The 144,179-nt window shown below is 40.9% G+C and overlaps 6 protein-coding genes across 7 annotated transcripts; 4 read left to right on the top strand and 2 right to left on the bottom strand.

Annotated features, from left to right (window-relative positions):
- The first annotated feature begins 18,241 nt into the window (after positions 1-18,241).
- On the top strand, positions 18,242-26,021 carry nr4a1 (nuclear receptor subfamily 4, group A, member 1). Its single transcript, XM_034136159.1, is given in 7 exon segments — positions 18,242-18,277; positions 18,279-18,917; positions 20,702-20,831; positions 21,354-21,523; positions 22,028-22,230; positions 23,214-23,392; positions 24,539-26,021. Coding segments are annotated over 7 exon segments (1,614 nt in total). The 3' UTR covers positions 24,796-26,021.
- Positions 26,022-31,948: 5,927 nt separating this feature from the next.
- Positions 31,949-42,466, bottom strand: zgc:56699 (uncharacterized protein LOC405758 homolog). The gene is made up of 7 exons (XM_034136121.1): positions 42,389-42,466; positions 41,195-41,312; positions 40,782-40,891; positions 36,702-36,828; positions 35,796-35,879; positions 33,741-33,798; positions 31,949-32,248 (listed from the first exon to the last, which is right to left on the bottom strand). Exons 2-7 carry the CDS (start codon positions 41,283-41,285, stop codon positions 32,173-32,175), a joined length of 546 nt encoding a protein of 181 aa, XP_033992012.1. The 5' UTR covers positions 41,286-41,312; positions 42,389-42,466; the 3' UTR covers positions 31,949-32,172.
- A 1,087-nt stretch (positions 42,467-43,553) lies between these two features.
- letmd1 (LETM1 domain containing 1) lies at positions 43,554-63,448 on the top strand. The gene is made up of 10 exons (XM_034136148.1): positions 43,554-43,686; positions 45,968-46,095; positions 46,296-46,411; positions 53,538-53,620; positions 55,472-55,652; positions 56,723-56,824; positions 58,892-59,044; positions 59,237-59,332; position 60,134; positions 61,352-63,448. The coding sequence occupies exons 1-10, from the start codon at positions 43,589-43,591 to the stop codon at positions 61,411-61,413; spliced, it is 1,020 nt and encodes a 339-aa protein (XP_033992039.1). The 5' UTR covers positions 43,554-43,588; the 3' UTR covers positions 61,414-63,448.
- Positions 63,449-64,420: 972 nt separating this feature from the next.
- cd63 (CD63 molecule) lies at positions 64,421-83,887 on the bottom strand. Of its 2 annotated transcripts, none has more exons than XM_034136123.1 (8): positions 83,778-83,887; positions 82,119-82,203; positions 72,992-73,180; positions 71,678-71,752; positions 70,539-70,637; positions 69,909-70,052; positions 64,943-65,026; positions 64,421-64,801 (listed from the first exon to the last, which is right to left on the bottom strand). In XM_034136123.1, the coding sequence occupies exons 2-8, from the start codon at positions 82,182-82,184 to the stop codon at positions 64,736-64,738; spliced, it is 723 nt and encodes a 240-aa protein (XP_033992014.1). In that variant the 5' UTR covers positions 82,185-82,203; positions 83,778-83,887; the 3' UTR covers positions 64,421-64,735. The 2 variants fall into 2 exon arrangements, with proteins under 2 accessions (XP_033992014.1, XP_033992015.1); XM_034136124.1 differs by having other exon boundaries at positions 82,119-82,200; positions 83,778-83,870.
- A 3,136-nt stretch (positions 83,888-87,023) lies between these two features.
- On the top strand, positions 87,024-104,853 carry nemp1 (nuclear envelope integral membrane protein 1). Its single transcript, XM_034136122.1, has 9 exons — positions 87,024-87,169; positions 88,945-89,075; positions 90,893-91,109; positions 91,246-91,318; positions 92,566-92,659; positions 93,343-93,457; positions 97,232-97,457; positions 101,398-101,574; positions 103,616-104,853. The coding sequence occupies exons 1-9, from the start codon at positions 87,064-87,066 to the stop codon at positions 103,773-103,775; spliced, it is 1,299 nt and encodes a 432-aa protein (XP_033992013.1). The 5' UTR covers positions 87,024-87,063; the 3' UTR covers positions 103,776-104,853.
- Positions 104,854-106,935: 2,082 nt separating this feature from the next.
- LOC117487506 (protein NLRC3-like) lies at positions 106,936-133,401 on the top strand. Its single transcript, XM_034136140.1, has 9 exons — positions 106,936-107,100; positions 107,881-108,036; positions 117,439-117,543; positions 126,524-126,583; positions 126,821-126,830; positions 126,971-127,952; positions 128,007-128,808; positions 130,813-130,989; positions 133,380-133,401. Exons 2-9 carry the CDS (start codon positions 107,912-107,914, stop codon positions 133,399-133,401), a joined length of 2,283 nt encoding a protein of 760 aa, XP_033992031.1. The 5' UTR covers positions 106,936-107,100; positions 107,881-107,911.
- Positions 133,402-144,179: the final 10,778 nt, after the last annotated feature.

Below are 144,179 nucleotides of genomic sequence, written 5' to 3'. Positions count from 1 at the left end.
CTGCTTTTGGTTTTAGATCACATGATTACAAGTATACATCTCAAAGCTCATTCTGTATATCAGTATGTAGTGTCTCTACTTTAAAGAGTCCTCTCCTGCTGATGTTCAGGTGTATATCAGTATGTAGTGTCTCTACTTTAAAGAGTCCTCTCCTGCTGATGTTCAGGTGTATATCAGTATGTAGTGTCTCTACTTTAAAGAGTCCTCTCCTGCTGATGTTCAGGTGTATATCAGTATGTAGTGTCTCTACTTTAAAGAGTCCTCTCCTGCTGATGTTCAGGTGTATATCAGTATGTAGTGTCTCTACTTTAAAGAGTCCTCTCCTGCTGATGTTCAGGTTGTATATCAGTATGTAGTGTCTCTACTTTAAAGAGTTCTCTCCTGCTGATGTTCAGGTGTATATCAGTATGTAGTATCTCTACTTTAAAGAGTCCTCTCCTGCTGATGTTCAGGTGTATATCAGTATGTAGTGTCTCTACTTTAAAGAGTCCTCTCCTGCTGATGTTCAGGTGTATATCAGTATGTAGTGTCTCTACTTTAAAGAGTCCTCTCCTGCTGATGTTCAGGTGTATATCAGTATGTAGTGTCTCTACTTTAAAGAGTCCTCTCCTGCTGATGTTCAGGTGTATATCAGTACGTAGTGTCTCTACTTTAAAGAGTCCTCTCCTGCTGATGTTCAGGTGTATATCAGTATGTAGTGTCTCTACTTTAAAGAGTTCTCTCCTGCTGATGTTCAGGTGTATATCAGTACGTAGTGTCTCTACTTTAAAGAGTCCTCTCCTGCTGATGTTCAGGTGTATATCAGTATGTAGTGTCTCTACTTTAAAGAGTCCTCTCCTGCTGATGTTCAGGTGTATATCAGTATGTAGTGTCTCTACTTTAAAGAGTCCTCTCCTGCTGATGTTCAGGTGTATATCAGTATGTAGTGTCTCCACTTTAAAGAGTCCTCTCCTGCTGATGTTCAGGTGTATATCAGTATGTAGTGTCTCTACTTTAAAGAGTCCTCTCCTGCTGATGTTCAGGTGTATATCAGTATGTAGTGTCTCTACTTTAAAGAGTCCTCTCCTGCTGATGTTCAGGTGTATATCAGTATGTAGTGTCTCTACTTTAAAGAGTCCTCTCCTGCTGATGTTCAGGTGTATATCAGTATGTAGTGTCTCTACTTTAAAGAGTCCTCTCCTGCTGATGTTCAGGTGTATATCAGTATGTAGTGTCTCTACTTTAAAGAGTCCTCTCCTGCTGATGTTCAGGTGTATATCAGTGTGTAGTGTCTCTACTTTAAAGAGTCCTCTCCTGCTGATGTTCAGGTGTATATCAGTATGTAGTGTCTCTACTTTAAAGAGTCCTCTCCTGCTGATGTTCAGGTGTATATCAGTATGTAGTGTCTCTACTTTAAAGAGTCCTCCTCTGCTGATGTTCAAAAACCTTTTGAACACAGGAAAAGGAAAAAGCATAATAGGGCCTCTTTAAGGTAATCTAAATAGTGAGACATATCTCTTTTGTCATTAATCTTGAACTCCTATAGACCTGATATTTGACTCATGACTCACTGTTTCTTCATTGAGTGTAAGAGCATCTTTTGGGGTTGAATTCAGCACCAAAATAGAAAATGTGTCCGTACTGTGGGGTTTGAAAAGAGACCAAATGTGAGCCGTTATCCTCCATCTGAGGGGCAGCTGTGACAGCTGACATTTCTCCTCCTTCTGCAAACCCCGCCTCACACTCACGAGCCAGGCCGTGCATTGTGCTGGGATTTCACTTGCATCAGTGCAATCACACACACACACACACACACACACACACACACACACACACACACACACACACACACACACACACACACACACACACACACACACACACACACACACACACACACACACACACACACACACACGCCAGTGTTCATTTCTTTTGAGGCCTGCATTTATTTCACCAGCTGTGGGGTCCGATCCTTCCAGCTGTTCTACATGTTTTAAAAAATCGCAATAACACTACAAAAATATTTCAAAACTTTCGTCTCCATGCTTGTTTTAAAGTCACACACACACACATACACACACACACACACACACACACACACACACACACACACACACACACACTCTGTAAAGTCCCCATGCTGGCTGCTGACCTTGAACAAGTCCAGGAAACTTTGAGACAATAACACCGCTGTTTCATCCACACGCTGTATCTGAACAAGAGGAAACTCATTGAAGTGTGTGTGTGTGTGTGTGTGTGTGTGTGTGTGTGTGTGTGTGTGCGTGCGTGCGTGCGTGCGTGCGTGCGTGCGTGCGTGTGTGTGCGTGCGTGCGTGTGTGTGTGTGAGTCACTGATGGCGAATGTCCCGGCCTGGAGAGGAATCAAACCGAAGCGGCGGGGTTCTTCCTGGAGGTTTCTGGATTGACCAAGAAGAGTTTTGTTGGCTTACGTAATGTTTCCATGTTTCCTGAGTTTAATGTTTTCAAAGGAAGAGATGAAAACATTCCCAGGAATCCACGAGGAAACTGGAACCTGGGAGGAAAGAGATTTAAAACCCATGTGAATAAAAGCTTATAGGCATTCGAAGAATTGTGCAGATCCTTTTGGAGAACGCATCCAGAACCGTCATCAAGAGAAGAACTCATGCTGTGATGGCACATTCTGTTTCCACTCTGGTTGTCAGCTTGTCAGTTTAAAAAATATATATAATTATATTATTGTGGATGACCAAATGAGTCGAGCACTGCATGCATATGAGGGAAAGTATTAAATTATAACTTATAAATCAGCACAAAAACTGGGTTGCTTTCGTTTCATGAACACATTTTTTGCGTCTGCCTTTTGCTTTTCACTTAATGCAGCATGATGTGCACAATCCATTTTTTTATAAAGGAGCTTAGAACAATTTCTTTCTGACCTTTAACGGAAAGCATTTTAAGTCAAGAAGAAAAACAGATTTGCATATTTTACTCACTACAACCCATTTACTGTATCGCTCAATAATCCACATCTAAACCCTGATATTGTCCCCTGTGTGTGTGTGTGTGTGTGTGTGTGTGTGTGTGTGTGTGTGTGTGTGTGTGTGTGTGTGTGTGTGTGTGTGTGTGTGTGTGTGTGTGTGGGTGGGTGTGTGTGTGTGTGTGTGTGTGTGTGTGTGTGTGGGTGGGTGAGGAATGTGAGAGTGGGAAGGCTCAAAGGGGGGGGGGGGGGGGGGGGACATTCTTGTGACCTACAAACGGACGACAGAACAGATTTTTGTCCTCTCTGGTGACAAAGACAGGCATGAAGACAGAGCTCATTATTCAGACGGCCTGTGAATGCATCACGGCTGCAGCCTGCGTCACTCTCACTAAATGAGATCCAAACACACACTCATTGTTGAGGCTGACAGCAGAGAGTTCATCTTCAGATGAGGCCGGTCTATTTCTCTGGAGACCCGTTTATACTGATCTTCACTTTTAATGGATTTAAACCGGTTTAAAGTAACCAAGTACATGTACTCAGGTCCTGTGCTGAAGTACAATGTACCTGAGTATTTACATGTTATGCTACTGTGTACTTCTACTCCACTACAGTTCAGAGGTACATGGTGTACTTTTCCTCCACTACATGTATTTAATACCTTTAGTTACTTCACAGATCTGGATGAATGATGTGAAATATAACCAAGTGTTAAATCAGACTTTAGTTCCACCTCAAGGTTCAAGGTTCTTTATTGTCAATCTGACATAGCTACAGAGTAATTATGCAGTTGAAAATCTTATGTCACAGGCTTCTCCAACAATGCAACATAATAACATAACATAATAACAATAAGAGCAAGAGCAATACAAAAATAATAATAGTTATAAAAATGAAATAAAGTTATGATGTGGAATAGTGCAGTACGAGTCTATATACAAGTTATTGGAATGATATATATATATTAGGTATTAGATACATACTACTGAGTAGCAGTTGAATGTTTGAAGTTGTTTCAACAGTTCAATTTTTTAACAGTCTCACTGCCCGCGGGAAGAAACTGTCTCCGAATCTTCTTGTCCTTGCCAGGATGCTGCGGTAACGAAGAGGAACACATATGTGAGAATGCTGTTCATTGACTACAGTTCAGCATTCAACACCATTGTGCCCTCCAAGCTGGCCATCAAGCTCAGAGACCTCGGACTCAACAGCGCCCTCTGCGACTGGATCCTGAACTTCCTGACGGGCAGACCCCAGGCAGTGCGGGTGGGAAACATCACATCCTCCACCCTGATTCTAAACACCGGTGCCCCTCAAGGCTGCGTGCTCAGCCCTCTCCTCTACTCCCTGTTCACCCACGACTGCGTGGCCACACACAGCTCCAACACCATCGTGAAGTTTGCTGATGACACGACCGTCATCGGCCAGATCACAGACGATGACGAGACGGCGTACAGAGAGGAGGTCGAAAACCTGACATCTTGGTGCCAGGAGAACAACCTCCATCTCAACATCAGCAAAACAAAGGAGCTGATTGTGGATTACAGGAAGCAGCAGGGAGAGGGACACGCCCCCATCGCCATCAATGGGACTACGGTGGAGAGAGTCAAAAGCTTCAGGTTCCTTGGGGTCCACATCACTGAGGACCTGACATGGTCTCTTCACACCACCACCATCACTAAGAAAGCTCGACAGCGGCTCTTCTTCCTCCGCAGGTTGAGGAGGTTCAAAATGGATTCCAGGATACTCTGCAACTTCTACAGGTGCACGATAGAGAGTATCCTCACTGGCAGCATGACGGCCTGGTACGGCAGCTGCACCGAGCTACCCTGCAGTATACAAAGTCATTCAAACTAGCTGCACCTTTACCAGCTTTGAGAACACTTTCATGATCAATCATTATAAAACATATCATATATATTATTCTGAAATGGACCAATCTGCACAATGACTACTTTTACTGTCGCTACTTTCACTATATTTTGATGAGAATACTTTCTACTTTTACTTGAGGAACATTTTGAATGCAGGACTTTTACTGAAACAGAGTATTCCTACACTCTGGTACAAGATCTGAATACTTCTACTTTTACTCAATTACAAGATCTGAGTACTTCTACTTTTACTCAAGTACCAGATCTGAGTACTTCTACTTTTACTCAAGTACCAGATCTGAGTACTTCTACTTTTACTCAAGTACAAGATCTGAGTACTTCTACTTTTACTCAAGTACAAGATCTGAGTACTTTTACTAAAGTACAAGGTCTGAGTACTTCTACTTTTACTCAAGTACAATATCTGAGTACTTTTACTAAAGTACAAGGTCTGAGTACTTCTACTTTTACTCAAGTACAAGATCTGAGTACTTCTACTTTTACTCAAGTACAAGATCTGAGTACTTCTACTTTTACTCAAGAACAAGATCTGAGTACTTCTACTTTTACTCAAGTACAAGATCTGAGTACTTTTACTAAAGTACAAGGTCTGAGTACTTCTACTTTTACTCAAGAACAAGATCTGAGTACTTCTACTTTTACTCAAGTACAAGATCTGAGTACTTCTACTTTTACTCAAGTACAAGATCTGAGTACTTCTACTTTTACTCAAGAACAAGATCTGAGTACTTCTACTTTTACTCAAGAACAAGATCTGAGTACTTCTACTTTTACTCAAGTACAAGATCTGAGTACTTCTACTTTTACTAAAGTACAAGGTCTGAGTACTTCTACTTTTACTCAAGAACAAGACCTGAGTACTTTTACTTTTACTAAAGTACAAGACCTGAGTACTTTTACTTTTATTAAAGTACAAGACCTGAGTACTTCTACTTTTACTCAAGTACAAGATCTGAGTACTTCTACTTTTACTAAAGTACAAGATCTGAGTACTTCTACTTTTACTAAAGTACAAGGTCTGAGTACTTCTACTTTTACTCAAGAACAAGACCTGAGTACTTTTACTTTTACTAAAGTACAAGACCTGAGTACTTTTACTTTTACTAAAGTACAAGACCTGAGTACTTCTACTTTTACTCAAGTACAAGATCTGAGTACTTCTACTTTTACTAAAGTACAAGACCTGAGTACTTCTACTTTGACTCAAGAACAAGATCTGAGTACTTCTACTTTTACTCAAGTACAAGATCTGAGTACTTCTCCCACCTTCTACGACTCACTTTAAGTTCTGTGGATCAGACTCATCGCCTCAAAGGATGTTAAAGTAGCTTTTGTCGGCCTCCGTAACATGCTGTTAGTATATTGTGATCTGTGAGTTAGGCTTTTGAGCAGCAACTACATGATATATTGCAAGTTTATGTTATTGTTGGAACATCAAATAAACATGTTTTTGTATAACATGTACTACGTGTTATTTTTGTGTCTTTTTTTATGCATCAATCTTCATTTTCAATGTCTTGTTTCATCCTGGTGAGAGTCAGGTGACAGGACCCGAAGTGCAGGAGACCGTTTCTTTAAATATGAAGTCATTTAAACGTAACGGACAATAGTCCTTTATTATCCGTTAAACCAAGAACTCACAGAGCCGGAAAACCAAAACTCTCTCTCTCTAGATAACGTTAGATAAACTCTGACAACAACTGAAATAAAAAGCAGAACTGAAATACACAGACGACTGATCACAAGGACAGGACACAGGTGAACCAATCAGGTGATCAATCAGGTGATCAATCAGGTGATCAATCAGGAGGGAACACAGAGGGTGTTTCTCAATGTCGAGGAAGGCTGCTCCAGAGCCACTAATTCAAGCATACTACGTCATCGAGGACTGTTCCAATGTCCAGCATACTTGGAATTCTACCGAGGCCCGCGAGAAATGTCGAGGCTGCACATGTGTAGACTCCGCGGCCATTAAAATCCCCACAATGCTTTGCGCACCGACCAATTTCCAAAATCTTTGGCGGAAATCGCGCTCCATTTAAGGCGGGGCCTCGCATATGACGCACACCTGCACACCTGTTAGCCTGTTCCACCATTCTTCATTTTACGAGGCTAGGAAGGATTCTTGCCTCGCTTCTGAAGCAAGTGACTCGGAAGACATGTGCTACCAAGCAAGCGTCCTCGACATTGAGAAACACCCAGAGACAGGAAGTAACAACAGACAGGGGGTGAACTCCTTTCAAAATAAAACAGGAAAACAAAGACAGCTCTTGAGATGACAAAATAAAACAGTGAAAACCCATATGGATCGTAACAGTGAGACTTTTTATTTAGAATAATGTATTGTTTTATGAGTTGTTTTTTAACGGGTGATGATGAGGTAACTTAGCACTACTTTGCCAGACACAATCAAATGACAGTTATCCTCCATTGTTCCTTATAAACAACAAACAGTGAAGCTTCAGTGCAATACATATGAGATGCAGAAGAGGCCCAGTCGTGTCAGGATGCTGCCCTCTAGTGGGGAACCACGTACATTACATACACACTGTATTTAAATATATCATGTTTTCTGTGCACGATTTGCATTAAACACCCCTTACCACTGCTGTTGTTTAAGTAAATAAATACATATAAATGGGTAATAAGAATAAGAATAATATTAAAAATAAATACTAAAATTACCCAAAACCAAAAAATATATAATAATAATAATGATAAAATAAAAATAAATAATAATAATAATACAAATAATAATAATTCACTTGTAACAGCAGTCGATTTTTCTAAAAATGAAAACAAGACCAACAAATGTTTGGCTGAAAATAAAGCTGATGAATATAAAACATTAAATCACGACATGGTTATAGAGCAAAATAAAAAGGCCCTAAACGTCCCTAGTGATGCACAAGTGCTAATATACATTTTTGTGATATTAGTACTCTGCTTGAGTATTTTTACTTCATGCTGCTTTCTTCCCTGCAGCTCCTCCCTCTCTCCACCAGGGGTCCTCAGCCTCCTCCTGCAGACTCACCTGCTTCCACTCCCTCCTCACCTGCAGGATAACCCTTCCTGTCACCCACTTCCTGTTTGTCCCTAACTGCTCCTGATTATTGTGTTTATGAGTTTTAATCTGTTGCCTGATCTCGCTCACCTGTCCTCTTGGATGTGATAAGATAAGCAGGCAGTACGTCTACCTACATCGATCTTTATTTTGCAATGTACTGTGACATCCTGCTGCAATCCTCTATGTGTAATGTAATGTCTTCTATGACCTCTTTTTAGGAAATGCTTTTTGTTGTATCCTGATTATGTAATCCCTTCCTCCCTCAGCCTGTGTAATATTGTTTGGATATAAATGAGCATTTCTAGAGGTTCCCCACACTCGTCCTCAGCAGCAGCCTGACCTTTCTATCACATGACTTACAATCAGCACCCAACACTATACATTAACCTTAAAGGTCCCCTATTAAACTGTTTCTCATCAATATATCACAGGTCTCAGATATATCCAGAGCCTGTCTCTGATTGGCTGAAACACCAAACAGATCATTGCAGCATTACCCATAATCCCCTCTGTTTCAGCCCTGTTTCCAAAGTGCTGATTCCCTTGCTCGTTTCACACCAACGTGGTTCCAGGTCCGGTTCGGAGTTAGAGCCTGATGATAAGCACCGGTTATTCCTGTTCACACCGCAGCGGAGCCGGCTCTTTTCCCCGAAAACCGGTTCTTAACAAGCTCCAAACAATTGTTGGTCTAGAAGCAAGAACCACATACGTCACGCGGGATCAACCTCCTGAACAACAACAACAAGCCCACGTTTTGCCCTGTTTGTACACAACGATGGAAAACCCCAAACTTAAACCGTGGACCAGATTTGCAACGAACTGAAAAAAGTTAAGAAGGATTATCGGGACCAAAAGTGAGGCCTCGGATGGAGTGGCAGCGGTCGTCCGAAAACAAGTCCACATTATGCTAGACTCTGTCAAAGAACATTTGAAAGTCGCTTGTGACGAATGGAAAGTTCGTGTTGAAGTCGTCCTATTATTTCCATTTGGTTTCGACAAAGCAAAACGAGCAGCGCTTCAATACAATCCATTGTTGTTGTTGTCGATTTGAGGGGTTTCCCCGCGGTTTATGAAGCAGGCACGAGTGACGGTACGCATTTCAGATTGTTGCCGTGCATGCGTACCAGTTATGTGCACCCCTGATTATGACATCATAAAGTGGCCAAAATCTGATCAGCTCATTTTCAGACAGGTTTTTATAGAAATGGATCAGGAGAAAAAGAGAGAATCTTTGTTCCTGAAACTTTCAGAGTCTCTTTCCACAGAGGGGACACATGTTGATGAAGAAGAGACATGAAGAAGAGGGGACACATGTTGATGTAGAAGAGACATGAAGAAGAGGGGACACATGTTGATGAAGAAGAGACATGAAGAAGAGGGGACACATGTTGATGAAGAAGAGACATGAAGAAGAGGGGACACATGTTGATGTAGAAGAGACATGAAGAAGAGGGGACACATGTTGATGTAGAAGAGACATGAAGAAGAGGGGACACATGTTGATGTAGAAGAGACATGAAGAAGAGGGGACACATGTTTGATGAAGAAGAGACATGAAGAAGAGGGGACACATGTTGATGTAGAAGAGACATGAAGAAGAGGGGACACATGTTGATGTAGAAGAGACATGAAGAAGAGGGGACACATGTTGATGAAGAAGAGACATGAAGAAGAGGGGACACATGTGATAGTGAAGAGACTGAAGAAGAGGGGACACATGTTGATGTAGAAGAGACATGAAGAAGAGGGGACACATGTTGATGAGAAGAGACATGAAGAAGAGGGGACACATGTTGATGTAAGAAGAGACATGAGAAGAGGGACCACATGTTGATGTAGAAGAGACATGAAGAGAGGGGACACATGTTTGATGAAGAAGAGACATGAAGAAGAGGGGACACATGTTGATGAAGAAGAGACATGAAGAAGAGGGGACACATGTTGATGTAGAAGAGACATGAAGAAGAGGGGACACATGTTGATGTAGAGGAGACATGAGAAGAGGGGACACATGTTGATGAAAGAAGACATGAAGAAGAGGGGACACATGTTGATGTAGAAGAGACGTGAAGAAGAGGGGACACATGTTGATGAAGAGAGACATGAAGAAGAGGGGACACATGTTGATGAAGAAGAGACATGAAGAAGAGGGGCACATGTTGATGTAGAAGAGACATGAAGAAGAGGGACACATGTTGATGAAGAAGAGACATGAAGAAGAGGGGACACATGTTGATGAAGAAGAGACATGAAGAAGAGGGGACACATGTTGATGAAGAAGAGACATGAAGAAGAGGGGACACATGTTGATGAAGAAGAGACATGAAGAAGAGGGGACACATGTTGATGAAGAGAGACGTTGATGAGAAGAGGGGACACATGTTGATGGATAGAGAAAGGGGGACTTTGAGAGAAGAGGGGACACTGATGAGAGAGACGTGAAGAGAGAGGCACATGTTATGAGAAGAGACATGAGAGGTTAAGGCGACGGGATGTTGTGAGAAAGACTAGAGCGGGAACAATGGCCACTGGAGAGTGATTTCATATATGTGAGCTAGAGCACTTAGAGCGGTAGATTCTCTGCTATCTCTACTTCTCTCTCTAATAGCATGCTCTCTATCTCTCTATCTCTTCTCCTCTTTATCTCTCTCTCTTCTCTTCCTCTCTATCTCTCTCTATCTCTCTCTCTCTCTCTCTCTCTCTCTCTCTCTCTCTCTCTCTCTTCTCTCTGTCTCTGTCTGAAGTTAATACATCAACAGGTTTTCACATCTAATTAAAACATGTCTGAATACAACAAAGCGTCTCACAGGACAGTGAAGAGTTCTCAGAGAGGGGGGGGGGGGGGAGGCAGTGATTTATGGGATGTCTTTACTCGTGATGTCTGATGTCCTTTTCACCGGAGACGGGACGGGGGAACCCGATAAGGACAGCGAGGATTTAGACCCGGGGAGGAATGTGAGCGTGTGTTTGGTTAAAAAAAGAGGAAGGCCGAGTCATGCTGTGGTCACGTGCAAACGCTTCTCCAAATATGTGCATTTCCACGGTCAGCATTTCTGTGCTTGTGTGCATGTTGTGGCACCGTATAGAAGGGGTATTCCAGAGAGCTGATTGGTGGATTCATTAGAGCCTTATGACGTTTCTCTGACCATGCTATAGGAGGTGAAACCCCTTCCTACTTATTCTCACAGATAATAACGTCTACTGTCTGACTGGGAAATACAAACTGCTGACAGTACAAGCCACAACATGAAGAAGCTATGAGGACATGTTGGAGCTTTGTCAAAGCTGTTTCCATTCATGACATCTGTGGTTTGGGACTGATCCAACATTTAAACACACCTGAACATCAGCAGGAGAGGACTCTTTAAAGTAGAGACACTACATGCTGATATACACCTGAACATCAGCAGGAGAGGACTCTTTAAAGTAGAGACACTACATACTGATATACACCTGAACATCAGCAGGAGAGGACTCTTTAAAGTAGAGACACTACATACTGATATACACCTGAACATCAGCAGGAGAGGACTCTTTAAAGTAGAGACACTACATACTGATATACACCTGAACATCAGCAGGAGAGGACTCTTTAAAGTGGAGACACTACATACTGATATACACTTGAACATCAGCAGGAGAGGACTCTTTAAAGTAGAGACACTACATACTGATATACACCTGAACATCAGCAGGAGAGAACTCTTTAAAGTAGAGACACTACATACTGATATACACCTGAACATCAGCAGGAAAGGACTCTTTAAAGTAGAGACACTACATACTGATATACACTTGAACATCAGCAGGAGAGGACTCTTTAAAGTAGAGACACTACATACTGATATACACCTGAACATCAGCAGGAGAGGACTCTTTAAAGTAGAGACACTACATACTGATATACACCTGAACATCAGCAGGAGAGGACTCTTTAAAGTGGAGACACTACATACTGATATACACCTGAACATCAGCAGGAGAGGACTCTTTAAAGTAGAGGCACTACATACTGATATACACCTGAACATCAGCAGGAGAGGACTCTTTAAAATAGAGACACTACATACTGATATACACCTGAACATCAGCAGGAGAGGACTCTTTAAAGTAGAGGCACTACATACTGATATACACCTGAACATCAGCAGGAGAGGACTCTTTAAAGTAGAGACACTACATACTGATATACACCTGAACATCAGCAGGAGAGGACTCTTTAAATTAGAGACACTACATACTGATATACACCTGAACATCAGCAGGAGAGGACTCTTTAAAGTAGAGACACTACATACTGATATACACCTGAACATCAGCAGGAGAGGACTCTTTAAAGTAGAGACACTACATACTGATATACACCTGAACATCAGCAGGAGAGGACTCTTTAAAGTAGAGACACTACATACTGATATACACCTGAACATCAGCAGGAGACGACTCTTTAAAGTAGAGACACTACATACTGTTATACACCTGAACATCAGCAGGAGAGGACTCTTTAAAGTAGAGACACTACATACTGTTATACACCTGAACATCAGCAGGAGAGGACTCTTTAAAGTAGAGACACTACATACTGATATACACCTGAACATCAGCAGGAGAGGACTCTTTAAAGTAGAGACACTACATATTGATATACACCTGGACATCAGCAGGAGAGGACTCTTTAAAGTAGAGACACTACATACTGATATACACCTGAACATCAGCAGGAGAGGACTCTTTAAAGTAGAGACACTAGCTACTGATATACACCTGAACATCAGCAGGAGAGGACTCTTTAAAGTAGAGACACTACATACTGATATACACCTGAACATCAGCAGGAGAGGACTCTTTAAAGTAGAGACACTACATACTGATATACACCTGAACATCAGCAGGAGAGGACTCTTTAAAGTAGAGACACTACATATTGATATACACCTGAACATCAGCAGGAGAGGACTCTTTAAGTACACTCCACTCAAAGTATTGATTGTACAGTAAGATAATTTGTCTGGATGCATTAATGTGTATTTAACCACCAATATAATATGTGTAGCCTACTATTCATTTTTTCTGTTTTGCTACACCTCCACACACTGAAGTAGTCTTCTTTAAAACTTTTCCAGAGTTTCTTGCAGTTGCATTATCAACGTTTTTCTATCTTTCAGGAGGCCCAGTCTCTCAGTCACTACTTATTACATCAAGTGTACACATAAATAAAATACTTGCTTTTCGTTTTACTTTATATTTCACTGACTGACCTGGCAATATGTTGACATTTTCGCAAAAGGAATCCCAAGAATATCTGCAATGTTTGCATCCGAGTCCTCTGCCCTCTGTTTATTTGCAATCCTAATATTAAAGATAATGGAAGAACCAGTATGGTCTATAAATAAGCAGTGGAACCCTCACCTGTTTGGAAAAAGACGCTGCGCTGATAGCATCGTCTCATTTACATCAGCATGCAAACCACCCACGAGCTGTATCTGATGAAGCTCTTCATCATCAGAGCCGTTTCCCTGTGAATCCCCACAGTGCTCCTAGCCGGGTAAATCTAATAAAAACACAGAATTCAAACAGGTGTTTTTGTCAAGCTTTTGTTCAATTGAAAACCACTTTTCAGGAGTAGGCTACTCCCCCTCTCGCACCCTCCGCTAATATGACTTTATCGTGCTAACATTACATTATAGCCTAGCCTGTTATGCAATAGTCTGCACATAAAACCCTTACAAATATAAATAGAATTTCATGTTTCGCATCGATGTCGGCTATTTGACCACGTAAATGTGCCTTTCTCCAGAGACCTGGCATCATATCTGTAAAGCATTCAAATGATTTATTTCCAGACGGGATTATCGACTTAAAGGATCCTGAAGGCCTCGGGTCGGAGAGGAGGATTTCTCCACAATGACAAACATCTCCTCCGGTCAGAAATAGCTCTGTGGAGGAGCAACAGGTGGTGCGAGGACCCGTGTGTGTGTGTGTGTGTGTGTGTGTGTGTGTGTGTGTGTGTGTGTGTGTGTGTGTGTGTGTGTGTGTGTGTGTGTGTGTGTGTGTGTGTGTGTGTGTGTGTGTGTTGCACAGAAAGGCCTGCAGCTCTTACACACAGAGATATTGTGTTGAACACTTCAATACAACTTGCAGCATTTCAAACAAATCAGACCTTCATTTTCAATTCATCCACAGAAAACACACTGGACGCTGCACTAGGTCAGACACCAGAGGAGACTGAAGTCCACCACAGACGGACCACTTTTGGACAAAATGTCCTCTCCATTAAAGGCAGCTCTTTGTGGAATAGCCTCCCTACTGAAATATGAGATTGTCCCACTCTCAATAGTTTCAAAGGTCAACTCAAAGAATGGATGAGAAACAAACAGACGTGCGGTCACCACTAGATGCACTTTAACACAGGGGTATCCTCTCTTGCACTTTGTGTATCCATGCTGTTGTTTTGCCATGTCATAAATACTTGTGTATTCTGCTCTTGCTCTTTTCCTCTTTTCTTGTATTTCATGTATTTGTATCTGCTATGTTTGTAAATGTCATGTTCTTAATGTTTGATGTGAGGGACTGCGGATGGAAAGTAGCTCAAAGCTAAATCCGGCATATTTACGCTTGGCACATTTATTGTTTTAAGTGTTCATTAAAGTGTAATGTCCCTACCAAATAAACCATTACAATAAATAAAATAAAATACAATACTATGAAGTCATAAATCAGATACATTTTTTTAACATATTATTTGGGACATATTTGATATTTTTTGGATTATTCTTTCTGCCATTTTTCTAATAATTTTGGGATTTTAAAATATATTTTAGGGATATTTTTTCAGACATTTTTCAGATATATTTCACTGTTTATATTTTATTTATTTTCATACATTTTGAGATATCTTTTCAGAAATGTTTCCAGACTTCAAAAGCATTTTTCTGCCGTCTAAGATTGATCTCCTTTGACCTCCTTGATGTTGGCAATCTGCAGAGTGCATCGTATTCATCACGTTATGTTTGTAGATTTTCCCGTGAGAACAACTTATCTCTAAAAAGTCAACTTTACAAGTTCTTCTTCAGAAAAACAGCCTTTTTTCTGTGACGATGCATTTTCCAGCGTTCAGCGGTTGAGCGTCTGCAGGATGTTGTTGAAGTCACAGATCAGATAAACGCTGCAGGCCGTCTTCACCCCACAGATAAACTTCATTTCAGAGCAGAGTGGTTCCTTTCCAGCCTCAACCGTGAACCATCAAATAACTCAGATAGAGAAATCCTCCATACAATCTCTCACTTCTGTCAACAGTTCCCTCAGTAATAGAGAGGGGGCTCCTTAAGGGAAAAGGTAGTGCAGAACACCTGTAACATGTTAGAGATATGTTCTTGACGTGTTTGAAGTTATATATATTTACAGCCAGGTGTTTCCATAAAGCTCCTGCTCTCAGTGGATAAAACATGTTTTAATATTAGAATAAAAAGCAATTACACTTACACTTGTTAGACGCTTTTATCCAAAGCAACTAACATACTCAGTACTGTGGGCAATCCCCACAGGAGCAATTTGGGGTGAAGTGTCCCAGGGACACAACGACATGCTGACTGCAGTGGGACTCAAACTGGCTGCTATCCCCTGATTCGAAGTCCAGCACACTACCCACTGAGCCACAGCCTCCCATATCATAGGAGATGCACGCTGTTGCTATTTCATGCAATGTTCTATCTACAACATTTGAGTTGCTCTTTTTGTATTGTTTGGTTTTTATGGGGATATTTTTTCAGACATTTTCCAAATAATATTAGAAAAAACGTTAAAACTGAATTTATTCAATTTTTTATATATATTTAAAAATCTATATAGTATTTCAATATTTGTATGAATGATTTAAATATATTTAATTACATTTTTTTTAATATTATAATATATTTCAGTATGTTATAGGATATTTAAGAGAGATATATTAAAGTATAAGCGTTGGGACCTTGTAGATCTTTGTGCAAGTATGTTTCTGTGTTGCACATATCATTTATTCAGTTTAAATGCAATGTTTAGCCAAGTTTCTTATACATTTTACATTTTTAAACAACCAGCATTCAAAATAATGTTTCCTCCTTTTAAAGAGTCCGTGTCTCCCTGTGTTCAGAAATATAAATACATTGTTAATCAGCAGAAGTTACAGTTAGAAGGCCACTTTACTGTGTGTGTGTGTGTGTGTGTGTGTGTGTGTGTGTGTGTGTGTGTGTGTGTGTGTGTGTGTGTGTGTGTGTGTGTGTGTGTGTGTGTGTGTGTGTGTGTGTGCGTGTGTGCGCGTGCGTGTGTGTGTGGAGGACAATGCTGCGGTTATTCGCTGCTCGCGCGTCAACGGAATCCCGTAGTGCGTCATCGAGCGACTATTCTCTCTGCAGCGCGCTCTCTGATTGGCTGCCGGGTGGAAATCTCCCCGCCCACCTGCGCGGCCTCTGTGACGTCATGGCACGGGCAGCGCGGAGGGGTATAAAAGCAGGAGAGAAGCGGCTCAGCGGGAAACTCTGAGGATGACTGAGGTGCAGTGAGGATAACAGAGAGAAACACACCTGTAGAGACACACACAGGTAAGAGATCTACTCATGCTTTTATGTTCATACACTGTATAAAAGAAAAGGGGTTTGAATCAAAGAGGAAGCAGCTTTTAACTCCATGTGCATTAGCAGGAAACAGCCAGATCTACTTCATTGATCTCAGTTTGGGATTTATTTCTCTGTTAATCAACTAATGAATCATCTTTAGCTGTACTGTACACTATCAGCAGCCTACCATAGATACATGTAGTAAAAGTACTTAAAGTAAATACATATTGATTGTACAATAACATGTATTATACTACTGAAAGTAAACGTGTTGATTGTGGAGTGACATGTCATCAAAGTAGGTTTTTTTAAATGAATGAAGAACTACTTTATATGCACAACTTTCCAAATACACATTTATAGTGCTTTTTATATTCTTAATTCTACATTTTTCAAGTTCCATATTCGTGATTCTTTACCTCTGCTTTTTATATGAATGTATTTAAAAGACAGCAGCTACCCTTCATAGTTACTGAGCAGAGGTTTTATATGTTCAGCTAGTCATTGTTTCCACAGCTTCTGCACGTCTGTTTTTTTTAAAGTGTTACTGTGCACTGTGCACATACAGAGTTAATTGTTAGCCTGTGTGTGTACTGTGCAGGTGTTTCCACAGCGCCACATGGCTTAGTGGATATGCAAAGTGTTTCATGCAATAGGATAAAAGCTTCTCAAATGAACAAATATAGTATGTTTGTATTGCAGTAGCAGAGATTGGGCTAAACGTAACATGCACGTGGATAAATGACAGCGTGCAACTGTAGAAAACACACGTCCAGGATTAACATTTCATGTTGCCCTAGGGGTGAATACACACATGTTACAGTAAAAGTACACACGTTACAGTACAAATACACACACGTTCGTTACAGTACAAGTACACACAAGTTACAGTACAAGTACACACACGTTACAGTACAAGTACACACACGTTACAGTACAAATACACACATGTTACAGTACACAGAGCTATACTGCTGCTCCACTTATACACATATAATACACTACAAATATACATAACTGATATCCTTTATGGAAAATAAGCTTTATGGTAGTAGTCTGACGGGTCGTGTGATTTGAAACAGATATACTGAACATCATTTTACTGTATTCTTTTTTGCAGTACTCTATTTATTATCCTCACCTTAAGTTCAATTCTTTGTATTTAATGGCAATAAACTTGATTGCAATTTACACATTTTAATGTAGCATCTAATCAGAAATACAAAAAGCCGTCAACTTCAGAGTAACATGTGATACAGTATATAAACATTACGCAGTAGATATGTACAGTATGCACAGTATTAATAGTGTGGTATGAACACGTGTGTGTGTGTATCGTGTGTGTGTGTGTTGGCACTGAGCTCCCGACTCAAAGTCACCCCTACACACACACACACACACACACACACACACACACACACACACACACACTTATAGTCATTTTGAGTCTCTTAGCCGGTGCTCGTGCCTTTGAGTTACAAATATGTGAAGATGGATAGATAGATAAATAACATCAGGGGCCACTTTGGACCCCCAGACCCGTGTTCTATAATCCACCCATGATCCGAGCACATGAGCACCGTCCACAGCACACAGACAGACAGAGAGAGAGAGAGTACTACACTGCAGCTATGGACACTTCACAATGAAAGCCTTGAACCTTGAACCTTGAACCTTGAACCTTGACTCTAGTTCTGAAGACACTTTTAAACCCCTGTCTTTGTGTTTGTGTTTCTGCAGCCATGACTTGCATCCACCCTCAGCACGCCCCCCCCCCTCGGGTCCCCCCAGCTCTACGATCTCAACCTGGGCCTCTCCGACTTCCAGAGCACGGACTTTATCGCCAGACTCACCTCGAACGTCCCCCATGTCCCCACCCCCGCCCTGCCCAGCATCAACTCCCTGGTCGACCCCCACCACGACTTCAACTCTTATTCCTGTCAGTTTACGGCGGCCCCGGGCATGGAGACCCCCTTTAAACTGGACGACCTCCAGGTGTACGGATGCTACCCGGGCGGGGCTTTCTCACTGAGCTTCCCCGATGAATCTTCCTCTCCTGGGGGGTCAGATTTCACCTCCTCCCCCTCCACCCCTCGCTTCCAGCCTTCCTCCGGCTGGGACCCCTCTTACGGCGCCTCGTTCTGGGCTCCAGACGACCCCTCTAACCCCCAGGAGGCGTCGTTCTTCACCTTCAGCTCCGTGGAGGATCTGTCTCATCTTCAGGATCCTTTCTCCCCTCCCCCTCCCCCAATGAGCTGCTTCTCTTTGGAGGCGGGGTCCGAGCAGCTGGACGGCAGCTTATCGCCGAAGTTGAAAAGCCTCTCAGGAAACGAGGGGTGCTGCGCGGTGTGCGGAGACAACGCCTCCTGTCAGCACTACGGGGTCCGGACCTGTGAGGGCTGCAAGGGCTTCTTCAAGGTAACCAGAGCTCTGATTCTATATGAAGCATTGGACACATATATCAATCAGATTCAGACACAGGTTTATCGCCAAGTAGCTTCACACATACGAGGAATCTTCCTTGCTGTACATGGTTGTTAGAAACATCTCCCTGGTCCCCGGCTTGAGCTTCAATCTCAGGATCCATGTATCTGTGATCCTCTCCAGAATGGAAGTAGTCATCACATACAGAGCATCAACTAGTTCCTGAACAGTGTCCTTCACATGCTGATATCCAAGAGAGGGAGTTACACAGTCACAAGATGGAGGAATAGAAAGCAGTATTCAATGTTTACTTCAGATTAGCTCCACGTCAGAAATGAGCATGCTTGTCATATGTCTATCTCCATAGAGGCTGAATCATCATGTTAATCACATAGCTATCATATGCCTCAAACAGTCCTGATGCTCTTCTAGGTAATCATATGGCGCATTTCCACTACACGGCCTCGCTCGGCCTCGCTCGGTATGGCTAGGCCTCGTTAGGACTGACTCACTTTATGGCGCATTTCCATTACAGTTTAGGAACTGGGGTAGTATCTATAGTAACGCAGTGTAGGCGGAGCCGTGACATCATCTTCAATGAGAACCCCAGAAAAACAACAGCAGCCGTTAGCTGTTAGCACTCAGAGCTCACAGCTCCTCATATCTGTTCAGAAACTAGACAAAAGTTAAACAAGTACAAACCACAGACTGCCTGTGTCATGGCGAATACAGTCGCTGCTTTATTTATGTCTGTATAGGCCGTTGTTGTGAGTGTGGACGGTCGGAGCATATACTGCGTTAGCTTAGCCAATCTCCATTCAGAAAACACGCATTTTAAAAGGTTTTTCGCCTGCCGTCTGTCTGCAGACTTGTCAAAGCATTAATTCATGGTTTTTACTAACCGGTATCAGTATGTTGTTACTTCGGCATCATTTTGAAACGTGTATTACAATTAAATCACGGTCAAATATGTCCATCTTGTTGTAGTTGTAGCCCCCTTGCCAGCGACGCTCTCTCTAGTTTAGCATACTCAGCCCGACTCAGCCTCGTTGTCTCTGGCCCTAGACCCACGATTTTATGAGGCCAGAAAAACTGTGAATTAGGACCCGCCGGCCGGTACTAGGCCAAGTGGAAACGCAACCAAAGACGGGCCGCTGACGTCACAGCCCTCTTAAACCGTGCTCCGCGCTGTAGTGGAAACGCGCCATTACATCCTGTCATGAACACAGCTACAGTTGGGATACCTTTGTTAGCATGTTACTCTGATGTTGGAAGAGGACATTCATGATTTTCCCAACAGATGGTGCATACATAAACACAGTTAAAAAATATAACTGCATATTTACATGCACTAACACTTATAGGAGAGGGAACACTACAGCAAGCACAAGAGGGCCTCTTTGATGTTGTAACCTCCATCTCCCACAGGCCCACACAGACACCGTCCCATTCATATCTCCATCATCAGCTTTATTGTCAGACTGTGAGTCCATTAAAAAACGTGTAAACAACTTGCTTGCACTACACCCACTTGGATTGTAATAATGAAGTGCATACGGTCACTATAAGGCAAACTGATGCTTATGCGTACTTGCTTTTATTATGTTTTACATTTCTTATAGATATCACGATATGTTGTGAATTGTGTTGGCCTTCATTTGAGGATTTTCCTGATGATGGAAATTGGATATTGAGTGTTTTCTTCCCCTCTCATTTAGAGACTAAGATAGACTATTGTGATGCAGGTTGAGATGAATTATTCCTTGTTGTTTCCACAGCGAACAGTTCAGAAGAACTCCCGGTACGTTTGCCTCGCCTCCAAAGAGTGTCCGGTGGACAAGAGGAGGAGGAACCGCTGCCAGTTCTGCCGCTTCCAGAAGTGTCTGAACGTGGGGATGGTGAGGGAAGGTGAGTCACACACACACACACACACACACACACACACACGCATACACACACACACACAGAGAGACACGCACACACACACACACACACACACACACACACACAGAGACACGCACACACAGAGAGACACGCACACACACACACACACACACACACACACGAACACGCATGCACACACACACACACACACAGACAGACACTGACATACATACATACGCAGACAGACAGACAGAGACACACACACACACACAGGCACGTACACACAGACAGAGACGCACACACTCACACACACACCCACGTGAGCACTGACACACACACACACAGAGACAAACACATGCACACACACACACATGGACACACATGCATACATGGATACATGGACACACACGCACACACACGTCACACACACACATGGACACACATGCATACATGGATACATGGACGCACACACACGTCACACACACACAGTGCATAATATGAGTATGAACCCCACATTAACAGCTGACCCGTCTCCCTTTCCTCCAGTCGTGAGGACGGACGGTCTGAAAGGTCGCAGAGGTCGTCTGCCGTCAAAGCCGAAGGTCGTTGCCGAGGCGACGGCTGCGTCCTCCGTGTCTCCGGTCAGTCTGATCGCTGCTCTGGTCCGAGCGCACATCGACTCCAACCCCGGGGTGGGGAAGCTGGATTACTCCAAGGTAAACAACAACAACAACAACAACAACAAACCTGACAAATTAGATCGTGTGAGATATTTGGCTACTTATTACGGCCATTGAACCATCCAACATGTTCAAATCATTTATCTGAGGGGTTTTGGGGGCAAACTCCCGATATTTTCTTCTCACAAATGTTGTAATTGAGTTGGAAAGTCTGGCTCATTCTTCACTTTAATCTCAGAGAATATTCTAAATGTTTTATACCCCCAATTTTAAGGGTCTTTTTGCCAATTTATGACGTCATAATCTGAGAGAATATTAAAATGTCTTCGCCATAAAGTGACGTCCCTCCCCCATTTTAAAAAGTGTGAGATTAAGTGTTAATCTCAGAGTATAGTTACATTTCTTCCTATCCCACATTTCAAGGTCTTTTTCACAAATGTATGACGTTATAATGAGAGAATATTAAAATGTCTACGTCCTAAAGATGAGCTGTTAGAGATGATGTCTTTAATTTCCCTGCTGCCTCCCTTCCTGTCTCAGTACGAGGAGACGCCGGTGAGTCCGACCCAGAAGGTGGACTCCTCTGACGTGCAGCAGTTCTACGATCTGCTCACTTCCTGCACGGAGGTGGTGAGGATTTGGGCTCAGAACATCCCGGGTTTCTCAGAGTTCTGCCTCGAGGACCGGGAGCTGCTGCTCGAGTCGGCCTTCGTCGAACTCTTCATCCTGAGGCTGGCCTATCGGTGAGGAGCATGTTCATCATACAGCTCGCATGTTCATATTCCTGATGCTCTGGATAGATATGATCAATAATAAAGAAGTCAGAAATTAACCAGAAAGAAACTTGAAAACACCAAAAATAAAGTTCAAAGTTAGTACTTTTACAAAAACAGAAGTATATTTGTTGAGTTTTGGAGTTGCATTAGAGAAAATAACATGAAAGTAGAAAACCCTAAATATTGTTCTGAGATGACAAAGTCCTACATTCACCAGAAACATCAAAAAATAAACTCAGATTAAATTCAAATTTATTTTTCTAGTAAAAGTACCATTTTATTTTGGCAACAGTTTTCCTTTACACGATTTTCCTTTTGTATATTTGTGATTTTGATCCTTGTAAATTGTAAAAGTGCTTTGCTAGTCATTCCCTCTATCCTGATGCCCTGGATAAATGCGAATATTTGCAATAAAGAACTTAACCACAAAGAAACTTGAAAAATAAAAGATTTTACTTCGAATTTCCAAGATTTAAGTTGCACTTTCTGCGATTTGTATATTTGATAATTGCGTTCAAATTCTAATTAATTGTTCAGCCATACGATAAAGCATTATTATTATATTCCCAGCAGAAGTATTACACATTTCAGATCAAATCAAATACTCTCCAGTCCGGAAACACCAGAAATAAAGTTAGAAGTATTTTAACTTAGAAGATATTTTACGAGTTTATAAACTCCTAAAATTACAATAGAGAAAATAATATTAAAGGAGAAAACCCTCAATATTTTTCCTTAGATGACAAAGTCCTACAATCACCAGAAAAATCCAAAAATAAACTCAGATTAAATTCATATTTCTTTCAGGTAAAAGTACCATTTGATTTTGGAAACAGTTTTTCTGTCCTGTATAATTGTGTTTCTCGTAAATGAGCCGCCTGGTTGTTCCCTCTCTCTGCTGACATCCCTTCAGCCCCTGGATAACAGAATATTTGATCTCTTTCCTAAAGCTCGGACCCTGACCTGCAGAAGCTGGTGTTCTGCAGCGGAGCGGTGCTTCACAGAGCTCAGTGCGTCCGGGGCTTCGGGGACTGGATCGACTCCATTTTAGAGTTCTCTCAGAGCCTTCATCGCATGAAGCTCGACGTTTCCTCCTTCTCCTGCCTCACTGCGCTCGTCATCATCGCTGGTAAGAGCTGTTTCTAACTATTTAGTTTATTAATCAAATCAAGACAAATTCATCCCTCTCCCAGTCACTGTCATACCACCTCACCCTTCCTCTGTCAACAGTATTCACGCGAAGCTACTATCAAATTAACATTTGCAAAATAGGGTGTATTCCTCGTACGTCTAAACCCACTTGGTAATAAACCTGTTTCTGATTCTGATTTATAATTAAGACATTATTTAACCCTAAGTCTCCAAATGCAAACCTTCATTAGTGGACATATCAAACTTTGTATCGGAGTTAAATCAGACTTATTTTTACTCAGCGAGGACAGGGTTTGCTCGAGGACAATAAGAGTTACCCAACACAGGACTGACAGGACAGGTGTGAGACACGACCTCATGCATGGTGCACAAGTTATATATATTATCACAGCATGCCGTATACATTTACAGCCGGGAGTTGTTGCACCGCAGAGGCTTTAACACTTCTGTCAGCACAGAGCGTTCAGCTTTACAAATCTATTCAAAGGGAGGGACTGCAGGTGAACAGGGTAAAGAAATAACTAACAGAGATCACCCTGAGACGACTCCACTCCATGACTGACATTAACTATCATTTTTTATATTGCAAGTTTTCTGGTATATGTTTAAATGTGCTTATGAGGCGTTATGTAATGCTAACAGTAAGTAAAAACATTAGCCGCCTTTAGCTTAGCGGTGGTGACGTGAAGTCATGTGACCGAGGGGGGAAGTAGTGGAGTATAAATACTTTGTTACTGTACTTAAGTACATGTTTCTGGTATCAGTACTTTACTCCACTACTTATTTCTCTGACCACTTTTTACTTTGACTTCTTACATTTTGAACACAAATACCTGTACTTTCTACTTCTTACATGTTGAACACAAATACCTGTACTTTCTACTTCTTACATGTTGAACACAAATACCTGTACTTTCTACTTCTTACATGTTGAACACAAATACCTGTACTTTCTACTTCTTACATGTTGAACACAAATACCTGTACTTTCTACTTCTTACTTGTTGAACCCAAATACCTGTACTTTCTACTTCTTACATGTTGAACCCAAATACCTGTACTTTCTACTTCTTCAACATAAAACTATAAGCTCTTTTAACGTGTCTCCTTGTCTCCTCTGCAGACAGACACGGTCTCAAAGAGCCGAAGCGAGTGGAGGATCTTCAGAACCAGCTGATCACCTCCCTGAAGGACCACCTCTCCGCCTGCGGGTCAGACTCCCTCCGGCCTCATTACCTGTCCCGGCTGCTGGGGAAGCTTCCTGAGCTCCGGACTCTCTGCACTCAGGGACATCAGCGCATCTTCTACCTGAAGCTGGAGGACCTCGTGCCCCCGCCGCCCATCGTGGACAAAATCTTCATGGATACGCTCCCGTTCTGAGGAGGAAATCTGTGAGGGAAAATCTGGAGATTGTATAAGACAACAGACTGATTTTATAAAACTGCACCGCAGCTTATGGAGCTGAAGCTGACTGTTCACATGCAACAAGCTGGAGGCCTTTCTGATGGAGGGACGAGGATTATACTGCCAAAGTTGCAAAGTTACACATTTAATGCAATTACTAACTGTAACGAGCACAAGTTAAGCATTTTGAAAAATAGCTTACATGTCTTTTCTAACAGTCTTTTGACTTTAAATTGCACCTTAAATATCAAAGTAGGGCTGAAACATTTGGGGAAACATATTATAAATGCGATTATTTGACCTGGTGTTGTCACGATTCGACAGGAAGGCGGACCCAAGAGCAGTCAAAACAAGATAAATAATTTACTTTGATTGACAAACAAGCTGATAACAAAGAACAACTAAACAGGTACAAACCGGGGAACATGGGGGAAGGATCATAGGAAAAATGGACTGGAACAATCATGGGATCAACGACTAACCGACAAGGTTTGACAAGACTATGGTTGCGGTCGAATTGTCCAAAAATCAGCTCCTATCGTCTTCTCCTAACCACTATTCCTTGACCTCTGTGTGAAAAGTCACGGGGTCAAGGATTAGTGTTTAGGAGAATTCAAAAGGACTTAGGGGAAGGCGACCGGGCTTCAAGAGAATCCGACTGCACTTAAACTATCGACGTATTATGGTGATGTTATTAATGTGCGTCTGCTGTGGGGAAACTATATTTGATAATTGCGTTAAAATTCCCATTAATTGTTCAGCCCTACGATAAAGCATTTCTATTTTATTCACAGCAGAAGTATTACAAATGTCAGATCAAATACTTCAATCGCTCTGGTATATTCTCAATGATTTCACCACAAAACCCTCCTCCCAGCCCCTCAGAGCTCCAGTTCTCTCTGTATAATATAACCACTGTATGTTTGTGGTTATAGTAAAGTAGGTTAACCTACAGTATCCTTCAGTGGTATCGTTCGTGTATCATGAATAACACTGAGCAGCTGTGTGTGTGTGTGTGTGTGTGTCCAGTCTCAAACACACACACACACCTTATGTAGATTATTTTAAAATCTGTTCGACACATGAACTGTATCCTGCAGTTTGAGGAAAATGTACGTATGTTTGTTTTGGATTATTTTTACATGCTGAAAAGTTTTATTTTACTGCAGAAAAACATGAAATAAAAAACTGTATATTTCAAATGGTTTTGTAATTTTTACGTAGAATATTTAAAGACTTCCACTAATGTTGGGCTATAAAGGAACTAGCACGGTCACATGACTTCACGTCACCACCGCTAAGCTAAAGGCGGCTAATGTTGGGCTATAAAGGAACTACAGCACGGTCACATGACTTCACGTCACCACCGCTAAGCTAAAGGCGGCTAATGTTGGGCTATAAAGGAACTAGCACGGTCACATGACTTCACGTCACCACCGCTAAGCTAAAGGTGGCTAATGTTGGGCTATAAAGGAACTACAGCACGGTCACATGACTTCACGTCACCACCGCTAAGCTAAAAGCGGCTAATGTTGGGCTATAAAGGAACTACAGCACGGTCACATGACTTCACGTCACCACCGCTAAGCTAAAGGTGGCTAATGTTGGGCTATAAAGGAACTAGCACGGTCACATGACTTCACGTCACCACCGCTAAGCTAAAGGTGGCTAATGTTGGGCAATAAAGGAACTGCAGCACGGTCACATGACTTCACGTCACCACCGCTAAGCTAAAGGAGGCTAATGTTGGGCTATAAAGGAACTAGCACGGTCACATGACTTCACGTCACCACCGCTAAGCTAAAGGTTGCTAATGTTGGGCTATAAAGGAACTACAGCACGGTCACATGACTTCACGTCACCACCGCTAAGCTAAAGGTGGCTAATGTTGGGCTATAAAGGAACTACAGCTCGGTCACATGACTTCACGTCACCACCGCTAAGCTAAAGGTGGCTAATGTTGGGTGTGATGACAGGAGCGCCAACAAGCCGTTTAGGACAGAGAGTGAATACACATACTATACAGAGATGCTGTATGAGAAACCAATGTGAGTTTGGAAAATTGCACAATATACATTTATTTTAGTATACCTCAACAATGGAATTATGATCAGTAGAAATGGCCATGACATGGGACCTTTAACAATTCTTTGTTCTTTATTTACCAAACGTTAAATACCTGACTAGGTCTCAAATCAGTGGGCGGAACATCTGAAATTCAGTCGCTGTACCCAGACGATTATTTTTGTGGAGACTTCCCTCTTTTATATTGTGTCCGTCACGTTTACTTCTTCCCTTTTTGTCAATATGTTCCATGGGAGAGGAGTCGAAGTGTGAGGTATAACTAAATATATTAACGACTGATTATTTGTTATCTGTTGCCAGTCAGAATAAAAGGAGATAAACTCCAACGGTATGCTGACTCGGGTCTCAAACCTTCAAAAAACACAACACCTAGTCGACACCGGTTATAAACAGACAGAAAGAAAGAAAGAGGTCCCAGGATGGAGCCCTGAGGAACCCCAGGGTTTAGGAGTGGGTCGATAAGGGTTTTAAGTTTTAAAGGTCTCCTGTCAAGCAAAATGCACAACATGTGTCCTGGTGTGTCAGGAGACTCACAAAGTGTCGGAAAATAAAACCCTCTCTCTTTTCCTCCGTAGCCGCATCACTAAAAACGTGGGAACAACGGAGCTGATCCAGATTTGCTGCGTCATGACGACATTACTAAAATGTGGGCGGGCTTTACACCCACGGGCCAATCAGAAACGTTGCTGTCAGAAACAATGAGACGTGTTCTGGAAGTAATATGGTCTGTGTTTACATTAGCATGCTAACACTCAGAGCTAACCTGTACTGGAGAGAGCATGTGTGAAGAAGCAGGAAATCAAAAGGAACTCACCTTGTGGTAAACCTGAGAGAGAGAAAGAGTTTGAGCTCCATGCTGTTTCAGAGAGAATCCTTGATGTGCTTTGGAACATGATGGCGTTTAATCACGGCAGCATTTAGCTGAGTTTCTGCTGGGAGAATTCTGAGCAGGCATTAGCTCCACCTCAGCGTTTCTCTAACAGCTGAAATAGAGGGATATGAGGGATGTCTACAATGCATGATCTGTTTGGTATTATGAGCAAACACTTCATAGACATTGTTTAATATATTTTTATATATCTGAGACCCATAATATAAGCCTTAAGATAGCATGATAGGTCCCCTTTAAGTCGGGACAAATCTGAGTTCTGCTCAGTCCTTTCGTGCTTGTTCTTTTCAGGGTTGGGGTATTAAAGCCACAGCTGGGAGTTTGCATGTCTCCAGAGAGGTCATGATAACGTCTGAACACCGCGGACAGCTGACAGACAGTAACTTCAAGTGTGACTTTTTCTTTTTGGCAACGCACCAGAACACGCAGCTTAAAAAATGCCCCCCCTCCTCAAGCCCACATGTTCACATGTTCTTCACTGCTCTCATTTTAGAAATTCGCAGTCCAGTCTCAAGTGACTCAGGACTACTTTATCATTGTAAAGTGCCACAGGCTCAGCGGGTGTGTGTGAGGGTGTGTGTGTGTGTGTGTGAGGTTGTGTGTGTGTGAGAAGACATGAATGTACACCTTTTACAGCTCGAATACATGTTGCCACAACCCAGGGGGGACAGGTTAGGAGCACCTACTAATAGCACTGCCTCTAATTAAGCAGTGCAGGGGGTTCATCATGAATGGGAACCAGTGCTTTATGTTTTTGTTTACTTATCAACAAGACTACAGAAATGACACTTGGTGGAGGCGTGTATCATTAACCAAGGAGAAGCCAGCTGTGTGCATCACTCTTTAGTGTCCCCTGGTCTCTCAGCTGTGTGCGTCACTGTTTAGTGTCTCTCAGCTGTGTGCGTTGCCAAAAAGAAAAAGAGACCAGGGGACACTAAAGTGTGCGTCACTTTTTAGTGTCCCCTGGACTGTGTGTGTCACTGTTTAGTGTCCCCTGGTCTCCCAGCTGTGTGCATCACTCTTTAGTGTCCCCTGGTCTCCCAGCTGTGTGCGTCACTCTTTAGTGTCCCCTGGTCTCCCAGTTGTGTGCGTCACTCTTTAGTGTCCCCTGGTCTCCCAGCTGTGTGCGTCACTCTTTAGTGTCCCCTGGTCTCCCAGCTGTGTGCGTCACTCTTTTGTGTCCCCTGGTCTCCCAGCTGTGTGCGTCACTCTTTAGTGTCCCCTGGTCTCCCAGCTGTGTGCGTCACTCTTTAGTGTCCCCTGGTCTCCAGCTGTGTGCGTCACTCTTTAGTGTCCCCTGGTCTCCCAGCTGTGTGCATCACTCTTTAGTGTCCCCTGGTCTCCCAGTTGTGTGCGTCACTCTTTAGTGTCCCCTGGTCTCCCAGCTGTGTGCGTCACTCTTTAGTGTCCCCTGGTCTCCCAGTTGTGTGCGTCACTCTTTAGTGTCCCCTGGTCTCCAGCTGTGTGCGTCACTCTTTAGTGTCCCCTGGTCTCCCAGCTGTGTGCATCACTCTTTAGTGTCCCCTGGTCTCCCAGCTGTGTGCGTCACTCTTTAGTGTCCCCTGGTCTCCAGCTGTGTGCGTCACTCTTTAGTGTCCCCTGGTCTCCCAGCTGTGTGCATCACTCTTTAGTGTCCCCTGGTCTCTCAGCTGTGTGCATCACTCTTTAGTGTCCCCTGGTCTCTCAGCTGTGTGCGTCACTCTTTAGTGTCCCCTGGTCTCCAGCTGTGTGCGTCACTCTTTAGTGTCCCCTGGTCTCCAGCTGTGTGCTGAAGATGTTTCTTCATGTGGAACCTTTGGGTTTGATATCTGCATCGTTTCTGAAGCCGCAGCGTTTCTCCTGATGGAAGAGTGTTGGGTCATTGGAGTGTGTTTGCACCCGACGACCTCCGTACTCTTGTTTTTCTATGTTTTCATACAGACTCTTTGCTGTATATCTAGAAAGCATCTTCCAGAATAGCTCCTCACAGGATGTACAGTATTCCTTATTCTGGACAACATGCACAGAGCTATTTCTAATCCTGGCTCCGTGCTGGCTTTTTAATAAGAAACTGATCTTTAATTTGCAGCCTCAGGTTCCTGCAGGCAGTATATCTCTGCAGTGAGCATCAATTACTACCCCTGAGTCGTGTTCAAAGGCTCAACGAGACATCTAATCCCAGGCAGACACGAGGTTTAAGAGGTCAGGACTAACTCGAGCTCGGAGGACAGGTAGGAACAGAGTTTCCTCCACACACACGGTGCACGTACTCCGAGGAGAAAGGAGATAGCAGCTCGCAGCACACAGCTCAACACTTCTAATAATAGACCGTCATCACATGAAATCAATAATGCCACTTAGAAATGACAGAGCTCTGTCCCCCCTCACACACACACACACACTTGTTTGATGTAAGGAAATAGTTAACTTTTTCTGTATAGGCCTACTGATAATCCCTTTTCATGTAATGTAATCCATTACTCCCCAAATCAACACACACACACACACACTACAATTACTCCATGAAGAATGGAAAGTATTCAGTATTTTCTTTTTATGCCACTTTTTACTTCATTTCAGAGAGAAATAATGTTCTTTTTAAGGTCCTCTAATTTCTATATTTTTTCTAGTTGAAAGTTAAAGGTCACCTATCATGCTATGTTTAGGCAATAGCATAGGTCTCAGATATATACAAAAATATTAAAAACATGTCTATGAAGTGTTTTGCTCAAAATACCAAACATTCTAGCCATGCCTCATATCCCTCTATTTCACTTCCTGTTTCAAAAGTGATGATTTGGGGTATAAAGCTTTAAAAAAAATTGATACAAAATAAAAAGCAGGGGTCTGAGCTCATGCGGGACCCGGCAGCTACTGTCTAAACGAAATACTGCCGTGATGAAACGCCATATCATGGATTATCAAGGATTGTTTCTGAAACAGTATGGAGCTCAAAGGCTTTCTCTCTTGCCGGTTATACCACAAGGTGAGTTCCTTTTTATTTCCTGCTTCTTCACACACATGCTCTCCAGTACAGGTTAGCTCTGAGTGTTAGCGATGCTAATGTAAACACCGACCATATTACGTCCAAAACAGTCGGGCATTGTTTCTGATAGGGCCGTGGGTCCACATTTCAGATATTGCGTCATATCGGACGCAAATCTGGATCAGCTCCTTTGTAGCCCCGTTTTTAGAGATTTGGGTACGGAGGAAAAGAGAGAGGGTTTCATTTTCTGACGCTGCGTGAGTTCCCCGACACACATGTTTATGTATAAAAGACAAGTGCATTTTGCATGATAGGTCCCCTTTAATATATATTTCTTTTTTTGGCATATTTGTAAAGCATTTTTTACATAATTTTTCAAAAAAAATTTCCTTGAATACAATACTTATTGTTTTTCAAATTGTATTACATTTTCTTCTATTCTGTAATTTTTTATTTTTAGTTCTGTGTACTCTTTAATTTCCTGCCTTATCTGACATTTACTTTTGCAGAGTTCATCAAATGTACAATATTTGATTGTTTACATATTCCTTATAGTTTCATTTTTCAAATGTTTTCTTTAATTCTATATATTTGTCCATATTTTATTGTATTTTTCATCAACTCCATATTTGTTTCTAGGTCAAACTTTTAAGGTATTTTAATGTTATTTTCCAATACTTGCTTTAGTTGTCTATATTTTCCTGACTATATTGAAGTAACATGTTCAATGCACTTGTTAGGTTATTTTATTTTTAAAGCATATTATTCTACTGAAACGGCCCTCTTGTTCTTTCAAAGCAACAGAGATGTCTTCAGTGTTTGAGTTGATGAGTGCTGCCCCCCAGTGGCCGCTCGGTGACACTTCATGTTGAAAAATGCTCTATATTGTAAATTCTGACTTTAAAAACAGCAAATTAATTATAAATTGTGAATTAGGAACATATGCATGTATACGTGTGGCGCCTACATGCTTTACTATATTACATTAAATGTTCTGTTAACCAGTCCTGCCGTGCACACAGCGTGCAAAATGTGTGTTTCCAAATGTGTTTAACGTACTACTTTATTCTTTCTACTCAGGATAAACATTTGGGTCTTGTTTTAATTATTTTCTTCATTTTAAAGCATATATTTCATGTTTTGATTATATGTTTTAGTAAAACAATTCCGTCGTGCAGAAAAACATGCAATTCATTAATGAAGACGTTCATAACTAAAGCACCTTTTAATAAAAACAAGCACACAGAATACAACACACCAACACCCGTAACTCAAAAACAAGATTAAAGGCCATCAGTTTCCTCAGCGAGTGCCGATTTAAAACTTTAAATGGGGTTAAGGTTAAGGACATGCCAAGAACACATTCTAAAAGAAATATTAATGCATGAGTGTTGTTTTGTTTTGTTCACACGATTTACAACTCGGCCCAGGGCAGCGTGTTGGGGGTCCTGAAGCTCGGACCCAGGTTGTTGGTCGGCTTCATCTCAAATCTGCAGAGACACACAAAGAACGTACGAAAACATAAATACATGCTGTTTGGGAAATACTGAAGCACTCTTTCAAGGAGGTGCACATGATAACGAAAGTGTATAAGATAGAACAACCCAGTCTCACAGCATTTCGAGTTAAGGCCCGGACACACCAAGCTGACACCAAAGAACCCGACGGACACGACTGTTGTGTCGCCTCGCGTCTCTGCGTCTTGGCCATGTGTCGCACTGGAACACACCGCAAAGACTTCAGCCGACGGCCAAGTAGCACGTACGAACTGCGCATGCGTGAGTGGCAATAACTCTCCTTACCAGCAGGCGGCGGTAGTGTGTATTCGTCATTCAAAAGAGGCAACCGGAAGATAGACTGCGTGATACACCGAGAGAAGAAGAACAGACTGCGAGATATAAACAAACGACAAATAGCGTGCGTTCCATTTTCACTCTCGTCCATCACAGACTGTTTCACATAACGACTTATAATCGAAAACGTGTTTAGTGCGGTACTGGAAAATGAAAAATAATAGCCGTCTGTGTGCGCCTTCTTCACTTCCGTTTCGCTTCTCATGCTCTGATTTGTTAGCTGAACAGCCAATCAGAGTGATTTCTTTTGCTGACAGCCGACAGGTGTCTGCACGGCCGAAAAGACACGACGGGGTGGGACACACCAATCCGAGTAGGGCGACAGGACGCTGTGTGTCAGGACCTTTATATAGTCACGACACTTTTTCCGTGCCACACAGAACGATTTTAAAAGCAATGTATTTCTATTGGTAGTATGTTTCGTGCCGGCAACACGTCTTTTTGTCCGGTCGGGTCTTGGAAGACCAGAAGCTGTGTGCGCTTCATAAAAACATGTTCTTACTCAATATCAAGCCACGATTATTGTTTTTATTTTAAATTGTATAATGTCGGACTTTTTTTGCCGTCCGTGAGGAAAATAAATGTTCTTTTATTAAAATCAAAAAGTCCTGAATTCTTGGGGATTTTGCTTCGAAAGCGACGATTTCTTCTACGCTTGACCGCTTTTGTTTGCAAGTTCCTTAAAATTGTTGCTCAAAACGATGCATAATGTGATTTTTTTTAAAGTTGTACTATCATCCCGTTGAAGCTCAAACACTCGTTGGTATTTTCTGGTAATTTATGGCTCTGTAAAATCAGGGTTTCCTACATTTTAGGGCAAGTTAGATTAAATAATGTCGTCCAATCAGGACCTACGTTAGTGCATTTTTAAAGATGTTACAACGCAATGTCAGAACACAAACTCATTCAAATCTACTTGCCATGTTTTAGGAATTAACACATGTTAACGTTACTAAAAAATAAAGGTGAATTAGGAGAAAAAGACCGTCTCCAGGCAGGAACATCTGTCCTTTGGGAAATGATGACGTGTCTCTTTTCTCAGTAAATGTTGACTTTCCAAACCCTGACAAAGTAACCAATGAGAGACAGAAGACACTGTGCAGCATTGAAGTTGAATCAGAGCACTTACTGATGATCCATCACCGTGTTCACCCCCCACACAAATGGAGGCGCTGCGTCATCAGCCTCTGCAAGAAACAAAGAAAATAAAACCGTGTTACCTTCACAGACAAATGTTCAGAGTGTGCACGGGGAGAGAGATCAGGTTACATACTGCATCTCAAGCCCTGAGTGTCACTTTAAAAACACACACGCATGTTTCATAAGAAGCAGACGCCTGCAGGGGCACGGGAAGGGGGCTATAATAATTATATATTATTATTCAAATGATAATTTTAAACTATATAATCAATTATTTAGCTTCAGGGAAGAAAGTGTTTTGTTAGTCGGCTACTTTTAACGTGACGCACAACACAAGTGACGAGTAACCGACACGGCGCAAACGCGTATCTCGGGATTCTTTCTCACTAAAAACGCTAAAAAGATTGAAATAGAAGATGCAGGCCATTTGTCTACCACCCCCCCCAACGAGCACCAGCCTCCCAGCAGCAGCACGGACAAGTACTACCAACAAGTATTGCTGCTGCCGCCGTGCAGAGTGTGTAATATGTAGCCAGGTATTAGCAAAGCCTTGATCGCCCACTTCAATGACTGGAAATTACACATTGTTGGTCAAATCATATTTTACATCTTTGTAGTGTGTGAGCTCGCGCCTTAGTGCCCGTAATAGCGTGCACTGGAGTCCGTTGTTTTGCCACTGTGTGTGTGTGTGTGTGTGGTTTTGCTCGGTGTATGTCAACGTCAAACCCCCCCCCCCGTGGGTAATTAGCACATCTGACAGCACCTCAGCACCCCCACTCAAAACACCTTCCTCTGGGCGCCTGCAACATTTATACAAAAAAGAAAATCTACTATTTTGCAGATTAGTCTAATTAATAAAGTACAAAACTCTCTGGATTACTAGACTTAAACTCACAATGTACATTTTACACTGACATTTCATTTCACATTCCATTCCTCACACACTTAATGTATATATATATATATATATATATATATATATATATATATATATATATATATATATATATATATATATATATATATGTATATATAATATCCTGCTTTATATATTTTGTTTACTGTAAATTGCTATTTCAACTTTTTTTTATTGCCGTTTTATTTCTATTTTGAGATGTTTAAATGTCTTAAAGTCTCTCGTGTGCAATGCCTTGTCTTTTTAAGCTGCTGCAACGCAAACATTTCCCCAATTGGGATCAATAAAGTACATCTGATCTATTTGTTGTGTTTGGTGTATTCCAACTTATTTCATATTGTGCTTTCTATCAATAGATATCTTAGTCATAATCTATTTAAACGCTTAATTGTCTCACGTAATTAGGACTTAGGAGTTTTTCAGTCTGTGGCTGTACATGAGAGGAACACCTACGTCACTTCGGGGCGAAAATGACGGCCCCGCCCACTTTTGGTGGAAAACAACGCTGTCATTTGAATGGCGGTCAATACAAAATCTGAAGTCTTTGTCAATCTGATCAGAAATGTTTGAAAACCGTGGATTCTCTGATCTTCAGAGAGCCCGGTCACGACGGCCAGTCAGGCAAACTATTACATTAACTCATTGGAAATCGACGATCGGGCTCGATATATGGTTAAAATTCAAATCAGTAGGCGAGGCTGTAATCTCTCCAGCTGTTACTCTCATGAGCGAGGCGGGAAATAATTGTGTTATCATGCCAACAAGCAGCTGTGTCATTTATTGCACCTCAAACTTTAAAACAAATCCAGAGTTCAGTGTTTCTGAACTTCCTCTAAGAAGAAAGGACAGTAACAGAAGAGCTCTGTGGTTTCAGGCTCGACCGCCGTTCAAATGACAGCTTTGCTTTCCCCCAAAAAGTGGGCGGGGCCGCACTTTTTGCCCGGAAGTGACGCATGTGTTACTCCCATGTATAAGTATGTTTTTTTTGTCCTATCGGTATGTACAGCACTTTGGTCAACTCTGTTGTTTTTAAATGTGCTGTATAAATAAAGTTGGATCTGAAGCTCATGATATTAAATCTGGGAGAATAACAAGCATTTAAAGCATTCTTATATAACGGTTTGTTACCATCGTCCCAGTCCTCGGACATGTCGGGGTTGACCCAGATGCTGACGGGGACCTGCAGGGGGATCGGTCCGTTGGTGCTGCCGCCTGCAAACAGAGCACAATGTACTGAACGTCCTCTTCCAACATGAGAGTAACATGATAACAAAGGTATCCCAACTGTAGCTGTGAACATGACAGGATGTCTGATTACCTAGAAGAGCATCAGGACTGTTTGAGGCATATGATAGCTATGTGATTAACATGATGATTCAGCCTCTATGGAGATAGACATATGACAAGCATGATCATTTCTGACGTGGAGCTAATCTGAAGTAAACATTGAATACTGCTTTCTATTCCTCCATCTTGTGACTGTGTAACTCCCTCTCTTGGATATCAGCATGTGAAGGACACTGTTCAGGAACTAGCTGATGCTCTGTATGTGATGACTACTTCCATTCTGGAGAGGATCACAGATACATGGATCCTGAGATTGAAGCTCAAGCCGGGGACCAGTGATTATTAACATTTTGAAGTATTCAGAAAAAGTCAGAATTTTGAGAAAAAGTCCGAATTTTGAGAAAAAGTCCGAATTTTGCGATTTGAGAGAAAAAGTCCGAATTTTGCAAAAAAGTCAAATCTTTTGAGATTTTTGTGAAAAAGTCAAATGTTTTGAGATTTTTGCAAAAAGTCAAATTTTTTGAGATTTTTTTGAAAAAGTCATTTTTTGAGAAAAGTCAGCATTTTTTAGATTTGTGTGTAAAAGTCAGATTTTTGAGATTTTGAGAAAAAGTCAGATTTTTTTAGATTTTTTAGATTTTGACTACTTCCATTCTGGAGAGGATCACAAACACATGGATCCTGAGACTGAAGCTCAAGCCGGGGACCAGTTTCTCTAACAGAGCCGGTATAAAGGAGATGTCTCACGGTCTTCAGTGTCCACAGAGATGCGGTCCTCGCAGGTCTCCGTGTGGGACATCAGCTGGTTCTGAGGCACCAGGTGACGAGCGTTGTACGGACACGTCTTCAACTCGCTCGCCAGCTTCGGGTGGTTCTACATCAGCCAGAGACAAAAGGAGATGCTGCTGTAATGGAGGTGTTTACAATTTACATACAAAGCTTTAAAATGTCGTTATATCTTAGAACCAAAGAGCTCAATGTTGGGGTCGTGCTTCGGTACTCTTATCGGTTCTTTTGGAGAAACAAATAAGGTAAACTAACCTTGCTTTTTATTTAAATTAAATACATAATATTTCACATCAAAAGAAACAACAATGTTTAAACAAATCATATTAAATAATCTGATGACAGAACTGTAAACAGAATAGCTGAAACTTTAACAAAATAAATAACTCAGTTCCCTCTAATCATTAGCCCATGTTTGTATCATTGAGTTAGCTCCGTGTGTTGCTGCTAGCATACATAATACCTGACGTGGAAACATTACTCGTGGATGGGGCTACAGAGCTACTAGAGAGACAGTCGGTGCATTCCTCCGTCTGGATGTGGTGCACTTTTGCTAAATGTTTAGACAAATTGCTCGTGTTACCACCCTTACATGCTAAACCAGGGGTCTCCAACCTTTTTCTAACCGGGAGCTACTTTTGAAAAAAGAAAGTGGCCAAGAGCTACTCATGTTATTTTATATAGATTTCAGTGCACATATCACATTCGTGACTCAAGAGCAGAAACATTAACATTAACATTAACATGAATAAACTTGACTTTCTCATGAAGAGAAAAAAAGACAAATAATCACCATGCAATACTGAGTTCTGCTTTAACATCAATAACTACAGTACACAGTTTTACAGATAAGAGTGCAACGTTCCTAATTGTAATAACATTTCTAGCTCTATAATTTAAATTATTTCAAGCATTTCACAAATTAGTTTCACATGTAAAAGGGGAATATGGCTTGTGCTTTTCTCAACTTGCATCAAGCAAACATATGTCTTCAAACATTCAGTCTGTCACTGCATTGTTGTCTTTCTCCTGACTCAGCTAATGTGACACCTGGCACTGCATAGCATCCACCAGAGCACTGTACTGGGGAGTGTATCCTGACAAATTCACTCTGATTGAGTCATTGAGGTGTTCATCAGTAAGTCTTGTCCTGAATTTGGATTTGATAAAGTTCATATCAGAGAATGCTGATTCACAGCGATATGTTGACCCAAATAAGCAGGACAGTTTCAGTGCAGCAGTTTGAATGTTTTTGAATTTCTCTGGGTCCAATAGCTTCCAGAAATCTTCGTCCATCTGATGTGCTTTCAGCCGAATGTCATTCTGGAGATTGATTATCTCCAGCTCCAACTCTGAAGCACTGAGACTGAAAAGGCTGGCCAGTTGCTCAGACATGTCAGTAACATCCACGATGTTGAATGGGTTAGCAAGGAAACTTGCACAGGGCTCAAGCTGCTTAAAGTCAAGAAACCTGTCCTCAAATTCCTGCCCAAGCTTAGTTAAGCAGTCACAGTACTTTGACAAGTCAAGAAAGCCAGCAGCAGCTTCATTCTCCTGCAGTACTTTTTGAACAGAGGGGAAATGATGCAATTTCTTTCCCTTTACTTGCTGGAGATATAGACACAGATTTGCTTTAAAGGCCTTTACAGCACTAATCATGTCACATACTGTTTTGCCATTGCCTTGTAGCTGGAGGTTAAGCTGGTTTAATTTTCCTGTCAGATCAGTCAAAAAGGCCAGGTCAAGTACCCAACCAGCATCAGATAAGATGGAAGTGTCCTCCCCTCTCTCTTCCATGAAGAGCTTTACCTCATTCAGCAAGGAGAGGAAGCGCTGTAGGATTTTCCCTCTACTCAACCACCTCACCTCAGCATGGAGAAGGAGATCTCCATATTCAGCTGACATTTCCTCAAGAAAAACTTTGAAGCTCCTGTGTTGTTTTGCCTTCGCTCGTATAGAGTTTATTATTTTTATCACAGGTTTCATGACATGATTGAAGTCCATAACTTTGGCACAAAGTGCTTCTTGGTGAATGATGCAATGGTAACTCAGGAAACGTGGGAAATATGGATCTGACTTACAATTTGCGATAAAACCGTTGTGGCGACCTCTCATAGCCGGGGCTCCATCAGTTGTTATGGATACAAGCTTCTCCATTTGCACGCCTTTGTTTATGAAATAATTCTTAATAGAATTATACACGTCCACACCTCTTGTTGTGGTTTTGAGTGGAAGCAGTGTCAGAAATTCCTCTTTCGCCGTAAAATCCTCAAACACCATCCGGATAAACACAGACAGCTGAGCTGTGTCGCTCGCATCCACCGACTCGTCGCACTGTATGGAGAACCACTTGCACCTGACCATGTCCCGCTCCAACTGTTCCATGGCATCCACTGACAGCGCCGACACTCTCCTCGCCACAGTGTTGGGTCCCAGTTGCACATCATCAATGGCAGACATTATCTCCGACTTGCTCTTGTGGTCTCTGAACAAAGTCTCTGCCATAACAGACATCGCTCCCTTAAGAACACCGCCATCAGTGAAAGCTTGTTTGTTCTTTGCCAAATACTGAGCGACTCGGAACGATGCTTCTGTAGCTAGGCTAGCTTTCTTGGCAGGCTTCGTGAACAATGACTGCTGCCTTTGTAGCGTAGCTTTTAATTGTTGTACCTTCTCAACGCGAAGGCAACTGCCGGCGGGATACTCCTTTGAAAAGTTTTCGTGAAGTTTTGTGAAGTGCCGCTCCACATTTCCCTTCTTCCCCACCGCAACACTCGAGCCACAAATTAAACACACACACTTGTCTTTGATGCTCGTAAATAAAAATTCATGTTCCCACTCGTCATGAAAGTAGTATATTTTAGATTTCTTCTTTGACGGACCTTCCTCAGTTGTCATGACTGCATCTTACATCTCTTTTTCTCTATTTTTCTTACTCTCAAAATATACTACATAAATAAATATGTCTCAACATGTCAACTGCACTTTAGCGCCCTCTGGTGAGCTACTCGGAAAACCTCCGCGAGCTACTGGTAGCTCGCGATCGACGTGTTGGCGACCCCTGTGCTAAACTCTTATTGCACTTTAGGCAACGAGCGAGACGGGTAAAGTTTAACCACACCTCAGAGGTCTCTCCGCCATCTCCTCCGTGTGTGTGTGTTGCATGTAGCAGCTGCGTGTGTGTAAACTGCCCCGCCCCCTCGCACACAGACGGGGGAGAGATATCTCTCACCTGGATTGGAAAGATCGAAAATAATCATAGACGCATTTAGCAGTCTGTTTGCGTATTAGAAACGGAGTTGGCGACACTAAAACTGCAATATAATGTTTGTGTCGCAATAATACACATGACGTATTTTTTACATGTCTCCAGTAGCGATAAATAGACCGATAACGTGGGAGCTTAACGGTACCACGGTCTTTGATAATTCAGCCCCGGGGCCCGTTGATACCGGGGCGCGGTACCCATCCCGTGGTAAACCTCTGACTGGTTTCTTCCCATTATATCTTTCCACGTCTGCACATTGTACACATGTTAAACAGAAGGGAGCGCGTGCTGCGGCTCTCCGGTTCTTTCTGTACGTGAAGAAATATGGTTTTTACTTTACTTCCCTCTCATGTCATGCATGTCATTCCCACAGAAGTATAGAGGTGATCGAACAGAACGATGCTTTATGGGGATCTAGATTGTTTAGAGATATGAAATAACTTGTATATCGAACAAGAAATGTTACGGTAAAAACCAATCTATAGTTCCATGTTCCTAGTTTTTGGGGCGTGCAGCTACCTTCACATACATGTTATCAAATGTTTTGATTAGGTTTTAAAAAGCAGCTTAAGTTTAGATCAGAGCTAAATGCAGATTTTCTAAAAAAAACAGCAACACCCGTTATACATCAAAATACCAGAAAAGGTGCTTTATGTTGATTTATCTCATATGAAAATAAAGGATTTTTTACCATATCACCCGTCTTTACTTTAGATAAAGAGTTCCTACACGTCCACTTTAATGTAAATATATAGCGTGCTGCTGTCACTCACCTTCCTGCACTTTATCAGGTGGTACGGGAAGCGGCAGACCCGGATCAGGTGGTTCTTATCGAAGGGACACTGCAGGAGGAAGTCCGGATCCAGGTGTGCTTCTTTGCCAACTTTAAAATAAGATTAGATTAGATAAAATGGACCTTTGTTAATCCCTGTGGGGAAATTCAACAGTTTAAAAGCAACAGGGTGAGGGTGAAAAACAGGACGATTCACACAGATTAGTAGCAAGTAACTTTTTAAATAAGAAATTAATTAAATGAACATGTATACATATTTGGGTCGTATATACATATTAGATATATTTACATGTATGTGTGGCGGTAAAAAGCCATTGAAAGTGTTGCTTTGTCTTAAACCTGATTCCATAAATTAGGATGATGAAATGTGTAAAAAAATAGGTTTAGTTTTACTCATTTCCTCGTCCTCCTCCAGCACTGCCCTCTCAGCAGCAGCCGTCCTGCACGGGTCGATCGTGGATCCGAATCTGAAGGAGGTCGCCATCTTCAGCTGAGATTCACCGGACAGCAGCTGGTCAAACGGGATCGAAAGAAAACACTCTGAGAAGAAAGCACGGACAGGTTTCTTCTTCTTCCAATTGTTTTATGGCAGTTGTCAAACAACTGACAGCTTGCTGCTTCTTGCTGCTTCAGGCTGCTTCTTCTTCTTTAACGGCAGCTGGCAAACAGCTATAAGGTGCACTGACAGGTTTCTAGATGCACATGTAGCTTTTAAAAGATGTAGGACACATGACAACCAATCAGATCAGGGCTCTGCTCCACAGGTGTTCCTAATCATCCATCACCTGATTGCCTGCAGGTGGTGGTGTACTTGATTACTACACCCACAAAACACACACACTTGATAGCAAGACTTCAATGCTAAATCACACAGGAGGATCATTGTGTCTATTTATTAGCAGGTATGGTGTTTATATTGGTTATTTAGCTTGATCTAGAGCCACTGTTACTTCAGTTAAACACCATCATATGTTTAGGCTAATACGATTCCCTTCCTTTTCAAAATACCTATGATTTATACATCTTTTCTGAGGTTTCTGTGTAATTTATTGGATGCACTTGTGTGTAGAAATTGAGTAACTGAGAGTCGTTTTTGTACTGTTTGGCATGAGAGTAGAATTTTTACTTTTCGACCCCTAACCCACAGGTTTAATGATAGATTCTGACTAAGTTAAGTAACATACTTGATATCGTATTGACTAAAAAAATCACGGTAAAACCTTTATATATACGGTCTATGGGTAAAACCCGATACTAGGGGTTTTGAAGCTAGCAGCTAACTTCACATACATGTTAAGAGTATTCATCTGGTGGCTATATTTTCAGACAGTTTAATCGTAGCAAAAGGCACATTTCTTAAAAATAAACATGAATAAAAAAGCAATAATCAAACTTTCCTGCTAAATTGCGCATGCGTTATTGTTAGCTATTAGCTCCGCCTGCTAGTCAAAACTCGAAACTTTGAAATGAAGCAGATAATTAAAAGTTTTAAACTGCGACATCAACTCAATATCAGTTCAAATGTGTTTTGAATACAGTCTGTTTAAAAATTAAGAGTTGCCAAGTAAGAAATAAACATTTACGGACCTTTTTTTGTTGAGAGATGTTCCGAGGAGCGCCGATCAAATACCGGAAGTGAATAAATACCGGGGCTGGTGTCGTATTACACCGATTACGTCACCCAGGTAAAATATAAGATATATATGTAATGGTCCCAGTCTGGGAAATTGTGTTGTAACAGCAGCACGAAGACAAGCATTGCACATAAAAACAATGTAAACAATTTATATTATAAGTTAGAATAAGAGCCACTAAGTGAAAGGTGTGTTGACCAATCACAACAGAGCCGGTCAGGCAGCTAACCAATCAGCAGACTGGGATCTGGTTTCAGACAGTGGGTGACAACTACACTGTGTATATGACAAATCTTTGAATTTTTGTATCAAGTTTTGGACATTTCTTACAAGAATTGGATCAATATGGCACCATAGAGGGAAGCCCTCAGAATAAGAAGGCAATACAAACTAATTGGACAACATTTTGACAGACTTATACAGATTTTTTTAAGGGTTGTAAGTTGAAGCACATGTTATCTATGTACCCCGCCTGGTATACCAATCATACACCTGGATCCCTAATAAACACATTCTTTTTACATGCATACATCAAACAGATGTTAAACGCAATTGAATTGGATTGTTATGTGAGGATAAAGGATATGAGAGTCATTACAAGATTCATGGCTTTATTGTCACGTGCACAGTAGTTACAGTGTAGATATGGCAATGAACAACTTAAGTCCCAGGCTATAACACAGATAAAACCAATGACAATAGTGAAAGAAAAAACAGAATATAAATAGTGCAAGAAAGTGTTGCAAGATGTGCAAGTAATTACAAATACAATGTAAATAGTGCAATAAGAGTCTATATACACGTACATGGAATATGATATGAATAAATTGCAAGATGTAACCAGATTTACGGTAACTTAAGGGCTTTTGTGCGTTATACAGTAACGTATTTCCCCCCTGCCCTTTACTGAGTATCATTACGGTAGCTTAATGGCTTTTGAATGGATTTTGAGCGTCATTACGGTAACTGGACGTAGTTTGTCCCTGCCCTTTATTCCCTACACTACGGTAAATGAACGTGATTGGTCCTTGCCCTTTTCACACGTCACTACGGTAAAGGAACGTCATTGGTCCTTGCCCTTTTTACACGTCACTACGGCAAAGGAACGCCATTGGTCCCTGCCCCTCTCTGCCCGTCACTACGGTGATCCAACATGGCGCTGCTGAGCTCCTCGTTGACCCGGTTCTGTTGTCTCAGGACAAACAGGATAAATAATGGACTTTATTCCCCTTACCTGCCCTGTCAGTACAGGTATGTTCTGAGCTATTTAAGCCTCTTTCGTCCACTATCTGTCCCGTTATTCTGCTAGCATTTCACTTGAATCCTTGCTAAGTTTAGCTAGCTTCACTTCAGGAAACCATATACCGGTTTGTCACAAAAACGGTTAATTAACAATACGTAAAATTAGATTAAAACTATATTTTAATTACGGTGATCCACCTTAAACTACCCTTTTAATTATTGATGTGTTAATATATCAGCAGATCAATAGGGTGAGAGATGATTTCCGGTTGTTTTTCTCAAATATTTATTTTCACCAACAAATAACAAATACTGGTAGGTTATCCTCCTGTTTGGATTATGACATGAATTTCACATGATTTTGAACAATTAATAATACAGTAATTGCAAGAACTTAAAATATTGAAATAATAGTTCATACAAATCGTATTTCTTATGTAAAAGAATATTCAAAATTCCTCATTTTGTTCATATTAATAATTTAAACTCATATTTCTGAAATGTTTATTATCAATATTATTGGTAAATATTATATTGAAGCAAGTGAAGGTTAAGTAGGTTTATATATGATTAAAAAAATCAATAATAAAAGGTACATAGCAAAGATTTATTGGGACATATATTATTGTTAAAGGCCTATATAATTACTATTCTTTTTTTTTGTGATCACATTTTGTATGTATTAAACAAATGGTACAATCAATAACATCAAATGCAATACAGTATTTGTATTGCCATCCAGATCACCACATCCCCATTAGATAGTTATCCTAATATGCTTTTGAGGTTCACAATGAGCGAAGTCCACATCTCTGGTGTTGACTCCTTCGCCCCATGTACCCGGGCTGTCGATACTTCTAGATATGTTAGAACCCAGACCTTACGTGAGAGGGAGTGGGGAGGCTTCCAGCGAGCAACCAATTGTTTTGCTGCTGTAAGCCCGGCTAATAGTGCTCGCCTTTTGGTCAGGGTTAAACCCAGGTTGGACAGGTCGTTTAGGATAAGTGTAACAGGTGAATGAGGCACGTTAGTCTCAAATATCGCCGAAAGGTTAGAGGCAACCATCTCCCAGAATAAATAATAATGCATTTTATTTATAGAGCGCTTTTCCTGAAACTCAAAGACACTTTACACAGTCAAAACTAATTAGTTTAGAGAAAGTCTATATGGCCTGCGCTCCCAAGATTTGATTCAGATGCTGGTTCCTAACGTAAGAACAAAACTAGGTAAAACAGCTTTTAAATATGCTGCCCCCACAGCTCGGAATAAAGTACAGAAGGAGCTGAAACTCTCAGATGTAATCACTGTGGGGGAATTCAGGTCAATTTTAAATGGGACCTATCATGCAAAATGCACTTCTGTACGTCTTTTCTACATGAATATGTGTCCCCGGTGTTCCAGGGAACTCACCAAGTGTCAGAAAACACAACCCTCTCTATTTTCCTCCATACCCAAATCTCTAAAAAAGGGGCTGCAACGGATCTGATAAAAACTGATCCAGATTTGAACACTGTCCTGACGTCAGGACGGTGGCGCTACGGCTATTGGGCCAACTCCACCAATCAGGAGGAGACAGCCACGGCCATTGCCGTTCGAAAGCGCTGGAGACGCTGTAGTACATATGCCAGGCCTGTAGATGGTGCTGTTCTCACTGAATCAACCCTTGCTAAAACAGAGCTCAAAAATGTCAAATTGAGCAAAATGAGGCATGGCTAAAATGCATGATCTGTTTGGTATTTTGAAAATAAAAAAGTATAAATATGCCTTATATAGGTATGGTCCTACACTATATTATTCAAATATAGCATGATAGGTCCACTTTAAAGGACAGTGAACACGACACCATTGGTAGATGTGAGCGCTCGTATATCCTAAAATTGTTTTACATTTTGCCAGTTTTTAATGATTTTTAATAGTTTGTTTTATTTCGCATATTGACTGGCTAATGTGCCATTTCATTTGCGTTTTACAGCTGTATTCGTCTGCCTGCATTGTCTGTGTTTTATCTGTTGTAACTTCGTTCATGCTGCCCCTCTAGGCCAGGTCGCTCTTGGAAAATAGATTTTAATCTCAATGAGTCTTTTACCTGGTTGAATAAAGGATATATATATATATAGTTAAAACAACACTTAACATTTATAAAACACAACATTAATTATATATTAAAAGCAAAATAAAAAATGTAACATTCTGTGTTTTTAAATTTAAAAAAAGAGACAATTTCCTGCATTTTAATCCACTTTCCTTCCTGATGTTTTATAATAAATACACTTATTCCCCCTCTCTGCAGACTCTACTCCACGTCTCAAGTCAGACGAGGTTTGGGGCGATACGTCCAGATAGTCAACTCCAAATATGAAAGTTTCCTCAAAACAAGATTTCCTCGCTTCTTCCTGCTCTATCACACTTTTGTGGAAGGTACGATCATCTTTGAACTCCTACATCATTTAAAGGTCCCCTATCATACTCTTTTCCAACAAGAGAGGTTAACTGATGGCGGTCAATGTTACAAATATTACAGAGGTTAACATTGACCGCCATCAGTTTGTTCTCTCCACATATTTCTTATCATCAGCTTTCACATTACCTTAATTGATGTTTTAATTGAATGGTTCCAGGGATCAAGCTGCTGTTCAGAGACGGTAAAGAAGTGAGGAGGATAAAAGTGAACATGCACTCTGACAAACTGCAGTTCAAGGATCTGCCCTACAGGGACATGGAGAAGCTCCGACAGGTCAGTCCTTTATCAAATATGATCACACAATCACCAGATACTGAGGCAGGTGTATATCAGTATGTAGTGTCTCTACTTTAAAGAGTCCTCTCCTGCTGATGTTCAGGTGTATATCAGTATGTAGTGTCTCTACTTTAAAGAGTCCTCTCCTGCTGATGTTCAGGTGTATATCAGTATGTAGTGTCTCTACTTTAAAGAGTCCTCTCCTGCTGATGTTCAGGTGTATATCAGTATGTAGTGTCTCTACTTTAAAGAGTCCTCTCCTGCTGATGTTCAGGTGTATATCAGTATGTAGTGTCTCTACTTTAAAGAGTCCTCTCCTGCTGATGTTCAGGTGTATATCAGTATGTAGTGTCTCTACTTTAAAGAGTCCTCTCCTGCTGATGTCCAGGTGTATATCAGTATGTAGTGTCTCTACTTTAAAGAGTCCTCTCCTGCTGATGTTCAGGTGTATATCAGTACGTAGTGTCTCTACTTTAAAGAGTCCTCTCCTGCTGATGTTCAGGTGTATATCAGTATGTAGTGTCTCTACTTTAAAGAGTCCTCTCCTGCTGATGTTCAGGTGTATATCAGTATGTAGTGTCTCTACTTTAAAGAGTCCTCTCCTGCTGATGTTCAGGTGTATATCAGTATGTAGTGTCTCTACTTTAAAGAGTCCTCTCTTGCTGATGTCCAGGTGTATATCAGTATGTAGTGTCTCTACTTTAAAGAGTCCTCTCCTGCTGATGTTCAGGTGTATATCAGTATGTAGTGTCTCTACTTTAAAGAGTCCTCTCCTGCTGATGTCCAGGTGTATATCAGTATGTAGTGTCTCTACTTTAAAGAGTCCTCTCCTGCTGATGTTCAGGTGTATATCAGTATGTAGTGTCTCTACTTTAAAGAGTCCTCTCCTGCTGATGTTCAGGTGTATATCAGTATGTAGCGTCTCTACTTTAAAGAGTCCTCTCATGCTGATGTTCAGGTGTATATCAGTATGTAGTGTCTCTACTTTAAAGAGTCCTCTCCTGCTGATGTTCAGGTGTATATCAGTATGTAGTGTCTCTACTTTAAAGAGTCCTCTCCTGCTGATGTCCAGGTGTATATCAGTATGTAGTGTCTCTACTTTAAAGAGTCCTCTCCTGCTGATGTCCAGGTGTATATCAGTATGTAGTGTCTCTACTTTAAAGAGTCCTCTCCTGCTGATGTCCAGGTGTATATCAGTATGTAGTGTCTCTACTTTAGTTTATCCCTTTAGATTGTCACAGACGTTAATGAACACACCTCTGAAACCTTTGGGATTTAATACCCGTAAAGCACTGCTGTCGTATCTCAGATCAAACGATCATGGCGACCTCCAATATAACTTACTATATTCTGCAAGAGAGTGGACCTGGTGCTACTTACCAGCTGTTATCTCTGGAGACTGTTCCGTCAGGGATTGATCCTCAACCAAGGAGACAGGACACTGGAATCAATCTGGACTCAGGACTCAAGCTATGTGGGGACGGGTTACATTTCCTGCTGATTTGTAGTGTTCATTTCGTTGACTAAAACTATGACGAAATATGTTTGTCAACGACCTTTTTTTCCATGTCTAAAACGAGACGATGACGAGACGGCACCGACGGCAGTAAACAATAACTGTAACGAAATCAACATGCAATATCGCGCGGCGGTACATTTGAATTACACCGGGCAGCGGCACACTGTGAACTGTCAGGAAGGCTCCGGTCTAACTCACCTTATTTAACAGAAAGGAAAATGGCAACAACAGGGCTTGGGAGCAGTGGTCGCGTTAACCAAATACCCCCCCCCCCGTCAGCGCGAGTGAGTGACGAGTTGTGTACAGACCCGACGGGTAATAATGGATTATGACGGAAATGTTACGATCCTGTCGGTCAAAATGACTGACAACGAAAAAGTCTAACGCCACCACTGCTTGGGAGAAAGAAACGATGCGATATTTGGGCCCATTTTCGCTACAATGAGGCTGAGAAACAAAGCGAATGCATTGTTTTATCAGAAGGGAAGCAATGTGGCCATAAAACAGCTGGTAAAAACACCACAAACCAGATACTCTGCAAAGCTGCTCTCTTAATCATTCAAACTGTGTTTTTCATCAAATAAGGACAAGATATAATCTTATTGTGAAATAAATTTGACTAAAATTACAAATTATTGGTTTTGGCTAGACTAGTTTGACTGAAATGTTCTATATAATCTGATGACTAAAAAAGACTCATGTCAACAGTTTTTTTCATTGATAAAAAGTAGACTAAAATAGTTAGTTGTCTTTGACTAAAATAAGACTAAAATGCTCAGACTTTTAGTCGACTAAAACTTGACTAAATAAAAACAGGATGAATGTGACTAAATATGACTAAAACTAACAAGGACATTTGATACAGGACTAAGACTAAAACTAAATACAAAAATAGCTGACAAAATTAACACTAGTCACTTATTCAGTAATAATCAGAGGGCTACATGGACCTTTATTTGCCTTTCACAAGTGTGAACAGGTAGTTTTATTAAAAGTGTTACAAGTTATAACACCACACAATAATAATGATAATAGAATACGTTTTGCTCAGATATGTTATATCCGATCCGTCTAGGTTTTGCTGTACTACTAGTTAGCGTTAGCCAGGTTGTTCAGTCTTCGAGCAAGAGGAACTGCCTCTCCTCCGTTTTCTTGTCGTCTTTATACCCTGTTGCCAACATCCTGTTCGTGCTTCAGCTATAGAGGAAGCGCGTACTTAGTTTAACCGGCACGATAGCTGTTAAAGCCCAAATAAGGATTTTCTATACATCCTGCTATACTGCTATTGCGTTAAACTATACGATACATGACTATGGCATACAGAGTTTTAACACAGTTTTTAACATATTTAAGCTTTATATAATAAAATACATTGTTCCATTTTCTACCTTTCTTCAACAGTCTCCTTTGGAACTATGTCTTTTCTTCTATTCTTCCTACTTCATCCTTGGTCTTGGTATCCGTCCTCCCGGTACCCTTCTGTCTCCCGGGTGTCCTTTGTAGCTTCTTCCATCATGACCATCTGTGGTTCCATCCGGCCCATGCGCTTCCCGAGTTGTCTCGGACTTCTCCATAGCATCCCTCTCGTTCTGGGTCTGTCAGCATATACACGTTTCCACATCCATCATCGGTGATAGCAAAGTATGAGCTGTCGGAGTTGGTTTTGAAACATGTCACTTGGAGGCTTTTGATTCCCTCCTTTGTGTTGAATTCTTTGTCACCTTTATTCTGCCACATCATTGCTGAGCGATTATGTAGAGCTCGGTGCCGGTTTGCATCGTACTTCCAGATGTAAGTTAAGCGGGGGAAACCTCTTTCCCCATAGCGGAATCCCGCGAGAGTGTCCCAGTTCTTTGGATTGGTGAAGTACCTGATGGGGCACTTTTTGTATCCTCCGGTGGGACTATGGGTGTACAGCACTATTCTTCCTGTGGCTTGTTCACCATTCGGGTGCCAGTCATCCCCATCCTCCTTTTCTGGGAGAACTAACGGGTTGTTCTGGTTTTGGAAATCATTTTCCTCTGAAACCTTTTTCATCTGAGGTTTCAAGGCATCCCTTGCTTGTATATTCACGGGAGGTTCTTCATTGTCCAGCCATTTCCCGTATGGCGGACACCTTTCTTTTGGGCGGATGAAGTAGTCGCCTCCCCATGTGGCTATCACCCACCCTGGCGGGACATCATGTGATATTCCTACGGGCTCCCCGGCAACATACTCTCCTGCCCCTGACGCGCATGGTTTTGCGTCCGCTGGCTCACATTTATTTTTTGTCTCGTCTGTGAATTTGAAGGCGACTTGTTTTCTCACCTTTTCTTCGTCTTTGTGGGGAGGTTGCTCAACATCTTCTAGTTGAGCCGCGGCTTCTTGAATCGTCTCAGGTAGTGGGGACTTGGTTCCAGGGTCATCTCTTCTTTGAGGAACGGTGTATTCCAATTTAACTTGGATTCGTTTACTAGGCGGCTCACCCTGAGTAGAGCTCTTGATGTTTGATGTGTTGTCTCGTTTCTTTTGGCGGATATTCAAAGGAGATTTTTCCGCCTCTGCCCTTTTCTCGTTCATCAGTTGGTCTCTGGCTTGGTGATCGAGCCAGTGTGATGACCTGACTGAGGAGAGGCGGGGGTCCATGTCTGGGTGATAGAATGACATTGGCACCATGGTCAGGTCTGTCATGTTTTTGGTGTCGAAGCTGAAGGGGCCTATTCTCTCTGGGCTGCGTTGGAATACCTTCTTCTGCTGGGTCCCTTGTATCTGGTCCGATCCCATGTTCAGTCCCTCCATCACGGTGGCGCACTTCTGTAGATACCCTGGGCGGATTGGGGCTCCCAGGTCTATCGAGCTTGATTCCCCCGAGCTGTCCGGCTCTGATTTCGGTGAGTGTTTGCCAGTTGAGGTTGAGGACCTCGACGTAATAGGAGATCTCCTCTTCATCGAGGATGTGGAGGGGAGACAGACATTCCTGGGATCCCTGTCCTCCTTCTGCCAGGAGCTCTGGGGTCCAGTTGTGTCCGGTTCCCTCGCCCTGGTACTCCATCCCATCATCGCTTTCAGTGGGTCCCCGCTGTTCTTGGTAGTCTTGGATTCCACTGCGTATCTCTTCATTGCTTGAATAGTGGCCTGCCATTCTGGTTTCCACATGGTTCGCTCACTTTGTACGATTTGTATTATCTCTACTGAGCTTCCTTCCTCAGTGAACGCTTGTATCGCTCCCTCTGCATCACAGTACGGGCAGATACCTTTCCTCCCAGATGAACTGTGGAGGCTAAACTTGTGCACATGCGATACTGACTGGAGCGCTCCTTCCTGCAGATCTTCCTTCACAATGATGTTTGCTTTGCCGTCCGCTTCGTCGGAGATGTTCAATAACTGCGTCTGGTTTTGCATTTTCTGGCCTGCTGCTCTTTGAGGGTTCGTGGTTTCTCAGCTGTCTCTGACTTTCTGTGCTCTTCAACTCTCACAGCTGTTACCTTTATACTGGCGAGTCTCCTTCTCCTTTCTTCCTCTTTCTAACTTCCCCTTTTTCTTTCTGATCTCTCACTTTCCTCCCCTTCCATCCTTGTTCCTGTTGAACACAAGAAGGGGGGGTTCGTTTTTCGTAACCTTCCTCTTTTCTGCCCTTTCTCCTTCGTGGAGGAGTTACTCCATCTGTATATTTTCTAGCAGGGAGCGAGGCAGCACTGGGGGGGGGGTTTATCTGACATGTCTGTCCTATCAGAACCCCTGTAGGTTTCCACTATGTTATTATTTTATCTTTATTAACATCTGCCCTTGTCTCTCCTGGTATTCACTTTTTCATATCTGGGTGCAGGACTTCTAGCTCATACTTTGAGCGGTGGATCTAAATTTCTTCTTTGCCTTGGGAAGTCAGAACTTTGACTTTAGTGATAGTGATTGAGGTGCTCATCATTGTCTCCTTTTCAGGATCTACTCTCTGGGTGCCTGCTGTCACCCAGTCCATCTGTTGGGCCTGTGTTTCCTCATCACTGTTCATTGATCTCCACTGCGGGTTCCCGTCTGGCCCTTTTCTAGAGAATATTCCTCCTCATCTTCTGAGTCCTAGTTTCCCATTCCTTGGTTGATTCCCATTCATCAAGGCTAGTGTTTCCCATGCGTAATGCTTGGGTGATTGCTTTACCTAGTGTTTGGTGGCCTATAATACACTTCCATCTTTCATTCTATGATACTCCCTCCCTTGGAAGTTTTCCAACTTCCGATTTTCATCTAGAGTTCCCTTCTTCCAAAGGGCGCTCTCCCTTCCCACCTTGCTCCGGATTTGGTATGTCCAGTGACTCCAGGTGGGTCATGCTTAGGTCAGAGGTGTTAGTTCTCAAGGTTTCACATCCTGCTATATTGCTATTGCGTTAAACTATACGATACATGACTATGGCATACAGAGTTTTAACACAGTTTTTAACATATTTAAGCTTTATATAATAAAATACGTTGTTCCATTTTCTACCTTTCTTCAACAGTCTCTACTTTAAAGAGTCCTCTCCTGCTGATGTTCAGGTGTATATCAGTATGTAGTGTCTCTACTTTAAAGAGTCCTCTCCTGCTGATGTTCAGGTGTATATCAGTATGTAGTGTCTCTACTTTAAAGAGTCCTCTCCTGCTGATGTTCAGGTGTATATCAGTATGTAGTGTCTCTACTTTAAAGAGTCCTCTCCTGCTGATGTTCAGGTGTATATCAGTATGTAGTGTCTCTACTTTAAAGAGTCCTCTCCTGCTGATGTCCAGGTGTATATCAGTATGTAGTGTCTCTACTTTAAAGAGTCCTCTCCTGCTGATGTCCAGGTGTATATCAGTATGTAGTGTCTCTACTTTAAAGAGTCCTCTCCTGCTGATGTTCAGGTGTATATCAGTATGTAGTGTCTCTACTTTAAAGAGTCCTCTCCTGCTGATGTTCAGGTGTATATCAGTATGTAGTGTCTCTACTTTAAAGAGTCCTCTCCTGCTGATGTTCAGGTGTATATCAGTATGTAGTGTCTCTACTTTAAAGAGTCCTCTCCTGCTGATGTTCAGGTGTATATCAGTATGTAGTGTCTCTACTTTAAAGAGTCCTCTCCTGCTGATGTTCAGGTGTATATCAGTATGTAGTGTCTCTACTTTAAAGAGTCCTCTCCTGCTGATGTTCAGGTGTATATCAGTATGTAGTGTCTCTACTTTAAAGAGTCCTCTCCTGCTGATGTTCAGGTGTATATCAGTATGTAGTGTCTCTACATGTCTCCATGCTTTAATGTTCAAAAAGCTCTTTATTCTTCTCATACTGCCTGTGCTGCAGCACCTCTTTTCACCCTCTGTCTGAAACCAGAGCTGCTCTGATTGGTTAGCTGGCCGGCTCTGTTGTGATTGGTCAACCTCCTTAGAGATGTCTCGCCCCAAAGCCTATCACGTACAATGTGTTGGAGCGCTAGCCAATAGGAGCGCCAGTGTTCTATAGTGATGTCACCATGTTCCAGAAGTAAACAAAGGAGTCCAACTGCAGACCATTTACAAACAAACAAACAAACAAACAAACAAACAAACAAATAGCAGACTTTTTTTAACGTATCTCTGAAACTGATTTGAAACGTTTGATCTAACGGCAGCTCTTCTTCTGTCCCTCAGTTCCGCAGAGACTTGGGGAAGGCCCTTCCTCTGCTGGTGATCTCCATCCCTCCCTTTGCCAACTACCTGGTGTTCCTCCTGATGTGAGTCACTGTCAATCCCCCTGCTCTTCATCACCATGCTCTTCATCACCATGCGCTTCATCACCATGCTCTTCATCACCATGAATGTTTACTTTCCTCCCTGTTAAGTCTTAAAACAGGTTTAAATATCCTTATTCTGGAAATTGAAAAGACAAGTGGGTTTAAAGGCCAAAGATGTAAAACGGGAACATGTGTTGTCTGGGGATTCAAAATGGAGGAAAGAGAAGGATTCAAAATGGAGGAAAGGAATGTAAAAAGGTTAGAAAAGTGTCAAAAGAACTATAACCTCACGGGAAGACTCGGGGTCCATCAGGGGTCCATCAGGGGTCCATCAGGGGTCCATCAGGGGTCTGCAACCTTTTTGACCAAAAGAGCCATTTTGCCCCCTTTTCCAACAATTTATTTTGTCTGGAGCCGCAAAACATATTTGATAGCTTGATCGCTTATAAAGTTGTATTTGTTACATCATAGACTAAAACTACAGTTTTTTTGCATTTATTATTTATTACATTATAAAACTGTTAACCTCTAATAAGAAACAAAGAACTCTTATAAGGAGAATTAAAAAAATACACAGGCATTTAAAATAAATCAACACAGCACTTGGGAGTCCTCTGCACACTTGAAGAAAAAAAATACAATTCAAATTGACCCACTTTTAAATAAATAAAACCTATAGCTGCACCCTGAAAAGAGTTAAAGGTGGGGTAGGTAAGTTTGAGAAACCGGCTCGAGTGCGCTAGAATTTGAAAATACACAGCCTGAGAAAATCTGCCACTTCCTCACAGAGCCCCTCCTCCAACACACACGAACGCGCACATGACCAATGAGGGCACGAGATAAGTTTGTGCACAGATGGAAGGCTGACAGGCAGGTAGGCCATCCAGTTATTTTAGCCGGGCCGGCTCAGATGATTGGTCGTGCTTTTCACAGTACCACAGCTTCCACAGATGAAATTTTTTATGGATTTGTTGTCAAAGCACTTCAGATATTCATTGCTATCGGGATGTTAAGAGCATTCCATGGAATATAACAAGTGTATCTCGAGCCGGTTTCTCAAACTTACCTACCCCACCTTTAACTGATTGCATTATGATGAAGATCGTCAGCTGTCTTCCTCTTCCGTGTTTTCCCTCAATACGTAAAGCTGCAGCACCTTTGACAACTCCTCTCCACATATCAAACATCCCGGTAAGCCAGCATCGTTTGCTGTGAAAGCAGATAACTCTAATCACGCAGAATTAAACCCTCTGTGTTCCTCCGGTACTTTGATGTATCCATAGTTCGCTCATCGATCCGGGGGTCAGGTTATTCACCTGGCGCGGGACCGTAGCAGGATGTGACGCATCTTTTAGTTGACCTAACTAAAACCGTTTGGTTAATTTTTGTACGTGTCACAGCATCACCTCAAAATACAAGATACGAAACATTTTCAACCGTGCAACAACATTTAAATAGTCCTACAAATACTTTTATTTGATTTCCTTCTTATTTTTGTCTAAGCTCAAGGGAGCCAGAGCAGAGGGCTGAAAGAGCCGCAGGTTGCCGACCCCTGAGCTAGAGGAAAGTGAGAGTCTGGTGAGGGGTATTCCCAAATATCTGGAACAAACTCCCAGAAAGCTGCAGGTCCGCTGCAACTCTCACTACTTTCAGATCCAGGCTGAAGACTTTTCTGTTTGAACTATTCACATCTCACTCTGCGCTGTAACTTTTATTAATGTACCTGTTATTCATGTTTTATTATCTTAGCTTTTTAATGTTTAAGGTAAAGCACTGCGTTGTGTTGAAAAGTGCTGTATAAATAACCTTGCCTTGCCCCCCCCCCCCCCCCCCCCCCCCCTCCCCCTGCAGGTACTTCTTCCCCCGGCAGCTCCTGATCCCTCACTTCTGGACCCCCCGGCAGCAGCTGGAGTTTCGGGGTGTGTCCCATTCGGTGCGGGTCCAGCAGCACCAGCCCGTCCTCTCTGGGCTGCAGAACCTGAAGGTCTGTGAGGGGGTTCTGCAGAAACGCCTGCAGGACCTCTGCGTCAAAGTAAGAGAGCACCAGAGAACACAGAAGTCACCAAAGATCAAAGATTCAAAGGTTTTATTGTCATATGCACATCCTGTTTAGATTATGATTTGAGCTACACATGATTATGCTCCATTAATAAGATCATCTTGAAGACGATTAAGTTGTGAGAACTTAATTTAAAACTGTATTCAAAGTTGAACCCATTTATTTTTGACTTGCCTCTTTACAAACTGCTTAACCTGTTAAGCCCCAAAGCCCCCGTCGAATTAAAATTAAAAAAATTAATAAAAAAATAAAATAAAAAAAAGTTTTTTTATTTTTTATTAATTTTTTTTATTTTTATTTTTTTCTTTGGATGGAATGAATACCTATGGTGATAATTCAATGTAATACATCATTTTTATAGTCTGGTACCTGAAAAAGGTCAAATGGCACTGATGGAACCAGATGTACCCAAATGTGCCGAAAGCTTATTCCGCCTGGAACTTTTTTTTGCTAAACCTCTCTAAAAAGGTCAAATTTAACTTGTTTTGCCTCAATCTTGATACAGGGTACTTATTATATGTTACATCTCACAGATGTGACCTTGCTTTGATAAAAGAAATTATTCATATAACCCTTTTAGAAGTGAAGTTGTAGTCATTTGTTTTGGGCATGTCATTTTCGAGCCTGAAACCTGAAAAACAGGCTCGGGGCTCAACAGGTTGATCCAATAGACTTGAGTTGTTTCGTTAATCTTAATTCAAAGGTTTCATTAGTAACATGTATTAAATCCAGCCACTAGATGTCAGTGATGCTAGACTAATGAACATGACTGATTCACAATCATAATTAGTTTTTATTCTGAGCCTTTTATAAAAGCTTTGTTTTGCTTTTTGGGGAAATGATTGGTGGAAGTAAATGAATCCAGAGTGTTCCCACTTCCTTTGCCTCCTCCCACACGCTCTGTCTGAGGGATCATTCAAAAGCTTGCTTCCTCTTCTGCTCATGAACTTGTTTTACCTTCATGTTCTAGCTTCATGTGTGCACACAGAACCAAAGAGTGATAAAGAGTGATAAACGGAGTGATAAAGTGAGTCTCTCTCCAGGTGCAGAACGGAGCGACTCCTCAGGTTTCTGAAATCCTGGCCGTGAAAAAACTATTCTCCGGACCGCCGCTGGGCATCAAGAGGATGAGCAGCGAGCAGATGGTCAGTGACTCACTAACTAACTCACTAACTCACTAACTAACTGACTCACTAACTCACTAACTAACTCACTAACTAACTGACTCACTAACTCACTAACTCACTAACTAACTGACTCACTAACTAACTCACTAACTAACTGACTCACTAACTAACTCACTAACTAACTGACTCACTAACTAACTCACTAACTAACTCACTAACTAACTGACTCACTAACTCACTAACTAACTCACTAACTAACTCACTAACTAACTGACTCACTAACTCACTCACTAACTCACTAACTAACTGACTCACTAACTCACTAACTAACTCACTAACTAACTGACTCACTAACTCACTAACTAACTCACTAACTAACTGACTCACTAACTCACTAACTAACTCACTAACTAACTCACTAACTAACTGACTCACTAACTCACTAACTAACTCACTAACTAACTGACTCACTAACTCACTAACTAACTCACTAACTAACTGACTCACTAACTCACTAACTCACTGACTCACTAACTCACTAACTCACTAACTAACTGACTCACTAACTCACTAACTCACTAACTAACTGACTCACTAACTAACTCACTAACTAACTGACTCACTAACTAACTCACTAACTAACTGACTCACTAACTAACTCACTAACTAACTCACTAACTAACTGACTCACTAACTCACTAACTAACTCACTAACTAACTCACTAACTAACTGACTCACTAACTCACTCACTAACTCACTAACTAACTGACTCACTAACTCACTAACTAACTCACTAACTAACTGACTCACTAACTCACTAACTAACTCACTAACTAACTGACTCACTAACTCACTAACTAACTCACTAACTAACTCACTAACTAACTGACTCACTAACTCACTAACTAACTCACTAACTAACTGACTCACTAACTCACTAACTAACTCACTAACTAACTGACTCACTAACTCACTAACTCACTGACTCACTAACTCACTAACTCACTAACTAACTCACTAACAAACTCACTAACTAACTGACTCACTAACTCACTAACTAACTCACTAACTAACTGACTCACTAACTCACTAACTAACTCACTAACTCACTCACTAACTAACTCACTAACACTAACTCACTAACTAACTCACTAACTAACTCACTAACTAACTCACTAACTCACTCACTAACTAACTCACTAACTAACTCACTAACTCACTCACTAACTAACTCACTAACTAACTCACTAACTAACTCACTCACTAACTCACTAACTAACTCACTAACTAACTGACTCACTAACTCACTAACTAACTGACTCACTAACTCACTCACTAACTCACTAACTAACTCACTCACTAACTCACTCACTAACTAACTCACTAACTAACTCACTAACTAACTCACTAACTAACTCACTAACTAACTCACTAACTAACTGACTCACTAACTGACTCACTAACTCACTAACTAACTCACTAACTAACTGACTCACTAACTCACTAACTAACTCACTAACTCACTAACTAACTCACTAACTAATAACTTAATAAAATACTACTCTTACTTAAGTAACATAATGATTGCAGGACTTTTAATTGTAACTGAGTATTTGACGCTGTGTTATTGGTGCTCTTGCTTCAGTGAGAGATCTCAGTACTTCCTCCTCTGGAAAAAGCTCTTGGAAACTTTTATAACAAGTGAAAAGTGGGAAAGTCTGTGAATCACAAACTGGAACTATTTGTGTCACGATGGAGAAAGTGGACTGATTTCGTAAAACCGCATCGGCCAGATTTGATTTTTTACAAACGTATGATTTTCCTGTGAAGTCCTGACCGCTCCCTAATGTTCGTATTGTTCGTACTTTTTACTGTTTTTAAGGCATTTCGGACAGACAAACTTAAGATGTACAATTACTATGTCTTGAAAAAACACTGTGTAATTGTTTTGTATACAAAATATATATAACAAAAAAACTGAAAAGTGTGAAAGTCACCCGATCCGTAGAAACCCAGGTAGATCTGAAAGTAATGGCAGCATGAAATCTGAACATGTGTTCCTCTCTCCTGCGTTTCTTCCTCAGAGGCTCGTCTCTCCGCTCCTCTTCCTCACCCCTCGTCTCCCCAGCTTCCTGATGTCTCGCCGGCTGCAGCGTCACGGATCACAACTTCTGCATCTGGACCGAGCTCTGAGTCGCATGGGAGTCCAGAAACCTGAGCGAGGCCGAGTCAGACAGGTCAGTCTTCTCTCAGTGTCTTAATGTGTGTATATGTATACATGTGTCTATGGATTGTGTATATATAGGTATATACATATTTTTATATATATTTGTATTTTATATTCGGGATGGTGGGAAACGGTATTTTGATCTCTCCGTCTGTGCACACAAACTGAAAGGTTGACTTTGATGATGCTCTCCCTGCTTCAGGCGTGTTTCCTGCGCGGCCTGTACTCCAGCAGTCTGAATGTACATAAGTGCAGAGAGTGGATGTCCCGATGGATAACATGTAAAAAGCCATCAAAGGTGTGTGTGTGTGTGTGTGTGTGGGTGTGTGTGTGTGTGTGTGGTGTGTGTGTGTGTGTGTGTGTTGTGTGTGTGTGTGTGTGTGTGTGTGTGTGTGTGTGTGTGTGTGTGTGTGTGTGTGTGTGTGTGTGTGTGTGTGTGTGTGTGTGTGTGTGTGTGTGTGTGTGTGTGTGTGTGTGTGTGTGTGTGTGTGTGTGTGTGTGTGTGTGTGTGTGTGTGTGTGTGGTGTGTGTGTGTGTGTGTGTGTGTGTGTGTGTGTGTGTGTGTGTGTGTGTGTGTGTGTGTGTGTGTGTGTGTGTGTGTGTGTGTGTGTGTGTGTGTGTGTGTGTGTGTGTGATGATTCAGGAGATTGAAGGCAGAGCGATAAACAAAAGAAGCGTCTGATTGGTTGTCTTGCGAATCAGGCGCTTCTTTCTTAAAGTGGACCTATCATGGTATATTTAAATAATATAGTGTAGGACCATACCTATATAAGGCATATTTATACGTTTCTGTTTTCAAAATACCAAACAGATCATGCATTTTAGCCATGCCTCATTTTGCTCAATTTTTTTAGCTCTGTTCTGCAAGGGCTGATTCAGTGAGAACAGCACCATCTACAGGCCTGGCATATGTACTACAGCGTCTCCAGCGCTTTCCAATGGCAATGGCCGTGGCTGTCTCCTCCTGATTGGTGGAGTTGGCCCAATAGCCGTAGCGCCACCGTCCTGACGTCAGGACAGTGTTCAAATCTGGATCAGTTTTTATCAGATCCGTTGCAGCCCCTTTTTTAGAGATTTGGGTATGGAGGAAAATAGAGAGGGTTGTGTTTTCTGACACTTGGTGAGTTCCCTGGAACACCGGGGACACATATTCATGTAGAAAGTGCATTTTGCATGATAGGTCCCCTTTAAATGAACACCCTCTATTTTTCAGTTGTTAAATCTGCACAGAAACTGAGATTATGATGAATAGATATCATCCAGTGTTTCACAGAAAGGACAATAGTAGTTTCCCTTGATTGAATTTGAGTGACCTGGACCTGAAAAGTCCTTGAGTTGATATTATAGAAGTTGTGAGAGTCGTTCTTTATTCCATGCATGCTTTTAACTTGTCTATACCAAGTGCCGACATTACCCACAATGCATTTGTAGTCATCAAACCCATCTAATGAGGAACCTAAGTGACTTTACTGCACAAAAATGGAAGAAATATCAAACCTCTCGTCTATTTAAGTATTCCTCCGTCATATAATCCTGTGTGTGGTGTCTCTGTGAGGCCTGTGTGTTCAACTTGTGTATTAACTTCTCAGGGTTCTTACGGTCATTACAAACCTGGAAAAGTCATGGAAATTCAAAATGCTAATGCCAGGCCCTGGAAAAGTTATGGAAAACTTTTTTCTCAAAGTTTTGGAAAAGTCATGGAAATTTAACTAAAGTTGCATCAAATATAATTTATATTTTATCTAATCGCCGAAATAGTAATACTATAATGATAATAAATACTGTATGGTATAGTAATAAAACGTGAAATGGCATTTAACTGACGAGGTGTTTTGCTGGTGAGAGATTTGAGTTGCTTTAGCGTGTAGAAGCTAGTAAGCCTATTGGATTTGTTTTAGATAGGCACGACATGTTTCAGATGCAGACCTTATTTTCCTGTTCCATGTTAAAATAAACCATTTTCAGTGGAACCACTGAGAAAGAGTCATGTTTTGGTCATGGAGAATGAGGTAAAGGTCCTGGAGAAGTCATTGAAAATGAGGTAAAGGTCATGGAGAAGTCATTGGTGAGAAAGTGTATGAACCCTGAATACTTTAGGGACTTTCTTTTAGGAGAAAGCTGTTCTTAGTTCATCTTAAGTTTGCTTTGTAACTTGGCCTTTCTTCCTTTTCAAGTCACTAAACATTATCTACTAAGTTTGCCAAGTCCTCTCTCCCGGTTCTTTGTACATGTTGTTTCTTCCCTTTGTGCCCGTAGTCGAGGAGGGAACATCACAGATCTATAAGGTAACTCTCTGTTCTCTCTGTGTCCCCCTCAGACTCCGAGGTGTCTCTGCTCTTGCACAGCATCGTATTCCTCTCTGCAAACTACCGCCACTGACAGGAAGTCCAGTGCAACCTGCTTCCTGAAGAGCTGTCCACGTGTCCTTCGTCTCGCCGGGGGAAAAAAAAACACATTTTTTTAAACACAGTTTTTGCCAAAATAATGAGGTTGAAGAGAAGAGAAGCGATGCATGGTTGCAGACGAGAGAAATCACGTTGATTGTGGAATTAGAACCGTCCGGCGTGCCGGTTGTTGTTCACCAAATCACAGGGTTTACTTTGGGGGGAAAGCATGAATGTGTGTTTATCAGAGGAGAGGTACATCGGGTGCATTTTTGACTTTTGGGGGATTATTTAAATTGAAATGAAAAGTTGTCACCTTGAATATAACGAGAACAAATTATAAATAAATAGTTAGTTGTACAAAAATAATTTAAATCGCATTGTTTTCCATCAATTCAGTCCACGTGGTCCAAGAGCAGAGAAATACATATTTGGGATTATGATTCATTTTGATGCACCGAGCTGTTCAGGTCAAATTCAATACATGTCGCTGTTTCTCCATCAATGTTTAATATCCGGCTTTCCTCATTTACCTCTGAGCTCACACAGTACAGCCCGCAGAGAGTTAACATTTGACTTGTGGCAAAAGGTCTGCACACGGATAAATATCTAATTTTTTCTTTTACATATCAGAGTTTAGCTTCTCATGCATTCTCTCTCAAAGCTGGTCAAAGAGGAGATGTGATGCAACGGGAAGTAGTTTAGACAAATACAAAACAAGATGGATGCTAAAAAAATAAAGATTATGTTTTTGCAAAGACGGATGTTGTTTTGGGAGAATTTACTGTGACGGCACTTTAATTAATTGTTTACTTTTCTTCTGACTGAAGCGCAACCTGACATTAAAGCGATGGATCTGATGTTCTCAAATGCATGTACACGTCTGCAACACTACGCCCTGCTCCCTGTGAGGAACCTCTGTGCTGAAGTGTTCTTTCAACAGGGTCAATTAAAGGGATGATTGGATTGTTTTGAAGTGTGTTTGTATGAGGTACTTCGCATTAAATGATTCTAATTGTTCGCATATTTATAATACTTTCACCGCTTTACCTTGCCCTCAAACACAACATGACATTAAGACTTCTAATGCCTATCAAAAGACACCAAACGAACACAGAGAGACACGCACACTCAGAATAATGTGAAACAGAACATTTGAGACGAGCAGGAGAATAAACCAGCAGGTGTTTGATATTCTCTCTTTAAAGATCCCTTAATCCATTGATTTAAAAACCCTCAATCTGGTTGGTTAGTCTGTGTTATTGTGGGACTTTGAGGAAACAAAACGTACCCTTTTTAACACACATAAGTCACTAAATAACAGAAACTAACTCAACTATAGAGCCAGCAGCAGATCAGAAACTCCTGCGGTCTTAAATTACTTTGAGGTTGGTGTCTCGGTTCCCGTCAGAAAGAGATGTTTTAGAGCAAAGTCAAGATATAGAAATAAGGTTTATTGCTCAGTACTTTTCTAGGTTAACAGTCATTTGTACGTGTGTATCAAGAAGAAATACAAAGACAGGCAACCGTCAAGAACATGAAGATAGGTTATAAGAATTAGAGTAGAAATATGAAGAGTTCAGAGCATGACTTGAGGATTTGCACGAGTGAAAAGCTGTGAAAGTAAAGAGCTTTTTAAACCTTAAAGCATGGAGACATGTCACAGTAGAGACACTGATACCTGTGGATTTAGATTTGTAGGAGTCTTAAATGCATATCCACTACAGGTCAGATGAGAAATACCTCATTTAAACACCCTATAAATCATCAAACTGTCCCTTTATTTGATCTTAATCTCACTTCAGGATCTCACTCAGACGTTTCCTCCCCTACAACTACAGGAAGTTTAAATTGTGAAATGCTGTTTGCTTCCTGTGCTTTTCACAAGAAGCAACACATCTGAAATAATAATATAAGCTGCAAAAGTTATTTTCCGTTTAATATATCAGGTTTTTGAATGTTGTGTTTCTGTGCCAATATTACACACACTGGATCGCAACTGTGTCTAAAATAAAAACCTGTAAATGGTGCGTTCATGGCCTCTGTTTGTGTTTTTATGAAGGTGAAATAATCACTCACTAACTTACTCACTAACTCATTTACTAACTCACTCACTAAGGCCCAATCCCAAACCACGTTCGCGCGGAGGGTCCGCCACATTGCTGTTCCAAACCAACGAGTGTGGAGCGGTGTGGAGGGGGAGTGGGCTATCAAGCCCTCAAACAGCTAGTACTCTGCATCGGTGCTGACTGGAGACCGGTCTCTACCTGACCGGACCGGACCGGACCGGACATATGGACCGGTCTCAACGCTGTGTGTGTCCGTCAGGAAACACGCTGTTTACAAACAGTTCCAGCAAACATCCACTGATAAACTGCGATGTTAACAACCTCATGATAACCTCATATGTTTAACTTAAAAGGTAAATGTGTGCATTTTATTATAAAGTTGTGTATATTTACAGACTGTTGCAAAAACTAAGAAGCTTATAAACGTCAGGTTTGAAACTAAAAGAGCTTTACACAAAAGTAACACAATTAAAGATGTTTGGAGTTTTATTTGAGTTATTAATTTACATTTTTTGTCTAAGAGAAGCTGATTTGAAACCGTTGTTACCTATAGTTACGGCATTTCCTGTTTCTGCCGGAGAGAGGGGAGTTTGTCCCAAAGCTTGCCGCTGTATTTACTCTCTCCATCTGACAGGAGGGAGCCTCGTTGAGCTGAGAGTGAGACTTCACGAGGGGGAGTGTGTAGGGTGTGGTTTGGGATTGGGCCTAACTCACTAATTTACTAACTCACTAACTCACTCACTAATTTACTAACTCACTAACTAACTAACTCACTAACTAATAACTCACCAACTCACTTACTAATAATTAATATGTTTTATAATCTTAAAATGAAAAGGGTTATTAAACACGTTCAGTGTAGAGGGAAAGGTGTAACATTTAGCCGTGCTTTATGAGTAATATGAGCTAAATATAGTCGACACTTGAGGAAAATTCAGGTTTAATTTAAAGGGTCTTTAATAAAAACAGACAGGGAACCAGCAATACATAAATCAGATCTAAAGTGTCGAAACAGAACAATAAACAATGTTATAATTCCTCAAAACCAACAATAATCAACCGTACGGTGGCGATAAAATAGACATGAATCATTTGCTACACGGTGGCGGAGCGGAGAGTTCGTTAACCAGTAAAAATATAATCCCAAATGAAATCAGGAGAAATTGCATAATGTCTGAAGATGAATATTAATAACATTTTCCAAATGAAGCTCCTGAACAATGTGGAGGTGATCACATGACCTCGTGATCACATGACCTCGTATCCACTGCGGATTCCTCTCATCAGACAGCAGGCGAACACGATGCCCAAAATCTGCAGAAAAACAAACATTTACACGTTTATATCTTCAGTTGTTTTATGTTAATTGTGGTCATTTTAAGTGTCTCTTTGTGGGACGGCTCAGTGTCAGTGTATGCTCAGATTATATATATTCTGTCCTGTGAGGAGTGTTACCTGCAGGGCGGCGATAACGAGCGCTCCGACGATCACCCACAGCAGATTGTCCTGCAGCAGCTTCACCAACGCGTCATGGCAGCCCTGAAACCACAGAAGAAGAAATATGACCAGAGAGTCGCTGTGGGGGAAACAGGAACTCATAAACAGCTGGTCGACTTCCTCTGTAAACCAGACACACCCAGAGATGCGTGTGAAATATTATCATAGATGCACATTAACCAACTTTTATCTGTTAATTAAGTATTTAGAGAAGTAGTCAATATTCACTTTGACACAAACTGGGCTTCCACGTTTACTAAAAGCAACAAAATACAGACCATGAAGCTTAGTTTTAACACAAAATAATTCTCTCTAAGTATAGCAGAAAGGGTGGTCCTCACTCCCCATGTTAATTGACCCGGTCCTCACTTCAGGGGTCATGCAGGAATGTGTGTGTGTGTGTGTGTGTGTGTGTGTGTGTGTGTGTGTGTGTGTGTGTGTGTGTGTGTGTGTGTGAATCTGAAAAGTAGAACGTACTCTCCAGGTGCCTCAGAGTCCACACAGGCTTATGTTGAGTTGCTTCTTACAGTTAGAGCCTAAACTCTTTGCACATTGGGATTACCTCTATGTGATTAGTTTATCCAAATAACACAGATTTGGGAATGTGATGTTCGGAGTTCGGAGAGGAGCTGCTGGCTGTTTTCATAATGACTCTCAGAACAATATAACCACAGGGGGTTCATTAAGAACTCATATCTAAATTAAGAGAGCCACCAATTTGGAGATAGCTAATATTTGCTAGCTAGTTTGTTGGATAGCTGAACAACGTGTAAACAAATCATTTTAAAGCTCTCAAACATTGGTATCAGTTCGGCTCTACTTCACACTATTGATGTGAGAGCAGAGAGTAACTGTGTCTGAGAGCTTCATGGAGTTTCTGCTCATGCTAACCCACATGTTCTGATTTAAAGGGGACCTATGATACTGTTTTTCATCAATATATCACAGGTCTCAGATATATACAGAGCCTGTCTCTGATTGGCTGAAACACCAAACAGATCATTGCAGCATTACCCATAATCCCCTCTGTTTCAGCCCTGTTTCAAAAGTGCTGATTCTCTGTCTGTTACTTTAGATGAAAATAAGGAGCCCCTCCCCACGCCCCTCTGAGAGACATTTGGTTACAAAGAACACAATGGTGCTCTAGGAGGAGATTCAGGTGATAAGGGGGGGGGGGGGGGGGGGGGTTACCTTGGTTGCTGATTGGCTAATGGTTACACAAGACAAAACATCGTTATGACATCATCAAGTGGCCAAAATCTGATCAGCTCATTTTCAGACAGGTTTTTATAGAAATGGATCAAAAAGAGAGAGAATCTTTGTTCCTGAAACTTTCAGAGTCTCTTTACACAGAGGGGACACATGTTGATGAAGAAGAGACATGAAGAAGAGGGGACACATGTTGATGAAGAAGAGACATGAAGAAGAGGGGACACATGTTGATGAAGAAGAGACATGAAGAAGAGGGGACACATGTTGATGTAGAAGAGACATGAAGAAGAAGGGGACACATGTTGATGTAGAAGAGACATGAAGAAGAGGGGACACATGTTGATGTAGAAGAGACATGAAGAAGAGGGGACACATGTTGATGAAGAAGAGACATGAAGAAGAGGGGACACATGTTGATGAAGAAGAGACATGAAGAAGAGGGGACACATGTTGATGTAGAAGAGACATGAAGAAGAGGGGACACATGTTGATGAAGAAGAGACATGAAGAAGAGGGGACACATGTTGATGAAGAAGAGACATGAAGAAGAGGGGACACATGTTGATGTAGAAGAGACATGAAGAAGAGGGGACCAAATGTTGATGTAAGAAGAGAAATGAAGAAGAGGGGACACATGTTGATGAAGAAGAGACATGAAGAAGAGGGGACACATGTTGATGTAGAAGAGAAATGAAGAAGAGGGGACACATGTTGATGTAGAAGAGACATGAAGAAGAGGGGACACATGTTGATGTAGAAGAGACATGAAGAAGAGGGACACATGTTGATGAAGAAGAGACATGAAGAAGAGGGGACACATGTTGATGAAGAAGAGACATGAAGAAGAGGGGACACATGTTGATGAAGAAGAGACATGAAGAAGAGGGGACACATGTTGATGAGGAAGAGGGGACACATGTTGATGTAGAAGAGACATGAAGAAGAGGGGACACATGTTGATGAAGAAGAGACATGAAGAAGAGGGGACACATGTTGATGTAGAAGAGACATGAAGAAGAGGGGACACATGTTGATGAAGAAGAGACATGAAGAAGAGGGGACACATGTTGATGAAGAAGAGACATGAAGAAGAGGGAACACATGTTGATGAAGAGAGAGACATGAAGAAGAGGGACACATGTTGATGAGGAAGAGGGGACACATGTTGATGTAGAAGAGACATGAAGAAGAGGGGGACACATGTTGATGAAGAAGAGACATGAAGAAGAGGGGACACATGTTGATGTAGAAGAGACATGAAGAAGAGGGGACACATGTTGATGAAGAAGAGACATGAAGAAGAGGGGACACATGTTGATGTAGAAGAGACATGAAGAAGAGGGGACACATGTTGATGAAGAAGAGACATGAAGAAGAGGGGACACATGTTGATGAAGAAGAGACATGAAGAAGAGGGGACACATGTTGATGAAGAAGAGACATGAAGAAGAGGGGACACATGTTGATGAAGAAGAGACATGAAGAAGAGGGGACACATGTTGATGAAGAAGAGACATGAAGAAGAGGGGACACATGCTGATGAAGAGACATGAAGAAGAGGGGACACATGTTGATGAAGAAGAGACATGAAGAAGAGGGGACACATGTTGATGAAGAAGAGACATGAAGAAGAGGGGACACATGTTGATGAAGAAGAGACATGAAGAAGAGGGGACACATGTTGATGAGGAAGAGGGGACACATGTTGATGAGGAAGAGGGGACACATGTTGATGTAGAAGAGACATGAAGAAGAGGGGACACATGTTGATGAGGAAGAGACATGAAGAAGAGGGGACACATGTTGATGAAGAAGAGACATGAAGAAGAGGGGACACATGTTGATGAAGAAGAGACATGAAGAAGAGGGGACACATGTTGATGAAGAAGAGACATGAAGAAGAGGGGACACATGTTGATGAAGAAGAGACATGAAGAAGAGGGGACACATGTTGATGAAGAAGAGACATGAAGAAGAGGGGACACATGTTGATGAGGAAGAGGGGACACATGTTGATGAAGAAGAGGGGACACATGCTGATGAAGAAGAGGGGACACATGTTGATGAAGAAGAGACATGAAGAAGAGGGGACACATGTTGATGAAGAAGAGACATGAAGAAGAGGGGACACATGTTGATGAAGAAGAGACATGAAGAAGAGGGGACACATGTTGATGAAGAAGAGACATGAAGAAGAGGGGACACATGTTGATGAAGAAGAGACATGAAGAAGAGGGGACACATGTTGATGAAGAAGAGACATGAAGAAGAGGGGACACATGTTGATGAGGAAGAGGGGACACATGTTGATGAAGAAGAGGGGACACATGCTGATGAAGAAGAGGGGACACATGTTGATGAAGAAGAGACATGAAGAAGAGGGGACACATGTTGATGAGGAAGAGGGGACACATGTTGATGAAGAAGAGGGGACACATGCTGATGAAGAAGAGGGGACACATGTTGATGAAGAAGAGACATGAAGAAGAGGGGACACATGTTGATGAGGAAGAGGGGACACATGTTGATGTAGAAGAGACATGAAGAAGAGGGGACACATGTTGATGAGGAAGAGACATGAAGAAGAGGGGACACATGTTGATGTAGAAGAGACATGAAGAAGAGGGGACACATGTTGATGAAGAAGAGACATGAAGAAGAGGGGACACATGTTGATGAAGAAGAGACATGAAGAAGAGGGGACACATGTTGATGAGGAAGAGGGGACACATGTTGATGTAGAAGAGACATGAAGAAGAGGGGACACATGTTGATGAAGAAGAGACATGAAGAAGAGGGGACACATGTTGATGAAGAAGAGACATAAAGAAGAGGGGACACATGTTGATGAGGAAGAGGGGACACATGTTGATGAAGAAGAGACATGAAGAAGAGGGGACACATGTTGATGAAGAAGAGACATGAAGAAGAGGGGACACATGTTGATGAAGAAGAGACATGAAGAAGAGGGGACACATGTTGATGAAGAAGAGACATGAAGAAGAGGGGACACATGTTGATGTAGAAGAGACATGAAGAAGAGGGGACACATGTTGATGTAGAAGAGACATGAAGAAGAGGGGACACATGGTGATGTAGAAGAGACATGAAGAAGAGGGGACACATGTTGATGAAGAAGAGACATGAAGAAGAGGGGACACATGGTGATGTAGAAGAGACATGAAGAAGAGGGGACACATGTTGATGTAGAAGAGACATGAAGAAGAGGGGACACATGTTGATGAAGAAGAGACATGAAGAAGAGGGGACACATGTTGATGAAGAAGAGACATGAAGAAGAGGGGACACATGTTGATGAGGAAGAGGGGACACATGTTGATGTAGAAGAGACATGAAGAAGAGGGGACACATGTTGATGAGGAAGAGGGGACACATGCTGATGAAGAAGAGGGGACACATGTTGATGAAGAAGAGACATGAAGAAGAGGGGACACATGTTGATGAAGAAGAGACATGAAGAAGAGGGGACACATGTTGATGTAGAAGAGACATGAAGAAGAGGGGACACATGTTGATGAAGAAGAGACATGAAGAAGAGGGGACACATGATGTAGAAGAGACATGAAGAAGAGGGGACACATGTTGATGAAGAAGAGACATGAAGAAGAGGGGACACATGATGTAGAAGAGACATGAGAATTGGATTTTGCTTAATAGGTGACCTTTAAAGTAATCAGAGTCATCAGTTTACCGTCCGGTGCACGATGGTGCTGTTCATCATGGATCCGAATCCACAGTCCACAGTGACTTTGACACAACACGAGTCCGGCACCGAGACACCGTCGGGGCGGAAGCCCTTCCAGTCCATGGAGCTGTTGGAGCCGCAGCACTTCCACTGCAGGGCGAAGAAATACAGGTTAAAAACATTTAATAACGGTCACAATATCAGAGCTGCGTGATTGGTCCAAAATAATAATTAGAACATATTTTTACAAATCTATATATTTTGTTTGTTTTTTTAAATAAATAAATTAGGCTTAAAAGAAACCAATATTTTATCAGTTTTTCTATTTATATTAATTATTAGGCTTCAAATAGAAAGAACAAAACTGATATATTGTATTTCGTCTGACTTTTCAAAATATATTAATTAGAAAATATAATTAAGTTTGGCTTAAAATAGAAAGAAACTAATATTTAGTGATCTAATTTATTCTAAGATAATCCAGAATCACATGGAGAGATCCCATTGGCCCAGGGCGATGCTGCCTTCAGGGTCCCTCCCTGTATTGCAGCATGTTGTCAGTGTGCAGTGAGTCAGCAGAGCAGCAGGATGTTGGGAGAGGGAGCGGTCAGCAAACATTCGACTGTGTAAACTCACGTCCTCTTGCAGTTTGTCCACCGTCTTCCTGAAGTCAGCAGTGCTGTTCTTGTACTCGTGGATCATGTCTGCCAGGCTGTCCTCCACCACCACGGAGAGCTGAGGGACAAACAGCACGTCAGCACTCATCCTTACAATTACTTCCTTATTTGTACGTTGTTTAATACTGGCACTTCTTCCTCAAGACCACTGTCCAACATCGTCGTATCTGACCCAACGGATGCTGAACAGAGAATATGAACTGTGTCCATTCGATCAAAAGCCACAGGGTCACATGATTAGTGCTGGGGAAATATTTTCCAAGGCCCATAACTTTGACCCAGTTGATCAGTTCTGTCCAGCGCTTCTTTTGTTTATCCTTCCACACACACACACACACACACACACACACACACACACACACACACACACACACACACACACACACACACACACACACACACACACACACACACACACACACACACACACACACACACACACACACACACACACACACACACACACACACACACACACACACACACACACATTCCTGCATGACACCTGAAGTGAGGACCGGGTCAATTAACATGGGGAGTGAGGACCACCTTTTCTGCTATACTTAGAGAGAAGTTAATTCTGCATTTCAGCACTAGGTGGCCCCCTGAATTAAGTTACCACCTCAGCTTATTTTTAAAAACAAAGGAAAAATACAACTTTTCAAGCCAGTTTGGTATCGAAGTGAGGACCTGGTTTTTGGGCATTGTTGAGTTTTGATACATAATATATCAAAATATGATTCTTCTGTTAAGAGGATCTTTACCAAACAAACATTAATGACAGTAGGCCTGGATATCACCACAGCTCCAATATACTTCATTCATGTATTTAGCTTTGGAAATATTGTGATTTAGATATTGCTCTAACTCATATTGAGATATAGCTAACAATGTAGATGCGTGGTGCAGCCCTGATCCTCAGGAGAGAGCCATTACAAGTCACTTATGTCTGGGGCAGCAGGTAGAAATCCATCGGATCGGACACATTTTAAGGCACAGAATTCAGTCATTCTGGTACTCATTACAGCTAACACTATTTCCATATGTTCCTTCTTTGAAATACCTGCTTTTATCCCACAACAGGAAGCAGACACTCACTTTTTTCCTGTACACGTATCCAGCGATGGCGGCTGCGACCTCGATGATGATGATCATGAAGACCAGGACGGCAAACTGGAGAGAGACGAGAGACGTTTAGAGTTTAACGGATTTATGAATCTGAATATTTAGACTGATATCTCTGTGTGATGAGCTTTATCTCTCAGTGACATTAAGAGAGCCCTGGCAGCGCCACAGAACACACACTGAGAACAAGAACAGAGAACATAGGCGTCCTCCTGGGAACCGAGGAACAAAAGCACCTGGTGTAGCAGATAGAGATATGAGGTACTTTATTGATCCCAAATTGGGACATTTTTGCGTACTTTCTACTTCTTACATTTTGAGCACAAATACCTGTACTTTCTACTTCTCACATGTTGAACACAAATACCTGTACTTTCTACTTCTCACATGTTGAACACAAATACCTGTACTTTCTACTTCTTACATGTTGAACACAAATACCTGTACTTTCTACTTCTTACACTTTGAACTCAAATACCTGTACTTTCTACTTCTTACATGTTGAACACAAATACCTGTACTTTCTACTTCTCACATGTTGAACACAAATACCTGTACTTTCTACTTCTTACATGTTGAACCCAAATACCTGTACTTTCTACTTCTTACATGTTGAACCCAAATACCTGTACTTTCTACTTCTTACATGTTGAACCCAAATACCTGTACTTTCTACTTCTTACATGTTGAACCCAAATACCTGTACTTTCTACTTCTTACATGTTGAACTCAAATACCTGTACTTTCTACTTCTTACATGTTGAACACAAATACCTGTACTTTCTACTTCTCACATGTTGAACCCAAATACCTGTACTTTCTACTTCTCACATTTCCCAAACAGGCTGGTTCCTTTAGTTTGAATGTGTGTTTGGTGGCGTGATCATTAGTATTTAGAGTCATTGCGTGCCTATTGATTTGAACACGATCCGTGTATCCATCATTTCCTGGTCTTCTCTAAAGAAGAGGGACCAATGAAAACGTTGTCATGTTGCCGTTGTTCAGCATGGAAACATTCATTAGCTAACAATGACATTATTGTTCTATTAATATAAAGGGAGGTCAGGTACTCTTTAAAACAGCTGCTAGTTATGGGTACTTTTTACTGAAGTACATTTCAAAGCCTCTTTACTTTTACTTGAGTAAAGAAGTTTACCAGAGTATTTTTAAACACGAGTATCTGTACTTCTACCTGAGTAAAGGATGTGTACTTCTACTTGAGTAAAGGATGTGTACTTCTACTTGAGTAAAGGATGTGTACTTCTACTTGAGTAAAGGATGTGTTACCGTGGTGACCATGCAGTAGTTCTCCTTCCAGGCGCCGCAGCAGCCGAAGAAGGCGATGAAGAAGATGATGACGCCGACGATGATGACGACGATGGGAGCTCCGGAGGCCGAAGGGTCTTTGATATTCAGAGTGTTGTGGAGGTTCACCTGCATCAGGACCCCCACCACCACCAGGGCCAGGCCGCACAGCTGGGGGGCATACACAGGCACACTTAGAATATCACATTTAAATAAAACATATTAAAGCATCGAGGCAGAAGGACCACCACGGGACATTTAAATACAATTACATCTGTTTTGAATGAGAGAGAAGAGTAGGTTGGGATGTGTGGGATTAGTGTCTGGCAGCAAGGCTTTCATAAGCAACTGAATCAAAGAACGTAATACAGTTCAGTCAGACGTGTTTCTCTGAGCAAATGGATTACATTAACACTATGAGCAAATGTCACATTATATATAAAGTTCATTCTCAGAAACCCCCCCTCCTCACACTGAGTCACTGACGAGAAACAGACGGAGGAAGTTGAGACAGCTTCCTGAGAAACCATCAGATAACAGAGAGTCAACAAAACAGAGACCCGGAGGTGGGAAGTAACGAAGTACATTACTCAAGTTCTTAAGTACAATATTGTGTATTTCCATCGTATGCTACTGTGTACTTCTACTCCTCTACAGTTCAGAGGTAAATGGTGTACTTTTACTCCACTACATGTATTTAATACCTTTAGTTACTTCACAGATCTGGATGAATGATGTGAAATATAATCACGTCTTAAATCAGACTTTAGTTCCACCTGGAGTAAATCCACAAGCTACCCTGCAGTATACAAAGTCATTCAAACTAGCTGCACCTTTACCAGCTTTGAGAACACTTTCATGATCAATCATTATAAAACATATCATATATATTATTCTGAAATGGACCAATCTGCACAATGACTACTTTTACTGTCGCTACTTTAAATATATTTTGATGAGAATACTTTTCTACTTTAGCTTGAGGAACATTTTGAATACCGGACTTTTACTGTAACAGAGTATTCCTACACTCTGGTACTTCTACTTTTACTCAAGTACAAGATCTGAGTACTTCTACTTTTACTCAAGTACAAGATCTGAGTACTTCTACTTTTACTCAAGTACAAGATCTGAGTACTTCTACTTTTACTCAAGTACACGACCTGAGTACTTATACTTTTACTCAAGTACAAGATCTGAGTACTTCTACTTTTACACAAGTACAAGATCTGAGTACTTCTACTTTTACTCAAGTACAAGACCTGAGTACTTCTACTTTTACTCAAGTACAAGACCTGAGTACTTCTACTTTTACTCAAGTACAAGATCTGAGTACTTCTACTTTTACTCAAGTACAAGATCTGAGTACTTCTACTTTTACTCAAGATCTGAGTACGTCTACTTTTACTCAAGATCTGAGTACTTCTCCTTTTACTCAAGTACAAGATCTGAGTACTTCTACTTTTACTCAAGTACAAGATCTGAGTACTTCTACTTTTACTCAAGTACAAGATCTGAGTACGTCTACTTTTACTCAAGTACAAGATCTGAGTACGTCTACTTTTACTCAAGTACAAGATCTGAGTACTTCTCCTTTTACTCAAGTACAAGATCTGTGTACGTCTACTTTTACTCAAGTACAAGACCTGAGTACTTCTACTTTTACTCAAGTACAAGATCTGAGTACGTCTACTTTTACTCAAGTACAAGATCTGAGTACTTCTCCTTTTACTCAAGTACAAGATCTGTGTACTTCTACTTTTACTCAAGTACAAGATCTGAGTACTTCTCCTTTTACTCAAGTACAAGATCTGTGTACTTCTACTTTTACTCAAGTACAAGACCTGAGTACGTCTACTTTTACTCAAGTACAAGATCTGAGTACTTCTACTTTTACTCAAGAACAAGATCTGAGTACTTCTACTTTTACTCAAGTACAAGATCTGAGTACTTCTACTTTTACTCAAGTACAAGATCTGAGTACTTCTACTTTTACTCAAGCACAAGATCTGAGTACTTCTACTTTTACTCAAGTACAAGATCTGAGTACTTCTACTTTTACTCAAGTACAAGATCTGAGTACTTCTACTTTTACTCAAGTACAAGATCTGAGTACTTCTCCTTTTACTCAAGCACAAGATCTGAGTACTTCTACTTTTACTCAAGTACAAGATCTGAGTACTTCTACTTTTACTCAAGTACAAGATCTGAGTACTTCTACTTTTACTCAAGTACAAGATCTGAGTACTTCTACTTTTACTCAAGAACAAGACCTGAGTACTTCTACTTTTACTCAAGAACAAGACCTGAGTACTTCTACTTTTACTCAAGAACAAGACCTGAGTACAAGCTCCCCTGCAGTATACTAAGAAACAGTCTTTAGAGAGTAAAGTCAGTTGGCAATGTACTTGTCCGAATACATGTTTCACTTGTCCACAGCTATACTTTGTGCATGCTGCACCTATTTTAAATATTATTAAATATCAACATAAAGCATACAAGAATATGAGTTACTGCAAAAGGCCAAACGGTTCGTCTGGAGGAAGATTGAGGTTGTGGTGGAACCGGAACATTACGGGACATAATGTGTTGTTGTTTAAACAAATTGCTCGTGTTACCGCCCTCACATGCTAAACTCGTATTGCACTTTTGGCAACGAGCATTGTCCACATCGAGACGGGTAGAGTTTAACCACACCTTAGCTCTCTCTGCCATCTCCTGTGTGTGTGTGTGTGTGTGTGTGTGTGTGTGTGTGTGTGTGTGTGTGTGTGTGTGTGTGTGTGTGTGTGTGTGTGTGTGTGTGTGTGTGTGTGTGTTTGTGTGTGTGTGTGTGTGTGTGTGTGTGTGTGTGTGTAAACTGCCCCGCCCCCTCGCACACAGAGAGAGGGAGAGAGAGATCTCTCGTCTGGATTGGAAAGATAGAAAATAATCATAGACGCATTTTGCATTCTGTTTGCGTATTAGAAACTGAGTTGGTGACACTGAAACTGCAATATAATGTTTGTGTAGCAATAACACATATGACATATATTTTTTAAATGTCTCCAGTACCAATAAATAGACCGATAACGTCGGAGCTTAGCGGTACCACGGTCTTTAATAATTCCGCCCCGGGGCCCGTTTAATACCGGGGCTCGGTACCCATCCCTACTCACACGACACAGAAGGAAACGTAAAGCGGTCGCAAACAACAATGGCGGACACGGACAATTTGCAAATGAGTTCTGCCTTTTGAAAACTGCAGAAGTTATCAATAATGTGTCAATAGATATAATAACTTTTTCTACTTGAGGAACATTTTGAATGCAGGACTTTTACTGTAACAGAGTATTCCTACACTCTGGTACTTCTACTTTTACTCAAGTACCAGGTCTGAGTACTTCTACTTTTACTCAAGATCTGAGTACTTCTACTTTTACTCAAGATCTGAGTACTTCTACTTTTACTCAAGTACAAGATCTGAGTACTTCTACTTTCACTCAAGTACAGGATCTGAGTACTTCTACTTTCACTCAAGTACAAGGTCTGAGTACTTCTACTTTTACTCAAGATCTGAGTACTTCTACTTTGACTCGAGTACAGTATCTGTGTACTTGTACTCCTGTCTCCTGTCTCAGAGTTACTCTGAAGTGTCCTCATGAGCTTCAGTCTGCAGGCTCATATGTTCTGGTTCTCCTCGTAGCTCCTCATGTCAGAGCTTCTTCACCACAACACTCTAAACATGTCCTCATATCAGCTGTTACTGTCACGTGACCTCCTGCATCACTGACAGAGGATGCTGATTGGTCGCCTGTATCTGAGTATGATCAGTAATCATAACACTGCAGCTCGAGCAGGAAGTGAGGAGAGGGCCAGGGCTGCATCTGTAAAGCAACACTTGTAATGATGCTGTGGGTTAACCAGGTGGTGTGCCGTCTGTGTGATCAGGGAGGCTGAGAGCACACAGTTTGGTGGACGGCAGGGAGGCTGAGAGCACACAGTTTGGTGGACGGCAGGGAGGCTGAGAGCACACAGTTTGGTGGACGGCAGGGAGGCTGAGAGCACACAGTTTGGTGGACGGCAGGGAGGCTGAGAGCACACAGTTTGGTGGACGGCAGGGAGGCTGAGAGCACACAGTTTGGTGGACGGCAGGGAGGCTGACAGCACACAGTTTGGTGGACGGCAGGGAGGCTGAGAGCACACAGTTTGGTGGACGGCAGGGAGGCTCAGAGCACACAGTTTGGTGGACGGCAGGGAGGCTGACAGCACACAGTTTGGTGGACGGCAGGGAGGCTGAGAGCACACAGTTTGGTGGACGGCAGGGAGGCTGAGAGCACACAGTTTGGTGGACGGCAGGGAGGCTGACAGCACACAGTTTGGTGGACGGCAGGGAGGCTCAGAGCACACAGTTTGGTGGACGGCAGGGAGGCTGACAGCACACAGTTTGGTGGACGGCAGGGAGGCTCAGAGCACACAGTTTGGTGGACGGCAGGGAGGCTGACAGCACACAGTTTGGTGGACGGCAGGGAGGCTGAGAGCACACAGTTTGGTGGACGGCAGGGAGGCTGAGAGCACACAGTTTGGTGGACGGCAGGGAGGCTGACAGCACACAGTTTGGTGGACGGCAGGGAGGCTCAGAGCACACAGTTTGGTGGACGGCAGGGAGGCTGACAGCACACAGTTTGGTGGACGGCAGGGAGGCTGAGAGCACACAGTTTGGTGGACGGCAGGGAGGCTGAGAGCACACAGTTTGGTGGACGGCAGGGAGGCTGACAGCACACAGTTTGGTGGACGGCAGGGAGGCAGAGAGCACACAGTTTGGTGGACGGCAGGGAGGCTCAGAGCACACAGTTTGGTGGACGGCAGGGAGGCTGAGAGCACACAGTTTGGTGGACGGCAGGGAGGCTGAGAGCACACAGTTTGGTGGACGGCAGGGAGGCTGAGAGCACACAGTTTGGTGCACGGCAGGGAGGCTCAGAGCACACAGTTTGGTGGACGGCAGGGAGGCTGAGAGCACACAGTTTGGTGGACGGCAGGGAGGCTGAGAGCACACAGTTTGGTGGACGGCAGGGAGGCTGAGAGCACACAGTTTGGTGGACGGCAGGGAGGCTGAGAGCACACAGTTTGGTGCACGGCAGGGAGGCTGAGAGCACACAGTTTAGTGGACGGCGGATCTGAGGCTACAAACAAATATTTGCCTCCAGATAATCAGTGCAGCGCCACAGATACATATAAAGCCATAATAACGCTTGTGTAATCTTTTATGATCATTTATTGACTCGTATTATATATACAGCGTGCTAAAACAAACAGCTCTGTGCAGGAAGAGGAACAGGATACAGATGTTTAGTCATCTTATTGCTGTCATGGAAGATTTCACTCTGTGTTTATGAGTTTAATCTGTGATCTATAGCAGGGATCAATACTCTGTGTGCTGGAGACTCTGTTAATACACTACAGCTTAGGGCTGTGCAATTAATCGTATTTTAATCTCGATTACGATTTTGGCTTGCAACGATTACGAAAACAATGTAATCGAAATAAAACGATAATTATTTTTGTAAAAAAAAAATGTAATTATTATAATTTTTTTTGTTTGGTTTTTCAGTTGAATTATACTTAAAGTTCAGGGTAATCAACTGTTAAAAACATACTGTTCACATTTTTGTTTCAATAAATGGATGTTTTCAAAGTAAATGGATTTTAATAATCGTGATATCAATTATTGACCAAAATAATCGTGATTAGGATTTTTGCCATAATCGCACAGCCTTACTGCAGCTGCAGGTACACAGGTCCTGCTGCTCCTTCAGAGTGAAACAGTGTGTGTGTGTGTGTGTGTGTGTGCGTGTGTGTGTTATGTGGAAACACCAGAGTAAATATTGGATCTGAGTCAAAGAGGTGCTAATGGCGTCTGTAGGAAAACAGAACGAGTGAACTCAGAGCAAACAGAGGAATAATGACAGGTGAATAAAAGGGATAACAATAACCCGGATGTTCACTTCTAGATGTTACTATGTAGTATAACATGTCTAAAAACATGTATAATACGACACTATAATGTAGTTGTAACCTTATATATTATTAATACAATGAACTGAGTCTCTCCTGACAGTCTGATAACACAGGACGCACGCAGACGTTTCACATGTGTAAAAGATGTCAGTAAAACACATTAAAAAAAACGTCCTTGAATGTTTTAAAGTGTCCCAAAAAAACATGCAAACTACAGCAATAAACGTGAGGGAAGGAACCGAGTTGATGTATGAAATATAATATAATATATAATATCTGAAAGGCCAGAGTTACGTCTTAAAGTGTCGTGTTTTGTCCCCAAAGAAATACTTCAGATTCTCAGTTTATTAACTAAACTAAAAGACTGAATGTTGGGGAGAAAAGTCACCTTGTATTATTCTGTAACATGTTTTAAAACAGTAAAAATGTCTTGTTTTGTCGAAGCAAGTGTCGACAAATCCTCAGTTAGTAACAGTAGAACTAAAAAGGGGTGGTTTGTTGGGTCTAAATGATGCCTGATTGATATATTCCAATTAAATTCATCTATACAAAGTGGAAGAAATGCCAAAGATAGTTCTACAAATGTCGTGTTTTGTCCGAAAGAAATGCTTCAGATTCTCAGTTTATTAACTAAACTAACTGACTGAATGTTACGGGAGAAATGTCACCTTATTTACGTATTAAGTACGTTTTGTTAAGTCTTGTTTGGTCCAAGCTACCAAGCCGTATCGATAATGAAAATGAATGTTCTGCAGATTAAGATAAGTGTTGCTATGTCGGAGACTTCCTGCTGTGTCTCACTCTCAGTTCACTCTCTCTCTCTCTCTGTGTGTCAGGGAGCAGGAGAGGTCACATGACGCCGTTACACACTGAAATCTGGTCATAAGATACACATTACACACACACACACACACACACACACACACACACACACACACACACACACACACACACACACACACACACACACACACACACACACACACACACACACACACACACACACACACACACACACACACACACACACACACACACACACACACACACACACACACACACACACACACACACACACACACACACACACACACACACACACACACACACACACACACACACACACACACACACACACACACACACACACACACACAAAAACAGGTTAAACCAGGAAATAATCCAGGATATCTGAGACCAATGTCCTCCTCGAGCAGCAACATTAAACAAACTTTGTGGTGCACCATGTGATCGGGGGGGGGGGTGAGTCAGTGTGCGGAGGATATACGAGTCAGTGGGTGTGTGGGTGGGTGTGTGTGTGTGTGTGTGTGTTCACCGTCAGCTGATTTCACACATGATTTCATGATGTCACGCTTGAAGTGGAGGACCAGCAGCGAGCCCAAAGTCACGGGGTGGATAAAGAATGAGAAACACCGCAGAGAGACACTCGGCTGCCAGAAGAGATAACAGCCGACAAAAATAACAACGCTTCACTTCCTGTTTGATGCCAACACAAGCTGCCTTTCAGTTTCAGGGCTGATTATTTAATGAGAAATGTCAGATAATATAGAATTTGTTTTCCATCCCAGGATGATGTGTTTGAATGTCCAGAGATATTCACTTGAATGTGATATAACTCAGAGAAAAGCAGGATATGTCCATATTTGGGCGGCTGGAAGCAGCATTGAGACATTAATGCATGATTTATTACTAAAATCCACATTAAAACTGAACTTCTGTGATACTTTAAAGGATTTCTGCACAGTCTAACTAAGGGTTATTACATTTTTTCTACAAAATGTCCAGCTGGGTTCCTCAAAGGTCTAAAGAAGTTCACTTTAACGTGATATAAAACAGAGAGAAGCAGCAAAACGACAGATTTGAGAGGCTGGGAAGTGCATTAACGCATTCATTATTATACTCAAATCAGGACATCCACATTCAAACTGAATTTGTCTGCTACTGTCAGGGAGTTCGCACAACTCCAACCGCCTTCATTAATCATTTGCTCTATAAAATGTCCTCACAGTCCAAGGTGTAGTCTTTAAATATCCAAAGATATTCACTTTAAATGTGATATAAAGCAGAGAGAAGCAGCAAAACTACAGATTCGAGACGCTAAAAACTGCATTTTCTGTATGGAAAAACGACTTAAATGATATATCGATTATCACAATACTTGATATTTTCTTCACTTCGTCTAATCGTTGCAGCTCAACAGCCAACAAGTATGTTCTGTTATCGACTATGGGTCTCTGAAATTGTGAGAAAGTTTCCTAACAACCTAAAAATATGTTCTTTATTCCGAACAACAATCCAAAAATATGATATGAAGCTGAGAAAACACACAAATCTTTACATTTCAGGAGCTAAAAACAGCATTTTCTGACATCTTATCATAAAAAAAGCTGAATTATGTTTATTGTCATTACTCGGTCACTTTGCAAGGCTTCTCCCTGCGTAGCTAAACATTTCCATACAGTAAAATGCCTAAAAAGATTCTCAAAATAGGCTGAAAAACAGTCACAAATGTGACCTTTTTAGGGTTAATTTCTCAATTAAATAATAACAAAAAAGTGAAAAGTCTTCAAATGTCTTTCTTTGTCCCCAAAAAGTTTCGAAAGACCATCAGTTAATTGCAACACACACACACACCTTCAGGGGGACATTACATTGACTTACATGCATTTCCTGGAGACTTATCCTAACCCTAACCCTAACCCTAACCCTAACCCTAACCCTAACCAAGTCCCCACACGTGACTGTGTAAACAGATTTAGGTCCCCACAAGGATAGTAATACAAGGCCACACACACACACACAGACACTAAAAAGGCCCAATAAATGTCTTGTTTTGTCCCCAAATATGTTTTAAGATGCACAATTTATTTTAAAAACTAAATGTGAGGGGAGAAATATTAACCTGTTGATATATTTCTTTAAATTAAATGATTCTATGTAATGTTTTAAAACAGTAAAAAGGACAGAGAAATGCGTTCAAATGTCTTGTTTTATCTAAAGAATATTGAAATAGAATTGAGTAACTAGCAGCAGTTTGCCGTGATGTTTCAGGAGACGTCCGCGTCCACCTTTTGGCCGCGTTACGCTCACTCACCCAGAAGATGAAGTTGAAGAAGAAAAGCAGGAACTTGACGCATTTCATTCCTCCCTCGACTCCCATGGCTGCTCAGGATCTGCTTCTGGAATAAAACGTAAATATATATAACTGTGATTATAAAAGTGCAGTCATTACGTCAGCAGCAGCAGCAGCAGCAGCAGCGTGGAAGAGATGAGTCATCGGATGGTGAGCGTACGTCACTCTGACCACATGTCCCCCATTGTTTGGCTTTAACTTCAAATATTAAACAAATCTTTAAGAAATCTTTTAAAAATACAAATAATATGTGGAAAAATAATAAACACAAATAAATAAATATGTGAAAAAATGAAGTTAAAAATAAATTAAAATAAATAAATATGTGACAAAATACATAAAAAATAAATTAAATACATAAAAATAAATATATTCAAATCAAACCATGAAAAAAATGTATAGATCTATTTTAAGGCAGAACAGCCCACGTGAGGGCGAACAAATTAAGTAAAAAAATACATTAAAAATACAGAAATATGTGAAAAAATTAAGTAAAAAATGTAAATACATATATTCAAACCAAACTATTTGTAGTCCTGGTACTTTCATGAACAAGCAGCTTTCTAAATGTTGGTTTAACTATTGTTTGTATGTCTTTATTTACTTAACAATGCAACCCTGAATCCCTAAAGGTACAGCTGGTACACGTAGTGGAGTAAGTAGGGAAGCATAAAGTAATATAGATAGAAGATGGACATTATTGATCTTGAATTGGTAAATTAATAAAGTTATTTCCATTGTTTTGCTACTTTGTACTTCTACTCCACTACAGTTCAGAGGTAAATGGTGTACTTCTCCTCCACTACATGTATTTAATACCTTTAGTTACTTTACAGATGTGGATGAATGATGTGAAATCTAATCAAGTGTTAAATCAGACTTTAGTTCCACCTGGAGTAAATCCACAAGCTACCCTGCAGTATACAAAGTCATTCAAACTAGCTGCACCTTTACCAGCTTTGAGAACACTTTCATGATCAATCATTATAAAACATATCATATATATTATTCTGAAATGGACCAATCTGCACAATCACTACTTTTACTGTCGCTACTATATTTTGATGATAATACTTTTCTATTTTTACTTGAAGAACATTTTGAATGCAGGACTTTTACTGTAACAGAGTATTCCTACACTCTGGTACTTCTACTTTTACTCAAGTACAAGATCTGAATACTTCTACTTTTACTCAAGTACAAGATCTGAGTACTTCTACTTGTACTGTAGTACCAGGTCAGAGTACTTCTCCCCCTCTGATCATGGTAAATGAGTGCCTGATAAGTACGGTGGCCGACAGGTGTAACCGCGGTTCGCCCCACAACACTTCCCCTCCGTTGAGAGGACTGTTCTCGGACCGTTAATCACCGAGAACTTCCCCACAATAACGGCTTTGTCCCGGGCTAATCACTCCATTAACCAGAGCCAACTCCACTTATTTCATATATTACAGTGTGATAACTAAGTTAGTGTTAAATAAACACCTTTCCATCCCGGATGTGCCTCTGAAAACTGCTTTTAACCACTTTTTAATGAAGTTTAAACCGAAGTTATAAAGTTGTTTAACAGTTAGGATAATTAATGTTAGTTTGATTTAAAGCGGTGTTGTTGAGGTTTACCTTTCAGGAGAAGTTGTTAAAATCCTCTGATGAGAGACGGAGAAATGTTTAATTTCGGAGTAACTTCAGCCGTTTGTTCCTCCTCCGGCGAAACCGCTCTTTTTATAGACTCTGTGCTGCGTTCAGGGACTGCTCGGTAAATACACACCTTGCCAAAATATACTCCCACGACTTCAACGGAAGAGGATTATTAGCTGAGAAACATGACATGAGAAATACATTCTAAAATGTGACCATACCAATTTTCAGTGGGGGAAATAGAGCAAGACAAAACATATCTGACTCTTTATATTTTTGTAAGACTTTTTTTTCATAACATGACTTTTTTTTCCATAATAATGACGTTTTTTCAGAATTATGACGTTTTAAAAAAAATTATGACTTCTTTTAGAACTATGGTTTTGTTCCCAGACATATTACTATTTTCTTAAAATTAAGACTATTTTTCAGAATTCTGACTTTTTCAGAATTTTTACTTTTCCTCCAGAATTCTGACTTTAATCTCATAATTCTTTCAATTTAAATAAACGTTCCCCTGAATGGTTAATGGGCATGGGTTGTGTGGTGTTACTTTGTCACGTATTTATGACCAGAGGACTTCCTGTAAGCTCTAACCACCTTGAATGTGCAATAAAAGCGTCACGATGTTCACACACAGCAGTCTGCAAACTCTCCAGGATCCAACAAACCTTTATTGACTTTGAATCAACAGAGCATTACTTTAATTATATCACAAACAAGCCTGGATTAAATGCACTTTGTCCTCACACATTTGTTGTAAAGCACTTTACTTTACTTGTGTTGAAATGTGCTATATAAATAAAAACGTGCCTTACGTGTAAACCTTAATCTGTTTTATTTATTTTATCCGTCCATATGTCTGCACATTTTCCAAAAAAATGTGTCTTCCAATTGTATGTTTCACTCCCAAGAGAAAACAATAATACTCAGTTTGATATCTGTTTTTATTTAACACAAAACAAACAGCGCTGGGAAACTAAGAGATGTTTTTCACAGCCACATATCAAACAGTTGTCATTTAAGTTTCAGGAACCTAATGATTTATTACTGTCTCTACGCCCAGCTGAGTTGTTATAGGACTGATCCAAGAGTCAACTTTATTTATAAGTGAAGCTTATCCTGGAGCCGCCTCCATATCTCTGTCTTATTTACTCACTCCACCAAAAACACACTTCAGCTGCTCGGGTTACCATCAGCTGCTGTGACACCAGCTGATGTTAACAGCTGGTGTCACAGCAGCTGATGTTACACCAGCTGTTAGTAACACAGTAGTACAAAGTACTCAGATCTAGTACTTCAGTAAAAGTAGAAGTACTCTGATCTTGTACTTGAGTAAAAGTAGAAGTACTCACATCTTGTACATTACATTACATGTCACTTGTTAGATGCTTTTATCCAAAGCGACTTACATACTCAATACTGTGGGTAATCCCCCCAGGAGCAATTTGGGGTGAAGTGTCTCAGGGACACAACATTACATTTCATTTAGCTGACGCTTTTATCCAAAGCGACTTACAGGGACATTCTCCCTGGAGTTACTAAGGGCTAAGTGCCTTACTCAAGGGCACACTAGTGGTGGTGTTCCTGGCAGGATTTGAACTCACAACCTTCCGATCTTCAGCCCACCTCACTATCCATTAGACCACCACTATCCCCTCACGACGACATGCTGACTGCAGTGGGGTTTGAACCTGTGACCCCCTGAACCGAACACCAACACCCAACACACAACACACTGCACCACACGACTCCCTGTACTTGAGTAAAAGTAGAAGTACTCAGATCTGGAAAAGGAGAACTACTCAGATCTTTTAAAATTAGCTTAACATCAATACAAAAAGAATAATAAAATTAAATAAAAAATAATAAAAAATACATAATAATAATACATTAAAAAGAATAATAAAATACAAATAAAAGAAAACAAAAATAATAATTTAATTAAATACAAAATAATACAAAAATAAATATAATAATAAATAAAAAATCATAATAAAATACAAATAAAAGAATACAAAAAGAATAATACAATTAAATAAATAATAATAATAAAAGTAAATAGTCACTGCACTGATCTGTCACTCAAGGGGACATGCAGCGCCCTAATTTATGCATAACTTCAAGGATTAATAACTTAAACAAATTGTGTTGAGTTGTCAGTTTGCTGCTTGGGCTACACAGGAATGCTCCTTCATTGGAATCAGTGCGGGTAGCCAGGCATTAGACAGAAAGGACCACAACCCTGCTTCAGACTGAGGCCACACATAACCAGTTATCTCTTTTGTAAAAGTATGTTACAAGTGCGTAAATGATCGGAATATTTGACATGTAGCATCAAAGCAATTGAAAGTTAATTTGTTATAAATGTTGTTGTATCCACAGAATACAAGGCGACCAAGCAGAGCTGTGTGAAACACGCACAGACATTAATAAATTAATATTAGTACAAATAAATGTAGAAATACATTAAAGATATGTGTATTTATTTTTTCTAGTGTCTATTTATTCCTGTTTTTCTTTCCTGTATTTATGCATTTATTTATTTTATACTTATGACACTGTTAGGTTTTCTCCCTCTTACAACCAATTAGTATTTGCAGTACTCAAATTAGTAATAAGATACTCATAAAAGCACTTGAAGTATATGAAATGACCGCAGCACTGTGGGGTTTTGCATGTAACTGTAACCTCTGAGCAACGCATTAAATCCCCATTATTAATCAATCGATGCTTTCTACTGATCTGTGAAGGTTTTCATTATCATTACCATGGGCATCACTTTGTTACATTCACTGGTGGGGACAATTTCTCCATATGTATTGACATCAGCATAGCAGAAGACAAAAGATGTCCCGCCCCTGAGTGTTGAACCTAAAGCACCTGCATCTCGAGCACCTGCATGAAGAACCAATGAGTAAACCTATGGAATACCAGTGTGTTTATTACAAATAATGATCACCCAACTATAGATCTTGTTGTGATTTGGATTGAATTTGTACCTTTATGCACACAACACACAGGTATGGAGGTATGACAACATAAATATAAATGTATTAATGTATTTATTCATTTAGTTATTTATTGCCGTATTTATTTATTCATGTTTTTATTCATACATTTATGTATGCATTTATGTGTGTATTACTCGAACCACAAGCCTCGGCGCAGTACGTAACATCGCTTGTGATTGGCTGAACGGCCTGTAACTCAAAGAAGCTACCGGAGCCGGAAGAGGCGGGACCGAACATGAGATGGTTCTTCCATCATGGCGGGATGCATGAAAATGAAAAACGGTTTCACGTCTTTATTCATGATTTCTATGTGTTTGCTGCTTATCTATTCACCCAAAACCTCAGGACAACGGGAGGCAGGTAAGAAGCAGTGTTCGGCATTATTGACAGAGGTTTTACTGTGGTATTATATTGATAACAACGTGTTTTAAAGAGTAAAGTAGCTGTGCTGATGTGATGCTAACTCATGTTGGCTACTAAATAACCGTTACATAAAAGTTACAGAAGTTTCTCTTGAAGCGGGATTCACTGCTGACTGGTTTCTGGGTATTTCTCCATGTAAGGGAGGTATTTCAGTTAGTTTATAGTCTTTATTGATTAAGCTGTTGTAGATTTGCTCAGAGGGAATCTGTAAAGTTTGCCAACAGCCGGCGCCCCGCCCTCTGAGCTAATGCTAATTACACAACCTGCTGTGGGACGTTCTTCATTTTAACATGATTTATTGTTAGATTTTTGGTTTCCTTTTGGCTTTTATTTATTCAAGAACATATATGAACATTATATATTTTGTATTAATAAAAGCTCACATCATGGGTAGACATATAAAGTAATACAAAATTACCCAAAGTAAATAAATTGATAAAACCAAAATCATATTTCAGATTTAATATTCGTCAATACATAATTACTTTTATACTTTTACTCAAGTACAAGATCTGAGTACTTCTACTTTTACTGTAGTACTAGGTCAGAGTACTTCTCCCCCTCTGATCATGGTAAATATGAGTGTCTGATAAGTACGGTGGCCGACAGGTGTAACCGCGTTTCGCCCCACAACACTTCCCCTCCGTTGAGAGGACTGTTCTCGGACCGTTAATCACCGAAGAAGTTCCCCACAATAACGGCTTTGACCCGGCCTAATCACTCCATTAACCACAGCCAACTCCACTTATTTAATATATTACAGTGTGATAACTAAGTTAGTGTTAAATAAACACGTTTCCATCCCGGATGTGCCTCTGAAAACTGCTTTTAACCACTTTTTAATGAAGTTTAAGCCGAAGTTATAAAGTTGTTTACAGGGTAACAGTTAGGATAATTAATGTTAGTTTGATTTAAAGCGGTGTTAATAAAAAAAACATTTCAGATAAAATATTTGTCAAATACAGAATTACTTTTGGTATATCTATATTTCATGTAAATATCGCTCTATATTTTAAAGCCCTGAACTCGAGCCGAGGGCGTCCAAAAATATTAATAATTCGAGAGAAGCAGTGGACACTGAAACATGCACATACATTGGATAAATAACATAGGCATTTAGTTTATTTAATAAAAGAGCACATGTTCAATGTGAAAAGTGACCGTAGATAGATTACTTCAGTTGCAATTTGGTGCTCTATCTATATATATATATATATATATATATATATATATATATATATATATATATATATATATATATATATATATATATATATATATATATATATATATATAGTTTAGAGGTTCAGTCACCTTCTTCGTCATGGGACGATTTTCAGTCGGAATTCCCAGCGATATATGTTAATAGCTATAAATATATATACTGTATGTGTTAAGGGGTTTGGGGCATTTTATTTTCAAACAGAAATGAAACTTTAAAAAAAAGAGGATAACTCCTGTGAAACATTGTATATATATATATATATATATATATATATGAGCACCAAATTGCAACTGATCTGTAGTCCCTGCACAGATTTTGTAAGTCAACCTAAAGACACATTTCATTTTATACAAGTAAATAAAAACATGCAATTACTGGAAATCTTAATTAAACAGAACAATAAAATACAAACAAATAAAGCAGCATGTTGAAACACAGGCAGTGGGCGATGCAGTTTTTGTTTAACCTGCATGTCTGTGTTTGTCAGTCTCAGGGAACCACAGACTTCCCGTCACGGACCTCCAGGACGGAGAAGAGTTCCTCGTGTCCGGGTCCAACCGGTTCTGTTACAAGAACTCTGTGGTGCCGAGCTGGAGGCAAACATGGACCAGGATCCAGGTAGGGTTCATAAACGCTGCTCCGTCAAATCCAGAACTATTTTTAACTCTTATTTATGTATTTGTGTCTATCTTTTGCTGCAGTGAGAGTTGCCAAATTACATTTCGTTGTACTTTGTATGATGACAATAAAGATACATCTATTCTTAAATGTAACCCTCATGTAGAAAGAAGTCGGACAGATGGGTCGGCTTGGAAAAACTACCATAAATGATATATTCATATTATTCACAACATATATATATTTTTAAAAAGAGAGATTATTTTACAAAGACAGACTATTATATATTCATATTATTCACAACATATATATTTTTAAAAATAGAGATTATTTTACAAAGACAGACTATTATATATTCATATTATTCACTAATTCATTAATTGACAAACAAAACATTTTTTTTGAGAAACGTTTTTTTTTACTAAGACAGACTATTATATATTTATATTATTTTCCCAATTTCAAACTTATTTCTATCAACCAGAGTCCGTGATCAAAATGAACAAATATGTATTTATTTTCATAATTTGTATGCCTTGAAATACCCGTTTGATAAAACAACGTGGTGTTCGTGTGAAACAAATGCAAATATTGTATTTATTTATTTATTTGAACTTAATGCCAAGCTGATGTTACACCTCCTAAAAAAAATCACACCCCTGCCAAAAATGATGCCTTACAAATAGACAAACAAAAAAGATTTTAAAGGTCACCTATCATGCTATTTTTAGGCCATAGCATAGGTCTCAGATACATACAAATATATAAAAAACATATCTACGAAGTGTTTTGCTCAAAATACCAAACAGATCACCCATTCTAGCCATGCCTCATATCCCTCTATTTCACTTCCTGTTTCAAAAGTGCTGATTTGGGGTATAAAGCTTTAAAAAGTAGGGGGCTGAGCTCATGCGGGACCCGGCAGCTACTGTCTAAACTAAATGCTGCCGTGATGAAACGCCATATCATGGATTATCAAGGATTATTTCTGAAACAGTATGGAGCTCAAAGGCTTTCTCTCTTGCCGGTTATACCACAAGGTGAGTTCCTTTTTATTTCCTGCTTCTTCACACACATGCTCTCCAGTACAGGTTAGCTCTGAGTGTTAGCGATGCTAATGTAAACACCGACCATATTACGTCCAAAACAGTCGGGCATTGTTTCTGATAGCAACTTTCTGATTGGGCCGTGGGTCCACATTTCAGATATTACGTCATATCGGACGCAAATCTGGATCAGCTCCGTTGTTCCCCGTTTTTAGAGATTTGGGTACGGAGGAAAAGAGAGGGGTTTATTTTCTGACGCTGCGTGAGTTCCCCGACACACCGGGGACACATAGTTATGTAGAGAAGACATAAAAAAGTGCATTTTGCATGATAGGTCCCCTTTAGAACAATTATAATAATTACGAGAGAAAAAAGATAATAATAGATTTGGGTAAAATTAACAAAAACTCCTCTATTTTCCAACGAGCCGTGTAGGACAGAGAGTGAATACACATACTATACAGAGATGCTGTATGAGAAACCAATGTGAGTTTGGAAAATTGAACAATATAAATCTATTCTAGTAGACCTCAACAATGGAACTATGAAGATAAATGTTGAAAATAGACATGTGGAAATACACATTTACAGTAACACATTATATAACGCAGGATATTAGAAACACATGAATTGAAATTAAAATGATGATCAGCTCCATAACACCTTCTTTAGGATCTGTCTCATCAGTGTTTCACAGCCTTTCCTAACCTCACAGACTAAAGTCCTTCCAGTGAAGCTCTGTCCGTAATACCTCCTGCGTGTGTCCTCCAGGTGAAGGTGTGGAGCTCCAACGTGTTCAAGGTGCAGATGGCGGAGGGCGAGGAGGAGCTGCAGGAGCTCGAGCGCTTCAGCGTCTGGTCCTGGATGCAGGGTCTGTTACGAGAGCGGCAAAACGAGACCACCATCAACATCGGTCTGTTCAGCAAGAAGACCTGCTTCAAGATCGACCCGGCCGACAAGACCAGCTTCACCGTCAAGGCTATCAGGAGTGAGTGGGAAACACACATAGACACTCGTTAGAGATCAGCTCGTTAAGGACTCATTACAGTGATCCTTTTTCACATCTCTGGAACAGCAAGAGGTTAATAAACTTTGAATAATCCTTTTTTTCCTTTTCATTGCAGAGTTTGATATTTATCTGTTTCTGGTTTTTCTCTCCGGAGCGTTGCTGTTCGTCTTTGCAGACTCACTCAGCAGGTAACTTTTTATGAAGACTATTTAACCTGTTACGCACCGCCCCCCCCGGTACTGGGCGGATAAACGCGTCATTTGCAGGAAACAACGTCTAAGGAATGTTAATATTTAATAAACTATGAATGTTTTATATCCATGTAACGGGAAGAAACTCAGCTAACTGATCTTTTTAAAAAAAAAATCCAAAAAAACCCCACAATGCTAACACTCAGCCTCTGAATTAGCCACAAGCGAAAAAATGTAACCTAAAACGGCACTTAAACTCACAATAACTCCCTTATTACTTATCCTAGATGCACAGCCAACCACTCGTTTTTGGTGTCCTGGAGACACTGAATCTAGTGGTGCCCTCCTCAACACTCAGTGATAAACATTTGCGACGCTATAAACGAAAGCGTACATCATAACATGTGGAGCTAGGTAGCTAGAAACGCTAACATGGCTTACCTTGGTCAAAGCTGGTCTTCAATGGCATTAAAACGATAAAAAACGATGCTGCAGTTAATCCATAGGTTCATCCAATGTGTCTGTGTCCTCTTTGAAATGATTTCTGATAATCCATAAGCAATAAAACTGCTTTTTCGTTTCCAAATGCCAGAGCTAGAATGTAGAATGCGCGCAGCCCCCACCTTTTCTCTTCACAACTTGTGTGTGTGGGGGCCTCCCCCTTCGATTCTATTGGCTCTAACGGTCAGAAAGAGGTGTCAACCATCAAAATCGACCAAGGGGGGCCAGAGATATGAAAAAAAAACATTTTCACCCAAATCACCTCAGAGGTGGGGTGGTTTTGGCTAAATCTCTCTAAAAAGGTCAAATGTCACTTGTTTTGCATCAATCTTGATACAGGGTACTTATTATATGTTGCACTTTGGATTCCTAAAGCTTTTAGTCTACTAACCCATCATCCAAGGGTAGTTTTCACTATCTGTAAAAAATAATTTTTGGACGGACACTATAATTTACAGTTTTTTACTATGTAAAATCTGAATTTTCTTTAAAATAAAAAACATCTATATTGATTCTGACACTTCTACATCCAACTCACAGATGTAACCTTGCTTTGATAAAAGAAATTATTCATATAACCCTTTTAGAAGTTAAGTTGTAGTCATTTGTTTTGGGCATGTCATTTTCGAGCCTGAAACATGAAAAACAGGCTTGGTGCTTAACAGGTTAACAACACTAAGATGCATTTAAATTAAAAAGGATAATAACATATGGAACCCCTCGTCTTCCTCCCCTCAATAAAGGAGTCAAGTGTTCTTCTACTCTGCTGGCATGAGCACCGGCATGATCGCCTCTCTCATCATCGTCTTCTTCATTCTGGCTCGCTTCCTGCCGAAGGTAAGGACTCATTTTACTGCCACGTTTAACCGATAAGCAAACACTCACAGACCACCTGACTCCCCAGACATCCAGAACCAAAAGGCCTGCTCACCACTCCAACAGTTTATAACAAACTACAGCCTGATGACAGCTTCACTTCTCTGTATCGCCTCGTTCACACATTAAATCAACAATACAAATACAACTACAGATTCTACAAGCATTTCCTTCATATGAGATTTGAAATGCTCACAGGTTTTACACCTCGTATGAAAAGTAGACTACATTTATTACAGAGTTTATGTCCGAGCCGACAGACTCTCAGAAAGATCGTTTTACTGAGAGAAATGCAAAATGCCTGAAAATGTAAAGGTAAAAAGTGGTCAGAAAAATAAGTAGTGGAGTAAAGTACAGATACCAGAAACATGTACTTAAGTACAGTAAGGAAGTATTTGTACTTCACTGGCCTCACACCAGAGGTCGCGTTAACCGAATATTTTATTTTTTACAATTACGGAAAAATCTGAAAGCAGTCTTTCACTTTGACGGATTAGAACAAACTCGGAACAGCGCCAAAGTTTCGGAAATTATACCGTTTCCAAACCTAACTTTGCGCTAACAGTTAAAAAAAAATGACGGGCAGCGAAAAAGTCTATCGCAACCTCTGCCTGACACCTGCTTTCTTCTTCTCTTCTCTGCAGAAAAGCCCGTTTTATGTCCTGATTGTCGGCGGCTGGTCGTTCTCTCTGTACGCCATCCAGCTGGTAGGAAGGAACCTTCAGACCATTCTGCGGGAACACTGGAACGTGGCGTTAGGTGAAGAAGAGCCTTCATAACACACACATTTGATAGATAATCAAACCCTTTTGTTTATTTGCCTCACAACAGAAAGACGCTCAGGTGTGTTGGCACGCAGCCTTCATCAGAGCGTATTCATTTACAGATTGGATTTGGTAAATAAAGGGCAGAGTTAGCACAGCTGGGGAATGGATCCAGTTATCTAGAAACTCATCTCTTCTCAAATGGCTGCAGATACAGGGACTCATCATAACTATTTAGTGACATCATGTTCACCAAAAACAGGTTTTATTATCTGTCATCATGTATTTATAATATCTTATTCATATTGGTTAAAGAACTTGATAACACAAAGTTTACAGGCATCATGTATTCACTACTAACACCATGTTGGAAGAGAACTCACCTCTCCATAGCTTCTCCTTGGTTAACTGGACTTATAACATTCACACTGTACTTTTTATATTTACATCTCATTGAATATTCCATTCCTTGCTCACTTTATGTAAATAATATCCTGCTTATATAGTGTTTGGCCCTTCAATAGTGTTTATTTTATTTGTGAGACATTTTATCTTCCCGGTCATCTGTACATATTCCTTAGAACTGTCTAGTGCTGGTTTATTTCTATTTCTATTCTGAGATGTTTATATTTTAGAATGGTTTATTTCTAGTCTTTTAATGAGTTATTATGTGCAATGCCTCGTTTTGTTTTATGCTGCTGCAACACTTTATTTTATCAGACACTAGATGGCAGTAAAGGATTATTTGAATATGCCTCATTCACTCATAGTCCCAGATTATCCCACGTTATTTAGTGGTCAGTTTATAGAGTGGCGAATTTACCCTGAAGGAAGCTGCTCGTTCCCTCGACAGAAAGCAACGGGATCTCTCCATAGGATTTTGGAAAATAGCTCAAAATAAGATAAGACTAACCTGTTTGATAAATGCATGTTTTGTTCAGCCGGATAATCTCCACATGTCTACCCTACTTTTATAATGTTCTAATCATAAATCTAATCTCCAGAAGCAAAATGCTAACGTTATGCTATAAAGGACCTACAGCCGAGCCCAGCAGCACGACTTCAACGTCACGCCAACTTCAGATCCATATTCAAACATACAGATTCTAAATGGAACGAGTTTAAGCGTTTGTTTGAACAGTTTGCAGGAGGCAGGTACTTGCTTTCAAGCAGAACAGGGCCAACAAACTTAGAGGAGTGTTTACGTGTTCGGCGTGATGACGTACAACGACCTCCACGACTTCTGTAGTCCTATTCAGCCACTTGGTAACAACCATCGTTTTTCAGACACGTCAACTCTTCAGAAATCACCAGTGGGGTCACTGCTGATGGATTTAATGTTGGAGAACAAAACGCAGGGCTCGACAGTAATGGTTGCCAGGTTGCCATTGGCAACCATTCAGAAAAAATGTCAACCACTTCTTGGCCTTTGGTTGCCATCAGTGGCAACCAGTTAACATAAAGAAATAAGGACAGCAAACAGCATAATGTGCACCCCAACATAGATACATGTTAATTATTGTTGTGACCAGTCGGAACCTGATACTTAAGTTGCACGTGCATTGGTGTGATTACGGAGCCAGAAAGCGATGCACGTTTACTCGCGTGCGCGGTGCGCCGTGTGTTTGTTTTACAAAAGATGGCGAAGCAAATTAAGTTGTTTGACTGTGGGGTAAAAAGTTCGGCCAACATCTCAAACAAATGTTCAAAATGATTCAACTGATAAAGCGCAAGGTGAACCCGAACGGAAAGCAAAGAGGAAATGGGTAAAGTCTTGGGAGGCGAAACATTCTGCACCGTTATCCATTCACTTCCAGTAAAAGTTCCTTCAAAATAAGAGTTCCGATCTTAAAGGGCCCATGTCATGGCCATTTCCACTGATCATAATTCCATTGTTGAGGTCTACTAGAATAGATTTATATTGTGCATTTCTCCAAACTCACATTGGTTTCTCATACAGCATCTCTCCAAACTCACATTGGTTTCTCATACAGCATCTCTCCAAACTCACATTGGTTTCTCAAACAGCATCTCTCCAAACTCACATTGGTTTCTCAAACAGCATCTCTGTAAACTACTTGTATTCACTGAATTTCACTCTCTGCATTTAACGGCTCGTTGTAGCTCCAATAGCTCCAGCCCCCACCCTCCCTGTGAGCACAGTGTGCTGTGATTGGTCGGGACGTTGTGAATGGCGCTGAGCTCCGTGGAGGTGTTGTTTCCTTGTTTAGGATACATAGCGAAACACAGCCAAATTCATCCTGAGCACACACAAAGTCACAGCCGAAGTAAAAACAATAAGTGTGTCTTGATATTGAGTAAGAAAAAGGTTGATAAACGCTGTGAGAATGGGTCTGCAGAGAGAATGGGTCTGCAGAGAGAATGGGTCTGCAGAGAGAATGGGTCTGCAGAGAGAATGGGTCTGCAGAGAGAATGGGTCTGCAGAGAGAATTTCGCCGCGATCCCAACTGTCTGTTATCAGCCTGCAGCCAGGGAGGAGAAATCAGCAGAGCTGCCTGCTCCCTGCACACAGATGTGTGTGTGAGGAAGTCCGTGGATTGGTCAATTTGGACCAATCAGCGGGGGCTTAACGTAACGGCTCCGCGGACGTAACGTAACGGCTCCACGGATTGGTCCATTTCGTTCCGGGTACGGCATGACGTCATGCCGTACCCGGAACGAAATGGAAGAATCAAATGGACAATGACGTATCTCCAACGAGGCGTTTTGGGGAGGTCCTTTCTGTGTTAGAGTTTTACTCGCTACAGGGTGTACTTTGAGGGTTTTGACTCTGCAGACCGTTTACATGCATAAAAACCTTCATAACACACAAGGGGACGGGTAATAACCGGAAAAGCATGACATGGGCCCTTTAATACTATCAAAATAAAAGTGCAAAACGAAACTTTACCATAGGAAAATATTGGCATACAAATATAATCACTTCTATAAAAAGGTAACACATTTTAAATATAGTTAGACATATTAAAGGTAATTTACAGCATTAATAATTAATATCTAATTCTTAACTGTGAATGGTTTTCATTTATTTAACATTAGAAATGTATTAGTCTGGCCAATCCAAGACTTCGATGCTGAAGGGCCAGTGGATCTGCGGTGGGGGTCAGCACAGAGGTCAAGAAAACCCACGTTTGAAAGGGAGACAACAGATGACCAAGAAACTAGTGACTTGCTCAATTCATTTGTGAGGGATCTGTGAAGAACATGACAACCGCTGCACTGCTGGTGTTTAGTATACCAGCAATTGAGGGTGGACACGTTTACTACCACTTTAGTTTCAAATAATTGTGTTAATTACTTATTGTAAAGCATTTGAACATTCTTTTGTGTCGCATGTTCATTATTAAGTTGATGTATAACTGTATAGTATCTTAATTATTTAAAATATAAGGTGACTAAAAATGGCAACCGTATTTTCAGTTTTGGCAACCAAAAGCTGATGCCTGGTTGCCTGGCAACCACTTTTAAAAGTTAGCGTTGAGCCCTGAAACGTGATCCGTCTCTTCAATTTGTGTCGACCACAGACCTTATTTCCAGATATTTTCCGAAATCCCGTTGCCTCTGAGACAAGGGAACCGGAAGTGGTAAATGCTAACTCACTTCCTGGTTTTCGGGCTCGTCACTGCACCGCTCTATTACTACAGGTCCTTCAAACTTAAAAGCTTCTGATCATGTGTGCCCTAAAGTTGTTATTAAAAAGAATAATAAAACCCTGTAAGTAACTATATATGTTCCCGTGTTTCCTCAGGCTACGTGACGGTGGTGGGCTTCGTCACCTTCGCCGTGTGTTACCGGTACGGCCCCCTGGTGGACGAGAAGAGCATGAACATCCTGTCGTGGACGCTGCAGCTGTTCGGCCTGCTGCTGGTCTACCTGGGGATCCAGATCCAGCAGGTGGCCTTCGCCGTCATCGTGGCCGCGCTGATCTCCAAACACCTGGAGCACCCGCTCAGACTCTCTGTGACCGCCTGCAGGTGAGGGGGGGGGACTTTTTATTTATAGATTTTTTACATTTATCACATTACACAAAAACAACCGAACATTCCCCAACATTAGATATATGGCAGATTACAAAATAATGCTAAAAAATAAATAAAATAAAAAGTGTGCAGTTACTAGAAATCAGTTTAAAGTACAGACCAAGAATATAATTACATTTGCAAATTAACAAATTCAACAAAAATACAATAAAAGCTCATCCACAAACGGAGCAGAGTACAGCTTACAATTCTCCAAATAGATTAAACATTTCCTCACAGTAGTTTAGTCTTTTGAGCAGGGGGGGGGGGCATTTCAATCTGAAAGAGCTTCAATGGTGGTCCTCATGCTGTGTGATGTGTTTTTATTACCCAGAGCAAAATGTATTAATAAAACGGTCTAATCTCTAATATTTATTGAGTTTGTACATCAAGTAGTATTTTACATATTAATTCAAGTATAAAAAATAAAATCTTACATCACTTTTCCTCCGTCATAAATCATCCATTTCTTCCACTTATTAACTCGAATATCTTCTCGCTGTAAGTTGGTATGTCATTTATCCAATTATACAGAGGATTTTTTATTTCCATCCATCTTCTCCCTCTTATCCGTGGTCGGGTCCCGGAGGTATCAGTTCCAGCAGAGAGCCCCAAACGTTCCTCTCCCCTCATCAACCAGCTCTGACTGGGGGGTCCCAAGGTGCTCCCAGGCCAGCGAAGAGATATAACCCCTCCACCTGGTCCTAGGTCTACCCCTCGGTCTCCTCCCAGCTGGACGTGCCTGGAACACCTCCCTAGAGAGGCGCCCAGGTGGCATCCTTACTAGGTGCCCGAACCACCTCAACTGGCTCCTTTCTACGTGAAGGAGGAGCGGTTCAACTCCGAGTCCCTCCCGGATGACTGAACTTCTCACCTTATCCCTAAGGGAGACGCCAGCCACCCTGCGGAGAAAACCCATCTCGGCCGCTTGTATCTGCAATCTCGTTCTTTCGGTCATGACCCATCCTTCATGACCAGAGGTGAGGGTAGGAACGGAGATGGCCCGGTAGACAGAGAGCTTTGCCTTCTGGCTCAGCTCTCTTTTCGTCACAACGGTAAAGCGACTGCAGTACTGCTCCCGCTGCTCCGACTCTCCGGCCCATCTCACGCTCCATTGTTCCCTCACTCGAGAACAAGACCCCGAGATACTTGAACTCCTTCACTTGGGGTAAGGCCTCATTCCCTACTTGGAGTGGACAGTCCATCGGTTTCCTGCTGAGAACCATGGCCTCAGATTTGGAGGTGCTGATCCTCATCCCAGCCGCTTCACACTCGGTTGCGAACCGATCCAGTGAGTGCTGAAGGTCGCAGACCGATGAAGCCATTGGAACCACATCATCTGCAAAAAGCAGTGGTGCAATCCTTAGCCCACCGAACTGCAGACCCCCTCCCCCACGACTACGCCTCAAAATCCTTCCATGAATATTACAAACAGGATTGGTGACAAAGCGCAGCCCTGGCGGAGGCCAACCCTCACCGGAAATGGGTCCGACTTACTGCCGAGGACCCGGACACAGCTCTCGCTTTGGGAGTACAGAGATTGGATGGCCCTGAGTAGAGACCCCCTCAACCCATACTCCTGCAGCACCTCCCACAGTAACTCCCTGGGAACCCGGTCATACGCCTTCTCCAAATCTACAAAACACATGTAGACCGGATAAGAGTACTCCCAGGCCCCCTCCAGGATCCTTGCGAGAGTAAAAAGCTGATCCGTCGTTCCACGACCAGGACGGAATCCGCATTGTTCCTCCTCAATCTGAGGTTCGACAATCGGCCTGACCCTCCTTTCGAGTACCTTAGAGTAAACTTTCCCGGGGAGGCTGAGTAGTGTGATGCCTCTATAATTGGCACACACCCTCTGATCCCCCTTTTTGAAAAGGGGAACCACCACCCCGGTCTGCCACTCCTTCGGTACTGTTTCCGACTTCCACGCAACGTTGATGAGACGTGTCGACCATGACAGTCCCTCAACACCCAGAGCTTTCAGCATTTCTGGGCGGATCTCGTCCACCCCCGGGGCTTTGCCACTGTGGAGTTGTTTGACTACCTCAGTGACCTCCCCCCGGGAGATTGGTGTTGATCCCCCGTCATACTCCAGCTCTGCCTCTACCATAGAAGGCGGAGTTGTCGGGTTCAGGAGTTCCTCAAAGTGTTCCTTCCAACGCCCTAACACTCCATCAGTTGAGGTCAACAACGTCCCGTCCTTACTGTACACAGTTTGGATGGTTCCCTGCTTCCCCCTCCTGAGGTGTTGGACAGTTTTTCAGAACAACTTTGGTGCTGCCCGAAAGTCCTTTTCCATGGCTTCTCCGAACTTCTCCCACACCCGCTGCTTTGCCTCGGTCACGGCTGAGGCTGCTGCCCTTCGGGCCTGTCGGTATCTTGCAACTGCCTCGGGAGTCACCCGGGATAACATATCCCTGAAGGCCTCCTTCTTCAGTCGGACGGCTTCGAGGGTTACCGCCCCTTGAGGCACCTAAGACCTTGAGACCACAGCTCCCCGCCGTGGCTTCGGCACTAGAGGCTTTGAACAACGCCCACTCTGGTTCAATGTCCCCAGCTTCCACAGGGATGCCCGACAAGCTCCGCCGGAGGTGTGAGTTGAAGGCCTCCTGAACTTGGGCCTCCTCCAGGCGTTCCCAGTTCACCCGCACTACACGTTTGAGCTTACCAGGTCTGTCCAGAGAATTACCCCGCCACTCGACCCAACTCACCACCAGATGGTGATCAGTTGACAACTCCGCCCCTCTCTTTACCCGAGTGTCCAAAACATACGGCCTCAGGTCAGATGATACGATAACGTACACTCTGGTACACTTATGAGCATCCTTATGTTCGAACATGGTGTTTGTTATGGCCAATCCATGACTAGCACAGAAGTCCAGTAACAAACCACCACTCCGGTTCAGATCAGGGGGGCCGTTTCTCGCAATCACGCCCCTCCAAGTGTCTCCATCATTGCCCACATGTGCGTTGAAGTCTCCCAGCAAGATTAAAGAGTCCCCTTCAGGAGCCCCATACAGGACTCTTTCCAGGGTCTCCAAGAAGGCCGAACACTCTGAACTGCTGTTTGGTGCATAAGCGCACACACAACAGTCAGAGTTTTCCCAACCATAACCCGCAGGCGTAGGGAGGCGACCATCTTGTCCACTGGGGTAAACTCCAACAAAGAAGCACCCAACCGGGGGCTTGTGAGTATCCCCACACCCGCCCGGGGCCTCACACCTTGGGCAACTCCGGAGAAGAATAGAGTCAACCCCTATCCAGAAGTAAGGTTCCAGAGCCGACGCTGTGCGTAGAGGTGAGCCCAACCAGATCCAACTGGTAACGCTCCACCTCCCGCACAAGCTCCGGCTCCTTCCCCCCCAGAGAGGTGACGTTCCACGTCCCCAAAGCCAGCTTCTGTCGCCCGGGTCTGGTCCGTCGAGACCCTCTGCTTTCACTGCCACCCTTCTGACAGTGCACCCGACCCCATCGCTGTTTCCCGTAGGTGGTGGGCCCGCGGGACGGAGAAGCGGAGGTGTTGCCCGTGTTGCCTTTTCGGGCTCCGTGGCAAGCCCGGCCACCAGACGCTCGCTGACGAGTCCTCCTTCTGGGCCTGGCTCCAGAAGGGGACCCCGTGCTTCCTCCGGGCCGGGTATCCTCACTTCTTGTCTTCTTTCATGAGGTCTTTGAACCAATCTTAGTCTGGCCCCTTGCCTGAGACCAATTTGCCATGGGAGACCCTACCAGGAACACAAGGTTCCAGACAACACAGCCCCCAGGTTCATCAGGGCACACAAACCTCTCCACCACGGTAAGGATTTTGATGAGTTGTTCTGCTTTGTGAAGCCCCTGAGCAAGTGTTATTTGTGATATTGGGTTATATAAATACAATTTTATTTCTGTCCTGCAGGCGGCTCAGAGCTGCAGTTCGCTGGAAGACGGAGCCTCGCCGCCTGCTGACGGAGGAGGAGTTCCAGCGGGAGGCGGAGGAAGAGACTCGTAAAGCTCTGGAGGATCTGAGGAAGAACTGCAGCAGCCCCGAGTTCAGATCCTGGAGGACCGTGGCCCGCCTGCAGTCCCCCAAAAGGTGCCGTCCTCTCCCTCTGTTACTCAGTGCAGATTATTTAAAAGCGCCTCTGCTAATCCTGTTAAATCAACAGAGCGTCGTGCCTAAAACCCGGGTCCTCTTGTATTTATTAAGAAAACAAGAAAAACCATATACTTTATTTACCCACAAGTGATAATCCAGTTTTTACTGGGGTGATGTGATACTTTTATTGATTCTGTGTGACTGGCGGAGCCACACGCAGTCTAGTATTCAACATACTTATCTCATTTTATTTTCCTTCTTCCGCCACAAATGTTGTCAGGCCACCAGCGTTGACACGAAACACACAAAACACATCAAAACGTACGGAGTGACCGGAATCGGGTTGCTATGACTTTTATTAGAGATTCGCTAGTCGTTTTCAATCAAATCGCAGAAAACTGCGATCATTTGCCCGATAGGAATGAATGGGAAATCCACTTGAACAGAGCTCAAAAACACCCCGCTTTGACCCCATACAGATTCCGCATATTTTAACGTAGAACAAAAATTACAAGTTTAAACGGTTCTCGAGACGATGGACTTTATTAGACTGATTGGATATTTTTTGATAGCGAGTACGGTTCTCACGTAGTCGCAGTTTACGTTTTGTGAAAATATTACTTTATTTATTTATTTATTATTATTATTATTATTATTATTAAGGTTAAAGGTTAATATGTCAATGAAAACGATGCACTGTTTACAAATTGCTTGATAATTAAATCATGCATGCTTTATTGATTAACCTGACTTGCATGATTAATAAAAAGGTTGTTTTTGTTTTTAAAGGTAATTGATTAACTATCGCTTTCAAGCCGTCTGCACAGTTTGATTGGAGGTATATTCATATTGATCCGTCCGTAACACTGGTTGCAGAGATCAGTGTTTATATTTCTTTGTACTGTTTCTGATTTGATGTAAAGCGTCTTTGAGCACCAGGAAAAGCGCTATCACAATTAAATGTAATATTATTATATGTGTGGTTTGTATCTCCGTGGTTTGTTATTACAGCACGTTCCAAAGGGGGGTTCGTTTAGCGTGAAACACTTGAAATAACTAAAGGACAAGTTAAAAAGGAAAGTAGAAAGAAAGGGAGGTCAAAGAAAAGTATCTCTGCTAAAAAGTGAGCGCTGATTGAGAGTCAGAGCTCAACCTTTCAGACGTGTGTGTCTCACACTGCTGTGACTTCATGTTCCTTTGTTGTTCATGTTTTATTATCTTTGCTTTTAAATGAGTGTTTTTAAATGCCATTTTATAATATGTTTCTTAATGCTCTTAAAGGTCCCATGTCATGCTTTTCTGGTTATTACCCGTCCCCTTGTGTTCTGTAGCTTCTGCATGTGAACGGTCTGCAGAGTCACAAACCCTCAAAGTACACCCTGTAGGGAGTAAAACTCTAAAGAAAGGACCTGTCTATGCTGCCCCAGAACGCCTCGTTGGACATTTATCTTTTTCTTCCTGGGTACAGTGACGTGCCCATACCCAAATGGACCCATTGGTCCAAATAGACCAATCCCTGGAGCCGTTACGTTACGTCCGCGGAGCCGTTCCTCACACACACACACTCAATCTTTTCTCAGCTGCAGCTCCGCCGATTTCTCCTCCGAGGCGGCGAGGCTGGGAGTTTGTGTGTGTGTGTGTGTGTGTGTGTGTGTTCGGGCTGGGTTTCGCTATGTCTCGCAGACGGCCACTGGGCTCACAGGGGAGGGGGGGGCAGGAGCTCCAACAAGCCGTGTAGGACAGAGAGTGAATACACATACTATACAGAGATGCTGTATGAGAAACCAATGTGAGTTTGGAACATTGAACAATGTAAATCTATTCTAGTAGACCTCAACAATGGAATTATGATCAGTAGAAATGGCCATGACACGGGACCTTTAATGTCTCTCATGTTTGTAAAGCACTTTGAATTGCCTTGTGTTGAAAGGGGCTCTATAAATAAACGTGCCTTGCCTTAGCTCGGGCTGCAAACTTTATATGAATGTAATATAATATTGTGCCTCATCGTTGCTGATGTTGTGTTTTTCCTCCTCAGGTTTGCAGACTTCGTGGAGGGCTGTCCTCACCTGGTGTCCAACGAGGTGTCGGTGCACGCGCAGGAGTACGGCTTCGGAGGGTCCTTCTTCGAGGAGGAGTTCTTCGACACGGACGACGAGGAAGACGATGTCATGAAACCTCTGAAGATACCGGAGTGAGACGACGCTTTGTGGAGAATTAAGAGACGATTTGAGTATTGCCTTTCAGGAAAAACGATGAGAGGAGAGCCGCTCTGCGCGAGCTAACGTCCAGAGAGAGGAGGACACGGAGCGTGGTCTCCAGAGAAATGACAGGAAGTGGTGAGGTCTAAAGACGAAGTGAGGTAGCTTCAAAGGATGTGAACAAACTCTTTTTTGTTTTAGGGAGAATCTGATTAACGGTGATCAGGAGCGCTTTCTTTTGGAGGTCAAAGCTAATGTTTTACTGTGTGATGGCAGCGTGTACGGGCCAGAGAATGCAAACACTTGAGGAAATAAAAAGTGGGGTTTTTTCTGATTAAACTGATTTATCTTTTATCTCAATGGAAATAAATTCTGCTCTGTTTTTCTGAATTACTGAAAAATCCCAAAAGAAGCTTTTCCTGATTTCCCAGGTGTTCAGCCCTGATCGTTGCAGATGCATCTTTGTAAGTCTCTGTATCATCAGGATTTAGTGGTCACACACAGATCAGAGCATGTCTGTATTGGATTGAGACTCAAGTGTCTCCCAATATCTACAAGGGGTTGAATGTAAAGCTTCTTTGCATGAAACGTACCCTTCAACTGAGGCTAAATATGTGCCTTCGTTCATTTATAAATAAGAAGATTTGCGATCAATAATCCCCCATCAGTTTTGCAATTCTGCTTTATTTGTTTTATTGAACATTTGACCCTAAAACCAATAAATACAGTCTCTTTTTCAACTCTGAAAGTCCCAGATTATAAATATATAAGAGTCTTTCTTTAAGTATTTATCACGCATTATTACTACAGCGGTGTTTAGTGCAGCCCGGCCCATGTTTCCCGTTCATTCAGAAAAACAAACAGTATTTATTTCCCAGATTTCTCAAAACATTGAGATGAAATAATCTCAGTTTCTTAAATAAATGCATGACGCTGTTTGTGTTGTCTTTATCTCAGGAGAGGTTTTTACGTTCAGTGTGTCTGACTTTTGTTTGTGTTTCACTGTTTTCAATTTAATGGACATAAAACACAGGAAGTGTCCCCAAAGTATTTTGAATCAAAAAATATGAATGGAGCTCTGACGTGTTTCCATTAGCATCATTGTGAGGTAATGAAAGATAAGGAAAGTCCACGAGGCTTTGGGTCATCACGCATGTCTCCTTTGAAGCCATGAAGCTGTTATTTAAGTGGCTGCAGAGGAGATTTCTGAAGTGGTGGAAAGTGATTTACTCTCTGCTCCGTCTGTATCCGTGTAACACGAGGCAATCAGATGGAAACATTATGCATAGAAAGAAAATACACAGTTACAACGTCTCAGGAACTGCACCTATTCATCGTCTTGACCATCAGATCAATTCAGATCCTTCACATGATCAATGAAGGGCCTCCATAGGGTCTCAAACACAGGCTGTCTAGCTGTTAATATATAGGATATCTCGTCCAATGGGAGGCCTGACAGCATCCGGCGCAGCCAATGAGTGATGAGTGACTTTTCCCTAAACAATGCCATGCAGGTTTTGGCGTAGAGCGAGCTGAGGACTCACTATATCCATATAACAGAACTTTGGATCCAGTCAAACCTGCTTTGAAGTTATATTCTCTATTCTCCTTCGTGCCTGAAGGGAAATGTTCCTATTTGTTGTCTGTTTTCCACCAGATTGAGACTCGAGTTTCTTGGTGTTTTTCACAAAAAATAGAAATGCTCAAAAACTCAAAGTATTCTTGCTAATCATTGATGAATTACACACTATGAAGAATACATGTAAAAAATGCATCAAAGTCAATGTTGGTGCCAATTTTACACATAAAAAATACTTTATTTATTGTTTATTCATAATAATGTTGTCCTCTTAGGTATAGCTTTTTTAATTTTTTTTTTTAAAGAAATACAAATAAAATATATTCAATGGGTTTGGTGATGTTCTGATTCTGCAGACCCTCTCTCCTCGCACTATTTTAACTATTGTATCTGTGTTATTGTGTTGCTCTGATGGAGGAGCCTGAGACCTCAGATTCTCATTGATATCTCTAAACTGTAGCTATGTTCAAATGACAATAAAAGCCTTGAACCTTGAATCTCACCCCATGGCATTTCCCCTTGCACTGTGCCCCCTCTTGTGGCGGAAATGGGTATTCCACGTGGAGCTTATTTTAATACTTAATTCATAATAAAACAAAGTAGACTTGATAGCAAAATGCTAACTGGAAGAGCAGCAGGGCACTATAGCAATGCTAACAGCTACATTATCACAGGGCAATTAAACACCAGTGGTTTAAATATAAAGCCAAAACAGTATTCCTGATATCAATCAAACATCATGAAAATATGACTTAATGCTTAAGACTTACACAGCAACATTTAAACAATCCAGCTGGACCATTTCATCCCTGACATTGTTCATTATTCTGTATATACCAAATATAACCTGTATTCATTTCATTTACCTGTTGTGAAAATCACCTGAACAAGCAAACATGGCGGATCAGCTGCAGGTGGAAGAATCGGGAAAAGACGTTACGTGATGACGTCAGACGCACGATACTAAGGGAAACCACATCGATGCACTTTCACTGATACAAGAAGTCAACAAACTATAGATACAATCCACAACATTACACCAAAGCAGAAAACTGAATCACAAATATCAAATAGACTTTTAGATTGTATTACTTTAGTTTATTGTTGTATTGGAAATGGATTTAGTGGAGTATGAATACCAACAAACAAAAGTACACTTACCTCATAATGTACTCAGGTATTTGAGTAAAAATACTGAGTGACATTCCGCCACTGATACGTCATCACGTTGATCCAGCCTGAGCACGGGGCAGCTGACAGGAGGATGGGGTGCAGAGATATCTGATAATAAGAAAATAAACAAGAACACGAGAGGCTGGTTTGCTCGTTCTTTTAATCCGTCTTCATGGCTCTAACAGCGGACTCCCTCTGCCGCTCTGCCCGCTGATGTCACTCTAAGTCTTAACTCTCCCATGATACACACCCAAACACTTCAGAGACATGTTCTGTATATATCTGGACCTGTGATATATTGATGAAAAACAGTATAATAGGGGACCTTTAAGTGAGGTTTTGAATGCAGGATGTTTACTGGGTGATTTTCACACTGTGGTATTAATATGTTTATTTAAATAACTTTGTTGAGCTTGTTTTGAGCTCTATTTCCATCTCACTGAACATAGTCCCTGTGTGTGAACTGGTTCAGCTGATGAGGCTGGTTATGAATCAAGAGGAGGGGCTGCAGACAGGAAGGGAAGTTAAAAGATGCCATTTTACAGCTTGACGGAGCAGGAGGACAACAGGGTGAGTGTTAACACCAGGATCTGCTTTCTAACACATTATTTACTCTGTTTTACTGGAAGTCAGAACATCAGCGTCCTAGAGTCCAAAGAGACTTCTACAAGTGGTGTAAACTTTATTATTTCCTGTTTTCTGATTCATCAAAGCAACATAACATGCGACAGCCCAGCGCAGTCAAAATGGGGAGCGGCCTGTCTGAAGTCTGACTGATTTGATGTATTTGAACCAAGTGTTAAACTTTCCTGTCGGCTCCCAGACCGTAGTGGAGGAAACAGGGGGGACTCTCTGCAGTCTTCCAGGGCCGAAGCAACAAACTTCGGGTTCAATAACCCACTTTTCAATAAGGCAGACAGGCGAGCTCTTCTTTGGGAGGCCGTTGCATTTATTAAGGTCTTTGTTACAGGTCTAACTTTGAAGACACTCGACAGACCTTTGCTGCTGTTTCGTTCACTTCAAAAACACACACCACCGCTCGCTCACTCTCTCATGCGCACACACACATGCACGCGCCACCACCCTCTCTCTCTCTCTCTCTCTCTCTCTCTCTCTCTCTCTCTCTCTCTCTCTCTCTCTCTCTCTCTCTCTCTCTCTTAAGGGGTAGCTGTCTGACTCTGCATGACCCTAATATCATAACACAAGTTTATTATTATGGTGTGTGTGTGTGTGTGTGTGTGTGTGTGTGTGTGTGTGTGTGTGTGTGTGTGTGTGTGTGTGTGTGTGTGTGTGTGTGTGTGTGTGTGTGTGTGTGTGTGTGTGTGTGTGTGTGTGTGTGTGTGTGTCCAGTGTTACTGGTTTATCTCTCAGACTGGAGAAGATGAGTGGTTTTAAAGATGAGGAAGAGGACACATCTTCAGTCTCCAGCTGTCTGTCTCTGAAGAGTGACTGGTCTAAACAGGAACCTCCAGACTTCAGGAATGAACCTGGACCCTCAGACACAAAGTAAGAGTTTCTGCTGTAACCTGACCTGAAGAGGATCCAGTTTTTATGTTATCTGATAATCTAACCTGTTCTTTAATGATCGCAGTAAAGAAACTTATGGCGCATTTCCACCGCAGGCTTAGTACGGTTTTGTTAGGCCTTGTTAGGCCCGGCTCACTTCATGCTGCGTTTCCATTACAGTTTAGGAACTGGGGTAGTATCTATAGTAACGCAGTGTAGGCGGAGCCGTGACGTCATCTTCAATGAGAACCCCAGAAAAACAACACAGCCGTTAGCTGTTAGCACTCAGAGCTCACAGCTCCTCATATATGTTCAGAAACTAGACAAAAGTTAAACAAGTACAAACCACAGACTGTCTGTGTCATGGAGAATACAGTCGCTGCTTTATTTATGTCTGTAGGCCGTTGTTGTGAGTGTGGACGGTCGGAGCATATACTGCGTTAGCTTAGCCGATCTCCATTTAGAAAACACGCATTTTAAAAGGTGTTTCGCCTGCCGTCTGTCTTCAAACTTGTCAAAGCATTAATTCATGGTTTTTACTAACCGGTATCAGTATGTTGTTACTTCGGCATCATTTTGAAACGTGTATTACAATTAAATCACGGTCAAATATGTTCATCTTATTGTAGTTGTAGCCCCCTTGCCGTCACTAGTTTAGCATATTCAGCCCGGTTGTTGGCCCGCTTGTTGTCCCCGATAGAACCACGATTTTGTCGGGCCAGAAAAAAGGTGAAAAAGTAGCCCCGGGCCGGCACTAGGCATAGTGGAAACGCAACCAAAAACGGGCCCGGCACGACGCGGCACGCTTAAACCGCGTTCCATGGTGGAGATGCGCCATAAGTAACAGTACAGTAACAAAGTTTAAACCAACCTGGTCTCACCAGGATGCGTGACTCCACCACGACTCCTTAACATCGCATTGCGTGGTGGAGTCACGAACTTTGCTACATTTACGTGTCTGCACCAATAATTTTTTTTTTTCCGTCAGAATGTATTATGGTGCATTATTTACCAATGTTTGTTCTCAAAAAACAGTGCATTGTGTGCAATACAACTGTGATTTTTATTAAATTAGTTCGTTTTTAAGGAAGGCCAGAGCTTCAGCTGTGTCAAATAGATTGTTCCCTTTAGTTAACGTTATTTAAAAGATAATTATATTCCTATTTGATCAAGTCCCCTTTATTGTATTACGGACCCAAAGAGCTGAGCGTCCATTCCCATTGGATAACAGAGCATTTTACACCCGGAAGTAAGTATTCTCCTTACTGTCCATTGATTTTACTTACAGTGATATCTGCACTACTCATCAACTCAAAAACACCAGATTATCCTTGTTAATTACACAACATTGATTGGTTTAAATTGTGTACAATGCTTTTGTATTTTCCCCTTTCGATTTGGAGAAACAAATATTTTTTCGGAGTGTGTGGATGGCAGAAGACACTACACTACCCAGAATCCTCAGCTATGGGACTACACCATGTGCTTAGAACATGTACATTTATTTTAGTTACTTTACAGATTTGGATTAATGATGTGAAATATAAACAACCCTTAAATCAGACTTTAGTTACACCTGAGTAAAATTCAGTGAATTCAGCCAACAATCAGGCGAGATATTTGGTAGTGGGTGCTTGAGAAGACTAAATATTTATCTGCAGATCCCTAAAGCATATTCATTACTCGTTATTCTCTACTAATAGTTAATTAAAAACTGTATATAAGGGCTATATTGCACATCCCTTTCAAGATTTCAAGATTTTCTAAGGTTCATTGACATATCATATACACAACTACGGTGTAGTTATGCAATGAATGAAAAACTTGGGTCACAGGTTCCTCAACAGGGCATTACAAGACATCTATCAATATCTGTGTACCTCCACCATTAAACATATTCTGCACATTTCTTATACTATCTACATACATCTTATAAGAGTATAATTAATATGTATAATATCAGTTAAAATAAGTGCTTCAACATAGTTAACATTGCAGGAAAGTTGATTGTCAAGTTCCAAAATAAACCATGCAATATATTAGACGTTAAGTACTTTGTCAGGCTTAATATCTGTAGATACCATAGACTGTATATATAAATGGACGTAGGGTCCGTGACGTCACCCATAGGATTCTGCAGAGTTGCCGAGAAGCCCTTAGTAGGCGGAGTCGGCCACTAACGGCTCGACAGTGACGTCAGAGTTCCACTCCCGCCTGCTCCAAATAAGGGCAAAGAGGCGGAGCCGAGGCGGGACCTTCTGCCTCCAGCTGGGAAGTAACAGAGCTAGCTCAAGCTACCAAGCTAAGCTAACATGCTCCCCATCTGCACACTGCCGTCACATTTTACGTTTCTAAGGTAAGCGGACATGAGACTATTCAGCAAAACTATAAATAATAATCTAAGTTGAGTTTTTAGCATAATACTTCAGAATCTTAAAATCCCTTAACGTTTGTATGCAATGTGCTAAATGCAACACTGGAATCAAGCAAATATTAATATGTTTGCATGACATTAGTTATTTATATTTTGCCATCACTTAATTATACGTTTAATACATTTAAGTTAAGCTAAGGTGCATGTGATGATAGCTAGTTAGTGCTCTTACCTGTGAGGCCTCCTCCAAACAGCATTATAACCAGACTGTATCATTAAAACTAGAAGTACCAGTTCTAGATCCTTGACTTTAGACAAACAATTCAAAAGACAAAATGTATTTAAAGACCAATCTTTATTTGAATGTGCCTCTTAACCTGAGATATTAGTTATACAGTAATAGTATTGACAATCTAAAAAAGCTGAGCAACTCAACAGTCAACTTTATATTTCTTATTGTCTAAAGCATTTATTATTTTCATTTTTCCCCTCTCATATTCAGTGTGGACGGATTGAGACAGCGTGGTGTCCAGAGAGCTGCAGAGACTTCAGGGAGAAACCTCCGTGTGATGGACGTCCTGTCTGTTGGTTTGGCCGGAGAGGACTGAGGGTCTTTCCTCTGCGAGGAGGACCAGGCCTGATGGAGGAGCCCATGCACAGGCCTTGTCTGTCACTTTATTTGACTAAATGTGTTTACTTATACATTTAATAGGTTTACACCTTCTGTCCATATGTGCTTTTTTATTTAAAACATGTTTGATTAACCTTTGGTTCACATTTCAATAAATTGAATTTGTATTTGCACTCCTTTTGTCCATTATTCTTACTGAAAATGTTAGATTACACATTCACATCCGACTGAAGATTGGCCCCATTTATTTGCGTTGCAAACTCTGCGGTACAAGGTACATGTTGTGAAGCTCATGAAGTGAGGCAAATAGAATTAATCAGCTGATGGAGTGTAGATGTGGAAATAGGTGCATTCGATCAGCTGAATTTGTTTTCACAATAAAAATAGTTTCTTAGTGAATGTCCTGTACTGGTCTTAACATCTCATAACATCAGCTTTTAATTTTCCTCTTGGATGTTCTTCTTGACCCTCAGAGAAGGAGGAGAAGCTGAGTCGTGTCTTTCAGGCATGTCCTTTCCTAACAAAAATTACAGGAAACATAAAACATATTATTATTGTGTTATTTATGAAAGCGGTGTGTTTGTGTGTTTAGGGGCTGTAGATATAATTATTTTATATGTTTTTTTTTTTTTTCAACATTGAGCTATAAAGACAATCAGATTATGAATGAACAGTATGACATTCATCAACATTGAAATATATTTTATTATCAAAATAATATTGAACTGTTATCAAAACGTAGTGCAACTGTAGAAGCTTGCTCTGTTCTCTCACTGAAAGAATAACTTTTACCACGTTTTTTACAGACAATATTGAGAGATAAATAGCAGTTGTCACTATGCGTTAAATAGCTTTGCCTTCAATACCTTAAATTAGAAAGCTGACAGTCATATTGCTTGTTAACATCTAAATGTAACCCTTTGCATGGAAAAAACCCTCAACTTCACTGATGTGTAGGTGATCTAGTATTTAGTATTGTTTAATGGAATGTATATCAGTGTATTAAAGTCAATACTTAATTTATTTAAACCAATATCTTTCTTGATTCTTTGTACAGTATGAAAAAAGAGTCTTTGTACCTGTGCTGAAGTTCACTGCTGTGAGGAGTCCAGTTCTGTCTCTCACTCTCTGGTCCAGCCTGTCTGCATCACCTGGAAACTTTAAACAAACAGATATATATGTAAAGCACCATGTGTACAAACAATATAACTTATTCTCTTCTGTTGAACATGTTGGATTGTGTATTGTCCGAGTTAGGGTCCTTTTTATTTTACTGTAACTTTGGAAGTTGTGTTACCAATGCTTACTGTTTATTTGATACCAATTTGGTAATGCAATTAATAAAAACAACAAGGTTTGGGTTCGTTCTTCAGATGACTGTGACGTTAACGTGTAAGCTCAATAATGAACTCCAGCTCAACCAACCATATTGTAATATCGAAGTAATCATCTTGAAATATGACATTAATAATTGTAATATACACACATCTTATTGTGAGGTTGATTTCACATACACTACTTCGACATTAGCTTGTCTACATACTCGAGCATAGCCAATTTAAATTAACCTTAGCGATGCATAAAGTTCCTACCTACATAATAAAATATCTCTCTAAGTTACAAGGATGACCTTATTTTATCAACCTCAAACAGAAGCCGTTTGTTCTACAGTATTATCCCACTTAACGCTTAACACTTGTCTATTTTAACCTTTATATATACGGTCTATGGTTTTAAGTTGGAGGCTACGAATAGCATTGTTAGCACCGATGTAGCTACCACTCGCTTACACGCTAACACATTCATTACGTAGCTGATTAAAATCATAAACACATAAATAAAGTCCTCGAATTTCACTTACCGCAAAACCGCATTCATGCACCGTCTGTTTTAACCGCAGAGCGAGTCACAATAGTCCGATATATAAGCATGAAGAACAAACAAACACGACCGGGGTCAAGTTGTGTTCCCTGGATGAACTGGGCAGGCAGAGTCCCTGTAGCTTCACGGAGACGGAGCAGCTAGCAGAGAGACAAGAAGCTAACAGCAGCAGTGACTTGACAGAGCTGTCACTCAATGTGACCATGCCCTAATTTATGCAAACACTTTAAGACCTAATATAAATAAAAGGGTCATGTTAGAAAACAATTCACTCAGATTCATAATCATGAAGGTGGAATCTAACTATATCTATAATAATATTTATTGGATCCATGGGTAGAAACATGTTTTTTTAGGCTGTAAAATTGGGCATTTTAACATGGGGGTCTATGGAAATTGCTCCTTTCTGCAGTCAGCGCCTATCGGCCAATATATGAACTGCAGTTTGTGGCACTTCCGTATTGGCGTCCCGGCTCTTCCCCAGAGTTTGCCGCTTGGTAGATACCCCCAAAGCTTTTTTCTTATTTAAAAGAAGACCTTAACCTAAAGTATTCTTTAATGTTTAAATAAAGCCTTATTAGTTTGTCTGTTTTGCACATCCTCCTATCAGGCACTAAACTGTTTTATTGTAGAGATCACTTACAGTATCTTCTTGATATTTTCTATTCTATATTATTTATATCATTGACCTTCCACTTTCCCACTATATTAAGAGTATGTACTCTTAATATTTAAATGTTTTCATCAAATATAACACATTCAAAAGTGCTTTACAAAAATGAAAGACATTAAGAAAAAGGCATTTTAAAACAGTCATTAAAAAGCAACCCAATCTACCTGCATTGCAATTACTCTAAACGTGTAATAACGTGCTTTAACCAGTAGGAGGTGCGGGTTAAAAAGCTGTCAAGTTTACAGTGTTAACAAAATAAAATATACTGCTGTTTCTGGTTTAGTTTACGACGGATATATTCTGTTATTGTTTTGATATTTGTAACACAAAAGCGATGTAAAAAACCCACAGCAACACAGAAAAGATGGTCTTAACATGACCCAGCGGTCTAGTAGTTAATAAAAAACAATAATGTCAAAACAAATTATTACTACTAACTTTATTGTGAAATTAAAATAGAACGGTTGAACAAACCCCACACAGCTCAGTAAAGACTGTGAAATGTTGACTTTATTTGATCATTTCAGTAAAAACTAACGTTCATATTTCTCTTTTTGATTATAATACTGATGAACGTTCAAAACAAAGCACTTTGGCAACTTACCACATACGTTTTAAAATGCTTAATAAGCACCGTAACTTTCATGATATCATTTCTCGTTCATAATCGGTTGTTTCCGTGAACGGCCGACTGTTGTGTGACGGCAAATGCTGCGGCCGCAAGGCATTGTGGGGCAGCATTTTCTCCTCTCCTTTCGGTTAGGGAGGTCCAGTGGTTCCTAAGCTAAATGAGGTTATAAAGGAAGTTTGAAACCTCCTTTCCTTTTAATTTAGAGAATTCGAACAGCACTTATCATGGCTGCCACTGAGGGACTTCCAGGTCATTTCACTCCGTTAGGAAGGTTCCTAAGCTAAATGGACTATTCGACCGCAACCCCGATCTCTGTAGATAAATAAAGAACTACGACAGATGTGTAATGTTTAATGCAGCCAAACCATTCATTACAATGCATTCATGTGATAACTTTCAAAGAGTAAAGCAAGCACTGCTGAATAAAGTATGATTTGATCTTTTACGAAACGTTTTTTCATATGGAATGCAGTTGGAGGTCAACCAATCACAGAACTTGAGGCAAAGCGGAACAATAGCTGAGGATTCTGGGTAGTGTAGTGTCTTCGGCCATCCTAAACTCTGAACAAATATTTGTTTTTCCGAATCGAAGGGGAAAATTACAAAAGCATTATACACAATTTAAACCAATCAATGTTGTGTAATTAACAAGGATAATCTGGTGTTTTTGAGTTGATGAGTAGTGCAGATATCACTGTAAAATCAATCGACAGTAAGGAGAATACTTACTTCCGGGTGTAAAATCCTCCGTTATCCAATGGGAATGGACGCTCAGCTCTTTGGGTCCGTAATACAATAAAGGGGACATGATCAAATAGGAATATAATTATCTTTTAAATAACGTTAACTAAAGGGAACAATCTATTTGACACAGCTGAAGCTCTGGCCTTCCTTAAAAACTAACTCATTTAATAAAAATCACAGTTGTATTGCACACAATGCACTGTTTTTTGAGAACAAACATTGGTAAATAATGCACCATAATACATTCTGACGAAAAATAAAAATTATTATGAATACAAATAAAATTAAAGCTGCAAGCAGCATTGAGCGGGTCTTCGACGCTCCGCAGGCTGTTGTCCGCACGTCGAGGTGTGTGTGTAGGTGTCTCGAGGACTCGGCCGTTGGCAAACGTGGGAAGTTTCAGGCCGATCGGACAACGTACATGGGATTTACAGCAGTATCATAAACATTGTGTTTGATGGCGAGTGATCTGTCGCCATGGCAACGGAATTTGATGACACCCCATAATACGCTTAGATGTGTTGATGGCTGCATCGTTATCAAACCTGTAAAGTTGTGTGTCGTTTGGAGCATGTTAACTGGAATTATGAGAAAACTGTGTTTCACGGCGACCATTTTGCTACCATAGCAACGACATTTGACGAAATCTCAAAACTGACACATATATGTCTCGAGGGCTTGACGGTTAGCACACATGTGAAATTTGAACAGTTTTTTACCATTTACACAGGAGTTATAGCAATATCGTGCTTAACGGTGAGGGATGCATTGCCATGGCAACAGCTTTTGAGGAAAAGTCACTATTGTCATATTGAGGTGTTGAGGGCCGGACCATTAACTGTCATCTGAAGTCTGGTGCAGTTTGGACCATTTTCCATCGAGTTATGACAACACTGTGTTTCATGGCGAGGGATCTGTCACCATGGCAACGGCATATGATGACATCCCATAATTGGCGTAGAGCTGTTCAGGGCCGGACCATTAGCCATCATCTGAAGTCTGGTGCCGGTGATATAAAAGTGAAGATTGGGGGACGATGGGACCGTGTCCATTGGAGTTACAGCGACACCGTGTTTTATGGCGAGGGATGCGTTGCCATGGAAACGGCATATGATGACATCCCAGAATTGGCATAGAGCTGTTGAGGGCCGGACCATTAGCCATCATCTGATTTGTGGTGCAGTTTGGACCATTTTCCATTGACTTAAGACAACATTGTGTTTTATGGCGAGGGATGCGTTGCCATGGTAACGCCATATTAAGTAACATCAAATTTGACGTAGAGCTGTTCAGGGCCGCAGTCTTAACCATCATGTGAAGTTTGGTGGCGTTCTGAGTATGTCAGTTGGTGTTATGACATCATCGTGTTCCATGGCGAGGGATCGCCTAGCATCAAGCGAACGCGAACTTTGGCGCCAAATCACGGCTACGCCGTGCGAAAGAAAGAAACTTCCGTGATAACTTTGAATTGCCCATGTCTCGAGACGCTACCCGACGAATTTTGAGTCGTACGGATAAAGTCCCTGGGAGAAGATAGATTTCGTGCGGAGGACGAAAAACGCGATAGATCGCATTTTTCCGACGCCAAATTCAAAATGGCCGGCTTCCTGTACGTTATTTTATACCCCTCCAAGAGGCTTTTTGGTTTGTCTCCGCACCCTAGATATGCGTAGCGAGTTTCGTTAGTTTACGTGAAAGTTAAAGTGGGGGAGTTTACGTTAAAAACGGAAGTGAGCGTGGCCTACGCAATTTTTGACTCAAAGTTCCGGAACCAATTACACATCTGAAGTTGCACCAATTCTGACGCGCGTGCACAATTTGGTGAGTTTTCACATATGTTGTGGGGGCGCCCATGTGACTAGGTTCGCGTGGGCTACCTACTGTCTGATTTAGGCCACTTTTAATGGGCTTTTACCCGTCTTTTTCCCTGTTTTCGCCCACGTGACTGGGCTCGCGCGGACTATCTGCCGTTACTATTTCCGAACCTTTTCTGTGCTTTTGCCGGTCGTTTTCCCTGTTTTTATGTGTTTTTCGCAGGTTTATCGGTCGCTGCGCGACCGATTTCAATAGGGTCTTCGCCGACCTATGGTCTCAGACCCTAATAAAAGAAGCCTCTCGTGAGTTACTACAAGCTATAAAGTAGATTTTAAAAACGTTTTATAGAATAAAAGCTCACTGCTGGATGTTGTAGAAATGCGTGTGTGCACCACGACAAAGGAGCCTCATTCACTTTACATTGGGGTTGTTTGCGTGGTGCAGACACGTAAATGTAGCGGAGTTCGTGACTCCACCACGCAATGCGGTGTTAAGGAGTCGTGGTGGAGTCACGCATTCTGGTGAGACCAGGTTGGTTTAAACTCTTGATCCCTGGCGTCATCAGCGATAGTAAATAATCTACATACAGACAGAAGTCAAAATGTGCTCTCTGAATGAACTAATGATGTTTAAAACATGTGTTGTTTCCACAGACAGAGAGCAGAGTCTCCAGTCCCCAGCTGTCTGTCTCTGAAGAGTGACTGGTCTATAGGTCAACCTCTAAACTCCAGTAATGAACCTGGACCCTCAGACACAAAGTAAGAGTTTCTGCTGTAACCTGACCTGGAGAGGATCCAGTTTTTATGTTATCTGATAATTAGTGTGAATGCTGAGCAACAGACTATTGTTCTTCAAATCTTTATTCTTCAATTTATTTCAACCAATGTTTGCTGTTTAACTGCTTCAGCATACTTATAGCTACAGAAAGCATTCAAATATTAAAATGTTCAACTCCTTCAGGACATGACTGCTATGACTTTTCTTATTTTCTTATTTACGCTTTTTATAATATTCAGCTTTTTAAACTTTTATTTTTACAATGTAACCCAATGGGAGGAGCCTTCAAATCCTCTTTTAGCTACACCGTGTGCTAAATGCTACTCCTTCCACATACCTTCAGCTAGAGACTTCTTTCCAACTTTAAAACGCTCACAAGACATTCAGCTATTAAACCTGCATTCAGCTTTTTGATATCTTTTACACTTTTTGAAATATTTAACTTAGTTTGGAGCTTGGTAAAGAGGCCTTCTTCAGATTTTAACATTAGTGTGCGCCGCTCGTTAAGTCTAGAGAGCTTTGATCTCAAAACAGAGTGGAGAGCTTGAAATCCGCCTTTTTTTTTTATTTAACCTTTATTTAACCAGATAAAAACATTGAGATAAAATCTCATTTTCAATGCTGACCTGGCCAAGAAGGCAGCAACGTTACACATAACACAAACATATAAAATACAGAGAACATAACAAAGAAAACAAAAGACGAAAAAGCAGTCACGACATTGTGCACATTAGGACAATAAGAAAGGTACACTACTTGTTACTGCAAGAGCAGCTGGTGGTGAGGACTTCAGACAACTTCAATTTAAAACATGATATAGAGACAAGTGCCCTCAGTGTGAGGCTTGATTGAAGGTCATTCCAAGACCAAGGACCATAATAAGAAAGACTCCTTTTTCCAGCCTCAGTCCGTACAGTAGGAACCTGGACCCGTATCCAGGCACTGGATCTGAGGTTGTGAGAGTCACAAACTGGGGCAAATCTGACACATATGTAGAGTGGAAGCTTACCTAAAATGGCTTTATACATTAATAAAAACCAGTGCTGCATCCTACGCATAGTAAGTGAGGACCATCCAGTTAGGCTATACAGTGTGCAATGATGAGTCCTATAGGGTGCATTTGATATATAACGCAGTGCAGCATGGTAAAGTGGGTCAAGTTTGGCCAAAACAGTGGGACAGGCAAATCTATAAATGGTATCACCGTAGTCCAGCTGGGACAGGAATAAGCCTGAGACCAACCTTTTACGGGATGAAATTGAAAAACAACATTTAAATCTGAAAAGGAAGCCAAGAGTGAATTTCAATTTCTTTGTTAAAACTTCAATATGGTGTTTAAAGTTCAGATTACTGTCCAACCAAAAGCCCAGATATTTGTAGGTATCAACAAACTCAACAGAAACGCCATCAAGGGTGTCAATGGAGAGGCAAGAGGAGGACGCTGACTTGGGAGCAAAAACCATTGCTTTGGTTTTCTTACTGTTCAATAGCAGTTTAGAATCAAGAAGTGCACGCTGCAGCGTGATAAAATCTGATTTTAAATTGGAAACGGCCATATCCAGAGAAGGAGCACATGAATATACAATAGTGTCATCAGCATACATATGATAGGTAGAAAATTGCATCTGATTACAAATATTGTTTACATATAATAAAAGAGCAAGGGCCCCAAGATAGAGCCCTGTGGAACTCCCTTCTCCAAGGTGACAGGGTCAGAGACAGTACTACCCAACCTGATGCATTGAGTACGGTCGGTTAGATAACTCTGAAACCAGCAAATGGCATTGTGACCGAAACGAGACACCAACATAACATTAGACATAATGTGGTGATCTACAGTGTCAAATGCTTTGGCTAGGTCAATAAACAATGCAACACAAACTGATTTCTTATCCAAAGCAGCCTTAATATCGTCTAAGACTTTCAGACTGGCAGTCACAGTACTGTGCTTTGATCTGAATCCAGATTGCATAGGGTTAAGGATGTTGTGTGAATTTAAAAAAAGTTTTAGCTGAGTAGAAACTAGGGACTCAAGAATCTTTGATAACACAGAAAGATTTGAGATAGGACGATAGTTAATCAACTCCGTGGGATCACCTGCTTTCAAGAGGGGCGATACCAGAGCTTGCTTCCACACAGCTGGCAGTGTGTGAGTGGACAGGGAGAGATTACAAATATCAGTTACTGGTTGTGCTATAATCTGAGCTGCAATTTTTAAAAAGAACGGGTCGAGGCCGTCAGGCCCGGCAGACTTTTTAGGATCAATCGAGTGCAAACCCTGTAAGACTTCAGAGACCGAGAAATAAGCGAAATCAAAAACAGGGGAGTTCAACTCTTGACTATGGCTGTGAGTACGACCATTTAGAGAGTCATGACTTTGCTCATCAAAAATGTGACCAGCCTTTTTGAAGTGAGCATTAAAGGCATTAGACATACCATCTGAATCTGAAATAAAAGAATCACTGACCTTCAGTTTTTGTGGGAAACTAGAAACCTTCTTGTTCTGAAGTGATTTAATTGTTTTCCAGAATTTGGAATGGTCATTAAAACAATCAGTGGTTAACCTTAGATAGAAATCAGCTTTAGCTTTTTTAATAAGGGCAGAACATTTATTTCTGAGGACACGAAAAAGAAGCCAGTCATCACTAGTGTTAGACTTTCTAGCTAAGGACTATTGCTTATTTCGATCATGAATGAGATCAGATAGTTCTCTAGTAAACCATGGAGTGTTCCTATTCTTAACTCTGAATTTTCTAAGGGGGGCATGTCTATTAATAATCGATAAAAAATGATCAATAAAAAATTGGACGGCAACATCAACAGATGGAATTAACGCTGTGAAGTGCCATTTAACCTCCGCCAGATCGTGTAGGAAAGCCTGCTCAGAGAAGTGTTTGAAGCAGCGCCTGAGCACAATAAGGCCCTTGGCTTTGGGCAACTTAGTGCACCTAACGCAAGCGATAGTGCAATGGTCACTGATATCATTAGGAAAAACACCAACAGACACATACTTATGAGCTGCATATGTTAGAATGACATCTATAAGGGTATCGTTATTGGGTTTGGCAGTGTTTATTCTAGTGGGACTATCAATAAACTGAGTTAAGTTCAAAGAATCACAAACCTGCTTAAACTGTGAAGATTTATCACTTAACCAGTCCCAATTTAAATCACCCAATAAAATGATTTCAGAAGAAAACTTAGACAACAATTCAGTAAGGCTAGTAGTTGCATCCATGATGGCCGATGGAGGCCTATAACAGCCAATAACAGTGAGAGGAGCATTTGCTATAGTTATTTGGACTGCTAGCAACTCAAATTGCCTTGGAATTGAAATTGAGTGAAGGACAGAGCACTGTAGTTTCTCAGCAGTGTATATTGCAACACCACCAGCTCTGCCCTTACGATCCGCTCTGAATACATTATATCCATCAATGTGAATAACAGTGTCAGTGACAGACGGTTTTAACCAGGTTTCAGAAACTACAACAATATCAGGCTTAGCAACTAAAAACCAGGTCTTGAAAACATCTAATTTGGGCACTAGGCTTCTAGCATTAACATGCAGAAAACCCAATCCTTGCCTACAGCTAAACTCATTCGGAGATGGCAAATGATGCAAGGAAGCAGAGAAACACTCAGGACCAGGGTTAATGTTAACGTTACCAGAGAGTAATAGCAGTAACAATATTAACAGTCTGGAAGATGATTTTTTCACATGTGCTCTGGACGCGTCACTCCTCAGAGGGGCGGGGCTGCTCCGATCCTTCGATATTAGCGAGTCCAGAGTCAAAAGGGCATACGGGAGAGCGCATTTCGTGCCATGAAACGTCAGCTTTTGGTAAAAACTATCCGATGGAGTCAGCGCTCCAGAGGTTCCACCATCCGAATGTACGAAGTGAACAGAGGCATCGCTGGGAGGCAATCCGTCAGTTTTGCAGACATGCGGGCTGACAATTAATCCCAGGAAAAAAGCGAACACAAGGGTAGCTTTAGGCAACATTGAGCTGCAACACACCCAATTCAGGATCCGCAGCTCAGGTCCTAGCAGCTCAGGTCGATCAGCAGCTCAGGTCGACCAGCCCCCGACAGCACGGTAGGACAGACAGCAATCCACAGTCCGAAAGAGCGACAGCTCAGGCAGAGAGCAAACAATCCAGTCACAGCGAGGCACCGGCACAAAACGACGCAAAACAGCCCAAAAACTTTTAAAAGCTTTTAAAACGTTTTTAAAAGCGCAGCAGACCAATTTAAAAACGGGTCTAAAAAGCTAAATAATTTTTTTAAAATGTCAGTATGCACAAGAGGTAGTTAATGCCAAAAAAACAACGAGAATGAGACTAACAGAGACAGAAACAAATCAACGTGCTGCCATCTTGGAGCCTAAACATTTTTTTTTAAACCTGCCATAACTCCCAAAGCCTAAACTCCTGTGACATCATTTGTTGATGAAAATGAAGGAAGACATCTCTTAGGTTGAAAAATAAAAACATTTAAAGGGGACCTATCATGCAAAATGCACATTTGTACGTCTTTTATACATCAATATGTGTCCCCGGTGTTCCAGGGAACTCACCAAGTGTCAGAAAACACAACCCTCTCTTTTTTCCTCCATACAACGGAGCTGATACAGATTTTGAATTGTGGATTTACTGGGGTGTTTTCATGGATGATGGAAATAACCTAAGTGCACATGTCAGGGAGACATGCTAGAGGTCCAGAGTCCGTCCTTTGAGGGTCTTGGAGCGGACAAACAGAGGTGGATTTAAGCACAGAGTCAAGCTTTCATGTTTCTCTCCAGTCTTTTTATTTAATACATTTTTATACACCAATAAATATAATAAAACACTTTAAAAAAAGCTTACAGCACCGGGTATTCCCAGGCGGTCTCCCATCCAAGTACTGACCCGGCCCGACCCTGCTCAGCTTCCGAGATCGGGCGTGATCGGGCGTGATTTTTTTAAATGATCTTTTATTATAAAAATACATAATTTACATTTTTATAACATAATTCATATAAAAGAGCCCTCAAAGAAAGGGACTCCATGGCCTTTCATTCAAGCCAAAACAAAACAGATCAAACAAACAAAAAGAAGAAAATAAATGGATTCACATCCCAGTAATCCTAACTCCTAAAAGGGAAAAACATTACAAAACACAATCAACATATTTCAAAATGAAATCTTAGCTTTCCATCATTAACTTCAATCAATGAGCAACCTTCCACATAATCCTGCACAAAAACCTCCGTTCCTTATAAATAACAGTCCAATGTCTCTTTTTATCGTCCTTTTCATTATGTCCCATACTTCTTCCATCCTCCCCTCATAATGTGCAATATGTCTTTTTAATTTAACTGCATGTCTTGCATGACTCAAACAAACATTCAGGAGACCAACATTGCACTCACTCATCTCCCATTCACACCAAACAGCCATAGCTCCTTCCAGTCCAAACACTTTATCAACCTTTCATTCCAACATCTGCCTATCATTTCTTTTATTCTGACAAAGACCACCCTTAATTTACTGCATTCAACAAATGCATGCATACAATTCCCCACTCCCACCCTACATACATCACATTCTTTCTTCACCTCACTATCAAACATACTTATCACTAAATGATTGAAGATCCTGTTGTGCCTTAACAGGAAATCAAATAGCTCGCACTCCACACTATTACCTTTCACTCTCAAATTCATCCATATATTTTTCACATCTTTCCCATTCACCACTTTCCCCCATACTTTCTCTGCTGCCGGTCTTCTCACATTCTCTTAAATCCCTCACAACTCTGAACCCCGCCCTCCACATCGGCAAAGTGAAGACGACCTTCTGCTCCTTCACATTCCTTTGATTCAGGAAGATGGGTTGCTTCCACACTTGTTTTGCGCTCACACATTCATGTCTCACATTCAACAACCCCCCCCCCCCCCCCCCCATGCACTCACCACTTCCCTCTGAAACTCACTCATCCCCCCTTTCTTAAAGCTCATCAAAATACCACTATTAACACATCCCTCAAAAACACCTTCCATATATGGTCATCCTTTTTATTTAAATACTTTATCATCATTTGAACTCTCATTGTTTTTAGTTTCCTTTCTAAATGTATTAACTTTAATCCTCCATCCTTGTATTCATTCTCCAAAACCTCCCTAGCCTCCTAACCCCTCCCCCGTCCCAAATAAAGTCACTCACCAATTTATTAATTTATTTTATTATCCTTTCTGGAACATCCAAAACATTCATTACATAAACTAACGTACTCTTAATTAACCCATTAATAACAATGACCTTTCCCCTTAAATTCAGTTTCCTTCTTTTCCAAACTCTCAATGTCTTTTTAACAGCATTTACTTTCAAACTGAACATCCCTACCCTCTCTATCTGCTGTTCCTACATGAACCCCTAGCACTCTAAAGTACTCTTTGTTTTTCTTCAGACCTATTTCTACTCTCCCCACACTTCCCTTCCCTAAGACCATACATTCTGATTCCTCTATGTTTACCCTCGCACCTGAAGCCCTACTATATAGATCCACACTATCAAACACTCCTTTGATGCTCCCCATATCCTGAACTGTCGTGTCATCAGCATACTGATACACCACACGTTCCCCCGGTACCTCCACTCCCTTCACATCCTCATACTGATACACCACACGTTCCCCCGGTACCTCCACTCCCTTCACATCCTCATACTGATACACCACACGTTCCCCCGGTACCTCCACTCCCTTCACATCCTCATACTGATACACCACACGTTCCCCCCGGTACCTCCACTCCCTTCACATCCTCATACTGATACACCACCACGTTCCCCCCGGGTACCTCCACTCCCTTCACATCCTCATTCTGATACACCCACACCTGTTCCCACCGGTACCTCCACTCCCTTCACATCCTCATTCTGATACACCACACGTTCCCCCCGGTACCTCCACTCCCTTCACATCCTCATACTGCTACACCACCGTTCCCCCCGGTTACCTCCACTCCCTCACATCTCATTCTGATACACCACACGTTCCCACCGGTACCTCCACTCCCTTCACCATCCTCATTCTGATACACCACACGTTCCCCCGGTACCTCCCACTCCATTCACATCCTCATACTGATTTACACCACCGTTCCCCCCTCCGGTACCTCCACTCCCTTCACATCCTCATACTGATACACCACACGTTCCCCCGGTACCTCCACTCCCCTTACATCCTCATACTGATACACCACACGTTCCCCCGGTACCTCCACTCCCTTCACATCCTCATTCTGATACACCACACGTTCCCCCGGTACCTCCACTCCCTTCACATCCTCATACTGATACACCACACGTTCCCTCGGTACCTCCACTCCCTTCACATCCTCATACTGATACACCACACGTTCCCCCGGTACCTCCACTCCCTTCACATCCTCATACTGATACACCACACGTTCCCCCGGTACCTCCACTCCCTTCACATCCTCATTCTGCTGCAGCAGGCCCGCCAGTGGCTCCGCTGGCAACGCATACAGCATCGCAGAGAGAGGGCGTCCTTGCCGGACTGACCTCCCTATCCTAAACACATTAGTTAAAATCCCATTCACCTTTACACAACTAACTGCTCCACCATAAACTCTCCTAATCCATCCCACTAGCCTCCTCCCAAGCCCCGCCTTCTCTAACACCTTAAACCAGGGGTCTCCAACCTTTCTTCATCTGAGAGCTACTTTCAAAAAATGAAAGTGGCCAAGAGCTACTTGCATCACATCGCTTACATTTATTCACTTAGCCCTCATCAGTTGAATTAAGCTATACTTTTGTACACGTGTGAAATTGCAATACCTAAAGCTTATCAAAAATCTTAACTTCACATCAAGGTCCAAGAAAACGAAGATTTCTCACATATTATTATGGCCCACATAATAAGTACATCACTTAACATTCACATAAGTGTCCTTAATTCCTTAGTTCTATAACCTTCAGTAATGAACCTGGACCCTCAGACACAGAGTAAGAGTTTCTGCTGTAACCTGACCTGAAGAGGATCCAGTTCTTATATAATCTAATATATTAAACTGTTCTTTAATAATATCATGTGTGCAGTATAGTACAGAACAAAGGCAGCAGAGTTCAGCAAGCTAACATTATTTGAGGATATTTCAATATGCATTTATAGCATCATTGTATCAGTGGCATCAAAAGGTTTTAAATGGCAAAGATATTGATAAATACTCACTAGAAACTAAATATATCGTCCAACACATTATTTACTACTTGGGCATGTTTATGATGTTTATTTTAAAGATGTTTATTAATGATAGTGATAACCTGGTGAGCTGGTTGTGTTTAGCATTAGCAGATATAACAGAGCTTTGTGTGATTACATGTAGAGTCAATGCAAAGACCCAGATCCGTGCCTGGAGACACCAAGAAAGTGAAGAGGTGAAATTCATGTCACCTGCGTATTCGTGCAGCGTGACACATTTCATCTTTCATTTCATTTCATTTGTATTTGTTCCGTTCATGGTATGCACAACTTAATGTATAACAAATATTTACAAAACATGTCTCTATGAACACACCATCGACCGAAAAGGAGCTGGGAGAAGAAAATAATCTGATATGACCTGCCCCTTTCTAAAGAAATAGAAACAGATGGTCTGTCCTTCATATGTTCTTATTCACAGCCACACATCACAGCATCGTAGGATAACAAGAGAAACACAAACACTTACTAACAAAAATACTGAGTTCCCACTCGACAGTTAACGGAAAGAAACAAAACAAAACAACAACAACAACAACACCAAAACATCACATGAACAAGGAAAAGTGCAACACCCTCACCTGAGTCCTACTGGAGGAGAAGAGTCTTGAGAGAGACGTTTGTGACGCTCTGCCCATTGGTGAGAATCAGCTCCTCTAATGTGACGTGCTGTAAAGGATGTGTTCATCTCCACAGAGGGAAGAGGAAGAGTGGTGTTCCTGTGGAGGAGCAGCTGTCCAGCTGTGCTCTGTGTCAGGACGTCCTGAAGGATCCAGTCTCTACCAGCTGTGGACACTGGTTCTGCAGACAGTGCATCACCTCATACTGGGAGCAGAGACCTCCATCAGGAGACCCCTCCTGTCCCCAGTGTGGAGAAAGATCCAGAACCAGAGCTGGACTGCAGACAGCCAGTCAGACCAGCTCTGTACGAGGTAAGAGGCCGAACACATGCAGCGTCTTATTCCTCTTCCTGGTTCATGTGTGTTTGAACAGGTATACTGTTGTAGAGCACAGACAGTAAGCTGTTTATAAAACATTTAAACTCAGTCTGTTTGTTGTTGTTTTATTGTTATAATTAGATTCTCAGAGCATTTCCCTCATTCTCTCCTGTTTCCTTCTCTTCCAGCAGATAGTGGTCTGCAGGAGGTTTTAGATGAACATAGGCTCAGTCTGAGGAGGAGATGTGAACGTGTGACTGAAGGAACTGATCAAAGTGAAACCCTCCTCAACAGGATCTTCACTGAGCTCTACATCACACAAGGCCAGAGTGAAGAGGTTAATACCCAACATGAGGTGAGGCAGCTGGAGACAGCTTCCGAGAAGAAGCCCCTCCATGACACTCCAATCAAGTGCCAGGACATCTTTAAAGCCTTACCTGACCAACAGACTCTCATCAGAGCGGTCCTGACCAACGGAGTCGCTGGAGTTGGAAAAACCTTCTCAGTGCAGAAGTTCACTCTGGACTGGGCCGAGGGTTTGGGAAACCAAGATGTCAGTCTGGTGATCCCGCTCTCCTTCAGGGAGCTGAACCTGATCAAAGGTGAGCAGTACAGTCTTCTCAGGCTGCTCCATGTTTTCCATCCAACCTTACAGAAGGTCACAGCAGAGCAGCTGGCTGTCTGCAAAGTGCTGCTCATCTTTGACGGCCTGGATGAAAGCAGACTTTCTCTGGACTTCAGAAACAATGAGGTTGTGTCTGATGTCTCTCAGCAGTCCTCAGTCAACGTGCTGCTGACAAACCTCATCAGGGGGAAGCTGCTTCCCTCGGCTCTCGTCTGGATAACTTCCAGACCTGCAGCGGCCAATCAGATCCCTCCTGAGTGTGTGGACAGGGTAACAGAAGTACGAGGCTTCACTGACGCCCAGAAGGAGGAGTACTTCAGGAGGAGATGGAGTGATGAAGACCTGTCCAGCAGAATCATCTCTCACATCAAGAGCTCCAGGAGCCTCCACATCATGTGTCTGATCCCAGTCTTCTGCTGGATCACTGCTGCAGTTCTGGACCACATGTTGACTACAGACCAGAGAGGAGAGCTGCCCCAGACCCTCACTGACATGTACTCACACTTCCTGCTGGTCCAGACCAAGAGGAAGAAGCAGAAGTATGAAGAGGGACATGAGACGAGTCCACAGCAGCTGACGGAGAAGAAGAAGAAGGAGAAGAAGCAGAAGTATGAAGAGGGACATGAGACGAGTCCACAGCAGCTGACGGAGGCTGACAGGGAGCTTCTTCTGAAGCTGGGGAGGCTGGCGTTTGAACATCTGGAGAAAGGAGACATCATGTTCTACCAAGAAGACCTGCAGCGCTGTGGTCTTGATGTCACCGAGGCCTTGGTGCACTCAGGAGTTTGTACACAGATCTTCAAAAGAGAGAGTGTGATCTTCCAGAAAACAGTCTTCTGCTTTGTTCATCTGAGCATTCAGGAGTTTCTGGCTGCAGTCTACGTGTTGCACTGTTACACCAACAGAGACAGAGAGGTATTGAAGGACTTCCTGAAGAGAGATCAGGATTACCCATCCCTGGATGTCTTCCTGCAGGGAGTCATGGAGAAATCCCTCCAAAGTGAAAATGGCCACCTGGACCTGTTTGTCCGCTTTCTCCACGGCCTCTCTCTGGAGTCCAACCAGAGACTGTTAGGAGGCCTGCTGGGTCGCACAGACAACAGACCAGAAACCATCCAGAGAGCCATCAGCAACCTGAAGAAGATGAGCAGTTATCAATTCTCTCCTGACAGGATGATCAACATCTTCCACTGTCTGACAGAGATGAAGGACCTCTCAGTACATCAGGAGATCACAGAGTTCCTGAAGTCAGGGAACAGATCAGAGGAGAGACTCTCTGTGATCCACTGCTCTGCTCTGGCCTACATGCTGCAGATGTCAGAGGAGGTTCTGGATGAGTTGGACCTGAATCAGTACAACACATCAGATGAGGGACGAGGCAGACTGATTCCATCTGTGAGGAACTGCAGGAAGTTCAAGTAAGTCCAGATGTGATTAACTTTATAAACTAATGTGGATCAGGAGTTTAATTATTCAAATAAACACGATAACATTTCTGCTGTTTCAATACTGAGAGCAAAATAAAGCCAACACTGTTCTTCTATTTATTTATAATAATAGTTAAACTGAAGCGTTCCTCTCTTCATATTGAGTGATGGAGGCGACATGTCAAACACATGAAGGACTTGAGAGCTTTCTCAGCATGTGATCACACCACACAGCAGGACTTACAGTTATCACAGAAACATGTTATTATTACTTTCTTTGCTTTTTTCTTTGCTTTTTAAGAAAATATTCACAAAGCATACATAACCAAATAAACACATCTAAGTACAAGATGAACTACATAACAGATGAGAAATCAGAAAAGACATAAGATAATAGTATTAATAATATTACAAATAAAAGAATGGATACATTATGAATACATTATGAATACTCAGGTATACATTAATTATATTCACTGTATTGTTCTATACTGACCCATTCCTCCCACCTTTCCTCAAAGATATGCATTTGGTTTCTAATCTAGTTGTTTTCTCCGTTACATAGATTTCATTTACTAAGTTATTCCATTGTGAGTTTAGTTATTATCTTTTAGACAATTCCTCATCATTAGTTTGATGATGGCTTTTCTAATGACCAGAAATAGATAGGAATCTTTCTGTATCTCCTCTGGTGTTTCCCCAGTGATAGGGACAATGGGTTTTTGTTGAGAGAACAAGATATTGGACATTTCTCTTCAAACTGTTTCCCAGAAGTCTCCCAACACATCACAGGCCCAGAATATATGTGTCTGGTTTCTGCTCAGCGCATTCTCTCCAGCATTTTGAAGTGAGGGTTTGTTTGTGTTCACTTTGAATCTGGGGTGTCTTAAAGGATGGACTTAAAAGCTTCATGTGTTTTCTTTCCAGTAGTTTGAGTTGGTTGTGTTCTGAATGTTTCTGCACATTTGTTCCCAATCTGCTTCTGGCATATTGCAGGATCATTCATTTCCCCATGTATTTGTTACATTAATAATACTGTGTTCATCTTGATTTCTTAATGTAATATTTGAACCATCTGAGTTAGAAATGTTGTTTCCACTCCAGGGTCATAAACTGTAAGCATGTATTTTATTAATGGCTTGATGTCTTGAAAAGATCTTTTTTTTTAAATGCCGGAAAGATAACTCCTCACTTGGAAGAATGTGAATAAATGGTATTTGAGTAAATCATATTGTAACGAAAGCTGTTCAAAGGACTTCACGTCTTTATCACCGAACATTTGTCCAAATGTCCTCAAGCCCTTAGAAGCCCATAGTTTCAACATGTGGTGGTCTTTGTTCAGTTTGTGAGGAGGGAAGTCTTGATCAGTTCATTTCTTTCAAGAAGATTACATCTTCATATCGTTTTTGATTACGACAGGCTTCCCTCCAAACCTTAAGTGTAGCAACAACCCATTTTTTAATGATTACTTTCTAGTAGTTTCTTTATCATTAAACACGTTTTTATCTCAATGTGTTAGAGTTTAAAATCAGATCTATATAATTTCCCACCAATAACAGAGTTATGTGTTAATGCTGATATACTGGGAACATCTGATGCTATCAAGTTGAACATATTGAAACTTTATTGGTTTGTTAATTGTGTTTGTGTGCACAATAAATGTTCAGATGCTCAGAGAAGCCAAAGCATCCTTCATCCATCATTCACATCCACATATTAACTAACATTTAAATATGTACATCTCTAATATTGTCAAGTGATTCATTTAATTTCTGTTTCTTTTGGTAACAGTCAGTGACAGCAGGAGCACAGACATGTGATCAGATCACACTGACAACTCATTACACTCTATTATCATATATTATTATATATTATATTAAATGGACTAACAGCAAATGTCTTTCAGAACATGTCAAATCTTTTTCATCAAATGCTTGATGTTAATATAATGTTTCCTCTTTTTTAACACATGTTGTAATATATGTTTTATTATAGACTTACTGGCTCTGGACACTATGAACTCTCAGGGCCTCACTGTGAAGTCTTGGCCTCAGCTCTGAAGTCTGACACCTCCCATCTGAGAGATCTGGGCCTTTGTAACTACATTCTGCAGGATTCAGAAGTGGAGCTGCTGAGTTCTGGACTAAAGAGTCCAAACTGCAGACTGGAGGCTCTCAGGTCAGTTCACTGACTGCAGTTCATATTGATCTGTTTGTGTTTATGATTTTCTGAATTTGAACAAATACAATGTTATTGTTATTTGTTCCGTTTTTGCTAATGACTGAATATTGATCAGAGTAACAGAGAGAAGGTGAATGTGTGAGGGAGAGTGTTTGAGACTCCACAGACTCACTCTGTGCTCCATGAGTCAGTGGAGATGCTGTCAGTACTGATGAGCTGTGAGGGAGATGAAGGAGTTGTTCAACATCTGATCAAAGTTAAAGTTCCAGATTATCAGTGGATTGTTTCTGCATCATCTCTGACATTAAAACCCTGTTTCACTCTGAACAGATTATTAAACCTGGAGTTATTTCTAACAGGAACATTGTTTTCTAAACTTACATCATGTTAAATTGCGCGCTCAATAACATTTCCTATCCTCAAAATGTTTCATAGCGTGTTCAGGATAGAGGCACAAAAGTAACGCCGCACCATGGATGAACAGCGACGCTACACATCAAGCAAGCAGAGCCAGCATGCAGCTGACTCATAGACTCATATATACACCTCGATGAGTCATTTAAAACCTTTCATTACATTACAGAGAAAAGCTGTGAGAATGTTGCATAATGTTCAACCTAGAGAACAAACAAACCGTTTATTGAGTCAAGGCTGTTAACATTTAAAGATGTAATAGAATTACAGACGGCTTTAGTTATGCATAAAGCAAACAACAGAATACTGCCAGAGAATATACAAAACACATTAGTTTTAATTTCAGAGGCTGAGCATCATAGGAGGAGATTACATTCTAAGCTTCAGTTAGTTTATTTATTGTAATGGTTTATTTGGTAGGGACATTGCACTTTAATGAACACTTAAAACTATAAATGTGCCAAGCGTAAATATGCCGGATTTAGCTTTGAGCTACTTTCCATCCGCAGTCCCTCACATCAAACATTAAGAACATGACATTTACAAACATAGCAGATACAAATACATGAAATACAAGAAAAGTGCAAAAGAGCAAGAGCAGAATACACAAGTATTTATGACATGGCAAAACAACATAGCAGCATGGATACACAAAGTGCAAGAGAGGATACCCCTGTGTTAAAGTGCATCTAGTGGTGACCGCACGTTTGCACGTACTGCTTTAAAGCAGATGTGTCTCTTGAGTAAAGAAGTGGAATTCTTTGCCGAATGATTTAAAGGGCTGTAAGAACATTTTGATGTTTCAGAAAATGTATAAAGAAAGCGTAATTAGACAGTATGAAGGTGACTTTTGATTGTGTTCTGGTTTCATGTTTCAGTATTTGTAAGAAACTGAGACTGAAAGAATATTGCTTTGATTTGACTTTTTTATGGTGATTTCATTTATTTATTTTTTCCAATGTCAATAATGGAGCCCAAGTGATATCTGTTACGAGCCAGCTGATCTTTGTTGACAAGAGTTGTGATTTCCTGACCAGTCTCGATGCACATTTGTTTTTCTCTCCACAATTTCTCACACACAAAATGTTCCTTGGAAGAGCTGTGTTTGCTAAGACCCGTGTCCTTTTGTAAGCATGCTTCCAGTCTTTGAAGCCTTTTACGGTGAACGATGCGTCATGATGATGAGCCTTAAACTTTCTACATGGGAAATACGCAGCCTCGCCTTTCACGGAAGTAGTATTACAAATGCCCCTTCAATCACATTAGTATGCATAAAAAGTGACAGGTCACACCTGCCCTATCAGTACTACTACTTATGCTAAGTCCCACCCCCTAATTATGTTAATGAGCCCCTTTGTTCGAGGTGTTATCACATGTAGGTGTGATATTCCCCCATTGTAGTAGATCCTTTGTTGTGTAATCTAATTAGCCTTTGATGTCTGATCCCTTTGTTGTCTATCCTTTGATGTGAGGGGTGAGGTGTTTGTGACATGTAGGTGGTGATATCCCCTGTTGTAGTAGATCCTGTGTTGTATAATCTAATTAGCCTTTGATGTCTGCCCCCTTTGTTGTCTAATCTAATTACCCTTTGATGTCTATCCTTTGATGTGAGGGGTGAGGTGTTTTGTAACATGTAGGTGTTAACTCCCCATTGTAGTAGATCCTTTGTTGTGAATAATCTAATTAGCCATTGATGTCTGACCCCTTGTTGTCTAATCAAATTAGCCCTTTGATGTCTGTCCTTTGATGTAAGTTGGGAGGTGTTATAACATGTAGGTGTGGTGTGTGCACCGGTGTGTTATAAGCCTTTGATGTCAATCAAATTAGCCCTTTGATGTATGTCCTTTGATCAGTGTTTGTAACTATTGTCAAGTAGTCTCTTTGAAGTTGTGTGAGACTGTCTCGCACCCCGTCCTCCTCTCACCTCTTCCCCCTATCACCCCTTCCCCCTTCGACTCGTCACACAGCGGGTCTCCCCCGTCAGATTAGACTTTACTAGCGTTTATGTCCAGTGGCGCAATCAACCCATACAGGACAATCTTTGTCTGTCACACAACTATTCTTGTATGTCACATAGTGATGCAACTTTAGATACACTTTGAAGTAAGCACCACTCTACAACTGGTAGAAAGTTAAGGTACTTTGTATGGAATTGGTTTTCTTTAGAGCTGTTTTCAGTGAGACAATGCAGTTTCTGATCATTTAAGTTTCAAGTTTCAAGGCTTTATGGCAATATGCCATTAGCTACAGTGTAGATATGTCAATGAAAAACATAGGTCACAGGCTCCTCCAACAGTGCACATAAACAGATAAAATAACTGCAATTTGTGCGTAATTCTCTCACAAAGGAACTGTAGGTCACAGGCTCCTCCAACAGTGCACATAAAACAGATAAAATACTGCAATTTGTGCGTAATTCTCTCACAAAGGAACTGTAAGATACACGTTTATGTTATGGAAAACTATATAGCTTGGTAAAATATTCATTCATTTTGTAATGAATTGAGTTTTCTTCAAGAATCAAACTCTAAATGGAGAGTTTGTGGATTTTAACACTGTTTCGATGAAACAATGCAGTTTTGATAACTTGACTTGACTAACATTACTTTTTTTAAATATATGTTTTTAGATGCTTTACTTTTGATTTCTTTCATATTATTTTAACACAACATTACTTTTTTCATATTTTTCAACATACTGTGATATATATATATTTTTTTCTCTCCATTATATTTTTGAATATACAGTGATTTGTATCAAAATACAACATGCAACTATTACATTATACAATATATGGCTTTTTGCGATATTTTCAACACAATATACTTTTTTTTTGTAGGGCTTCAGGATATTGGGCATGTCATGCATAAAACCGGTGTCGTCTTTCCTGAAACTGACGTGCTGTTCGTTTTACAAACAAGTTATCTTTCTGCTTCTTCACCCTCTGAATTTTCCTCCCCCGTCCCTCTTACTTCAGCCATCACAACAACAATCAGTCAGATCTGTGAAATTAAACACCTCTTCCCAAAGCGTGACTTCCCTATTGAGGGAGTGGGGCAGTGGGGCCTAACCCGATTTGGCCAAATATACTAACATGCAGAACATATGGTATGTTTGAAAAAAGACTAACCATCTATCCAGTTCAAGCTGTCTTTAAGATGTGACATTGCGCTCTGACTTTTTCCCGTAAAATCGTGACAAACTATTACTTATTAAATTTGACCTCATGCTGCTTGGTTGAAAATGATAGATGAGCATTTACCAACAGATCAACGCGCAATCAACCCATACAGGAGATCTCTTTTCTACACAATATGTGTTATCACTATAATATCATGTCATTATTTAATGTTGTTTTGTTTGTGTGTGTGTGTGTGCAACGAAGTCTCTTTGAGAGGAAAATTATAATTTAAAGATCTTAATACCCCCTTATTGTTTAATTACTTCACACAACTATTAAAGAATCCCTATATGAAGTTACATGAGGCTACATTTACTGGTGTGCTTCCCTAGATGATGTAAATAGTCTAAGTGTCATGTTAGGGGGCATTACGGACCTCAGGAGTCCGCCCTTGGAGGCTTGGAGAGCGGATAAAGAGAGGTGTATTTACTGGTGTTGAGCCTGGATGATGTAAATAGTCCAAGTGCCATGGAACTCAGGAGTCCGCCCTTTGAGGCGTTGTTAACATTAATGCTTTTTGCTTTTGTTTTTGTTACTAAGATACTTTTTAGCCTTATGATAGGATGAACTTAAACTGTAGTCAATAAAGACATGTTTAATAGAGTGTTGCTGTTAGAGAACATACCTGCGCAGCACTCCACCACGTCTTGGCTTTGGCTTCATGGCCTTCACTGTCCTCTCCCTTTGAGTTTTTTCAAAGGCTGGGATACATTTTTCCAAATGATCACTTGTTACCTGGTGAAACATATGGTTATATAACCTTAAAGAACTAACAAAAAATAATTAAGTATTTGCAATGCATGAACATAGAAGATATCACTGTCATATTATGATCACTTATTGTAAGTAAGTTTAAGTAAAACTAACACAAGTCAATATTATTCACCTGGGCATTAGTGGGCTTGAGGGTCTCAGGAGCGTGGACAAAGTGACTTGTCTCTGTATTTGAGGATTCTCAGTGCAGGCACTAACAGGAAGCTGCTGTGCATTAGTGGAGAGTCCTCTGAAGACAGCTGTTATTTCATTCACACACTCATCTGTTACCTGCTGACTCCTCATAGTAAGTCTAGCCAAGTCAGCTGTTAAGTTGTCCATACCATCGCTTGATAACTGGTAACTTTTGATTGACAGTCCAGCCATGGCAGCTGCCAACTCGTCCATATAATTCTTAAGAACGTGGTGACAATACTACAAAAAAAGTGTATATATTAGGTCAGTTAACCTTGAAGAGCTAAACAGTTCAAGTGGTAAGTAACTAAGTATTTGCAATGAATAAACATAGAAATGATCACTGTCATATTATATAATCACTTAATATGGAGATAAGTAAAACTGACACAGACAGTTTAAACTGCTTGTTAAAACGCTATTGCTTATTGTGTTTTCTCAGCACACAAACATAATAAGGATGTATAATATAAAAAAACTAGAAACGATATAGTATTTTCAAGTCTTACTTTAGTATGGTAAATTAAGAATAAGTCACATTAAAGTGTGTCATGATTTTCCGTAAAAAAGTCAAGTATAGTTTGTCAAAAGAATATGAAAAATCATTTTGTAGAGTAGTATGTTGAAAATCTCAGTGTTTAACTGAACACACTACATGTGATAACGCCTCGAACAAAGGGGTAATTAGCATACAAAGGGGGGTCACTAGCATCAGTGGGGGAAAGGTGCTACGGGAATGAACTTTGAGGAGGGGGAACTTGTAAGAATTTCCAGCTTTTGAAGACAATTATATGGTACCCGTCCTTACAGCTAAACAATCCTATGCCAGGTATTCAACAGACCACAAGAAGCACAAGAAGCCCCAGAAAGGATTACATTCAGAGCTAATAATGGTGAAACCGAAGAAGAAGCAAAGCAGATTATAATCGTTGCGGGTGAAAGGATAGAGAATTTGCAAGTGATGTTAATGCACTTATCTGATATAAAAAAATGCATTCATTTACTTCCAAGAGACCCCTAAACATCTACTTGGGCAATGTGAATTGAACGATAAACCGATCACTGTAAATGAAACGCGGAGAGAAGCAGCAGTGCAAATCGTTAAGTCTATTACCTTGTATGCACTACGACATTAACTTGGTCAAATGTAATATGTCTTTCTGAAAATGTGGCGAATGGTGTGTTTTTTCAATTAAGCAACCATAACAAATGAAATGTGTTTTATTTTTGCTTTCATATATAGTAATAGTATTAACTCCTCTGACTAGACTGTACTAAAATAAGACGTTTCACTGTTAAATAAAAATGGAAGTAGAAAATCGAGATAATGAGGTTCGTTATGTATCCAGTAACTATGAACAGCAGTTGAAAATGTTATTTAACCCTTTAACTCTAATAGACAAATCTAAAATAGCCTCTAGCTATCTATAAGTTTGTGATTTTAACACTTATTCACTGACACAAGGCAGATTTTGGCTTTTTTCTCATGTCAAGATACTTTTTGACACACTTTGAGGTATGCAAAACTTTTAAAACACTTGTACAGTTAAATAATGTAGGTTTTCTCTGATATTTTAGTTATTTTCAGCTACCAAGATACTTTTTTGATACACTTTAATGTAGGAACATTTTGGCACTGGTAGAATGTCAATTATTTTTGTAATAAAATGTATTTTCTTAAAGACTGTGACTCTAAAAGGGGAAGTTTTTTTTTTTTTTCTCCCGTTCTCTTTCACTTACTTTTTGGATACAGTTTTATGTATGACAACTTTACAACTGGTAGAAAGTTAAGTACTTTTTCTGAACGATTTTCTTTAAGACTGTGACTCTTAAAGGTAAGACAATCCAGTTTTATGGAAGTAACTTAAATTATTTTTTTGTTTTTTCTCCTACAAAGATACTTATAGTTACACTTTAATGGATGCAAAACTTTATAACTTGGTAAAATATTCATTATTTTGTAATGAATTGAGTTTTTTCTTTTTTGTTTTTGTTTTTCAACATACTATTGTACACAATGACTTTTCCATATATATATATATATATATTTTTTTCAGACAAACTATACTTTTGACTTTTTCTGTAAAATCGTGACAAACTATTACTTATTCTTACATTTGACCTCTTGCTGCTTGGTTGGAAATGATAGATGAAAAAGCTACAAAGCTTAAAGAACTTTTCTAAAAAACTCTCAATTCTACAGATGAATCCCCCCACTCAACGCAATAAGTCCACCCCCCATTCAGCAAATCATCTAAAACGAAGGACCCCACTAAGACGCCCGTTGAAAACTAGCCAGGGATCTGAGAAAAACCAAGTCTCCCCCTGCAAGTTGCAACCAGGAACAAACTCCTGGACTACTATCGTCACCACCATTGTGGACACCCAAATCTTGCAATACTACAGCTGCTGATGTTACTCCTGGGGCCAAGACGTCTCTGTTTTGAACATAGTGAAATCGGAGTTGGTTGATATTCTGGCAGGGGTGCTGCATCGGTACAGAGAAAAAATCTGCAATGGATGCCGAGTCAGTCACCCCGGCCAGAGGCAACACGATTGTGTGAATGACATTCCAGAATATTTCTTCAGAAACAATTACAACGCGTTAATGAAAAAGACTTTGGCTCGCCGACTTCATTACTGTGATTGACCAGAGTCTTAATGATAAAAACATTTACACGGCTGAATGGAGGATCCAAGGCGCTTCGGAGGCTTTTCTGCACAATCTCAAAACTGCAGACGCCTCAAGGAGAGACTTGAAAAGATCCATGCCGAGCTGGATGGAGAGGAAGAAGACTAATAACCAGCGGTTGATTGAAGCCGGGGATTTTTTTTTTTTCGATACTTTGACTTTTCTTTAAACTAAAATAAAAATGGGTAACTACTATGGAAAACAATCTGTATTTATCTATCAGAATGCAGTCAATACCTGTTTAATAAGTGTGTTGTTGATGACGATTGAAAACAGAATGAGTATGTACCCCGTGTAAACAGAACGGCTGAAGTTTGTAAACTAGAAGACATTTTGGATATCGTTCATTCTGGCAGTACTATTCCGGGTCATTGGGAAACGATTGTAAACGAAACTTTTAAAGTGGTACTGGAATCTTCATTTTCCGAAACATTCTGTAACATTACCGAAGAAATGAAACAAACACCAAAAGTGTATCATGTGCTCGCATTGTATGCTCTGTTTGTAGATGTAATGCATCTTTGTGTCAAAAACAGCATACACATGAACACTTCGGCCAAAGTGCAAAAACTCCATTATAATATTTCCCTTCATCTGGGGGATTCTGTGCTGGAGAAGATCCTGGGGATGTTGCAATCAGTATAAATGTATTATTGATTCCTATGGGGTGAAAACAATAAATTGTAAATATGAAATTCTGTAAAAAAAAAGTTTTTTTACATTTAAAAAAACTGTTGTCTTCAAATCATAGTATAGTATTTCCTACATATCATTTTAAAAAAAGAGTCACAGTGTAGAATGTCCAAACATTTAATTTAAAAGTACTAGTATAGTATGTTAAAAGTATCTTGAAAAAAGTCCAAGTATAGTATGTAGTTAAGAAATATATTATAGTTTTGTCTGCAATGTCAGTATAGGATCTCTAATAAAAAAATGGAAAAAAAAATGAGAGAAAGTCATAGTAGAGTGTTTGACAAAAAGATCCTGAAAAAGTCATGACATGGTGTGTTGAAAATGGTTTGAATAAACACATCAGTATTTAAAAAGTAAAATTGTATCAAGTGCATCAGACACAACTCAAATTACTCCATTTGAACCATATTATAAATAAGTAAAGAATGGTCATAGTATATAGCAGGGCTGTTTTAATAATAGTTTTCTGTGTGTCAGTATTTCAGTGTTTCAGTGTTTCAGTGTTTTTGTGTTTTCAGTGTTTGTGTTTTTGTGTGTCAGTGTTTCAGTGTTTTGTGTTTTGTGTGTCAGTGTTTCAGTGTTTTTGTGTTTCAGTGTTTCAGTGTTTTAGTGTTTTCAGTGTTTCAGTGTTTTCAATGTTTCAGTGTTTTGTGTGTCAGTGTTTCAGTGTTTTGTGTTTTTGTGTTTCAGTGTTTTCAGTGTTTTAGTGTTTTCAGTGTTTCAGTGTTTCAGTGTTTTGGGTGTCAGTGTTTTGTGTGTCAGTGTGTCAGTGTTTCCAGTGTTTTTGTGTTTCAGTGTTTCAGTGGCTTCAGTGTTTTGTTTGTCAGTGTTTCAGTGTTTCAGTGTTTTGTGCTTCGTGTTTTTGTGTGTCAGTGTTTTCAGTGTTTTCAGTATTTCGAGTGTTTCAGTGTTTCAGTGTTTTGTGTGGTCAGTGTTTCAGTGTTCAGTGTTTTGTGCTTCTGTGTTTTTGTGTGTCAGTGTTTTCAGTGTTTTCAGTGTTTCAGTATTTCAGTGTTTCAGTGTTTTGTGTGTCAGTGTGTAAGTGTTTCTGTGTTCTGTGTTTCAGTGTTTGCAGGTGTTTTCAGTATTTCAGTGTTTGTGGTTTCAGTGTTCAGTTGTTTTGTGTTTCTGTCTGTGTTTTGTGTGTCAGTGCGTATCTTAGAAGTGGCTATAGCATTTGAATGCAATTCTAAAAGATAGTCAGATTCCTAAAAAGTTACAAAACAGATGCTGGAAAAAGATTATTTGTTTCTTCAGCAAGGCTTCAAAAATCTTGTTAAATATTCTTTTCCGAGCATCCGGTTGCAACTTTTTAGGAATCTGACTATCTTTTAGAATTGCATCAAATGCTATAGCCACTTCTAAGATACGTTTTTAAATGTTTTTCTCTCATCCTGCATATTCCTTCCAGGGGAGGATCGCCTGGGGATTGATCAGAGCAAAGAAAAGGCTGTAACACTGACACACTGACACACAAAACACTGAAACACTGAAACACAAAACACTGAATACTGAAATACTGAAACAACTGAAAGCACTGACACACAAAAAACACAGAAACACAAAACACTGAAACACTGAAACACAAAACACTGAAATACTGAAAACACTGAAACACTGAAAACACAGAAACACAGAAAACACTGACACACTGACAGCAGAAAACACTGAAACACTGAAATACTGAAACACTGAAAACACTGAAACACTGAAAACACTGACACACAAAAACACAGAAGCACAAAACACTGAAACACTGAGACACTGACACACAAAACACTGGAACACTGAAGCACTGAAACACTGAAACACAAAAAACACTGAAACACTGACACACTGACATACAAAACACTGAAAACACTGAACAACCCCAAAACACTGAAACACTGAAACACTGAACACACCAAAACACTGAAACACTGAAACACAAAAACACAAAACACTGAAACACAAAAACACTGAAACACTGACACACAAAACACTGAAACATTGAAACACTGAAACACGGAAAACACTAAAACACTGAAACACTGAAACACTGAAACACAAAAACACTGAAACACTGACACACAAAAACACAAAACACTGAAACACTGAAAACACAAAACACTGAAATACTGAAAACACTGAAACACTGAAACACAGAAACACAGAAACACTTACACACTGACACACAAACACTGAAACACTGAATACTGAAAACACTGAAAACACTGAAAACACTGACACACAAAAAACACAGAAGGCACAAAAACACTGAACACTGAAACACTGACACACAAAACACTGAAACACTGAAATACTGAAACACTGAAACACAAAATACTGAAAACACTGACACACAAAAACACAGAAGCACAAAACACTGAAACACTGAAACACTGACACACAAAACACTGAAACACTGAAACACTGAAATACTGAAACACTGAAAGACTGAAACACTGACACACAAAAACACAGAAGCACAAAACACTGAAACACTGAAACACTGACACACAAAACACTGAAGCACTGAAACACTGAAACACAAAAACACTGAAACACTGACACACTGACACACAAAAACACTGACACCCCAAAACACTGAAACACTGAAACACTGAAAACACTAAAACACTGAAACACTGAAACACAAAAACACAAAACACTGAAACACTGACACACAAAACACTGAAACATTGAAACACTGAAACACGGAAAACACTAAAACACTGAAACACTGAAACACAAAAACACTGAAACACTGACACACAAAAACACAAAACACTGAAACACTGACACACAAAACACAAAACACTGAAACACAAAAACACTGAAACACTGAAACACTGAATACTGACACACAGAAAACTATTAACGCCCTGCTATATACTATGACCATTCTTTACTTATTTATAATATGGTTTCAAATGGAGTAATTTGAGTTGTCTGATGCACTTGATACAATTTACTTTTTAAAATACTGATTGGTGTTATTCAAAACCATTTCAACACACAATGTCATGACTTTTCAGGATCTTTTTGTCAAACTATACTATGACTTTCTCTCATTTTTTTTCCATTTTTTATTAGAGATCCTATACTGACATTGCAGACAAAACTATATAATATATTTCTTAACTACATACTATACTTGGACTTTTTTCAAGATACTTTTAACATACGATACTAGTACTTTTAAATTAAATGTTGGACATTCTACCTGTGACTCTTTTTTAAAATGGATATGTAGGAAATACTATACTATGATTTGAGAGACAACAGTTTTTTTAAATGTAAAAAACACTTTTTTTTTTACAGAATTTCATATTTACAATTTATTGTTTTCACCCCATAGGAATCAATAATACATTTATACTGATTGCAACATCCCCAGGATCTTCTCCAGCACAGAATCCCCCAGATGAAGGGAAAATATTATAATGGAGTTTTGCACTTTGGCCAAAGTATTCATGGTAGTATGCTGTTTTGAACACAAAGAATGCATTACATCTACAAACAGAGCATACAATGCGAGCACATGGATACACTTTTGGTGTTTGTTTCATTTCTTCTTTCTTCGGTAATGTTACAGAATGTTTCGGAAAATGAAGATTCCAGTACCACTTTAAATGTTTCGTTTACAATCGTTTCCCAATGACCCGGAATAGTATGGGCCAGAATGAACTGATACCAAAATGTCTTCTAGTTTACAAACTTCAGCCGTTCTGTTTACACGGGGATCACTACTCATTCTGTTTTCAATCGTCATCAACAACACACTTATTAAACAGGTATTGACTGCATTTCTGATAGATAATACAGATTGTTTTCCATAGTAGTTACCCATTTTTTATTTTAGTTTAAAGAAAAGTCAAAGTATCGAAAAAAAAAAAAAATCCCGGCTTCAATCAACCGCTGGTTTATTAGTCTTCTTTTCCTCTCCATCCAGCTCGGCATGGTTAATCTATGTCAAGTCTCTCCCTTGAGGCGTCTGCAGTTTTGAGATTGTGCAGAAAAGCCTCCGAAGCGCCCTTGGATCCTCCATTCAGCCGTGTAAATGTTTTTATCATTAAGACTCTCTGGTCAATCACAGTAATGAAGTCGGCGAGCCAAAGTCTTTTTCATTAACGCGTTGTAAATTGTTTCTGAAGAAATATTCTGGAATGTCATTCACACAATCGTGTTGCCTCTGGCCGGGGTGACTGACTCGGCATCCATTGCAGATTTTTTCTTCTGTACCGATGCAGGCACCCCTCTCCAGAATATCAACCAACTCCGATTTCACTATGTTCAAAAACAGAGACGTCTTGGCCCCAGGAGTAACATCAGCAGCTGTAGTATTGCAAGATTTGGGTGTCCACAATGGTGGTGACGATAGTAGTCCAGGAGTTTGTTCCTGGTTGCAACTTGCAGGGGGAGACTTGGTTTTTCTCAGATCCCTGGCTAGTTTTCAAAACGGGCGTCTTAGTGGGGTCCTTCGTTTTAGATGATTTGCTGAATGGGGGGGGTGGACTTATTGCGTTGAGTGGGGGGATCATCTGTAGAATTGAGAGTTTTTAGAAAAGTTCTTTAAAAGCTTTGTAGCTTTTTCATCTATCATTTCCAACCAAGCAGCAAGAGGTCAAATGTAAGAATAAGTAATAGTTTTGTCACGATTTTACAGAAAAAGTCAAAAGTATAGGTTTGTCTGAAAAAAATATATATATATTATGGAAAAAGTCATTGTGTACAATAGTATGTTGAAAAACAAAAACAAAAAAAGAAAACTCAATTCATTACAAAATAATGAATATTTTAACCAAGTTATAAAGTTTGTGCATCCAGTTAAAGTGTAACTATAAGTATCTTTGTAGGAGAAAAAAACAAAAAAATAATTTAAGTTACTTTCCATAAAAACTGGATTGTCTTACCTTTAAGAGTCACAGTCTTAAAGAAAATCTGTTCAGAAAAAAGTACTTAACTTTCTACCAGTTGTAAAGTTGTCATACATAAAACTGTATCCAAAAAGTAAGGTGAAAAGAGGAACGGGAGAAAAAAAAAAAAAAAACTTCCCCTTATTAGAGTCACAGTCTTTAAGAAAATACATTTTATTACAAAAATAATTGACATTCTAATCCATTTGCCAAATGTTCCTGACATTAAAGTGTATCAAAAAAGTATCTTGGTAGCTGAAAATAACTAAAATATCAGAGAAAACCTACATTATTTAACTGTACAAAGTGTTTTTAAAAGTTGTTGCATACCTCAAAGTGTGTCAAAAAAGTATCT

Source organism: Trematomus bernacchii, unplaced genomic scaffold (genome assembly GCF_902827165.1).
Source record: "Trematomus bernacchii unplaced genomic scaffold, fTreBer1.1, whole genome shotgun sequence".
Classification (NCBI taxonomy): domain Eukaryota; kingdom Metazoa; phylum Chordata; class Actinopteri; order Perciformes; family Nototheniidae; genus Trematomus; species Trematomus bernacchii.
The sequence above is the reverse complement of the archived record's forward strand: the minus strand, read 5'-3'. Positions and strand labels throughout refer to the sequence as shown.

Excerpts from the sequence above, each read along its gene's own strand:
- zgc:56699 (XM_034136121.1), bottom strand. The coding sequence starts at position 41,285 with ATGGCGACCTCCTTCAGATTCGGATCCACGATCGACCCGTGCAGGACG. Across the intron at positions 40,892-41,194 it reads GGAGGAGGACGAGGAAATGA|TTGGCAAAGAAGCACACCTG; the intron begins GTAAAACTAAAC and ends CTTATTTTAAAG. Across the intron at positions 33,799-35,795 it reads GTCCGAGGACTGGGACGATG|AGGCTGATGACGCAGCGCCT; the intron begins GTAACAAACCGT and ends TGTTTCTTGCAG.
- letmd1 (XM_034136148.1), top strand. The coding sequence starts at position 43,589 with ATGGCGCTGCTGAGCTCCTCGTTGACCCGGTTCTGTTGTCTCAGGACA. Across the intron at positions 46,096-46,295 it reads CTATCACACTTTTGTGGAAG|GGATCAAGCTGCTGTTCAGA; the intron begins GTACGATCATCT and ends GAATGGTTCCAG. Across the intron at positions 59,045-59,236 it reads AGCGAGGCCGAGTCAGACAG|GCGTGTTTCCTGCGCGGCCT; the intron begins GTCAGTCTTCTC and ends TCCCTGCTTCAG.
- cd63 (XM_034136123.1), bottom strand. The coding sequence starts at position 82,184 with ATGGGAGTCGAGGGAGGAATGAAATGCGTCAAGTTCCTGCTTTTCTTC. Across the intron at positions 73,181-82,118 it reads TCTTCAACTTCATCTTCTGG|CTGTGCGGCCTGGCCCTGGT; the intron begins GTGAGTGAGCGT and ends TATGCCCCCCAG. Across the intron at positions 65,027-69,908 it reads GCACCATCGTGCACCGGACG|GGCTGCCATGACGCGTTGGT; the intron begins GTAAACTGATGA and ends CTGTGGTTTCAG.
- nemp1 (XM_034136122.1), top strand. The coding sequence starts at position 87,064 with ATGGCGGGATGCATGAAAATGAAAAACGGTTTCACGTCTTTATTCATG. Across the intron at positions 91,110-91,245 it reads CACCGTCAAGGCTATCAGGA|AGTTTGATATTTATCTGTTT; the intron begins GTGAGTGGGAAA and ends TTTTCATTGCAG. Across the intron at positions 91,319-92,565 it reads TTTGCAGACTCACTCAGCAG|GAGTCAAGTGTTCTTCTACT; the intron begins GTAACTTTTTAT and ends CCCTCAATAAAG.
- LOC117487506 (XM_034136140.1), top strand. The coding sequence starts at position 107,912 with ATGAGTGGTTTTAAAGATGAGGAAGAGGACACATCTTCAGTCTCCAGC. Across the intron at positions 108,037-117,438 it reads CCTGGACCCTCAGACACAAA|ACAGAGAGCAGAGTCTCCAG; the intron begins GTAAGAGTTTCT and ends TTGTTTCCACAG. Across the intron at positions 128,809-130,812 it reads AGGAACTGCAGGAAGTTCAA|ACTTACTGGCTCTGGACACT; the intron begins GTAAGTCCAGAT and ends GTTTTATTATAG.